The sequence below is a fragment of the Lagopus leucura genome, unplaced genomic scaffold (genome assembly GCF_019238085.1).
Source record: "Lagopus leucura isolate 7727_CA_CO unplaced genomic scaffold, USGS_WTPT01 Super-Scaffold_797, whole genome shotgun sequence".
Lineage (NCBI taxonomy): Eukaryota > Metazoa > Chordata > Aves > Galliformes > Phasianidae > Lagopus > Lagopus leucura.
Genome location: NW_024962259.1, coordinates 2990086 through 3134264, shown reverse-complemented (window position 1 = coordinate 3134264; position 144179 = coordinate 2990086). Strand labels below are relative to the sequence as shown.

The 144179-nt window shown below is 39.4% G+C and overlaps 2 protein-coding genes and 1 long non-coding RNA gene across 3 annotated transcripts; 2 read left to right on the top strand and 1 right to left on the bottom strand.

The window, feature by feature from the left end:
* The first annotated feature begins 2095 nt into the window (after positions 1-2095).
* LOC122176602 (phosphatidylcholine transfer protein) lies at positions 2096-9978 on the top strand. Its single transcript, XM_042865256.1, has 6 exons — positions 2096-2276; positions 3989-4106; positions 7009-7088; positions 7410-7581; positions 8164-8231; positions 8809-9978. Exons 1-6 carry the CDS (start codon positions 2136-2138, stop codon positions 8872-8874), a joined length of 645 nt encoding a protein of 214 aa, XP_042721190.1. The 5' UTR covers positions 2096-2135; the 3' UTR covers positions 8875-9978.
* Positions 9979-10254: 276 nt separating this feature from the next.
* On the bottom strand, positions 10255-19526 carry LOC122176603. Its single transcript, XR_006177780.1, has 3 exons — positions 19458-19526; positions 16203-16275; positions 10255-10594 (listed from the first exon to the last, which is right to left on the bottom strand). It is a non-coding gene; the product is annotated as an uncharacterized LOC122176603 (long non-coding RNA).
* A 68255-nt stretch (positions 19527-87781) lies between these two features.
* ANKFN1 (ankyrin repeat and fibronectin type III domain containing 1) lies at positions 87782-141132 on the top strand. The gene is made up of 17 exons (XM_042865267.1): positions 87782-87967; positions 94165-94375; positions 98917-99111; positions 100595-100708; positions 111907-112004; positions 113167-113257; positions 116588-116695; positions 122192-122291; positions 123456-123588; positions 124185-124301; positions 127070-127285; positions 129356-129522; positions 131208-131358; positions 133088-133256; positions 136402-136568; positions 138889-139108; positions 140336-141132. Exons 1-17 carry the CDS (start codon positions 87782-87784, stop codon positions 141130-141132), a joined length of 3240 nt encoding a protein of 1079 aa, XP_042721201.1.
* The last annotated feature ends 3047 nt before the right edge of the window (positions 141133-144179 follow it).

Genomic DNA, 144179 nt, shown 5'->3' with positions numbered 1-144179 from the left:
AGCAGTCGAGTCCATCAAAATCCCACATCTTTATTCCATTTCTGAGAACATCTCAAAGTGCACCAGTGCCACACTGAGACAGATGCAGGAAAGCACAGTATGAATATAGGCTGGTAGCATTCTCTCACATATGGATACTCAGATCCAAAACAAACACTGAAATCCATCCGGGGCCTGAAAACATCAATGCAGCATTCACTGCTGCTGTCGTAGCTGGCTGTGTATGATTTCCTGGTGGAGGGAGGAGTTCCCTAATTTACTGGTGTGATTCCACACAGTCCAGTTCAATGGATTACTCAGTGTTGATTTTGGTAGCAGAAAGGTTAAGTGCTAGGGTGGAATTAACACAGATTTCTCTCATTGTAAAAAGCAGACGGACATTTTAGGTGCACTAATCCCACCGACAGTCCAGATTGGCAATCTTCCTTCAATGAATTGTTTCCCCCTGGAAGCAGCAGCACCTACATACCTAAGGAACACTAAGCATTTGAGTTGTGTCATATGTGCATTCTCCAAACTCCGCCTCACTGCCCTAGAATAGTACCCCTCTATTTCCATTCTATTAGCACTCAGGTCATGGCTCCTGTATGGGCTGGGACCGTGCTGTACCCAGGCTGCCTTGAGTAGCAGTGTGCAGGTTGGCTTCGTGCTCCCACCATCGGCTGCACTGAAGCAGTCAGTGTCCCACTGTCCATCGGAGCAGAGCTCTAGGAAATGTCTCTGCTGTGTCAAAACTCTCCCCACACTACAGCCACTCTTCCTAGCAGTGCAGATATCAGAGGGTTTGGGATCATGTATTAGCTTCTGTCCCTAGGTAAGGGCAAATACATGGCCACACAAGCGATAAAAACTTACATAAGCAGGAAAATGGAAAATAAAGTCTCTTTTCAGAACGGTTTGTGCTTTCTTAGTAAGCACCACTCCTTATTTACCAAGAAAAAAGGTCATGTATTCATTCCTTTTTCAAAACCTCAGTCCCTAGAGCAGCCCTGTGAAATAAATCTTTTTCCACGAGGACTGGGGGGAGGCGGGAGCTCCAATGCCATGCAGACAGCCATTGCAGGCAGAACATCCAATGCATGACAACAATAACACAGAGCAGTGGTCAGTTCTGTCGCACAAAGATCCTTAAGAAATCATGCAATTTCTCACACTCGTTTGCAGATATTTAAAGAAATATTTCCGAAAGGTAAAGTCAGTTGCCATCACCCCCCGTTCCAATGCAAAGACCAGAACCTCCACTCAGTTCTCGCAGGGGTTGCACCATAAGGAACATATCGTCATTGAGTTTTGGAAAGCCAGCCTGGCTGGCTGACAGTGCCCCACTGTAACTCACAGAGAACACCAACAAGTGAAAGTATTTTATATGTATTGTATAAATGTTTATAATAAAAGGTCATAACACATGTAGCCGCATTACAGAAACAAAAGGACTGGAATGCTTGCACTGCAGCTTCATGGAGGAGGTGAGAGCAGATACTGAGATACAGGACTGCCAACACTATTTCAGAAAGAAGGCCAAATTGTGGCACCCGGCCCAGGGGGGCTCGCAGTGAGGGCCATCGTGCCTTCTGCCAACAGCCCTTCTCCAGCAGCTCTCTGGAGCTCCCAGGGTCCGGCCGGGTGACGCTCAGATCAGGCTGGCAGCCAGGAATCCCCACGCTCTGCTTGCAAACCAATTGAGCGGAACTGGAAGGGACAGCTGACAGAAGTGGACTCTTTGTCAAAAGAAGGCAGCTCCTTGGCAGGAGCTAGAAAAAGCGACACGTTGCCACGTGCACAGCAGTTACCAGCACAGGGCTCCTGTAGCAGGCAGGTTATTCGTGGGTTTGCCGAAGCCCCGTAGCTGAGCTCAGAACCCGCTTACAGCTCCGGGGAGACGTGCCTACCGCCAGCAACCTCACTCCGTTCCCCCGGGAGAGGAGCCCCGAGACAGCAACGCGGAACGCCCGGCTACCGGCTACCGGCTACCGCCCCCCGCTCTGTGATGGCGGCGCGGGGTGGGGAACGGGCGGCCCCGCGGGAGGGGCGGCGGTGGCGGCCATTGGCGGCCATTGGCTGGGCTCGAGCCGCCGCAGCGCCCCGCACGGGGTCGCCGCCTCCTCCTTCTGTTCCTCCTCCTCCCGGTGCGGAGAATGGAGACGCCGTCGCCGCGGGGTTTCTCCGAGGACCAGTTTCGGGCCGCCTGCAGAGAGCTCGGCCAGACGGCGCCGGGGCCGCCCTGGCAGCTCCTGGTGGAGAGCATGGGCGTCAGCATCTACCGGCTGTACGACGAGGTGGGCGGGCAGCGCGGCTCCCCGTGGCCGAGCCCTGCGGGCCGGGATCGCGGTCTGGCCGAGTACCGCCGCCGCCCCAGTTCGGTTTCTCCCGGCTCTCAGAAAGCGGCTTGCAGCGTAATGCTATTAACTGCTGATGGAGAAAGCCGCTCTGCTGCTGCTGCTGTAAACACCGCTCTTCCGAACGGCGGCGGGCAGCGGCGGGGCGCACGAAGCCGTTAGCGCACAGAGCGCTCCGCCCCGGGCTGCTGCCGCCGGCGGCTTTGGGTGGGCATCGCCTCCCGGCTGAGAGCTCCCTGAAACGGCTGACTCGTTACAGTTTTCTCATTGTAAACGGCTCTCTTACTTGCTGCGGGATGCGCTGCTTCGCTTTTCAGATAGTGATTCGTTATTTCATTCTCCATTAAAACGCTACTGCTAAAACTAAAAGGTTTTTAGCAAAAGTTACTTAATGATGTAGGCCATGATTTGTCCAGCAATGGAACAAACACGTTGGTAGAGAAGTACGGTATCATTTCTACAACTGTGGTTCTTTTGGGGCTGTGGTTCAAGAGTTAAAGGCAGCAAAGCGACCGTGAGCCCATGAGCCGTCCTGTGGCTGCCTTCATTTGTAAGGTGCAATCAATCAGTTAATTCCGGAGGTCAGGTAGCGGAGCAGTTGTACTTTGTAGCAGCTCCTGAGCTCTGCGATAGTAAATTACATTGCTACCAGCACTGTGCTGAACAGTTCAACATTGAAGCAAGGGATTGATGCTTCACTGGTGCTACAGCAAAGATAGCTTAAGCTTCTTGGGCCCATTGTTATCTTCTGCTACATTAAAACTTCATTTTTTACAGTTGAATTGTAGAGCATGAAGAGGGGAAGAGAAGAAAGATCAACCATTCACCAACAGAATGCTGTATGATCCCTCCTTCTCTCTCCCCGGGATTGCTTGAATTTGACTCTTACGCTGCATTCTTAAAATACTCTCATTGTTTTAGTGTAGTTGTGAGCTGGTACTAACAATAGTACAACGTTGCCCTATAGGCACAGATGTCATTTCCATATGTTAGGAGAAGCATCAGTTAGTGTTGGAGATATCCTGCACCACACCCCTTCAGTGCGGGCAGCTTTCACAAAGAAAATAGATAAAATAATACTCGAGGCAAACATATGTAGTGTGTTATATATAAGCATGAATATTGTAAAGCCTTTCTTGTGACACAGCCTCCAGTATGAGCATAGCAAACTTGCTGGAAGAGTTCTTCCAGGTCAAGTACTGCTGGGTAACCTCCTAGAAGTGAATGAAGTCCATATGCTCATTTCATAGGGCCTGGAGACTCTGCCATAACAATTAAATGCACATCTTCTGATGTGCCTCAGTGTTGTCAGGAGTTAGTCTGGCTGCCCTGGCTACTGGAGATGAGAAGGGGTGAGTGCATGAAGAAATGTCCCTTTGGAACTACTTATAAAGTAAAAGAGTACCATGTCAGGGAAGGCACAACCATTGTGCCAGGCAGGTCAGCCTGTCCGGATTCATACTTTCAAGTATAGATCAAAATGTCAAGAGGTTAAAGACTGAATCTTGCATTGTTTTTTCAACACTTGCTTTCACGGCTCCTGAGCATTTTTGTAGTATGTGCCCCACCTAATTTCCTTCAGCTGTTCTCTCTGCTGCAGAATACTTCCCTTTCCTGTGTGACTTTTCCTCTCCCTATTCTGTTTTCCACAGCAATCAGGACTTTATGAGTATAAAATCTTTGGAGGTCTAGCTGATTGTCCCCCAAAACTCTGTGCAGATGTCTATATGGATTTAGAGTTCAGAAAACAGTGGGATCAGTATGTTAAAGGTAAGCTGACTTTGGTGGTATAAAAGCCAACTTTGTGTCCGCGCTGACTCTTCCCACTAAAACTTTCTTCAAAAGTATTTTAAAGTTTGGCTTGTTATTAAATGTGGAGGTTGGTGGCCCTGCATGTGGCAGGGGGGTTGGAGATTCATCATCCTTGAGGTCCCTTCCAACCCTGGCCGTTCTGTGATTCTGTAAAGCTGTGTTGTCGAAAGACTTCAGTACTGACACGAACGTATTTTGGGATAAGGTTTTATACGCAAGTAAACGCTGATATGAAACAGCTAACATGTCACTGCCACATAGCTTCCTGTTGGAACAAATTCTTTCCATGTTGATTAAAGCACGTAATTGGCACTGCTTGCTATGCTGAAGCACCTTGCAGCTTCTAGACACTTATGTGGCACACGTCAGTACATGGGCACAACTCAGAAGCTGCCTCTAAATTAGTAAAGGTGTTATCTGTCTAAATGGACAAAAGCTTTTTCGTAGCAAAGGCTGCTTTGCCACTAATGAATCTGAACAATATGAAGGTGGGCTCCAAATATACAAATGCCATTAAATTGGATATCAGATGTGTTAGCTGAAGTCACTTCAGCAGTCTTTAAGTGCATTTGGTAACGCCTTCTTTGAGAAAAGAAAGGAAGCAGTTGGGGGAAGCTACACCCTTAAACTAAAAACTAGATAATGTTTGCAGAGCTGGCGTTTTTATCCTTGCTGCCCTTGATATGTTTGTCTGCAAATTCATACTTGTGTTGGTACTTCCAAGTACAACGTTGCACAGCAGTTAACCCTGTAGGAGCATAAACATAACGGTAAAGCTTTCCTGTTAGCTCAGAATTTGGCACAAGCTTACCCATTCCTTAGAACTGTGAAATAGTGCTAGTCAACATTTTCAATGTAAGTTATATAAGATCTTTCTTTTCTGCCTTTCCACGTAGGGTGAACAATGTGAAAGCTTCCATTCAGAGTCTCTTTGCTCTTTGTTTTACTGTTTGTATTCCTCATTGCTCTTACAACTCTACAGTAACAGCAGTCCAAGGAAGAGTTCTCTGCTCAATTACTGCCTGAAACTGAAATAAAAATGAGTCCAGAATAACAGTAGCTGACATTTTAGTTGAAAAGGTAATTGTTCCTGCACCAAGCATGAGAGGAGCTAATCTCTATCCTCTGGTTCTGTTCAGGAAAACCTGAGTGAAGGCAGATATGAACAGGATTCCTGCGAGTACTTTAGAAGCTCGTGCCTTGATCTCATTTTGCCTAGGGTTTGCCCTGGCCTCTGAAATGTCCCCATCAGTCTGCTACTGCTGTTGCATTGCAGTTAGAACTCTGGCAATTTCCAAAGCAGTTTCTTGGATATCATAGAGATATCCACAAGAGCAGCACCTCTCAGCTGTGATGTGGATATCTGGGCCTGTGCTGAAGCTGTCAGTTCAGCAGGGAAGCTGTGACTGAACAGTAGAATAGCAATGGAGGCACCGCAGGCTCCTGTGGTATGAAACAGAACGGTTGGGCCTGAGCAGTACTGAAAATTGCTGCTCCTATTGCAACACTGTGCTGACCAACAATTTAATAGTAGCAGTTGACTGCTAAAGTAGCAAATATTGATTATGAAGAAGTCAGACCTGTGGTGTACTGTAGGTGGACCAGTCATTAGTTAACAGTTACGTCAAGGTCTTTAAATCTGTGTTTTAGCTTCTTTGTAAAAGAAAAGCTCTACAGTTAAAAATGAAAGAAAAGCTACTAAGCCAATACTCCAGTGACCTCTGCTGGAAAGCATAACACTGTAGCTGATTGCAGCATTGGGAGTTTTAAGCAGCTGCTATTGCTCCACTCTGCAGAAGAGGAGATGCTGTTTTTGTGGATGACAGCTGATTTGCAGAGTATAATAATGGAAGTCCAGTTGGGAGCATGTTATTAAGGGAAAGCATCTGCCACTTGTGGCACTCTTCTTGCCTTAGCAATATTCTAGCCTTATTTTCAAAACTGTGTGAAGTGACATGGCAGACTTGTGTTAGTCCTGAAGGATATGTAGTACCTCAAAGTAGGTCTATCCTAATGGAGAAGAGTGCTCTGCTGTTGTGAACTACCTGGTTTGGATCATACTCTTTATAGCTGAACCTATGAAATGACCAGCCCCTGGACAGGCAAAAACTCACTCTGGCTCAGGTCTGTGACTTGTCAGATCCTTACCCTGAGGATGCCAGTTCCTGCATGAAGATGCTGTGCAATAGAGAGTTCTTTAACCTCAGTTTTATTGTTTGATTTGAACTATTTTTCTCCTCTATACCACACTACTTCTATATGAGTCACTGCCATGTTTTAGGGACTATTCTTAGCTATTTTTTCCCCATTCAGCTGCCTTCTGGTTGAGTTTCAAGGCAGACTGAAGGTGATATAACGAAAGCTCATAAACTGTTCAAGTTTTGTGTTCACTGTTGTCTTCACATACCGCTGTGAGCTTCCTAATAGCTCTTCTAAACTTCACTAATCTGTCCTGTGAGACCTCTTCAGGTGTTAGAAACCAGCACTTATCGTAGCCTCGTGTTAATTCAATCATTTACAAAGATAATGACGTGCTTGTGAAAAAGTTCTACGTGGTGGTTCAAAGTAATGCAGAATTTGCAGAGGTGAGGAGAAAGTTTTGAGATGGAAAGGCTTTGAATGAGATAACTGTCCAAGAAGGAATTTGATTATGGCCTCCTCCCGGAATTATTGTCCTTTTTTTTTTTCTTTTAGCATCAATGAATTGAGTAGTAGCAGAAAACCAGGACACCTATGTTTGTGTGTTTGGTTCCTGAACAATCCTGCTACAGATTTATTTTGTCAAGTCTTCTACAATTTTACATACATGTCAATTTTGCACTGGAAGGGGAAAATATCTAACAATCTTTTTCAACTCTAGAATTGTATGAGAAAACGTATGATGGTGAAAAGGTAATCTACTGGGAAGTGAAGTACCCTTTTCCTCTCTCAAACAGAGATGTATCCTTTCAAACTTCTGCTTTTTGTGGCTTTTATCACCCTGTTATCCAGGAATCCTGACAGTGTACCGAGTACTGCTCTCCTGCACTTGATCTAACATCATAAATGTGTCCTCGTGCTATATCAATATGTATAGCATGAAGAAGAGTGTAGGTTCTTCTTCCCACATACAACTAAATCTCACAGTCAAATTATTACTCTGTGGGATTGAGTCATGCAGAAGGGTGAGAAATAACTGGTATTTGTAATGGAATCCACCTGTCAATTCATCATACATCAAACTGACACTGTTTTGACATGCCTCCTCAACTTGGAATACAGTATGTCTATATTCGTGAATGTCAAGAGATGGATGTTGATGGGCGGAAGATCTGGGTTGTGTTAGCTCAAAGTGTGTCTGTTCCTCAGTGCCCTGAAAAGCCTGGGATTATCAGAGTTAAAAGTTATAAACAAAGTCTAGCAATTGAAAGTGATGGCAGGACTGGATCTAAAGGTAAGAAGTTAAAAAAGTGTGACTGTGTTGCCTAAGAATGTGTGCATTAAGAAAAAATGCATGAAGAGGGAGAGTGGAGATTTTAAGCTAAAAGCAGTTACTAAAAATTGTATGTACTGAGCTCTCGGAGTGTTAAAATGAATGAGCTACCCAACAAAGACATACCTGTTCAGTTGAGTAGAGTTTGATGCTAATTGGAAATTGCTTATTTCAGCAATGATTTAAGTAGCATGTTTGGTAGACCTACAGAAGACAGGGCTTTCCTAGAGAGTGGCTCCTGACTGAAATTAGTCCTTTAAAGACAAACTTAGAAGATAAAACAGGCTGCCCAAACTAGTTTGGAATAATATAAATTCGTATGATCACTCTCTGAGCTCCCCAGAGATTAACCAGGAAATGTTATGCACGCTTCACGTTCCAATTCAATACAAGTTTGAGGTTTTTTTAGTAAAGGACTTGGATCAAAAACTGTTGAATGCAGTGCTTCAGTCATGTGCCTTGGCAGCCCCTATCACATGGTGTTAGAGCTAATACTCAAAATGTGTCTGGATAACTTTCTGATGACTTCTCTCTCATCTCTAGTCTATATGTACTACTTTGATAATCCTGGTGGCATGATTCCATCGTGGCTGGTCAACTGGGCTGCCAAGGTAAGTAAAGCTTGATGGTGCAATTACCACTGGCTACTCTGTTTTGAACAATCTATTTGCTGCATCCAAACCTGTCTTCTGCAAGCTGAGTAGAATATATATATATGTAAGTAAGTGTATGTATGATATATATGTGTATATATATATTTTTTCTGAAATAAATGCATTCATATTCCTAGCTCTGAGACAGTTCCATTTTAGAGACATGCTATTGTCTGCTCTCCTCAGAGCAGCTGTCTTAATGTTTTTTAATTCCTATCTTATTCTGTGCAGTAGTTAACTGGGCAGGTAAATTTGTACAAGAAAACAACCAATCAACATTCCAGACCATATGTGAGTAGTCTTAATGTTTGCAAACTTCAGTAATGCAGACTAGTCATGTAGTATGAAATGAATGTCTGCTGCTTTGTACCAGATCTTAGAATTGCCCAGGATTTGTCTGAAGGTCTTGATCGATACAGTGGGAACAGTGATCTTAATAGAGGTCTTTTTTTTGCTCTTGGTTTGCTTGTTTGGTTTTTTATTTTGTTTTGTTTTGCATTATACAAAAGTGACTTATCTGCTTCTCTCTTTACAGAGTGGTGTGCCTGCTTTCTTGAAGGATATGCAAAAAGCTTGTTGTAACTATTCTAGAAGAGCATAGGTCACATTTGATCTGAATTATTTAATTCCCAAAGTTCTGCATTACAGAATGGCTATTATGTAACACACTGGATAAAATCTACCTCTAATATTGGAAAGAATTTCTGTTGTTGCTTTATGCCTTGAATCTTATTAGACCTTTGTTTCCTTCTCCAAGGGAAGTTCATTGCCAACATGTAATACCACCATCAGCTGCCTCCTTTTCATAGCACGTACATTCTGTCATGTCACCCATGCTTTGTTTGTGCTGGTTGTCAAAGGCCAGATAGAGTTTACTGATTAAAGCATCACATCTTTGGGCAAGAGATAATAGCTTTTACTAGGAAAAATGTCTGAATTTATGCTGAAATTTCTCTGCATGTGTTACGTCTGGGTCTCTCTTTGTGGCCTTGCAGGGTGACTTACTGAAACTGAATAACACAACTCGCATTGCTTAGGAGGAAATGCTTTTGCTACCTGAATTTATCATACTTAAAATGATCCTCTCGACTGAAAAATAAAGATTAGCACATAAAGGTAAATTACCTGAAGCCTGCAGTAAGCTGTGATGGCTTTAAGTTCAGATATAAAAGGATGTGTATGTAAAGCCTTGCATTCACATCTCGGGATGCCTATATGGAAAGTATAAAGCATCAGCTGTGTCTAGCCAGCAAAAAAAGAAGTTTGCTTCCATGGTTAATTTAATGGAAGCAGCTTGGACACCAGCTCTGAATTGGAAATAATTCAATTTTTACAATTGGATGCTTGTAACTGCTTTAGAGATGCTTGTTTCCCTGCTTGTGAATTAACTTGATATGAAAGTCTTGGTGGTTTTACATTTTTAACACTGATGTAAAGAATGAAAATGTTCATTTTGGATGGCAATCCACGAGAAGCACAACCAAGCAGGAAGTTACTTTTGCAGCACTTTTGCAGGGGAAGGACAGAGTTCAGCAGAGTTGAGAGATAGTCTCAGGGATTGAAAATATTTTGCATCTTTACTAAATCTCATCTTATTGCTGAACAAATCCTGTGATGGAGTAAGCTTATATTGCTAAAGAAGAAATGGTTGAAGTTCTTGCCTTTATACTTGGTGTGTTTCCAATAAATCATTACTGTATCTGTACTGTTTTTTTTTTTTTTTTTCATTTTTCTCATGTTTAAGACTGGCTGTGCTGGGCAGGTCGCAATGACAGGCAGATGTCCTGTGCTGTTTTATTTCTAAAGCACTTCTGAAGAATAAGTTGGATTCATGAGAATTAGTGGGATTCCATGTGTTCTGACAGCAAACTTCTCAGCAGTTCAGGTTTCTTTTTAAGAGTCTGACTTGGATACTGTTACTGAATTGGACATTGGGGTACAAGACCACTCTCAGTACACTCTGAATTCAGTTGTTGCAACGTTTCTATTTTTTTTCCAGCAGATAAAGAACAGACACCAAGGGAGCATAGTACTGAAACATCATTGTCCTTCACTTTCCATTGTTTTCATACCCATACACTTACTGGAGCTCCAGAAATGAATTATCTGTCAAAAATACAGTGTTCTACTTGAGCATTATCAATTGTCAAATCTCCTTTTTTGGCAGTGTTACCAAAAATTATCTTGAGCTTCAGAAGGCGTTTTTGACAGTCTTAAATATGTAGGAATTCAAAGCAGTAACAGCAGTACCAGAGTTGCTTTTGAACAGGATTGGGATATATCTGAAGCAACGTAGGAGCTGGGTTGATTGTTCAAGAAGACTGAAAAGCAAAACAAACTGTTGTGAACTTGAAGATACCTTGAAATGTAGAGTTCCAACATTTGCAGAGAATACATGCCTAGTGAGCTGAGTAACTGCACAGAGATGAATCATATATGAGCTAATTTTCTTCACTTTCTCCAACTATTCCATACTTTGTTTCTTCTTTAATAGAAGAGGAAGTGTTTTGTAATTATAAATACCTGATTGCTTCCTTGTCATTCTTACAGCTACTTGTCAGCAAGACATAGCATGCATTTGTTTGCATTGGGCTCAAACATTAAGACTGAGCACTGAAGGGGCTGAATGTTCCATTGTCAGTCTTGCTGAAAACTTCATTTCCTACAGACCTCACACTGAGACTGCAGAATACATGGCATTTGCTCACGTACCCTTATTAGAAGCCACTGACCAGGCAGTTTCTTGTGCTGTACACAACTTTCCAGATTAAAATTCACATTCAATTAAACAGTAGCTACTGGAAACAGCTTTTCTTTTATTCACACTAAGCAGTGAAGTGAGATGAACATAACACCAGATTTTCTGTTGAATTTATGTCCCCGTTCTCTTTCATAGTGGTATAAATGTGTAGTGGCACTTCATTCGATTTATTCAAGCATTGGTTATTTCACCTATCCTGTACTGCCAGGGAAGAAAAAGCTGTTGCAGCTTTGTGTGCTGTGGCTTCTTGTCCAAATGAACAAGAAAAAAAAGTGCTGGTATTTTGAAGTCTTCAGATGCAGAAGACAAAAACATTATATAGCTTTATTCATAACTGATTAAGTTTTGATCTCGTATAAACTATATCTATGTTATGAAGAAAAAAGTTCATTTTTGACATTACTGCTCACCCACCTCCTGTTTCCATGAGGATTGATGCTGGGCAACGTGCAGCACTTTGTCCTGCCAAAATGTGTATGAGAAAATGGATAGCCCTCCACCCTTCGAGTTATTATTTCATGACTGTGACAGCAAATGGCTTTGTTGTAGCAGAGTGAATATAAACCATTCTTCCACATCATATTCTAGTCATTCAAATCCATTCTTTCCATATGATCTCTGTAAACTATTGTATTTGAGTTGGAAGGTTAAGTAAAGGAAAGATTTTGAGTAACCCAAAGTCAACACAGTGAATGATGTCAGATGTGCAGTCACTGGTTCTGCCTCTCAGAAGATGATGTGTAAAGGGAAACACAAGTTGTCTTTGCTCAGGAAACATCTGGTTGATATTTTATTTCTCAAGCAGGTCATTGGCTTTTTATAATTGAGTGGAACAGAAAAATGTGGGAAGACAGGCGGGTAGATGTAGACTTCTGGTATTAATGCTCACCAGTAGGCCACTAACTTACCTTCCCACCAGCAATTCTGCTTTCTGTTTTAGCCTTCTGTGTATAAATAACATTTTCAAATGAGATCTAATTGTATTTAGATTTCAATTAGGCATGGATTTGCCTTCCTCCAGACAGGAGGATAGTTCATAACTACATTTACTGCCCCACTGTAGTATTCTGACCAGAGGAGAGTACCAGACTTCCAGACAGTGTTTCTTCCTTTTTCACTCATTTCCTCAAGCTCAAAAGGCACTGAAAACCTCCATGCAAAAACAGAGAGGAAGACTTACGACAGGAGGTAAGTTGTTATAAATCTAGATGGACTACATTGAAGATAAATGTTATTTGAGAAGAAATAAGAACAACAAATCTCTGTAACAAGATGTGTTTAAATGATTTCATAAAACACTCTGGCTTGTAATTGCAGACCTAGGAGAAATCCTGACCAAAATGGTAAATCAAGTTACTACTTAAGCACTTCTAATATTTTTCTTCAGCTGCCAATTAACATACTAATTAGGACTGCATATGAACACATATGCACTCATAAGACAGAACATCATATTTCCCTATTGATTTAATATTTCCTGTTCTTTGAGAACTTGACTGTAACCCATTATTCTCTAAATTACAAAAGTAGCCTTTAGTAAGACAGGAACATGTTAAAGGGGAACAGTTCTTCACTGGAAACCTTAATTTCCAAACTGCATACTATGAGTAAGTGTTTCACAGAACATACCATAGCAAAAAAGGAATTATATTGAATGGCCTTGAGCACAGGTATTAATGTTATCCATGAGAAAAACTGCCTCTGTTCCAGCTGTGCAACTAGTTGAACTGTAAGATGTTCCTATGGTTTAAACACAAGTAACCACAGCATAAAGATGTAAGTGATTTTGTTTCTGTCCCTTTGTCCTCCTCAGATAGACACTGTGATGCTGGAAGACCCAGTTTTTGCCCCAGACTTAATTTTCTTACAGAGTTTCTCTACAGAGGAACCTTGAGAATGAATCATTTTCATAGACTGTGCCGTTCAAGTTTTGGATTGCAGCAGTTCTTCCAAGAGATTCTATAATGCATAAAGCCAAAGGTTCCACCTACGTGCTGCACGTACTTCAAACAGATGCCTGCTGTTAAGTTACAGGGCTCACTGCATTTCTGTCTAAGCATACCTTGAAAGGTTTTAAGCCTTTCCCCTTTTCACCTAGAGTCCCTTTCAACCTAGAGTTGTGGGGGTTTTGATTTTTAATATCCCTAGTGCACATACGTATCTTCCAAAGCCTGACAGAAATTGTGTGTAATTGTTTGTAAGAGGATGTTTCATGTTCAGCTGCAACTTGAAGTTATGGTTTAAGAGTGGGTTTTAAACATTTTTATTAAGACCAGACTGCTGCTGTGCATTTTAAAAGTTAAAATATTTTCTCAGTATGGAAGTCATATAATTGAGCTGTGTATTTGAATGGAGAGCATGATCCTAGAAGAAGCCAAAATTGCCTGTCCAACCCATTTATCCCGTGAAAGGCTCATATGATGTTGTTCACCTACTGAAATAAAAACAAACAACAGGAACATTTCTTCAGTAGGAAATTACATCGACACTGAAAGGTCTATTGTCTGAGAGTACGAGGTGGGCATGTGAGAAAGTACATTGCCTTCCAATGTTGTGTTGTGTTGGGTTTCTTTGTAACACAAGGATAAACTGACTCTGGATAACACTGAAGATACAGTTCTAGGAACCATGAAGTGGAGAGCATTGCCACTGAAAAATGAGCTCGATGAATGCACTACAATGAGAGACAGACATGTCAGTAATTTAGGAAAAGGATTTTTCTTCTCTACCTTGCTCCAAGTGGATTTCAGAGCTAAAAAGTATTCTGGGGACCCTTAGAAGTCTTTTAGCAAAAGCAAGCCTAGAAATACCTGCTAGAACCCCAAATACAATTACAGACATCATAGAATACAAATGATTCCTTTTCATGTACATTTCACAAGTATGTGTATTTAACCTTTTTCAGACTAGTAGTTTGGTCTTTTTTTAAACACTAAATTTCATTGCTTTTGAGTTTATTTTGAAAGTGATTTGAGAACTAACACTTTCCTCTGAACCTTTTTATGATATCTAGATATCTGGATGTTTTACAACAAAATAAGGAAAGGTTTTTTCAACAACAATGATAATCAGCAGTGAAACAAGTTGCTCAGAGAGATACTCAAAGCTCAGCCAGTCAAGGCCCTAGGAAATTTATCTCACTTCAAAATTAGAGCTAACTTAAAATCTGGCACTGCACTGAATTGCGGGTGGGAGCAGATGATGACACAACCCCCACGCTTCATTTCCTGTTGCATCCAGCAGCTGTAGATCATATGTGAAAGGTTAAAGCTGGGAGAAAAACCTCAACCAAGCAAAGCTGTGATGTAATAAAAAAACAAGATGAAGTGCAGGTTTATTGTATCTAAGCATCCTAGCAGATTTAGCAGTTTTATCTCTACTACTCTGCACACAGTTTTTCAAGGGAACATACTGAGCCCAATTGCACTCATGAAATTATAGCCTTAGGCTCTCTGGTTGTTTTTTTGTTGTTGTTTTTTTGTTTGTTTTTCAGATGGGAACATATACAGAATCATATTTAATTAAAATTAAACTAATATTAAGGGTATATTGTTAGGGTTGGTGAATGGAGTCTTCTTCATTAGACCTGATTCTCATTACCAGCCTAAATCAATATTTAGCAACAGAAGGTAAAGAAACACTGTATGGATTCCATAGTGGAGTTTCCAAGACCTGGTCCAATGGTTGACATTTCCAATTACTGTTTTCTTGTGAATATGACATCTTTTATTCTTACATGCTTTTTCCTTTCCCTTCCCCCTCCAGTACTGTGTCAACGTTTGGGATAAGCCCAAATCCTAATGTGTGATCTGACCTTCTGACATCTTAGCCAGTAAGCTACCAACTTAGACTTGCTTCCTGCTCTGGAAAGTAAAGCATAAACATAATGCTTAAGGACCTTAGCCTGCTTACCTATTATTTTTGAGTCTTTCAGTTCTTGTGCATTTTACTGTACTATAAAACTCCTGGATGCATTTTCATTCTGCACAAGTAATAAGAGTTTGTTTAATAGACTTAAGAGAGCAGATACTGGTTACACGTGGACACTGAGAGACAAAACCCACATGTTCTGATCCAGTAGATGATACTGCTAAATTGGCATCCTTATTGTCTTACACAACGACCTTGCATGCGCAGCCTGGTCAGCTGGCAGAGGCTGCAAGCATAGGATTATAGTCTGAAATGTGGCAGAAAGGTAGGAAAAAAAAAATATCCACGCTCAGAAATGTATGCAAGTGAAGTAAATGAGAACAAAGCAGCACCTGGAAAAGGACAATAAATACAGCTTCGTAGTGAGGAAAGACTACAGGAAACTGAGTACCTGAACACAGTAGAACCAGGAAGGCATATCAAAGCATTAGGAAAGGGCCACAGGTACAGCATAACAAACAAGGGCACCACTGGGCACACACAGCTTACTGATCTGTGCAGACTACAAATGCAGGGATCTGGGGAAATAGAAGCAGTGTGGATGCAGTATCTTTTTTTTTTCTTTTTTTTTGTATCTGAGAAGTCACATCAGCATTTCGTTTCCTTTTCCTGATACTTTCCTGATGTTTCACTGGAGGTTGGAAAATAACCAGAAAAATTGGAAAAAAAAAGTGATTTGGTTTAAAAAGTATTTTGCTAATTCATGCTATTCAGAGGCTAACATACAGTTCTAACAAAAAGTAGCATGTAACCATTCTACTCTTGACTTGGAGGCGAGGCACATACCAAGTTAGGTGTGTTAGTGATAGGAAGGACGCTCCCTCGGGTCTGCAAGAGGATTCAGACACTCACACACAGAGGTAAATTCTTGTGTGGGTGTCATATGGAAATCTAACCAAGCAGTTTCACTGAATTCAGTGAATCGAAAACCTCAATGCAATACCTTCAAAACTGTATCAGTAGTTTGGCCATGAGCCAGCAGAATGTTCCTGTGGCCAAGAAGGCCCATAGTACCCTAGGGTGCATTAAAAAGAGAGTGGCCAGTAGGTTGAGGGAGGTGATTATTCCTCTCTACTCTCTCTCAAAGATATATACAGATAAGTCACTTTATATCCCACCACATAGTTCATGGTAAAAATGTTAAAATTTTGCTTTTAAAGAGATTTATATTCTAAGGACTCCTTTAATGAAAAAAAAAAAAAAGAGAGAAAAAGAAGCATAAAAGTGATGTGACTTACTGGTTCTGTTCATAAAGGATCTGTTCTGCCTGAAGGATCGTGGAGTAAAAATGGGATGGAATCCTCATTGAAACTGAAATGAAACAAGTGGATATGACTCAACATTAAGTAGTAATCATAACTAACTCTTGATTTCATTTGTTTATCTCAAAGTTCTTTCATAAACAGTTAAATATCACTATTTGACAGAACACAAGGTATACTCATTCAACAGCAAAAAAAGAAGCGAATCTCAAATTTTCTCAAGCCATAGGCTTATCCACTACAAGATCATGCAATACCTTTTGATTTTATCATGAAATAAACAGACTACTGTCAAATCTGCTGCCTTCCTTTGGTGAACATTCGCTCAGGATGCTTCAACCAAGTTTTTCACATAAACCCTTATTTGACAAAATCTTTGACACTGCAAATAAGAGAAATCTTTGTAGTCCACAATGAGGAGGTGTTTTGGTGAAAAATCCATATTTGAGGAAGGCTTATATATTCATTAAATCAATGTACCAGTCACGTAAACACATCTATCATATCCATATCAGTGCGTTACTGACAAAAGCTTCTGGGTCAAAAGCATGCAAGCATTTAATAGTTTACTGTTTCATGTTTTGGACAGTAAGAACAAGAATCATGTATGGTATGTCAAGTTACATCTAATGAAAATCTCCATGCAAACTACAGTTTATTACGCTCTACCATTGACATAAATCATACTTATCTAGTTTTTAATGTAATTGCATAGTGCCAGATTTGGCTAAACGTGATATTCATAGAGCTGCTTGATTTTGCCAATGTCTGAACTAACAGTATCTACAGTTTTCTTGGCAGACACATAAAGAATACAATAGGCTTACCCTTGCAGGAAAGTATGCTGTATTCAGCACACAAAATGTGTTTGTGGTCATCTTAGATCAATTCACACCACAAGAGACTCAGAAAAAAAATCTAGTTCTAATTTGTGCTTGGTTTACATTTCTCAACAAAGATTACTAAAGACACAGGGAATTGATGATTTCTCTGGGAAGTGTAATAGGTTACTGCCATCTAGTGCCATGAAATAGACTCAGCCTCTGTCAGAAAGCTACAATACGACATATGGGAACATCAGGTAAAAGGGTTTCTTATCCATTCATCTGTGAAGCCAAGGATACAGGTGAGTGACGTGGTGACCTTTGGTCTGCCCCTGTGTTCTATCACTGGTTTATATGGAGTAAGATTGTAGTGGAAAAGCTCCAGAATCAGGAGCGAAGCAGGGCAGAAATTGTTGTGAGAATGCCTAAGATCATTGGTTTCAGAGACAAGATGAGAAGAGCGGTGCGGCTCGATAAGCCAACAATCTCTAGCCAGGATGGGGCTGTCTTTGTCTTTCCTTTTATTGAACAAAAAATAGCAGGACTCGCAGATGGCCTACAGATGGTTCCCTATTAAGATTTTCTTAAGACCATATGGTAAAAATTTGTCAAGGTTTGAGACTATGGCAATTTCTACATCGACGTTCAGAACTCTGACTTACAATGAAAAGAATATAATTAAAATTTTTGTGTTTGCTCAATGAGAACAGCTTCTGGATCCTGGTAAGATGTTTGGGTGGAAATGATGCATTTTAAAGGAAAGGCTGCCAAAGGAAAACATATTGAAACTGTATGAAACTCTGAGCGCTGTTAGGTAGTACACAACTGAAAGAACTTCAGTTGTCAGCACTCAGTACTTCATATTCACTGACAGCCATAATTTTAACTTGTGCAGTAGTAGGAAAGTTGAAAGTAAGAAAAGAACATTAGCATGGAAATAGTTTAAAACTTGACCCAAAACTTATTGGAATTTTGGGCCAGCATTTCTAATTGTGAAAGGAGAACTTCAAGTTTGGCTTATGAGCAGCATAAAACAATGCTAACTTATCTAACTTATCATAAAACAGAGCTAACTTATCTGCAGAAGACTGATGCTGGAGGCTTCTCTGCATTCTGTCATTTAAAAATCACCGCTATGTCCTCAAATAGAGGTGCTACTTGGGAACTGGAAAAGATGGAATAACTATTTATGAACTATGGAAATGTTTGGAAAAATTCCCTCAGCTACACCCTTCTTTTCTGTAATGTATTTCATATCCTATAATATACAAATTTAAGTAACAATCTGAAGTTTTAAAAAGATTCAAATATTATCTTTTTTCAAATATGGTTCAAAGTAAAAATGAAAAAAAATATTATTTCTCAAATCTTTCTTTTGAATTAAACCTGTGAATTCTTACCTATGCTTTCCTATTTACTGAAGCGACAGAGGAATATCTTCATGGTTTGTCCCACTGAGATTTAGTTTAATAAATTATATAGCATATCTAAGCATATCTTAAAATCCCTTTCTTCTATTGACAAAGGATGAATTCTCATGCCAGCTTGTCGTGAACAAGATTATGACAGCCTCCTGATATACAGCAATTTTACATTTCTTCATGGCTGTATTCATTTCTCTATTGGGTGAAAGTCTTCCATAAGAAGTCATTTGTTCCTAGTTAGTGGAAGTACACAACTTGCAACTAGAGTAATTTCAGAAGGGTTTATAGAAAAGCAGCTCACAGAGATTCTTTTGTGGTAGTTCAAAGCAAATCTTTTTCTATTTCTAGCCGCTTCTACTTGCAATGTGCAATAACCCCACAATCACAACAAGCAAAATACACTTCAGTCCAACTCCATCCTATAGTGATTGGAATGCTAAAAACAGTAAGATCCAAGTCAAATTTGTAACATTTGTTTCTTGAGTTTAATAAAAATACCAAATAGGAGTGCTGGTGAGATCTGCAATAGCCCTCTGGCATTATAAGAAGCAGATTACAGATGAAATGTTCATTTCCTTTCACCTTGCATTGGAGAACCCTTGTATATCCTTTATAAAACAACAAAAACAGTGGAATGCTGTGGGCCATTTTGCACTGTTGACTGTGAGAACAACACAAAATGAGCTCCAAAGTGGTATGCTTTGTAAAAATGGAATTCGGCTTGCTGTTTGGGGTATCTTTTAGTCTTTCCCTACTGATGCCTTTATTATGTAGTTTGCAAGCCATCTTCACTGTTCCTATGATCTCAGATGCTAATCATTACTTCTTCAATTCATTATCAAGGGGCATAGCAATGATGCATCTATAAACAATCCTCTTGTAAAAAGAAACACAAGATAAGTCTCTTCCTCCCTTTTCTGGTCCCTCTCCCATTTTTAAGTACACTCAAGACGTCATTCATGCTCATCAAAGAGAAAGCTTACCCCTTTCTAGGATCAGTATCCACTCACATCTTCTAGCATCTGCCAAAGATGTACAACCAACAGCGTAGGCTAAGAATGAGGTTTATTACTGGAATTCCTTGTACAGTACAAACCCACACAGTCAGAAACTCAAAGCAGGCTTACAAATCTCCTGGCACTGCAAAAAATACATCTCACCCCAGGCTACCAAAGAGTGAAGAAAGTACTGAAAAACCTGCCCACCAGCTTTTTATTTTCTTTGCTATGTACACAACCACTTCCCAAATAAAGTGAAATGTAGATATTTCCCACTGAAGAGAAACTATTTATTTTTCTTAAGTTATGATCAAAATAGGCTGGATATGCATTAATAGAAGGGTAATGCTTTCAAGTCAAACAATTTCCTTTCATTGCAACCACAGCAACAGAACAAGAAACTGAGTAACTAAAGCAGCAAAGTTGAGATCTGTTAATGATGAATCTGAAACTGCCTTTGTTCTGTGGCATCAATGTAATGACAGGTATGATCCCAAAAGAGAGGCTGCTGCAGCAGGTAGAAAACAGCTCTCTTCACAGGTCAGGCTTAGTTACTAAATCAGCTTCTAGAAGGGACTGACAGCTGCATAAGATTAAAGGAAAGGCCATTCCATCAAGGAAACAGAAAACAAGTCTTGTATTCCTGAAGAAACAGCAACGCTGTATGGATCCATGGGACCTTTTCCTACTTCCTTTTTGCAAAGATGAACATCCTTCTCCTACAGTGAGAAAGGTGCAATATAAACTAGGCAACACAATGGCAACTGGAAAAGATTATCCAAAAGAAGACACCAGCATGAACGGATTAAGCTTAAGAAGAGAATTAAGCGAGGATCTAACTACAAAAATGAAATTGCTGGCCTAAAGTCTGAAAAACAGAAAATCATAATCACTGGCTCCAAGCTTTGTAAATCCTTCCAACCAAGTATGAAGAAATATCCCTATCTGAGGCTGAAAAGATGGGGCACATTACAGTGGTAGGGTGGTTTTCCTTCAGATTATATCAAAATAATTGATGGGAATGATTTGTGGCATGGGAAAGTTTGCTCTTGTCACAAGGGAAAGAACTACTAAAAAGGCAGCCTTGGATTGTCTCAGGGGTAAAGGTTTTCCTGATTGAGATTATTTATAGAGAATTAGTTTTTATGGTGGGCGTTTTATTTTTTTTTCTCTTGAAAATTCCATCGGTTCCTTGTTATTCATTTCAGATGTTCCATATGAATGAAGCATAAGGTGTCCTTCGCAGGAAAAATCCAGCAGGAACTCAGTAAACTCACTGTAAGTAAATTCAGAATTTAGAAAATTACAGAAATTTATCAATACTATTTTGTCTTTTCCTCACCAGTCACCCAAGGCGTTGGAATGAATGGCGTAGGTTGAAGTGAATCCTCTGCAGCACAGAATGTATGTGTAGTATGTATGGTGTAATGAATTTATCTGCAACCACATCAGAACTCTTGAGAGCAGTCTGCAGATTTAAAAGATTTCCTTGTTGCATCTGCCAGGACGTTCTGCATGGGAAGCGGATTGCTACTGAGCTTTTATTGCATTTGCAGAATAGATTTTTGCAGCAGCTGATAAACATTATTATGTTTCACTGAGATTATTGCACCACACGGTCTTCTACTCTTATTAACAGCTCTATTATGTTCAGCATGATTATAATAACAGTTTAATTCTCTGAAGTTTTCTATGCTTTTATGTTTCTCGTTAGCGATTCTAAGGAAAATAACATTCTCCTTGTTTAATAAGACATCCTTTTTTTCATACTTTCTTGGACAGCAAAAGATGCTTTAAATCAACATTTAAAATAAGAAAGCCCGTATTTAAAAAAAAATAAACTACTTTAGGATGATGACTTAAAATTCAGACACAAAAGGATACAACCACATACTAACAGCCCAGTGTGCCATTAAAACATCAGGGCATGGGCTTAGAGGGCAATACTGATAGATTATGTCCTTGTGCACCTTCCAAGCTGTTGCTCAGATCACGCTGGATCTCGGACACTCTTCTCCCCAGAAAGACTGCAGGTAACTGGTAAAATGGTACACAGCATGCTTTATATTTCCAGTGTCGTGTTGTCCTACGTCCATTTTGTGCACTCAGAGGCTTCCACATGTAACACATACAGGCTATTAGGATATATGGGCAATCTTTTTTGGATGCAGATCTTCTGGATGCAAGTTTTGATACAGTGGTAGTTTCCTTCAATCTCTCCCTTCCCATGGGAAAAAGAAAGGAGGGAATTTAAAGGTAATTTTCATTTCCATTCTTCTTTTTTATTGAAAGACAATTTTCACTTTCCACCAAAATTCCCCCCAAAATTGAAGATGGAACTCTTTCTAGAGAAAATATAATTAGAGAGCGATTTCTTTCATGAGGGTTGATTCAATAAATGACATTCATCCATATGAAGGTATGGAATCTTTCAGCATAATTAGAATGGGATCATTTTACAGCTGAGCACTCAATGCCTCTGCTCTCCTACAGTATTGCCTTTCAGCACACTGTTCATCAGCTGCCTAAAAGATATGGAGGAAATGTTTGAGACAGTGCAGGTATCAGTACTTCCCTTTCTTGGTCTGTTCCATTGGAAAGTTAATGCTTTAGATAAGCAAAACTGACTTGTAAATCTAGTGAGCCAACCTTTGCCTCGGTAATGGAGAATTCCCACTTAATGCTCCCTTCACATTTGAATTGTTCAATAATTTCTTCCTTCGCCTTCCAAATAATAATGTATGTTGTTTCTTGCAGAAAATTACTCTTATAGTCTATTCCATGCACTGACTGCATTATAGGGGTATGTGTTTGATCTCTGTATATCACGTGTGAAGAACTTCTCTGATTTCTTTTATATTGGTCAGTACCAAACAAGTGCAAATTATTTTTGTGTAAGTTCATTCGTTATCAGCCATGGCAGACTTTGCAATAAACGTTTGGAGGTGGAAGAAATCCTTTCTAGAAAGGAAAATTTATTGCAAATTTACCCCAGAGGAAGTGGGTCTGCATGCTTAGCATTAAGGAAATGATTACAGTCATTATGGATCTCTTTGTTACAGAATTCACAGAAAAAAGTGCACTTAAGAAATACTTAATGCCTCACTGTGAATTTATGCCTGTGTTTACCCATATGAAAAATTACAAAGCATATTTATCAAATTCAAACTTTATGGAAACAGAGGAAGCAGGGAATTGTATTAAAGTAGCACTTTTCTTACATGAGAAACTGAACACCCTTTTGGGTCTCGGGTGTTTTAGAGTGATATCCCTCCCTACTTCATGGCTTACTTTTTCTTCCTAAGCTGTACATGAAACACTACATGATTTCTGTGGCAGCAGTTCCAGTTCATGTTGTCCTTGTAAAAGAATTAGGGAGTTTCTTGTCACAATATTCATCAAGAACACGATTCTTGGCATCAAGGTGGGCTTATGGTCTGTACATTTATGAAAGTCTTTTTTCCTTCCTCTCCTTCCACTCAATGACAGTGCTCCATCCGCAACAGTCAGAACCTCTTAGTTCAGTCCATCTCATTTTTCATTATGTTTTTATTGTTTTCTGTCCATCAAACTGGACAGAAATGGCTACCAAGGGATTTTAACCTGTTCTGGTGAAGCTTACACTTTTCAAATAGTAGCTGCTAACGCTGTATGAGCAGGAGTTCAAGGAATCTACTTGCCCCATAAAAAGACTGTTATGTTTGCTTTTCTATTTTAAAAATGGGAATTCAGGCTATTTGGTGTCAAAAAGTCTCCTACACTGAAAGATTCCCAGACTTCACCAAGGCTACAAACAGCTAATGTGGCTCTAGCTGCTAAGTTTAACAGCTAACATATGAGGGCACTACAGCTAAGGATATCAGACTTTCCGAACCTTTCTCCTTATGTCACTTCAGACAAATACTTTAAGATCTTGGTTCCTTGACTATGAAATGAAAATATTCTTTTCTTGTTTCCTGGAATGGGAGATGCTGTATGAGCCGGTAAGCTTATACTCTATTAAAACACTACCAGCACTAAATAACAGTTGTGCTGCAAGAAGAACAGTTTGTCTGTGTCACAGGCAGCTGGGAAGCTACTCACCTTGTCTTTGTTCATTGTTTTAGAAGTTTCTGAAGTTTTAGAAATAGATTCTGGTCTGCTCTCTGCCCCATGAAACATAAAGGTTAGGGCTGGCACAAACAAAAGGCTGAAGATACAATGCGCTGTGAGACTGCAGGAGCCCCACACGGTTGGACATTTATCAGAGTTCACCATGGAAAGGCTTTTTTTGTATGCAGTAAGTTTAAGTGAGTAGGAAAAACGAATTGCTTTGACTTCAGGAGGCCAGAAAGTCTGCAGGCAAGCACTGTGCAGACCTTCAGGCTGGCCTGCAAAGGCTCCTCCGTTCTTGCCCTCAACACTCCTATCATTGCACTGCAATTGCTGCCAGTTGGCTTGGTAACCATGGGCATATTTGAACAGCTGAATTCTTCCCTCAGTTACACTTGGCACCACTACCAACTACAGGGGAGCTACAGGGTGTAATTAAGGGCAGAACCAGCATCCACTACAAACCAGGTCAAGGCCACCAGATGAATTTTTATCCTTATGTTTTAATCCATACCGTTAACAGGAGGAACCCACAGCATTACCTGTACCACCTCGCTTGAGAAAGCCAGGCTCCCGCACAGGATTATGCTGTGCACCAAGCTCTGTCAGCACGCCAGCCGGGTGGCAGCAGGGCATGTCTTGCAGCCGAAGCGCAGCCCTGCTGTCACTCCCACCGCCGCCCGCCCATGGCCCGAGCTAAGCCAGCTCTGGAGCTGCAGTTGAAGCAGTGCTTTGTTTTTACCACATATTTTCATTTCATAAAACAGAGCTAAGTACTCTGAAACTAAAGGAGTACTTTTTCATGCTGCTATAACTTGTGAAATAATGAGACATTTTGGTCTGTTAACTCCTCTTAAGTCTCACCGCAACGTTATGATTTCTCTTCATTTGCGGTTGTGAAATATTTACTTTTCTATTTAGCAGGTTACATGAAGCTGTATATTTTGTCTTGGGAGATACATACATACGTATCTATTTATGTACATATGAATATAAAATCTTGGTGGAAGCTGTTAGTGAAGCTATTTCTGTGCTTTCCATCTGATTTTGGATCCTCCTCAAAACAATTACCACAAATATTAACAGACTAATGTGAATTTATTTGCTGATGCCACCTTTCCTCAAAAATAGTAAGTTTTTGTTTTCACTGTGCAGGTGATATGCCCACAATGCAGTCTTCGTTTGTATGTTGAATATATTCCTCAAACAAGTATTTAGTAAATTTAAACCATCCCTCATTAGAGGTTATTGATACAAGGTAGTTTTCCTGGAACTGCCAGAAGGATTTAGAATCTCAACGTCCTAAGAAGCCACGATGAGCAGACACTGGAGCACTAAAGGAAACAGGATTGCCTGCTTATTATGTAAACAACAGGACACCAGGTCTATCTTTGCACACTTTGCTCCCAGCACATGCAAGCTTGTATCACCAAAAATCAGACTTTCCCCCATTTATCAAGCGAGTTGCTACCCAAGTAAATTTGGAGAGTAAAGGTCCAATTCAAAACCAGATATCTTCTGCTCCTACATCTGAGCCATCTGCTTTACGGTGCTGCCTGTACAAAGTGATGATGAAGTAACTAATAATTTCATTTGGTGTTTATAAGAGATTATGAAAATAAATTGGTATCTATTCATAATTCTCTCCCCTCAGCCCTCCAGTGAGAATTCAAATATAATTCCCTTGTTGTCTGAGAATGCCCCTCTGTCATTTTTTCCTCCTTTAATCAGAGTCCCTCTTAACTAGCACCCTTCTCAGCTAAATACCTGATGTCTCCTCTGCTGTCAGTATCTCGGGGACCTCCCTGTTTTCCCCAAATCTAGTAGCTACTGAGACTTTTAGGGATAGGTTGGCTTCAAGGGACAAAGGAACGTACAAAGGCATTCGCTGCTCTTGAAGTCTCTACCACTGAATGATTCCCACAAGCTAAAGGAGCTTCCAGTGATCACTTTAACCATTCCTGTGGCAATAATGTAAGTCTGAGCAGACTGTCAGCAATTTTTAAGATGTACGGCTCTTGAGCCTGGCTGAGATTTCCAGAGCTGTATCACAGGAGCCAAATACAAAGACACTATAATCCCTCTACACTTGTTAATCATTTCCTTTTTCTTATCACAAGATTTGCATTCACTGTGTAGGCCAAGGGATTCTAGAAGAGAAAACTCATATTTAGTTGAGCTTCCTGCAGAATTAGATGCGTTGTACAGTCCCTAACAATATTTCTGAAGTTGGAAAATTTGGTTTTCAGTTGTGCAGTGTTTCCTATTATAGAAGCAGAGAAAGGACCAACAAATGAACATTAATTATAAATGCTTTAAAAGTTTCTTTGTATTCAGGAACAGGATGAAGGGGTGGTTTGTGGTACTTCACACTTGTGGGCACGTGCTGCCTTTTTTCCATGCATCCAGCTATATGCAATCTGTATCTGGGAGTCTATGTAAAGTGTAAGATTAACAAATATGAATCGTAGTTACTCAAACTGGCCATAACTGCATTTTTTTTCCCCATTTCAAAACTTTAAGAGAACAAATTCCTAGCCATTGCTTTCATTCCTATATGGTATTGAAGAATTTGGTGAGGGAGATAAGAGGAAAAGGGAGTGAAGGGAATTTCTCATTTTTCCATAAGACAAATCCTGGTAAAAGATGAATTAATTTAAAAAACACCAGATGCATATGGCTTCCAAATATTTCAAGTCTTTCAGATTTTGTGAGGAAAAATGATGTGTGTTGTTGCTGTCTTTGATACCAGCACAGTCCTACTTCTCACAGTGTAGTCCCAGGATTTCTGAGGCTTGGGTTACACAGGAGCCACAAAAGGCTGATTGATGGAGAGATGGATTGACATTGGCCTTGGAGCTCAAGATTCAGTTTTCCCTAGAAATCTCAGGCTGCTGCTTCTAAAGCAAACACTAAAAGCTACACTAAAGAATTTCAAAACAAGCCCTGAGGCGGTATTACAATAATCACATATATCTCAATCTCAGAGGCACTTCTGTGTCTAGTCAGGGATGAAAGCCTTCACAGTAATACGCAGCTAGTGAGGACAGGAGACATCCCAAAAAAGCCGTGGGCTAAGTGAAGTGAAACACTGCACGCTCATTCTCCCTTTCAAAAAGCTCAGCCAAGGCCTTTCCTCGTCCAAAGCTGATTTTCCTGGATGCAAACGCTTATGAAACTTCTGTCGTGTGCATGTTCTGCCACTGCACTCCAGAGGGCAGTATGGCAATGCCTATGAGATCTGCCTGTCAACTCATGCAAGAATCCTCCAGATGCACATATTAAATATCTGCTAAATTATTTACAAAGTTTTTTTTGCAGAAGACACAGCATATATGGAATCAACATCTGAGGAAATACTAATCAACATGCCTGCGTAGACACCCATATTAAAGCAGTTTATAAGGAGATGAGATTTAAATTGAATATATCAATCTTTGTATACACTTTTATTAGTTTTATAAAATTATTTCACAGACCCAAGCTAAATTCAAACAGCAGAAAACAAAAGCAACTTCCATTACTTAAAATAAAAAATAATAAATTTCTCATGACTCTCCTGCTAAACCTCAATTTTGGGTGAGAAAAGTGTTAACATATTAACTGCAAGTGCAACATATCCTGAATTAACTGCTTTTTCCAACATCAGTTCTATAGAAACGAGCTGCTTGGTACTCATTATTATAATTTTTAATGCAAAAGTGGTAGAGAGAAGGAAAAAAATCAAACTCCTAAATCCTTCAGAAAACATTAGCTGCTTCTCTGTAACTTTCTCTTTGTGCAACCTAAGAAATAACTTGTATATGTAACTTGTATTTAAGACAGACCTGCATGAAACTCTACACAACCAAAAACTTCTGGAACTAAAATGCGCACCCATAAGTTCAAGACAGCTTTCCCTAAAGTTGTAAGCTCTTTCCTGGTTGTAAGGGCAGTGCAAAACTGAAGAGCAGAAAACCTAGCGGACAGATTAGGTTATCCAGGCTTCACAATAAGGAAAACATTCGCCACCATGTAATAAAAAAAATGTCTGCAAAATAAAAAACTGAATCTTTGGTTCGAGAAGCTAATTCTGCTGAACAAATGGAGAAAGATTACATTTATTTACAAGTTTGAAATTAGAGAAATTAGGTAAAATGACAAGAATTACAGTATTTGCAACTCTGCAGCAGATATCTAAGTCTGAGCTCGCCTCTGCCTCTGGCACACACACAGAAGAAGTAATGGCAGCTCTCTGGGCACAGGGCTTTATGTGACCCCATACCCACACCAGCAGTCGTGGTATTTCACTGCCCTGAGAAATACTGGGTTGGACTTTGACAGAGGCTTCAAGATTGCCTACTGCTGACATGAGCTTTGGCTTAAGGTGTTTCCCAAAGGCCTGAGGTCAGAGGGTTGATGATAATATTTGGTTAGATTACACCGTAGGAGTAAAATTTACTCCCATTATCAATATCTTAGTATGCTAAGCTGGCAAGTAGCCAAACCCAAATTAAAAGTGTGTGTATGCATATATGTGTGTATGCCTGAATGCCAAGCAACAGAGAATCAATAGCCACCCTCACAGTAAGAGCAGAACACTGTTCCTCAAGTTCATTATATAAAATTACAATGGGATCATATTCCAATTGTTTTAATACAATGACTACAATATGGAGCATTGTTTAGTCAGGGGAGGCCATAAAATTCAGAAATTAAGCCCTAACCTGTATGTAGCTGAAAGTTTCATATAAATAATGCCAGCAAGACAAATGGGAATCCCTATATACTGCAACAATAAAAAAGCTTATGGAGTGTTGCTTTGCTTATTATGGGTTTTATCAGGGTTTTGTTGAGTGAAGCAGCAATTAAACTAAATACGCTGTCCCAGAAAACATTTATGACTCTTCTGTCTACACAGAGCAAACTATACTGAAAGAGACTACGACTTACACTCAAAGCATGCTTAAGCTTTCTTTTCAGTGGTTGAAAAGAACCTTGTATGGGTCTCTTCACAAGGGATCTGATGAAATCGAAAATCCATGGGGTCAGATATTTTCAATCCTCATTCCTATAGCACTTGCTTAACCCAAAAGCCACCTTTGCCAAATGAACTTTAGGTTATACATGATGAAATATCAAGGCCTGTACAGACCTAAACAATACTGGGGCTGTACTAATACTGTGTCCCTAAAGATGCTGAAAGCCTACCCTCCCAACTCAGAAGGATTTATATAAGAAGGGATCAGTATGGGAAAATCAGTAATTAGAATCTGTAAATAGTTAAGTTTCGAGAGAGGTTGGCTAAAAATAGTGTATTTCAAAGGAAAATGCATTTTCTCTGGTCTGAAAAGACATAGATGCTGCCACAGTATGATTTTGACAGTTCATTAACTTTATCTGACAGCACTGCCCAGAGAAACGGGGATTTTTGGCTGAGTTCTGCTTCACTGTTTATCTGTTTCTTGCAAGTCAGGCAAACCTGCTTTCATTTCCGTTTGTCCACTCGCTTTTTATGAAAATAGATTTTAATAGTTCAGCTTGGAATTTTAATATATGAAACTCAAACTGTGTACAACATTTGCCATCCAGGTTCAAACGTGCCCCCGTTTAGTCAGCAACACCACTGTTTAGTTCTGTGCCAACCAAGTGTAATTTTCCCATTGACATATATAATTACGGCAGTGGAGTCATAGAGAAAAATGGATAGAGACAAATTGTGAAAAAATAAAAAACAAACTACAGTAAATGTTTATTTAACTGAGCTCTTCAGTGAAACTAAATTATTTGTATTACACTATAAAAGTAACAATATGGATTGTCACAAAAGTGATAAGGAAAAGTGCTCTTGTACCTGAAGTATACTCTTCAGACTTGAAATTTCTATTCAGATCTTCTCCCATAGACACTTTGCTATACAAGGGAGAAATTGCTTTCTCTATGCTATATTTCTCAATGTGTAGAACTCACCCTCTGTTGCACTAAAACAGCGAGATGTTTGGGAAAGAAGCTATGTAATTATGCTTTTTGTACAACCTTGTAGCAGTACTGGCTGATCTCAGCCAGGGCTGCTAAGTGCTGTTTTTAAAACAAACATTCTTGTATATAGCTTTATTTCACTGCCAACAATTTATGTCAGCCCCTAAGCTGCTCTAATATTTAATTAAAATACATCAATATTATGCTTTGAATGCCAATATCTTGTTGCTTCCAACCACTCACTAATTATGCTCGTTCACACAGCATTTAATTGTCTGGTTGTTATCTGGAGATATTCCATAGTATTTTTCAGAGCTGTGGGTACGCTGGCTTTTTCCAAAACACCTGTGCTGCGTGTAGGAAGTCTTTATGAAGGAAAATCAGACTCTGTCACCTTCTTTGTCACCTCACGCCCCCCCTGATTTCCACATGGCAAGACTATCAACCATTGGCCTGTAATTATCTTCAGGTCACTAGCGCTTGCACAGATCTGGCTGCGTGAGGGACTGAAACTGGTACAATGAGAAGACTGAAGCAGATACCTGAATGCATGCATACTTAGCCACAGTGCGATTGTAATTCTTGCTCTACAGATAGTATTATCCAAGGCCCTGACTCTGCAAGCCTTAAGAGCTTCAGTGACTCAAAACCAGATACTGAGAATCTTAAAATGCATGACATCTGCCTAAAATCCCAATCCTAAAGTCATAAACCTGCAGGAGAATTCATTTTGGGGGAAAAAAAAAAAAGTTTCTAGTGCTGTCATTGCACAAAAAAAAAGACTGGAAAACATGACACAGATGTTTCCTCAAGGCTCAGTAAACAGAAAGCAAATTAAAAAATACCCTTTTTTAAAAAAGAAAACTTTCTCTGGTAAAGACCACATCTTTTAAGTTCTACAGGCCAGCCTGATGATGTTTTAATACCTCCGGCTGACAGAACGATCACTGCGACTATTCACAGAGCACAAAGATAAAAATGTGCAAAAGATCTTTGTCAGATCTGGGCCCGCAGCCAGCCCCACTCCCCAGGAGCATGTCATATGGCACTACTTCTAAATTTGGCTCAGACCTGTTTTGGTGAGTGCAAAACTTGCCTGGATCCAATGCTGGTTCTGCTTCTGCCATTTAAAGCTTTTCCATCACATGTATAAAGCTCTAAATAAAACTTACAAGGAAGCTTTTATCTGGATGTAGGTGTGTTTGTAAGAAAGTAAGAGGGGTGAAAGAAAACCACACTGGGGATGGAATCAGAGGCTGATTTCTGAGCCATAAATTATTGCTGATTACAGCATTTAGTAAATTCACTAGATACCTCTTCCTCAGTTTCCCTGCCTGCAGCCAGATGTCCACCTGCCTCTCCTCGCCCAGTGCATTTACCCCGTGAAGCCCCAGGAAACCAGCTTAAAATCAACGCCAGAAAAAACCTGAACATGGTGATTTCCTTCATCTCCCTCACTGTCCCACGTGACGTTGGCAAATAAGTTTGCAAAACTTACCTTTGCTGTAAGTTCAGCAAAGGAAATCTTGGGCGATGACTGCACGTCTCCCACCACAGCCCCTTTCTCCCCACTTGCAGTGCCGTATGCCAAATCACTGCCTCGCTGTGTGAAGCCCCTGTACAAAACGAGGACAGCTTCCTCTGTAACTCCATCTGAACTACAGAAATGTCAGAAAGACGGGTAGAGTTTGCTCTTCTCCCATTAAAAGCATAAATGGAGCACAAAGCCTGCTGCAGCCGCAGCCCGCTCAGCCAGCCTGCTCGAGGTGCGGCTGCCGGAGCTGCTCTGAGAAGCGAAGGAGTCCATTACAACGGTCCCACCTCGCCCTCAGCACAACAGCAGCAGGCGCTTGTGAGCCTGGCGCGCGCAGGGCTGCTCCTGTTTTGTCAGCCCAGCGAAGGCGCCTGTCCCGTTACCTGAGGGAAGGCTGCTGTCACCTGAAGGAAAGCTCTTCTGCCACCCGAGGGACAGCTTCTTTTTCCTCAGCTGAGGGAAGGCCTCCGTGCTGTCCAGCCCTGCGCCACAGCTGCATTCGCACTCGGGCGCCCCGCTGGCCCTGAAGAACCTTCTGGAAGTTTCCCACCCGTCCGGCTCTGCTCAGCACCGCAAGGCTGCTTTCCTGGAGCCGAGCCTAGCCCTACAGGCGAGGCGGGGAAACAACCGGCCCTCGTCCCGGCTTCTTCCCGACCTTAAAGTACAGGATGTGCGGGCTCTCAGGCAGAGGGAATAGAGCGGGAAGAGCGCAGGCGGTAAGGTTCTGCAGGGACATGGCGGAGTGGTGCTCCGCGATCTCCTCACAGGGGGACAGGGGATGGAATCCCAGAAATGAAGCCGTGTTCTGAAGGCGTAAACCTACAATGCAGGCCTGCAATTGTCATCCTGGTTATGAGGGGGTCCTGGGCTTCACCTCAGACGCTTGGGACAGGATCTGGCGTCAAGGTGTAAAATGTCTGGTTTAGACTCAGTGTAGGAAGTGACTTTCTGAGCTTACAGCATACATCCCATCCACTTAGGGCATTAAGTAACATTAAGGAATGAAGCTAAGTCTGTATCTAATCTCCATATGACGAATTTGACTTTACTGTGTCTTAGAACATCAAAAACCAGCATCCCTTGGTGAGGTATGTGGTGATTAAAGTGCTAGATGATGAGTAAAATGACAGACATCCAAACTTTGATCATCTGAGGTGATGCTCCATTTAAAACAAGCAAGCAGTGACTTTCAGAGCACTGTGGTAGCATACAGGTGAATTTGCAGAAGGCTTCTGGGCAACAGCAGTCTCATGAAAATTCACAACGACCTATGAAATGAAACACTCAAAGGGAAACTAAGAGCTAATTTGGGCTGTTTCAGAAGCTGCTTTTTGCAGCCCAGTATGATACAAAGCCAGCTCCTTTTCCTGACTTTTTCTGTTTGGCTCCTTGTATATGAAATGCTGAGCTGTTTATTGTTCATTCCTAATTTTGAATCTGTTTGAAACTACTCAATAAAACCTAAAATGACCTAGCTTTGCTTTGGCCACCAGGAGTTTCATATGGTTCTAGTAGTCGCTCATGTTGAAAAATGAACAAAAAAAAAGTCATGCTGCATTTATTACCAATCTTTGCTTTCCTTTTTCGTTCCTTTTCTCTCTTTCCTCATCCTCCACTGTGGCTGTGGCATTGAATACAACTGAGACAGAGTGGGTTCCAAGTTCTGGTACTTATTCTTGGCTCATTAATTTTTGGCAAAGAAGAGACATTTAAAAGGTCTGACATTCCTAGGCTAGGTGGTGATTGATCAAAAGTCAGCACAGTCAGTGTTTCTATTTTTTTCGGACTCATAGTAATGTTATCCCCTAAAAGCCCACAAAAACAAAGCAATTAGGCTGGCTTGATCGGAGGAACGGTGCTGGCTGAACCATCCTCAGCACTGAAGGTAGCAGATTTCCATGAGAATAACTTTTCTCTACTTATTTCTTAGGTCTGCCAAAGTCTATTTTATAAAAAGGCAAGGTAATGCTGTTGTGCTTAAAGTGTGTTATCTGGATTATGCCAACTGTGCTCTTCAGGAATGTGACACTGTGAAATGAGATTTCCACACACCCACAGGAATGAGCAGACACTGTATTTATTAGCCTAGTAAAAATACAATCTTAAATCAATAACACCCAGACTCTCTCCATTTCTTCCTGTTTGTATTGTGTGTCTGAGTTAGTCTTGTTCTAAGCCAGTGTTACCAGGTGTACTCACCAGAGTCTACTCACTGGAGCTGTAAATAGCAGCCAAAAATAGCTAGCCCTGTTTGGATGCTCCAGCAGAGGTAATAACTGAGAGCCAGTGAGAGCGTGTGTAAAGGATATGCACAGATATTGGCTGCTGGAGCTTTGAGCGTGTCTGCTGAAGATGAAGATGCAACATCACGATGTGGAGGACTATTAGCTGTCTGAAAGGATGGTTAGGATGACACTGGGTGCTAACTTCAGGAATTTAAGTTCAGTTCATGCCTTAAGATGTGGCTGTTGGGTACGTTTGCTTAGCCAATACCTTTCTTGTGGCTTGGTTTCCCTGTGTCTGGAGCAGAACTGTTTTGTTAATGAAACTGAAAGCTTAGAAATTTTGAAAGTGGAAGACTTCATTTTGCTTAGGAATATAGCTGGATGACAAAGGCACAAAAGCCAGAAATGAAGAATTTCTTGTGAGACTGTTCCTAGAAAATAGATTGCAGAAAAAGATTGCTTCCTTTGAATGTCAGTGTTTGATTCATTCTTGTCTGAAACCCAGTAAAACTGAATTGTTGGTACTTTAGGAGAGCCAGATAGATGCAAAGAGTCTGCTGAAGAGCCTGAAAGAAGTGAATGGCTGTCTGTGTTATTTGAACTTTAGGAAGGAATGAAGAAAATGTTATCTAACTACAGTGCTGAGTCATTTTAGCCTTAGAAGCTGCTTAGGTCAGCTGAAGGACTGGGAAAGAAAATACTGAGTCAAGTATTTTATTGTGTCAGCAGAGGGTCCCTGCTGCAGTGTGGGCTGAAACTTGGAAGTGGAGATCTAAAAGGAAACATTATCAACAGCAGCTGCTTGAAAAGTAGTGTAATTCCTTTGTTTCTGAGGATTGTCTAAAGTCCTGGGAAATCCTGCCTTATCTAAAACTTCTGATATTTCCATAGGGAATCCTTGTATTTTTGTTAATCATATTCTATCATAATTACATTAGTGCTTGCTTAAGAAAAGCTTGGTTATACAATCTTTCCACATATTGGATTCACCTTGAGCAAAATTCTCAGATGCATCCACATGAATTAGAAGCCTGGTCTTCTAGGGCACCAGTCACTCCTGAAAGTGACATTTGTTATGTATGAGAGTTACAGTGTTACCTGTGCCCTATTGCCAAAAGATATGATGGAATTTTTTCTTTAAACTCTTTCATCTGAAGGTCTCAATCTCCTTGTGAACATCTGAATGAAAATTTCGTTCTATTTGCAAAATATTTATTGACCCTCTCCCCATATGATGATGTCTGTATAATTTGCCCTTGATAATTGGACCAGTTTGAGAGTTTTCTGACAACGTGGTCTGTTGCTGTCAAACACTTCAGCTGGGGCTCTCAGTGTTTCTTCATAGGAATTCTACTGTAATTCCTATGAGCTCCAGTGATCAACGCCTTCACTCTGGGCTTTGACCACTTTTGTGTGTGCCTCAAAACCTTGTTTCATTCTGCATTCTGAAAAGGTCTCAAAATAGTAGTAATAATGTCTCCAGCTTTTTCCTTACTTTTTGCTCTCCTCCTGAATTAGAATTCTAGCCCAGTCCATTGTTTTTTTCCTGCTATACATGTTGCAGCATCTCTAGCTGCGAGATCTGTTCTGGTAGCAGTTGTAAATAGCTCAACTGTGGGAGGGGTTTCTTTACAGAAATTGTGAAGCTGTTTGTCTTCTATTAATTCTTTACAGTAAGTAAGAGAAACAAAGCTTTTACAGCTAAATAGGTTCTCTTAAGAGTGCACAAAGAGCTGCTTTAATCTGTTGTACTATAATGCATCCAATTAACATGTTTAGTCCCGAGCATCTGGAGAGATAGGTGAAGTGGAACAGCGCCCGCTTTTCAAATCAAACGTGCAGATGGATGGTACTCCTCGTGTGGATCTAATAATGTTGGTCCACTACATGTCCTGACTAATCAGATTTTCTGATGTTTCTCCTTCACTAGTGCTACTTCACATGACTCTAGAGTTCCATTTTCTCCTGTGATCACTGAGTTGTTTTACATTAACTCTTTATGCTGAAGTATATTCTGTTGAAATAGGTGCAAAATCTGACTGAAAGGCAGACAGAAATTGAAGAAGGAGGTGATGACATGATTAAGATCCTCTTGCCTTCTGTGTGTGTTGGCAAAAAGGAACCTACAAGGCCATAGCATTCGTAGATCTTTCAAGAGATAAAGTACAAGGACACTTCCACCAGATTCCTTTCTCCTCACTTTTTCTTCAGCTTAATATCCACCCAGAAGGGTGAGAATGCCACCTCACTGGTAGGCTTGTTTGTAGAAGGTTGTGCTTAAAGCCATGTATTCATAATTATCTTCTTGCTCCCCAGCACAGCCACGTGAATGAGATCATAGTAAGAAGTGGTTGCAGACTGCTCCGTGATATCTCTGCTTGCAACCTTAAGGATTTCTAGTATCTGAACACAATTTTGGGAGAAAGACTTTGAAAGAATTTTTTCCTTTAAAATGTAATGGTATTGTCAGATTCATATCCTGTGTTTTCATTCTTTAAATGATTATTTCATCCCTATAATGAGTATGCTTCAAATATCAGGGTTCAGCTCCTGTGCATTCTGCAGAGGGGCGCAGATAGAAATTTCAGATTATCAATTGTAATTCAAAGCATCATTGCCTCCTTCTTAAAGCTGTGTTATCTGAAGTATTAGAATAACATTTGGATTTGGGAAAATGGATCAAAGCACTAAAACTTCCACCACAGTCTAACATTTTTTTCTTTTGTCACCTAGTGTCAGGAAGTGGTGCTATGTTGGCAGCAGCATATACCATCCCTGAGGAGGCTGAATGTAAGCATTAAAAATGTGTGGGCCTGTATTAAAAGATGAATTTTACTGAACTCTAAAAAAAGTCAGTAATGGAGCTGCATCTTTCAGCAGTTTTTTATAATAAAATGATGAGCAGTTTTTTATTTATTAATAGATGTTGGTGAGTTGATTATTTTCTAATGGATATTGAAATCCTTACCTGAATTAATAGATATAGTATCATTTTAAAGGAACATATAACTTTTGAATACCATGATATTCATGTTACTGATTGATTAAAAATCCTTTTACAGTGCATGCATGCCCTCATGAGCTTCTTAGCAATATGAGGTAGTTTTCTGGGGGTTCAAAATGCCACTGGAGGACAGATGACATGCAATAGGATATCATTACAGTCTAATGTGTTACTTCATGGTCTCAAGTTGCTTTTCTTGGAGTAGCTGGATACTATCAGCTGTCTGTTTCTCATCTATTGTTTCTTTTCCTCAGCAGCTGAGTAAGTGGGAGATGACAGAGCCAACGCACTGCCTGTGTTAGGGGAGCAACAAAACCCCGATAGCGATATAAATTATTGGAACAGTGCTCATCTGGGGAACTGCAGACAGACAAAGCAGCTCTGAGGAAATGCATCCCTGTCAACAAACGTTTGTTTCAGCTGAGGCTTGAATAACAGCAAAATGAAAAGCAGAGTAATCTGGTGAGGGGAAAATGGACTGCAGCCACTGTAAGTATTTTTGAATAATTTGTTACAAAGTTCATGGACCTGATGAGCAGATTACTATATGCATTTCTGGACGTAATTTTTTGTCTTTGAAGAATGAAAATTGCTTTTCCTTTAATGTGATGCATGGGCAGATTATTTCTTTTCTGTTCTCTTAATATGTGAAATGGATATTTTATATGAAGATAGGAATTTCAAATATCTGTAGGGCAGAAAACTCTTTTATTTTGCCTTCCAAATATGTACTGACATTTTGATATAAGTGATATTCTCTAATACTTTGGCTGTGTGGTCACTGTCTTTCAATGGAACGTTCTTATAAGCAGCTAATTGTAGTATTTAAGACAGACAATTTCATTTCAATTTATGAAATGAGTTACATTTCTACTGTTTTCTTCAAGAGTCAATCTCTGGGACTATATTGATATTAGTTACATACCTGCATTCATGCATGAGCAAACTCAGTGCTAAAGCTGGCAGCCTGTAATGAGTACACATACATTTTTATGACAGTCTGAAACAAACTTGTTTATGAACAGTTTTTCTTTAGTTTGATTTTCAACAAAAAGGTGTTGGTGTGTGGTTCTGGTAGCTAAGAAGTAAATTTTGCCATTAATGTACACTTCACGGGACCAGTTTTGAAGGGGACAAATTAACTCCAGGCTGTGGAAGATTAAGGAGCTCTGAATTGTGCAACCCACCTGAGACTGCCATGACAAATAAGTTAAGAAAGGTTCGTTTGGATTTTCTGAAATTAGCCTGCCATGATTTCTCACTATGTTTTCCAAACAATACACTTTAGCAATGAATTGGAAGCTCACAGCCTGCTATAGCAACGGTTTTTAGAACTGTTTTCAGAATCTCTGTGGGGAACTGCAGCACTGCGCCAGCCTGGAATATTGCATGTTTCATTAACTTATTAAGAAACCTTTCTAAAGTGAAAAACGGTGGTGTAAGTTAGCGTGGTTGTATCTCCTCTGAGAGACTTTGATTTGACTGTATCTTGTCAGAGGCTTTAGATAAATTCTGTACATAAATGGTCTCATGGAGGCTGCGATTTCTAACAGAAAAAGCTTGCTCTGCCGATGTGTGTTTCAATTTGATTGACATGGAAGTAGCACGGTGTTCTGAAATGAATTCTACTGCTTCTGAGGCCTAAGGTACTCTACAGGTATATTTGTGCTGCCCTGGAGTAGGAACTTACCTCGAGTGAGACAATTACACAAAGACGTGGGCTGCACAGAGTAGATGTGGCATGTGACTCCTACAGCTGGCTGCATGTTGGAGGGGCTTAGTTAGCACTTTGTTTTCTCTGGCATTTTTTAAAATCTCACATTATTTTAACTTTACAAACCTACGATCAGCCTAAAATGGATGGCTTTCATGAGTTGACTAAGTAATGTTATTTGAATAACAGAAGAACCAAGTCACTAGCCAGGATTATGACCCATGTTTCAGTTGCTGTTCACTCCAGCAACTTCTGTCAGGGAAGATTTACTGTGCTTCAACTTATCGGCTGTAAAGAGCACAGTGCAGACTGCTTTGTTTTCTGGCTCAGTATTCAATTGCAGAACCCAGCTATACAAAACCATACTTTTCTGGATTCAGCTCACTAGAGGCTGCTGGTCACTGATTTCCCCAGCATCTTCACCCCCTCACCCATCACCTCCTCACTGCCATCTTACTGGTAAAATCACACAATACATGAACTGTATATTTTGTATATTGTGGTACAGTGACAGCTAAGAACAAACTATATATGTGTATATATTCATTGCTTCATTGCCTCAGATATTTCACACTTTTCATGTAGAGCTTCCAAAAACTTTAGTGGGATACTCCCAATTAGAGGGAGGACACAGTCCTGCAACTGCATGCTGCTCAAATGTTTTCTAGCACAGATGTGAAAGCAGTTGGCTGTATTCCAGTGTCCTTCATTAAAGGTAAAGAGGTAAAATAAAAGCACAGAATTGATTGTTGAGATTCAGAGCACTGGTTCATGCCTTTCATATGTAAAGAAGTATGCCCTATAAAATTCAGATTGAAATTTTCTGAAAGGATGCATGAAATTTCTCCCACTCTTAGCCATTTTCAGTGACTATAAAATAAAACCTGTGGTTATTAAATATAGAATGTATATTTTGCTGTGGTATTCCTCTTCCATATATAGTTATCAAGATAGCTACAGATTATTTAAAGACAACTTTTTGGTGCAATTAATGTGTCAGTAAAGCAAACCAAGTGTTTCTCTTTATAAAATGTCTTTCAAGCACCCTTGAGGACACATTAAAGAAGTCATATTTAGTAAGCTAATTAGCATGATCAGAGTGTGCATTCCTTCCTTATGATTAACGCTGGCACTGAGAAGAAAATTCTAGGTAGAACTCATATGGTGACACTAAATACATAGATTCTTATATTCTGTACTGGAATGCATGACACACTGGCTACAGTTTAAGTAACTGTTTAAAGCAGCAAGGACATAATTCACCTAAAAGTCTGACTTTTTCTCAACAGAAATACACAAGGCATTAAACAGCTTGGACAAACAGTCTGGAAAGTTACATTATGGCTCATCTTGTTGCACTTTGTTCTATTTATGTAATGGCAAATTTTACTGAGTTCTGCTCTGAAATGCTGGGCCTTCAGCTTTTTAATGAAAACATAACAATTTATGGTATCTGTTTACCATAAAGATAATCCATGCATAGATTAGAATCACTTTCATCACTTTCTTTATGTTAGATATTTAAGAAAGAAAGAATCTTACAAAAATACTAATAATGCCTATTTTTGAGTATCAGTAAGAACTTTGCTCTGTAGCACTGTGCTCAAGGAATAAGATCAGTACTGATGCTCAAGAATGCTATTTCATATAAACTGGTGTTACTGTACAATCTCCATTTAGCTGACTGAGCTATGCTTCATTTATGGGAGAAACAACAGTTTTTGGTGATATAATTGTGACTGTAGTAGGATGGAATACCAGATGCTTTCTTCCTTGGAGTCTGATCCTGAAACAGGTGAATGCATGGAGTTGTGCATACACAGCTGAAATGATGAGTTCTTCAGCAGAATTGTGTAACTTAAATTCTGATCTACATGTGCACTTAAGGTGGTCTACTGTCAGCTTTCCTTGTTTACTAACAGAAAGGTCTTGTTTCAGCCATGCTGTGGTATGTCATTGTAGCTTCAAGAAAAGCTCTAATTTCAATTTTATTGCTGTTTTATATCAGTCTATCAATTTCTCTCCATTTAGGGATCTTCTCACGCATTTGAGTGTCAGAAGTCCATCCAATTGCTCGATAAGTTATTTCTATTGAAGGCATACTAATACACATCTGTAGATGTGTATTAGTATGGAATGGACTGCCCAGGGAGGTGGTGGAGTCACCGAGCCTGGGGGTGTTCAAGGAAAGGCTGGATGTTGTGTTGAGGGACATGGTTTAGTGGGAGCTATTGGGAATAGGTGAACGGTTGGACTGGGTGATCTTTTAGGTCTTTTCCAACCTTGGTGATTCTATGATTCTATGATTCTATGATTAAGCTCTTGGTTATTTTTAGCCAACAGTTTTGTTTTAAAATGAGTGGGATTTGAAACCTAACTAGCTTTGAAAGCACCAATCTTGGGAAATAATTATTGTTCTAAACTTTGTTGGCCTTGGGAATATGTTCTGTCATGAGCCTCATGACTGGATGCTCATACCTGGGAGATGAGTACGTTTAAATTAACAGGCTGCAGTATGTTATTGTGGAAGTGCTGAAAAGTACCAGATCTTCAGAGCTGGGGAGTTCACACTGCTTTGCTTCAGGGCAGAAGTTACAGTATGGATCTTATGATTTCAGTCACATGTAGATAAGTAAGGAATGCTGATCTAGGGCCATGCTTCCAAAGTTATGTGAAACAAACTCTGAACTGAAACAAGTTCACATTATCTCTCGGTTTTGAAACAAGGTGGGAATGTGCCATACAATGTAATTTGAAAATATTAACTTTCAAAAATTAGATGCCACAAGAAGATACTGCTCAAGGAACAGATTAATGATGTTTCATTATTAAAATATTTCTGATTAATAAGTGTTTATAAGGAATAAATTGCACCGCTTTCAGTAATAAATTCTAATTGATATATTTGGGACTCTGGCACTGTAAAAAAAAAAAAAAAGGTCATGAAAATACAGATTTCAGTCCAGCCTCCTGATTACTGCATTTTCTGGTTTTCCAATACAATCATCCTACAGAAGAGAGAGAGGGAGAACTAAGTCATATGTTCCATCTTTACTACTACATTCCTTAGAGGGTTCCATATGTTTACCTTTAGCTGACTTTAGATTCTGTGTTTTTGTGGTTGCTGGCAAGAACTGTTGAATTCTTTCATGCCTATTGCTTTAATAAGGAATGCAAAGCCACATAAAGAATAACATTAGAACACAACAGTATGAAGCACAAATAATCTGCGATGAGATGCATATCTTGAGTGCAGATTAGGAATGCTTTGCACCCGACTCTTTATTCGGACTGCTAGATTTAAAAGTTCCAAAAGGGGGCAATCTTACCCTCTGCCTGAAAACATGTAAATATAATTAAATGGAATTAAATTCAGGAAATCCAGTATAGCACTTTTAAGGTTCTCATTTACCTTACAAAGCTGAAGAGTAGTGTGTAAACGATAACAACAATTCTTAGGCTTTTTTATTTTTTGAATTAAATTTCAAAAGCATCACTAGACTTTAAACTTTATTAACTGCAAGAACTGCAACACTGTGAATGCGTGAGGTCATCCTCAAAGTTGAATGGTCAAAATTATCTGATGCATTTATGTGATACATTTAAATTTAACTGTAGAGATCAATCCTGCTGTTGAGTGAGAGAACTACAAAAAAAAAAAAGAAAAAGCACTTCAGTTGTTCTTGGACATAAAACAAATCTGAGATTGAGATTTAGGCAAAAAATAGAATCTCTAAAAACAGAAGCTCATCTCGTTCTCCAGCTGATTGCGCCTTATGAATTTAAGATAAGAAATGTGTTCTTTCTTGGAGAAATGACAATTAGCTTAGCAAAGCTAAATTGGTGCAAGTGGAATTATACAATTTTTTATCATTCTCATGTTTAAGTGAGAGAAACAATTTTTTGAAAAAAACTTCCAGGAATTGTATTTGCCATTCATTTTTAGTAACTTTTTTATTGTATTTATATTTTTCAATAAGAAGTGTACGAATTTCCTTTCTATATGCTTTCTAAATAACATGCTGTAGACTCATCCTTTATACTTTGATGGCAACAATAATTCAACTATAAGAAAAGAAAATGTTTCAGGTATATGATATATATACTTATGCGAGCTGCCAAAAATATTACTTCTATAGGTATCTGAAAGCCAGGACCATGCAATGTGAAAATGTCTTAGGAGGAAAAACCATGAACATAAAGTGAGGGTTAGTTGCAGAAAGGCATCTGCGAGAGTTTGGGAAAAGTGCTGTGATAGTGGGAAGAAGTGGAAAGCAGCACACGTGAAATGGAGAGAGCAGACATGTCCTGGTCACTGGGGGAAAGTGGGTAGTTTGCAGGCAAGATGCCATCCACATTCCTTCCATTTCCAGTGTGTGCCCCTGATGTAATGCAGTCAAGTCCATTGTGTAGCCAAGTCTGTATCCCTGCCTATCCCTGTAGTGCCATGTCGTTTGAGGGAAAAGATGGGCTGTTTGATTAGACCAACAGGTACAGTTTGAGCAGAAGAAATAAGACAAATTTTTAGTTACAAAACACATTTGTTACATCTGAAACTGAAATGGTGATTATCAAGATGGAAAAGGATTGGCAGTGTTTATTCTGAATGAAACTTAACGTTGCTGATTACATAAACAGCCCATGAGAGAAGGACTGGCAGTTGTGCGGTAGAGGAAGATAGAGGCACTGAGAAAACTGTTGGTGGTTCCTGTGGGGTTGATCAAGAGAGACAGGTAACTATGCAGCTTGTGTGAAGTTAACTTGCAGTTAACCCATGAGTTAAGGGGAAAGTTGTGAAGTGTTGTAAAATCAGAGCTTCTGTGAAGTCCTTTATTTTTGGATATTAGTGTTTTAATTTCCAGAATAAAATGCTAAAGATATTTTGAAGGTTATTTTGAAGATGAATACTAAATCTGAGATAAGTCTGGGAGGGAGAGATATAATGCAAAGAACATTCCAGCTTCCTTTGATTGAATCAAACTGGCATTGAAAAAGAAGTCTGCAAGGAACTAATGAGAAGCATTCTTGCTCTTGACTGCATCCCCCAGTGTGTTAGAATCACACCCTTTCAGTTTTCTCCAGATAACACCTTTCTAAATATCCCGCCCTGCTTTAAGACTGAATGCCTGCTACACAGTGATAATTCTGGCACCTTGCAGATAACCCCCTGCCTCAGAAACCAATACCTCAACTGAAATAGTCCCTGCATGCTGGAATGAAATGCCTGGAACCTTAGATGTGCTTATTCTGATAGGGCCGGTGAGAGCTGTGCTGCTTGGAAAGAAACAGGGAGATGCAACTGAGAGGTCTGTTCTGATCTTGGCTCAGATTTAGTGAGAGAACACTTCTAATGTTTAAAAGATTTTAAAGTTTTCAGAGACTTTTGAACGCTGATAATCATGAATTAAAACATAATTGGTCATCAATTTCTCTTTTTCTTGCTGTTCATCCCAGTCATTGTGGGGCAGCACATTTTCCCATGATAAGGACAAGCCCTACAATTTCTCATTACTACATGGAATCTAGTTAAAGCTGATAGATTACTTGTAGTAAGAAGAGCTGCAGCTTGTGATGTTTGCAAGCTTGAGCTCCAGTCCATCCAGTACGAATAAGGAGGCACAGATTGCCCAGTTGTATATGCTGAAGTTTGCTCTGACCCCTGATTCACAGCCAAGAATATGGCTGGTATAGTAACAGTTCAGTAAAGCATTATGGCTAAGGATGTATTCATAAAATGCAAATGAAACTAAAATAAATTATATTACCACTTTAATTTTATTGTGATAAGCAGTATACCTAAGAAATTAATATGATTTTTTTTTTCCTTGCTTTACATTCATATGATGCAGACTATTTTAAACCCAGCTGTACTTTTTCCCCTCTAGAGAAGATGACCATCCCCATTGCCTCACTATCTATTTACATTCTGGAAAGAGTCATTTGGGATTTTGTCTTTCTGAAATAAACATTTGCTTATGGATTTTTTTTTATTGTCACTCCATGGCATTTTTAAAGTAAATAGGAGTACAAGGTTTATATTATTTTAAATGTATATTGTATTTGTCTTCCCAACACTGTGGTTTCTAGTACTGTGAATAACGTAGTATGGAGCCAGCCTATTAAACAGCCTGTTTTTGTAAGGAAACTGTTAGTCCACCTACAATATTCTATTGCTTACTGTGTTCTTCCAATATGCTTAGCATTCCACAACCTAAATGATCATTTGTTGAACAAATTCATGCTTTTATTAGTCAAAATACAGAGAAAACAGAGCCCCCCTGTTTCAAGATATTTGCTAATGCACGGTTAATTATCACATATAGCTTACTATAATTCATTTTACAGGGAGACCTCCTGCAGGTAACATACTAGCAGTTTATGAAGCAAAATAACCTCACTATAGATTAGAACTGTTTCACTACTGGTCAGACAGTTGCTGCTTCTAGGCCTTCTCACTTCACATTGCTAATTTGAACAAGGCTTTATTTTTATATTTGTCAGCAGCAAGACTGTAGCATGGTTGTTAAACCTCTCCCAGGCCTAATTAGAGTAGCAATGCTAGCATTCATAATGAATCTCGTGTCCTGGGTTGGAGGAGGTAGCCGTGGTGCTACAGTAGCTTCCTGGCAGACAGTTGCTGGCAGGTTTAAGGTAGCTTGTGGCTTGCAATATTAAGTGACTGTTGAAATTCATTGACTCCACTGCGGCTTATGTGTCTAGATGACAACAAGTTTACACGGTTCTTTTATAGTTACAGCAAATGGGTCCATTTAAATATTTATTAGGTGATTATGGTGATGTGAAATGGAAAAAAATTGCAAAGTACAGTATTGCATGTATAACTGTCTTAACCGTATTTTTAACAAAATATGCCTGTGGTATCATTTGAAATTACAGCATCTTTTTTTTTTTCCTCATAAATATTTATAGTGTATCAGTAGCTAGGAATGCTAATTTATTTGCATTTTGTTTCTTATTTAATTTGACAGGCATTTGGGTAGCCATTAAAGGCACTCACTCTGATTTGAATGAAGGATATTTCACTCAGCAGCTGAGTGACATTTTGATGGGTGTGGATGAAGTTCAGGTTTAGGAGTTCTTGCCATTGCGAGACACAGAGAGGAGGAGTATGCCCTGTGTGTTCTCAATGATGGGAGCACCCAAAGAAAGTTTCCTTCTCTAAAGCTTTCACATTTGAATGATCCCTCATAGTTTTTGGATGAAGTGCAGTCAACTTGTGTCCTTTTATTCTTTACCTGGCTAAATGAAATTGAAGAGAACACAAAAGCCAGGTATAGATTTTTGTAAAAACGAACCAGGAGTTGTCAGAAATTATTAATATGAGTAGGATGCCAAAAAAGAGCTATCTCATAGACACAGATAAAAAGATTGTGTGTATGGAAGAAAATGAAATCCAATTCATTGACAGCTTTTAACTACTGTTAACTTTCTCATAGCAACAGAAAGGATTGGAGCAAGTCAGTCTCATCCAAGGGATTAGGAGAGCCTGACAATGACACCCAGAGGTGTCAGAGCAAATACGTACATTAATGGAAAATAGGCATAGTGAGGAGAAATCTTGCATAATGCAGCAAATCTTCTCTGAATATAAGTTTGAGTTTATATAAATGTTAAAGATAGTACAAGGAATAGTTAAAAATAGAACCATTTCATTCGCAGTGTTATCACTGACCTTTGTTGTTATTTATGCATATTAGGCTGCTACAAGTGGCTGAAGTAATTCAAGTGCATTTTTGGACATTGCTCAACATGTATCCACAGGTCTGATCTGTGCCTTTGCAATTCAGTGTAAATACTTTTTTTGTAGACTTTCATCAGTTTCAGCAGGCTTGTAATACATTTCTTTTTCTTGTATTAAAAACAAGTGAAAACTAATGTAGTTTAACTGGGCCTTCCCTACTTTGGTGTTCCTTTTGTTCTGCATTTTATGCATCTCCTTCAGTTTTGCCATAGTGTCTCCCATAGCCACCTCTGCTCTCTAAGAAATTGCAAACTATTCTGCATTAAGTATTATATCAGAACACAGTCACAATTTCCATTTATTTTTCATTTGAGCTGTCAGTATAGGTGGAAAAGTTACTTATCCCTTCACAGAGTTGTGAGAGTAAGTAAGATTATGGCAGACTGTATACTTATTTCAGAACACCTTCCAGCACCACAATACACAGCTCAGCACTGCTGTGGGTGTTGGTTTGTGCCACGTGAATGTTAACAGAGAGGTTAGACACTGTGTGAAGTTGAAGGCTGTCATTCTAGCTCATTCCTCTGGTGATTTCATGAAGTCTCTGTTAAATTTTTCCCATGTACACCTAACATGAATGCACTTGTAGCTAATATAACCAAACTGCAAATCCAATTCAGAACCCTACAGAAGGTTGTTATCAAACATGATTTCCTTTAATTCATTGTTTTTTTCTTGGCTATCTATGTGCGGCTTTCTGTCGAGTCCAGGTTTTCTGGGTGATTTTTGTACAAGGAAATCAGACACCAGCCACAGGATCCTGAAGCACCCATCACTGCTTCAGACCCCCAGTCTATATGATAAGCGGTTCGTAATTTCTTACCTGCAGGCTTCAGAAGTCCTATTGGTAAGTTTAACTTACCAACTACCAAGACAGTAAGTTAAACTTTCTACACAGGGTGAATATACATAAGTGTCAGGACACTGAAAAAGGCTGGGTTCTTGTGCATGCACAGTAACCCTCAGTCTTTAGGGTTGTCGATCTGATTCACAAGCACTAAATTCATTTAAAAGAAGACGAAGGGGAAAAAAAGAACATTCTTTAGTTTTTTGAGTCAGAAAGTTCTGTACTACTGCTTGCTCAGATTTTCCAGCGAGATCACTTCCTGAATGGGACTTAATATGAATAAATGTTCTGAGAAGCAGGTTCAAAAGCTAAGCATGCAGAGACTGTATAGTCTTGCAGAATCCAATCAGTGGCAAAGCTGACTTTGGTTCTAGTTTTCTAGTAAGCTCAGAAAATTTCACACTTGTGACTCAGAACAAGTTTTTTGATATCTTACTTGATGTTTTTGACTAAATCTTTAATTCTAACATTTCTGTTCAGCTTTAAAAGGACCTTGTTGCATTTATCCACCTTGTGATTTCAGTAAAATAATTTGATTTGAAGAGAAAAGGTCAGAGTTTCATTCTGAAAGAATTTGTCAGATTACATGGCTTTATCTGTTTGCAAAACATCTAAAGCAGTATGATTATCATCAGTTATTTTAATAGAAGAATTACCTTCTCATTAAAGACTAGATCCTGTCCAAACAGTACAGAAGGTGTTCTTTTCCCCATAAATACCTCAATGCAAACCTAACTGGGTAGAGAAAGGTCCGATAAAATATAAAGCTATGGACAACTGGTTGTTTATCCTGGGGCAAAACATTGCTTCCCCAGGTTGAAGAATCTTGATCAATATCTGGCTGTGTTTAGGGGACTGCATAAAAGCATACAGGGATGGTGTGACTGATCAGCATTTGCTGATCTAAACAAATGGCTTTTACAATATCGGGACAAGTAATTGCAGACAGTCAGTAGCACAATAAACTATATTCTATCTCCATGCTTGTCACTGGAAAGTAGAAATACATATTTTTTTCAACTGAATAAAAAAATAGGAGGTCCAAGTGTCAAGACCTCAGTACTGTAACAAGTTGGATAGTTTCCAGTGGAACATTTTTCTCTCAGCTAATGCCAGTTCACCAAAACCTAACACGTTGCATGAAAATGTCTATTCCAATGAAATTTTTGATGGAAATGTGCTTGGTTTGCTGCCAGCTCACCCGTTTTCCCAGCTCTCGGCTCCCCGGCATCTCACCTGGAGTGGTGCCAGAAAGTCAAGTTTCTTCACGTTCCTGGCCTGTTGGCAGTCTGCCACAAAGGATGGGAGTCTGGGCTCCCGAAAGTGGACAAGAAACCTTATACATGCACATACAACCGTACACATACTCTCACAGGTCATTTAAATCCATGTCAGTTCATTCAAAGTAAAGATTTTTTTTCTTTTACATAGAGGTTCTTTTAAATATGACTGTCCTATGGAAAGTTTTTCATGTTGGAATTTTCGCTCCAAGTTGTAAATGAAAAAATTGAGGAATATGAAAAATTTTCTTTACAAGGGAAATACTGGTTCCTGAGAATCTGTTATGCTATTGTTACTGAAGCTATCAGCAGCTTCATCTGCATCTCGTTTTCGCTGCATTACAAGATGCATATTTGTAACATGTAAGGTGTCCACGTACTCGACAAAACAAGATGATACTTTTAGTGTTCTGTGAATATTTTTTTTAAACGTCCTCTTCAGCCACATTAAATGAGGAATCAATCTTCTCTTGGTCGCTAAGTTTAGTTTGTGCACTGTCTAGTTGAGGAATGAGTTTCCCAGTTGTTTGCTGAAGAATAAACTGAAAACAAGCATATATTCTGAAATTCCAGCTGAGTGGCTGCTGAAGCAGGAGCACTGCAGTGTACTTTTCCATGGCCTCATTTCATGCACTGCAAACTGTTCAGTTGCTTGTTATACAGAAGTACATAAATAAACTTCAGTCACACTGTGTTAGCTAATTTTTGACTGGGGGGATGTGTTCATGTTTGAGACAAAACACAGTTGATTCAAATAGCCATTAATGAATTCCTTTTCTGATTGTTCTTAATGCCTTGGATTAGCATAACAAAGTCAGACTCTTTACAGGATCAGTACTTGAAGCAGCTAATTTTTCAATTGAGCTTTTGAGAATCTGGGATTTGTAGTAATGGATAAAGTTCTTACTACTTCATTAAAGAAAGGTCCCTGAGTGGAATTCTGCTTCTGCCTAAAGTGGCATTGTGGTTATCAAGTCTGAGATGCACTACCAGTCCATCAAAAACTGCTGCTTCTGTAATAAAAGAAAATGTTAATTATTCTTAAAAGCAAGAAAACATCTTTCCTGTATAAGATACTAAAATTGCTATTAAAAAGGTAAAATCTATTTCTATGCCAAAGGAAGGGGGTGTTGTATAACAGAGCTGGACCGATACTGTCCTTCATAGCATTTCATTGTGATATTTCTCCCAGTGCCATTTTATTCTGACAGTGGGAATGATCAGCAAAGTACTCAAGTATTAATAGTAATATTATGTACATAAATATTCGTAAATGGCTTAGATAAAATATACTTTAGAATCACTAAGGATTAATTAGGGCTATTGAAGATTTTTCTTATGCTTTGAGTTAACTTCAGATGTCCAAAATGTGCATATTTTTGCCCTTGTCATTTTAATAATGCTCGTAAAGGCTCTATGAGTTGCAACCAGCAGAAGAAAGTGGGCATGGCAGAAACTTCAGGTCAGTCCTAAAAACTGTCATCTCCCAAACTGCAGCTGCACAGAATCCTGACACCCTTTGCTTGCATGAGCCTTGGCGTCAGCCTAGCGATAAGGAGGTGGGGAAACAGGAAATGTGTGTAAATAGAGGACTGAGCAATTCAAATTAATACTCTGAAATTTTAAGATTAATAAAATTATAAGCTTTTTCACTTGGTTTCACTTTAAGTGTTAGAAATGATGTAACAGAAACCTGTGTACTCTTAGGTATTTTCCGATGTCCCTAAACTGAACTCTTAGTTGCCCTCTCTAATCTCCTAATCTTTTTGCAAAAGAGAGCAGAAAGGCCCCTCTACAAAGAAATCTTGACTGCTTTATTTGACTCGTTGGGGTGAAAGGAAAAAGGGAGGGGGAAGTGACACATATCATGCTGTAAATACAATTCAACATGTGCAATGAAGTGACAGCTGAATTCTTCTGACCTTTATGTCAAAGAATCACTGCTGGAGTGCAATGTATAAGCAAAGTCGTCTCATACTGTTATCTGACTAGTGTTCTGTAAGAGCAACAGTCTGGATGAGGGGAAAAAATCAGCTATACCCTTCTGAAAATAGAAGAACACTGGCACTGATATTCCTCAACTACCTTTCATAAAGTCAAGCTCAACTCTACAGTAAAACTGAACTAGTTCTGACCTCTCTCACTGTCACAAGCACTCACAACTGCTCTCTGGTGGAAAAAGAAAAATTTGATTTCCATCCAGAAGTGCATTATTTATGATTTTGAACTTTAGTCTACTCATTCAGACACGATCTTACATTTTTTTCAGCTTGTTCTCTGAACACATTATGGGCTTAGTCTATGTTTGAAATTCTGGATCTGGATTCAGTTCTCTGACCATTTCTACACTGTAATATTAAGGTAGAATCAAGTAATTGTAGAGAAAAAAAGACAATCATGGAATTTTGGGATATTGTTTTTCATGTCACCTCAAACTGAGAGGGAGATATTCCTTTTTGCAGTGCATGTTTTACCATGTATCTTCCTACAGAAGCTGATTTTCTTATTACGTACAGGAAGTTTGAAGTTAGATTCAAGGTGTTACTGTTCCTGATGCAGTAACCTTCATAACCGTTTCTATTAGCTCTTAATGTTATATGACAACAAACTCACAGATAAATCACCCTTATCCAGAAGCACACATCCCAGTGTATTTCTTAAAACCAGGGATGGACACAGACATGAAGTAGGGGTTCCTAGCTCCACATGCTATATTGGACTGATACAAATGAGTCTGTACAGAATGTAGCTTCTCAAATACTTGGGGTTGAGGAACAAAGCTGTTGCAGTGCTGGTGCTGGGGAAAGTGAGGCAGCAGAGAACAGTTGCCAAGAACAGCATTAGGGATTTTGGCTTGGGTTTTCATAGGAGCCTATGGAGGTAATGGCTTAGCAGAGATGCTATAGCCTAGTCTGTACTGGCTATGGGTCGAGAGCTTATATTTGTTGCTATTGAACTCTCTCCGTTTGCAGTAATAAACTGGATCTGTTTTCTTGATATATCTTGCTGTTATCAGCTACTCTAATCCCTATAGCTGCTTACAGTAACTAAATTAAACTGTGTGCAGTGGTGTATCATCCCATCAGATGGCACAGATGAGTTCTACAGCCTCCCTGGAGTCACCCAAATCAACTATTATTAGCTGTTTTTAATGTAAGAGTTCCTAAGTATCTTCTTTTTTTTCTTTGGTCTTAAGATACTCTGGAGGCTTTTTTTCTTCCTGAAATTGTGCTGTTTTCTGCACTTAAGAGAAAGATTCCAAACGAAGCAGCCATTCTTAACCTATGCAGACAAAGGGAGTGGTTCCCTTAGCAACAGGAACCATGTGGAGGTTCTCAGAGAGCTCTCTTTTCCCCCTACTCGTGTTTTCTTTTAACTCAACATTTTGCACAGCATCTTGCATGGAGACTCCGACAGCTGGGCTGGAGGCAAAACAGTTCTTCCGGCTCTAGCTAACCAGTGCTCGAAAGGCAATTGTTCTACACTCATCAGACAGAAAAAATGATAATCATGGGTAAGTGAACTGGCACACAATCAGAGTTCATGCTGTGGAGGGGGAAAGTTTACTGGCTGGCTACCAGAAGTGTCCAGCACTTACCAGTAGGCACGTATATTTGAAACTGGGTTGCTAATGTGATGCTTAACTTGCTTACTGTTGAGATCATATGTCTGCATTTAGCAAATCAGGGCTTTAAAACATTAGCACAACAGAGTTCTAGTCCTTGGTATGCTACCGACTTTCTTTGTAGCCCTGGACATGTCACCTAACCTATTTGTTTTCCTCCCCCATTGACTAAATGGAGAGTGTATACCATGAGCATGTTGAAAGGGCTGTAAATTACTGCAGAATTATACCCTATTGCTTGGCAAAATTATATCTGCTTCTGAAGTTAATGATAATATAAAGAATTTGGAATGAAATATCAATCTTTCATTGAAGATGTAACTCAACTTTTCTGTACATGGATCAAGTTTCTTTTCTTCATGGTACAATATTGCAGACTTGAAATATGTGCATATGCAGTTGAGTATGATGAGGAATAAATAGCAGAAATAGAGCAGTTGATTTCCCTCCAAATAGCTATAGCATTGGTAAAGTTGCAGCTGTGCTTCTGTGAAATCCAGTCTATTGTAACGTAATGGATTTTAATCTTTGTGTGTACTGAAGTAAACACTTGTTCGGCTGTACTTGAGGTGTTACATATTTCAATATATCTTGCCAACCTCAGCTGAAAATCTTAATGTGTAAGCTCTGTAAGTTTGTATCATTTTATCTACAAAGGAACATCCAAATTTATCCAATTTTAAGTCTGTTAATTTGTGGGGAAGTTGCATAAGGGATGAATTTATCTCTCCTTTCCTCCTAATTTAAGGTAAGGAGTTCCTTTAATCACAATTTTTTATCATATTTGCATAAAAATTCAGGCACTAGAGTTCGTATTTGACAAATAGTACTGCATGCTGATCATTTGGATGCAGACTTCCTTTTTTTCCACAGCTACAGATGGGTTTCCTGATGTCGCAGTGGATGCAGTCAGCAGTACGGGCAACTTAGTTGCTCTTCTCTCAAATGTGATTACTGCAGAAAGAAACAATCACTGCAACTGTGTGTGCAGAGTAGCTGCAGAAGTGTCATATGTCAGATATCCACAGTCCTGCCAATAACGTACTGCTAATCCTCTTCCTATTCCTTGGCAATGCTAATTATCAGTGTATGACTTTCTGTGTGCTCTTATGGCACCCAGTACAACGGAGCTTTTCCTACACGATCACAGGTTCAAACAGCCATAATGCTCCCTTTTGCATTGTCATTTACAATTTGTCTCTTAACTCCAATTTAAAGTAGGAAAGATTGCTGTATTTGCAGCCTTAATAATAGTGTTAAATTTTGTGATTGATGATGAAGGCAGTTATGTATTATAATTGAAACAAACTGTTCCTCTTTTCTCTCTGTGGTTTTATTTCCCCACTTTTATGCTCCACTTCAAGTAGTAGTTCTGCAGGAGTCATTTGTACCAGGTAAAGTACAAAATTAAAATATTTAGCATTTGGGAAGCAGTGTCTGAATTCCAAATTGCAATTCATTATACATATTGCATAACAGATGAAGAACCTCCTTTGTATCATTCTTCTTCTATTTTCTTTTTTAAGAAAAAAAATTAATTAATTACGGATTAATGTTCTCAATTGTTTCTCCCCTCTCCTTTGGATGTCCAGTTCTATGATATTCCCTCCTTGGTCATTTACCCAATCTTTTTGAGCAGATGATTTTCATTCCAGTAAACAAAAATGTCAGTCCTTTTGCCAGGCCCGCTATTAGTGATTTTGTATGAATAACCCACTGAGAGGCACTTTATGTTACTTAGAAGAAATGTTTGTACTGCTATTAGCAGTAGTTATACTGTGCCTTTCATCCAAGCATTTGAAGTGCACTGCAAACGTACATGAAGGCTCCCCAGAAAGCTGGAGACAAGGAAGTAATACTAAGGGATAACTTCGCCCAGAAACTAAGTAAATAACAAGAACTCTAATAATCTGCAGAAGTGCTGTATATCTTACAGCAGGAAGTAAGGATTTGATGTAGAAGTGGGTTACATTGCTACCAACACCTATGTCAATGTCTTGATGCTTCACACATAGGATACATATATAAAGTAAGCTGAAACTGAAGAAAAAGTGGATGTTAGTTTAAAAGATTAAATGAATGAATGATGATTGGCCCATAGGAAGAGTTAAGAGAAGCTTATTTATGCAGCTGGCAGCCAAGAAGTTGGATAAGTTTCATGCTGTTAGTAAGATGGATAATCACACACAGATTCAGTTTCAGGATTTTACCAGTTTTATATGCTGTATGATTTTTCAACACCAAGTAAAAGGCAAGGCTTACAATATAAGTACTTCCCTTTTTCAGTCTGATTTATTCATTAAAAGAGCAACAGGCATAACTTCCTTGAAGGTACCTCTGGCTGAGAAGTAAATCATACATTAGTTCATGCGTGCATCAAGGCTTTTTGTATTCTAGTACCAAAACAAGGGTTGGTGTGATAGTCTGGTGTGACACAGCCCCTAGCAATTAATTAACATTCCTCTGATCCATTGCTGGGATACGTTGCTATTGCATGAAGGTAGACAGGGGGCATCCTGTTCTGTAAAAACTTATCAGCATCTTTTCTAGGGAAAGCTAGAAAAAGGTAGGAATTGTATTGTTTAAGTACTGATTCTGGGAACACCTACTTGGCAAACATTGCAGCATAGCTAGAGAGGTGCTTGTGAATCAAATGCGGATTAGTCTACGGAAGTAATGTACCAGCATATACTGATAGAGGTACCAAATCTTTCATTGCACTGCCATCCTGTTCAGTCATGTTGTATCACTGAGCCAAATACAATTATTGTTGTAGCATATGCTAACATGCTCCTATTGGCTTAGGTTATGGCTGTTGTGAGAACACTTAACCCATGGGTTTAGATTAGGTTGGTGAAGACCCACAAGAGCACTCTAGTTTTTAAGATGTGGTAAATCCAGCACCTTCGTGCCCTCAGATTTGTAACCAAGCCCTCTGTGTCTCAGGATTTTTCTCAAATTCACAAATACCATGGGTATGAGAAGCCTTCAACAAATGTTTCTCCTCTCTACTTCGGTGTTATCAAAAGTGGCTTCACAGATGGCCCTATGGAGAACAAGTATTAATTCGTAATGCCCTCATTTCTGATCAATTGCTTCCATTAGTTTTCTAGTCCTTGGCTTGTGTAGTAGTTTTTTTCCCTTTCTATGAAAAGTTGATTTCACTTCTTTGTTTTTGTTTGTAGGTATTGCCTCTTCATACTTAACCTTCCCTTATTCTCGCACACAGTACATATATCTTTTTTTTCTTTTCCCTTCTCTCTCTAGTGTTCCAGCACCATTACGAAAAAGTACATAAAAGGGTGTTTATAGAGTCTGCTATATGGAAGCTGTTCTGAATTTTAATAGATGTATTCATGGGCTCATCCTTGAGTCTCTCGTCTGTTACTTGAGATGGTTGCAGAAAAAAATAAGTGGCATGGTCTTCAAAATAAATGTTTTGTAGTTTCACTGTCCATTCTTTATCTGTAAAAAAAATTCTTTGATCTAAAATGATAAAGCCAAGATCTGAAAAAAGGCTTGGCTGATTCTGTATCTTTCTTTTGTGTCATCTTCAAGCCCATGTATTTGATTTGATTCACACTGATCTCGTTCTGCAGTAGTAAACCCTGAATGTTTGGAGTGCATTTTGAAGAAATGTCTAGAAGTTCTGTATGAGCTTAAAGGAAGAAAATTATCAGAAATGCATATAAAATGGCTCTGAGTCAGAAATTAGATTCCTGCCAAAATGCAGACGGTGAGCAGAGTAAGATCGAAAATTGTGGAGGGATTCTAAAACACCTTTATCTAAACCTTTTAAAGCTAATGTCTCCTTTTCCTTTTGCATCCTGGCAATATTGAAATTAATGATCTTTGGATTTAAATTTCACATGGTGTCAAGCAGAGAAAATGTACCTGAATCCAAGTTTCTTCTAAATACAAAGTTGCTGCAGCTTTTGTTCAGAGCTAATCCTTCCCTGAATCATATGGCAACGCTCAGCATGCCTGCTCTCCTGAAGATGTTCCTTTGAGGTCAGCAATTGTCTCAAGCAAATATTTGCCACTTCATAAATCTCTACTTGTATAGGCTGGATTCTATAGCCTCTTCTTTGGGCAGTGCAAGATTATACTACAGCTATCAGCATCACCATGGAAGTAGCAAATTCTTTTGGAAAAGGACACCAGATACTCAGACTGAAACACAATGTTTTTTGTAGCCAAACTAAGTTTTAGATCAGATTGTCACATGAAATGGATGGGGATTTCAAGTCCTACACTTGGCCTAAAACAACATGTTGTGGAAGCTGACATATGTAGTCAGAGCACTTCTGAAAAGCAGAGGAGAAAGTTTGAAATGCTTCACTGAATGCGTGATTATAGTGCTTAAAGAAGTTTCTGTAATAATATTTAAAATTGTAACTGTATTTCAAAAATTATTATAATGAAGCATATCAAATTTGTCCAGAAGTTGGTGTTGAGCTAGAATTGCCATTTAGCCATTTGTACCTCTTGGAAAGTATATATAACAGGAGGCATTTTATATATGGAAAATTTGATGTATGGTCATTGAAAAAAGGATGTGGAAAAGTGCTGGCCATTTTTATTGGATTCGGTCTTGTATGACAATACTTTTTGGCTCACAAGGGAAGGTAATCATTCAATTTTTATTTAATAAGTAGCCAGAAAGTTATTCTTTAAAAATAATCAACACAGCATTTTACTTTGTTTGTGCTGGAATTTAAACCAGATGATTGGTTGTCAGGAGCTTTTTCAAACCAAACGGGCTAACATATTATAAAATAAAATATCCCATGTCTAATTAGGTAATGTTGATTAAATTAAATATGACCACAATTTTGTAATTCCTTTTGTATAATCCTATTGCTCTTCACTGAGGCACTGGGTACAAAGAAGCTCTGTAAGCAGCATCTCTGCTGGGCAGCTGAATGTCTCTCTGCAGTGTCTTTAAAGGATTCTTGAGTTTTTAATACAGTGTTGTAAGGCTTAGACCAATGCTACCTGAACTTGACTGCTGTGGTCAATTCAGGATTGAAAACAAATGTCATAAGAGCTACATACTCACTGCTTTCAGGGATGTTCTCATGAAAGGTATGGTTTGTATCCCGTTACTTCTGTCTGTTTTGAGTATTGGTCACATTGGTCACATTTTGAACAAAGTGTGCAGTTGTCATGTTTACGTGGGGAAGTGTGGAGCCTCACCTTGGACCTGCTTAAGTCCATTGAACTACTCCAGTTTTCAATGGTTAAAGAAGTGTTCTTTGCAGCAGTACATTAAAAAATACCTTGGTTTCATTTAGATAATATATAAGAGGCTGAGAGTTGCAACCTTTGACAGCTTACACTGAGCTGTAAATTTTTATATGATGTCACACTGCAGGCATTGATGTTTTAGGCATTTCAAAAACTCTGTAAGATGATAGGGAAATGGTTTTGGAGAGCATACCAGATTCTGAGTAATGTAAGAGAAAAACAGGATGGAGGGAAAAGTAGTTGTAGGAGCTGAAATTTCATTAATTTTGACACTGGTATTCCACAGTTTGGTGATAACTGTTCCAGGCAGCTGCCATCATTATTATCATCTCCATTTAACAGCAGCAGTTCTTTTCTCTATTTAAGGGAACAAAACAGAATGGCAAAGAGTTTCTCTAAATGATTTCTGCTGTTGTGTTCATATGACTGTTTACACACAAGGTATGCAAAAGTAGAGCTGTGAAAATGCCCTTTGCAATGAGCACTGCCAATCCTGAAAACAAGTCTGGTAACTGTCTTAAAGTTAAGATGGTGTTTAGGAATTTCAAGGAACAAAGAAAGAATTGAGTTAAAGAGAGAGAGAGCATCTACGGGATAATAGCAATGGCACAAGTAGAAATATTTTAGCCTGTTACCTCCTAGTCTATCTGGCTACTTGGCCACAGAAAACAGTCTACTTCTGCACTCAGAGATGGCTAAATGGGAGATAAATGTACTGGGTTCTCTCCTCTGTTTGTGTCTTGCAGCTAAGTAATATTCACTGATATTGATTTGCAGTTTATTCCAGTTTGTAAGGACTGGCATTATGGGGACTGGATTAACACAGGGAATTACTGCAAAGTAATCGATATGCTGTAAATTCATTTCCCGGGGTAATTTGCACTTATTTCCTACATAGGCAAATGCAACTTTTATTAAAAGGAAACGCAAATAAACGAACGGACAGAAGCAGAGGAAACCCATTTGCAATCCAGACTGCAAAATGAAAATAACAAGTTTCCATCTGTCTATATATAAAGGATACTCAATCCATAAAAGGGGATGCTGAGGATCTCCTGCAAGTTCAGATGAGGACAGCGATGCATCCTTAGAGAAGTCACGACCAAACTTGTGTGGGTAGGAATACAAAAATAGACTGTCACCAGCTTTGTGCTCTTTTGTTTTCAAGGTCTGAAAGAATCATTGGTGGCAGACAGACCACCCAGTTAGCATCTGACAGATCTGTCAGGAGGTTTAAAAAATGAGATTCTGTTTTTACCTATTTTTTCCTAGTCTAGAACATGGCTTTTATGTGGCACATCTGGTCAGACATTTCAGGAAGAAGTGATAAAATTAAAGTATTTGCTAACCACCATGAAAATTAAATGATTACTGTGTAGGAGGAAGGTGGGAAGACTTTTTATGTCATTCCATCTTAGTGTAATGAAATATTGTCCCTCAACAAGGTGAAGTTGATACTTACAGTGATTCGTAAAGGCTACAAGAAACACATCATCTCACAAACATGCCCTGGTCATAGACATACCAGGGGTTCCCAGTGCTGCTTGGGTTGATATGAATTCACTACTTTCAGTGAATGGAAGCAAAAGTCGTCTTATTCACCTGCATCTGCTTTTGCACCAGGCAAGCTTGTTTCAAGCAAAAGATTATTCTAGCAGAGAGCAAAGGAAGGCTTTTCATTACAAAACTGGAAGCATGGAGACAAATGTGAAGAAGGAAATAACAAAATAAAGCCAGCTACCAGCATCCTTTCTAGACAGCATTCAAAGCTACACTAGACTGTATGCAGCGAATGCTTTATTTGCACTTTCCTTCTTAAATGCACTTTTTAAAAAAACTTTTATTCTTATTCACACTGTCATACTACTAATAATATAAATTGGGCCCCTTTCTATTCCTTGTACCATGTTTTAGCTAAATTTGTCTATGCCCTAACTGTTTTTCATCTTGTATAGAACATTTTGGAGCCTATGGCAGTAAGGATCAGTTGTACTTTTGCAGCTCTTGACGTTTCTATCTAGCCTGTTCTTTAATATCTTCATATTGCAGTGCAATGTTCACACAAGTGCCTGGCTGACGTGCCTTTACAAACGTACAACCTGAACCTTTCTGAATGCTACTTTAAAACTCTAGATCTGATTTGAATCACTATGCATAAGATCAGATTGCTGTCTTTCTGTCATGCCCTTAAGTATTTTTTCATCCTTCCCAATCTTTATGTATAGCTTAGATTTTCTAATGCTGGCCTAGATTTTTCTTGTCTGTGCAACTTCTCCTGTTATTCCAGAGCTTAACTGAAGTGCAGAGCCCAAATGGGGCTCGGTATTTCAAGTGAGTCTTCCAAGCGAGGGAAAGACAAGGTGTCCATAGTAACTTCTACACAGCATATCAACCTGAGCCTCCCTGCAGTCATCCCCAGCTCCAGCTCCTCGGAATTCACTTTGCAGCACTTCATGTTGAAGAAGAGAAGCTAACTTGGAGTTAACTGCATTCACCAGTAGGTTAATGCCCCTTATTTAGGTCATGCAACAAGCTGCTGAATAAAAATAAATCTGATTTCATTCTTAGTTTATTCCAGACAATTTCTTTTGTATAAATTTCTTTTGTATAAATGAATATTGTGGCTCTTTTCTCAAAAATTATGTGGCTTGATGGGATGGAAGATGGTATCTTTTTAGTTTACATGGAAATTGCCAAGAAAAAGACAAAAAAAGAAATTAATTTTCTTAATTTAGCTGTCACAGCAGGAGGGTGATTTCTCAAGTGCATAAACCTCTGCCACATCATTTTATTTTTGCTTTTCACAACTGAGTAGAGAAAATAATGTCAGAGAAATGAAAATGAGAAAAGCTTAAAGTTGTGAGTTAGACTAAGAATGAAAACTTAACTGTCATCTGGAAATGACCTGTCTGAATAGGAGAGTGTTCCTACCAGCCTTTTGTCTTCCAGGGCAAAAAACAATTCCATCTATTTATTTTCCTACTTTTCTTCCCATGGAAAGTTGGGCTTTAAATCCAGCAATTACCACAAGAAAACTTAAAATGATATCTCTGCTGTTGTATTCAAAGCTCTTCTGTGTTTCTGGGTAACAGTTGCCCAAGATATTTCAGCCCGTGCTTAAATATAAGCAGAACAATTAAGTGTGCTGAAATGACAGCGGGAATTTCCACGTGGAAATACGCAAACTTTTAAGTTCCTTACTTAACTGCATCTAAAATCTGCAGATATTATCACAAAATCTGCATTTTATAAAATATATGGAAGGATGAAAAAATTGTAACTGGTTTGTTTTCAGATATGCCTATGAATTTATGGTTCCATCCTTTGGATTGTAATTGACTCTCAGGATGTATTCGCACCACTTAGCTTAGGTGGCAAAATGAGGGGCTCAGGCTCACCTTAGTGCAGGTGGGTGACCCCCACATTTAGCTCATCTCACTCTTTGGTGATGCTTGCTGTGCTCTCTGACAACGAAGCAAGCATTTCCTACCAATTTGGGTACCAAAGATGAAGGCAGAGTGTCATCTTTTCCTCAGCATGTGTTCTAACGGTGCTGACAGCATGGCATTTCCATTACAGGATTATCTGCCTCTCTGATAAGTATTTGTTGCATTTTAAACTTTTTATGTTATTTTCTTTCACTTTTCACAGTTTGCAAAAGGTGGAAATCTGTTGCTCTGAAACTTCTAGCTTGTTTCTCAGGTTGTCAAAGCTCAGAAGTTCAGTGAGACATTTGGCTGAGAATCCAAACTTTGAAACTTTCACCCAGTTGCCAAATTAGTTGAGTTTTACCATGTATCTTACTGATGCTGATGTTTACAGCAGAAAATACCCCTTTTTCCTAGCTAAAATTTCTATGAAAGCTTTAAAATAAGATTCTTTAGCTTTAATTTTGTGGTATCTCTGAACTTCTGACAATTTTAAATAGCAAAATCATTGGTTCTCTGTGAATAAATACTACAGGCATCTTGATACAGCACTTTAGACTTAGAAATTTCCATCTTCCCAGTTACCATTAATGAGGAATTCTTCACTCTCACTAGATATATGCTTTTTTTACATTTTGTTCACATCAGTGGATGCTGCTTGTGAAACTGTACTGATATAGAGGAGACATGTACCGAAGAGCAAGGATAATTTTATGGTAACTGGGCTTGCAAATAGAGTAGTGGAGAATTTGCATGGTTACACACGCTGTAGAAGATTAAATATAAAGGCACTGTTACCTGCAGGAATGAAATCCATCTTGTCAGCTAGTTGGAAGACTCGTGAGAAGGAATTTCCTGTTGTGGCCAATTTCTTCTCTCCTTCCTCTGCCCCCATTACGTCTTTGCTGTGCTTGCTTCTTCAGCTCTACCCGAACATATTTTCACTACGGCACATTTAGTTATCAATCAACGGGAATCTCAGCCGCTGTTGTGCTTGGTGCACAAACTGTTCTTTCTTTGCACTAACAAGGAATGCCTGAAATAGCCAGACACACAGTACTGATTGATGCAGCTACAGTTTACACACCTAGCTTCAGACAGTCTGAAACTGCCAGAATTAATAGCTTATTATTAGCAAAATACTTCTGCTAGACTTATAATTTAGAACCATTTAAATGTCTGAGGCATAATCACTGAAGTTAAAGTTCTAGCTTGTTGCTTGATGGTATGAATTAGATACGTCTTCCTGTCTCAGGTGCACTTTCTCTTAATTTTTGTGCTATTTTAAGGTTTTCCTGTGTGTGATGTGTCCCTAACACATAAGATTGTTGCACAACTATCTATGGATTACATTATGACCATAAGTTTTTGCTTACACTCTTGAATCGGTTGTCTAGCCCAACCTGGTGAGTATCCACTGCTGAAATAAAACACCAAGAGTCTGTCCCTGGAAAGGGAATCTGCTTTTGAAGGGGTATTGGTAAAAGAAGCAACTGCTTTTTGTCCTGGATTTATTCTATGGCATACGCCAGAGTTAAGGGCTTTGAAGTGAATATGTTCTAAAGGAAGAGAAGGTATAAAGTGAGATGTGAGAGGAGTAAAATTCTGCGCAAGTGGGGGCTATGGAACAAACTGCACCAACTTGCCACGTGCATTCTTACTGCCTTTCAATGTGACTCCCAGCTTAATGGTTAGCCTCTCTATTTGTTTATGAGGGTTTAATTTTGTGACTGACTTTCATCTTGAAAATGAATCTTGAGTTAAAAGCTCCAGCAGCAGAAAATGCAGAAAATTGAGCTATGGGAAACAGAGTGCTCAATAATAAAGCATGTGCTGACCAGTTAGGTATAATCAGAAAACATGAGAGGAACTAAAAGAAGATTGAATTGCATCAGTGTATGCATCTGAAATTCAAAGCGTAAAGGCTGGGTGTTGTCTAAGCAACAGTCTGCACTCAGAAAAAGATATCAGATGGACCCGGATGCTTGCATGATTGAGTAGGCTTTGTAACATTCAGTACACAGCCCCAGGATGCCTGAGCAAGAACATCAGCTTACATTTTGCTGAACTGTAAATGGCTACAGCTCTGCCACTAGTGTTAATATAATGCTCTCACTTTGTACTACTGTCCAAAATTGTACGTTTTTGCACTCAGAGGCTGCCCAGAGACACTGCGAATGCTGCATCCCTGGAGGCTCTCAAGGCCGTGATGGATGGGCCTTGAGCAACCTGATCTGTGCTGGGCAGCTCTGCCCGTGGGGGGTGGATGGAACTAGATGATCTTTAAGGTCCCTGCTAGTCTAAGCCACTCTGTGATCCTATGATAAAAGTTATCTACGCACTTCAGGAAGGCTTTAACTGATGGAATCCTTCTGTAAATTAACCAAAAAATATTTTTTCTGGCAATAGTCAGCATTTCAAAATGTTTATGAATGTTAGTGCAAATGGTTTTTTTATATATCACTTAGTAGATGAGAACATCCAGTGCTTGAATCAGGCCAAGCTTTCTGTGAACTGATAAGCTGAAAGAGATGGTATACACTGAACAACATCAGGTTTTTATAGAAAGTTAATGCTTTAGAAATCATCAGTGCTGTTTTATCAGTTTATTTTTAAAGAAAATCTTTTTCCTGGGCCACCGTCCCATTCCTGAAGTCATCAGTAAGAAAAAGCTTTCGACGTTGTTAATTTTTCCTTTTTGAACTCAAAGTGTTGTATCTACTGAAGAGAAACGAACGTCTTGAGACACAGAAGCTACCAAGGGAGTCAGAAGGCTGCTGAGTAACCTGGGAGCACTTGGGGACGTATCCGGAGCTGCCTGTGTATTGAGGTCACACAGCATCAGTCTGCCAGACTGGTTGGAAAAGAATTTTTTTTCCTTGCTCTTGCAAAGAGGATCATTTCTTTTCCAAGCTAGAATCCTCAGAGCAGAACTCGATGTGTTCATCTGCAGGGCACGGCAGCAGTCTTTGAATGCTGCCTGTTATGCCAGACCATTGTTCCTTGGTTTGCTGAGCTCTGCTACTCCATGAATATCCATGGGTGTTAAGCATGTCCACGCTCTTTCTGTAAAAGCTGCTTCTGAAAAGGTTTTTTGGCTTGAGCAGGGGCAGCAGAAACGTGGTTAGTATTGATTTTGCACATTATCTGAAGCAAAGTGTTGTTTTGCTTTCTCTGGGTAATTTGAGGCATCCTTTATAACTGTGACTTTCAGACATCCCTCAGAAAAGAAAGAATTTTAAAGCTCTTTTGTCCTTGTCTGTTTGTTTTTTAAACCAAACCAAACAGAAGTCTCTTATGTTTATCCCTTCTTGGTCAATCTCAATACAACTGCTGTATGTACATAAAATATGTCTTTCTTTTCCATTTATTTTCATTTCATTTTTTTCAGGAATAAATTCATAATACGATCAGTTGCAATACACAGGTGTTTGTTTTTAACTGGCTCCGAATTCATCATATGGTTTTATACAGTCTAGGGCTCAATTCATGACGTGGTTGAGATTCTCACTGAGCTAGGAAGTTCATTCAAGGACACATTTCTTATTTTTATTTAATATCCCAAGTTTTATTGACGTGAAGTCTTAAGGTTAATAGGCGTATTTATAAATATATCCACATCAATCTATATTGTGGCTCTCAGTAAGTGCTAGAGAGGAGTTGTTTGCACAGGAAGTTAAGACAAATTAACCAAAGATATGATTTTAAAGTATATTAGTTAAAGTGCATTAAAGCTTGGTGTGAATGTTCTCATTGAGAAATAAAGTGACTGTAGTTCACTTTAGTTTAATGCACTTTAAATTCACACCTTTCAGCTAATTTAGCTTAACTTCCTGTGTGGACAAGCCTTAAGATTGTTCCCATTACATGGCTGTGCTGAGCTTTATTTTCTACTTCTTAAATGCAAACATGTAAAATAGCCTTATGTTCTAAAGAGGCCATGTTAAAAAGAGATTTTGTTATGGGTTTTCCAGGCATGACATTTGCTTGAATGAGGTCTTAAGTAGTAAATTTTAGGATCAATTATACTATATTTTTTTAAAATTTCAGGCATGAAATTAGTAGGTCCTATAAGGTAGTTATCCAAACAAAAACCATACGACACAATGGGCAGTAGTGTGAAACTATGCTGACATTTACCAATGAGTTTGCATTATTTTCACTTCTCACTTTTTCGGAGGCGTATAAACAGAATTTGAACTCTTTTATTTTCAGGATTTCTGAACTTTCAAAGCCCTGGAAGAAAGGTGCTGTGCATTTACAGGTTGACTCAGCAGAATGTCCACAGTGCCACTGCTGCATTGAGGTTGTGCTGCACTCACTGAGGGGGGAGACCTACACACACACTGCTCTCCCCAGGACGCTGCTGCAGACATGACAAAAACCCTCCATGTTGTCTCTTTATGTAGCAGTAATTTTAATACATTTATTCCATCTTGATGAAGAAGGTGGATGGTTGATGATTATTTATTACAGTCTGTGTACATAGAGACATTTAATATATAAAATCCCCTTATTACTCAGCACAGATCTGACATTCCTTGACATTTGTATCCTTTCATTCTCACATTTATCATCAGATAAAAGATAATTGTTCTTCTCAGTTCAGTTCAAAGCTGTACGTTTTAAGAAATAGAGCTCTTCACAAAAGTATTTATTTTATAAATTAATCTAACATGGCACATTAAAATTATATTAACATTGCATATTTATAACATCAGAGATAGGATCTAAAATTAACCTTGCTATTACCAACTCCAGTCTGTCAGGTGAGTTTATCCAGTCCTCTTGCAGTGCATTTACCCTCCCAGAACCAGTCCTTCTGCAGTTCCCTGTAGCATGCTGTAGCAGGCACTGTACAGAGCTTGGTGATTCGGATGAAAACAAGGATGTGAATTAGGGGCTGGATCTGCAAAGTGCGCTGCTCCCATCCCAGCAACCTACCTGAGTTTGCACTTAATTTTTAGTATTTAAGTAGTCTGGTTGTTTTAAATGGAACTACTTAGACTTCTGAGAGGTTAAGGAAAATCATGTGCTTAATGCTTTCCAGGGTTAAGACCAGAATGCTGAACACATTTTAGGGTTTAGCACTATGCATTTTACTCTGCCGATGACATGAACTTTAACCAGGGAGTGTGTGTTACATTTGCCAGCTGTTATCCGTGGCGTTCTACGGTTTGATCAGAGCTGGCATGTAGCTCAAAAAAGGCTGCGTGGCAGCTGATGCTTGTGTGTGTGTGTGTAATAAAAGTTGTATTTTTGGTCTTCAGATAATGGTGAAAAAGCTCTTTCATATTCTTTTCTCCGTCTTTCTTATTGTGCAGAATTCGTAGGAAGTGGTAATAAAAATTTTAAGTCAGTCTTTATTCGCTTTTCTTTGAGCATAACTTCTGTTCCCTTTTGGCATTGTTAATAAAAGTTACAAATTGTTTGAGAAAATTAAACACTCAATTCCTGATGGTCTTTTCAATAAAAATCAAAGCCTATGTGAAACAAAAAAAAAAAAAGCAGTAATACTTATGGTATAAGAAATTGTGGGTTTCAAAATGTGTATAAAGAAGAGTACGGTTCACATTCTTTAATAAGTAAGTCAAGGTACAGTAATTAATGTTTGAAATTATCTTTGTATCACATATATCGTGGAAGCTTTAAAGAGTACAGAGGAAACAAAATGCCTTTGCAGTCATTAATAGCTCACATATTTGTAAGAATGCTTTGCCTCTGGGAATGATGACTGTGTTTTGTAGGTTAGATGGTTATCCGTTGCCTTTTCTTGAATCATAAACATAGGCAAGAAGCCTCAATAAATATAGGCAAGTATTGTACAGATATGTTTCTGTGCTACAGGATCAGCTAAAGGCCCTATTTCATTAGATACAGCAAGAAAGAAAACTTGCCGTATGCTGTGCAGACAGATGATGGATGAGGGTAGAGGGGTCAGAGAAACAGGAAGCGACTTGGTCACAGTCATATAACAAGAATAGAAACGAAGTCTCCTCACTCCGAAACCCAGCATGTCATCCAGTGTTCCACACTGCTTCTCCATCTGCACACTTAGCTTTTTCTGAAGCACAACCACTGCTTGAAATCTGAGCCCACCTACCTGGTTATGGCAATATGCACCACCAGCGTTTTAAGTAAGGACATCAAATGTGCAGATACAGCGAATCATGTAGCAAGCCCAGTGTCAGCTTCCTAATTGGATCTGCAAAGAGCATCTTTCCATTGTATTTTAATGTCAAAATAGTACATTAGACAAAAAGACTTCGGCACAAATAGTGAGTTTATCATCCCTTTGTTTCCTGTATACATATAACAGGTTGAAAGTTGCATTCCTAGTTGCTTCACAGAGAAAAGGGTAGTGCTTGGGAAGAGCTGTAGACTGACGGTCTCTGCAGCTGAGCTTTTAATTTAGAAATAATTGTGAAAGGAAAACTCTTTTTGGGATGTTTCAGTTTAGAGATGAATAATTTACTTTTATCAGCTTTTAAGCTAAAACTTAACAATTGTGCCCAATACAGGAGGTCTGACATAATGTTTTCAAGGTGCTGAGCTGGCTGTGTGGGTGTTGCATAGCACTAGAGCAAATACTCCAATCTGGACTTCTTGTAGGAATCCAGGAAGGCTGTGTCTTAGTTTAGCTGATGCAGTTGCAATCACAAACAGTTGGTGTGGCAAAACACAGGGCACTGAATGGTAACTGTCATGGATCAGGTCCCTCCCAACCTAAGCCATTCGATGATTATGTTTGGATGTAGTTATTTTATATTCATTGCTTAAAACTTCATTTTCTGCTCTTCCAAGAATTCATGTGCATTAAAAATAACACTTTTGTGCAAGCAGTTGGCAGATAATAATTACAGATTAAACTATCAGCCAAAATATGCCAGGACTATGGTTCCTATATTTGCATTCTGTATTCCTTCACTGTCCACCAAAGCAAATTAATTATACCATTATCTTTTGCAAGTCAGCAGGAGGTAAATTGGAATGGTAGAAATGAAAGGGAAGAATCTACAAGAAAATTGTCAACCAATCTGTTAAGCTTACATTTCTCTTTGCTGCATTGTTTTGCAGTATCAAAACTGGAAATGGAATGGCTGTCATTGCTGTGGGCACTGCCCTGGCCCTGCTGGCACAGGAACTGGCAGTAGTAAGTGAAAATATCAGGGTGCAATTCAGTATTTGAATTGCAGCTAAAGGGCACAGTGATGAGGACTTTAAAAATCTGTTACCATTCATTTCCATAGGGCTTTTGCATTCATTATTAAGAGATGTTGAATAATAGTTTACTTTCTGAGGCTTCTGGTATGTTGGCATTGCATATGGGGAAGACTCCATCTTACTTTCTCCTAGAAAATGAAATCCTTTCTTGTGGTCTGTACTCCATAGAAGTAATATGGGACATCTTCCATTATATTCAATGGACTTGGCTGCAAAAAGAGCAGTGTTTGTGTATTACCTCTACCTTTTACATCTGTGTTCACATTAAAGAAGCTGAAGAACTTCATTAATGGAAGGTGAGGAAGAAGTATGTTATCCGTATATTTAGTGTGATCCAGTCCCCCAGTTCATTATTTATGACAGCCCTCTTTATTTACTCAGTTATGATTTACCAGGGTGCACAAATGTGTGGTCATTGGTCATTCGTGTTGTCTGTAGTGCAATTCCTGTCCCAGCTGTATTTCCTGTTAAGATCCTACCAGTGCTTCTATTTCTAGAAGTTAACTTGGACATCAAGTTTTGTGCACACTAACCAGTCTGATTGGGAGCTCTTGTTAATAAAATCCAAGTGACCACATTTTTTTGTATTTTGAGTTACACAGTCATTAGACTCAGTGGGAAAATAACGGCATCTCCTATTATTAGTTATACAGCAATTGCACTTGCTTCATAATTCCTGGAGTAACACAAGTAATAGCTCATCTTGAATGCTATAAACTTCTTAGAGCTCAGTAATGGATCTTCAATTGAATCTTGTTGTCTAAAGTAGAATAAAAATGTTCCAAACTGGAAGATCTCAGAGAATTTCAGGAACATATTGGTCCAAAATTTCTAATTTCAAAAGTTAGATGGAAAAATCTTTCTTTTTTTTTTTTCCCAACTCATTGAGGAACAAATTAAACAGTAAATAAATTTTATAAGAACTGTCATTGAAATTTCTGATGTCAAGGAGAAAAAAGATTAAAATCATGAGTGCAACTAAACATTTTTCTATGCTTTGAAGTCTCTTCTAAAAGTAACACTGAAAACCAACTATTTGAATCTCTGCAATGCTGATTTTCAATTATGTGATTTCAGTTTGCTCAGCAGATGGTGCGCAGCAAAATAGAGAGTGACAGAGTTGAAAGGAGCTGCAAGTATTAGAAAAGCTTTTTTTTTTTAGGGGTAAGTCTGGAGAGTTCACAAATGTCAAGTATGTTGGTTCCCCTGTATGCAATAATTCCAGTTCCTTCATTGAAGGGGTTAAAGATCTGACTCTGATCTGAACCTTCAATACAAGTGCAAATTGAGAGATGTAAATCTGGTCTCACAAGTCTAGACATAACTGTCAGCTACTTTTAGCCATTGTTCTGTGCTGGTTTTTATGCTGTTAGTTTTATTTAATGAAAGGGTTATTTTTCCTTTCCTCTGTAATTCCAATCTTATTGGGTAGAATCTCACTTGGCAACTCCACTTCAGCTTTCAAAAAATATCTTCTGTAACAGGTTCAGAAAGCAGTTTCCTGTGAATTTTTATGAGGATGTTATGAAAATTAGGGTTGCATTTTTGACCCCATTTAATCTCCAAGCATCTGGCTTGCACTGCTCTGTTTGGTGATGTTTCTTTCCTCCAATCTGACTTTGATAAATACTTTTGGTAGGCTGCTTACCCTTTGCAATTCAAAGCATTAGAATTATTTACTACACTCCTGCAAACTTTCCTATTGTCTCCACTGTCCTTTGTATCAAATGAGTTGGAGACCAGCACCAGCTTTGCAGCAGATTGATTATGTGGCTGCTGATGGCTGCTTCTTTTGGTAGTTTTGAATTTCAGTTCAGAGTAAGAAGAACTGTGCGAGTACTATAAAATTATATCTTTCTTGCTTTTATTTTCCCTTTGCACATGATGCTTTTATTAAGATGATATACTATTTTTATTTGCCATGAAATTTTAGTTCTACAAAACTAATTTAGTTCAGATGGCAATACTTGACATATGAATTTTTAAGAACTTTGATGTCGTACAGGACAAAATTCTTTTCATGCACCTTTAGTCGATGAGCTGTATTTCTGCTGTCAGTACCATTTACCCTTTTGTGTAGCAGTATTAGCAGCAGTGGTGTAGTAGTACCCCAAGAGCAGGTACCCACAGTAGTAGGCACTAAACCAACATTTATTGACACAGTTCTTACCCTAAGGAATTTACAGTCTGAACACAGACGAAGAGAAAAGGAAGAACTGTTTGTTCTTCTTTTACAAAGGCAAAAACCTAAATGTAGGAACCTGAAGGCTCAGATCCACAAAGACATTTAAATGCTGTTGAAATCATCTAAAAACTCATCCAAAGTCTCAGACTCTCTGTATAAGCATCAAGAGGGAAGAACCAAAGTTGGAGCTTCCAAATAAAAATATTGGAACAAAATAAAAAAAAATTAACAAGCCACAGATAAATGCATATGGTAAATCAGGATGTTTCCAACTATCAGCTAGAAAGGAATTTTCCAGTAAGAGTATTGGCAGCAAGAAGCCCAGGTTATGTTCTTAGAAATGTATTGCAGGTTGCTCTGATGATCAGAGAAGATGAAGAATGGTCTCAGATATCTGGTCAAGACAGTCTTGGAGTTCTGACTTTGACCTTGGAAAGAAACATTAGAGGCCTCAAAATCCATTGATCTGGACACAGGATTGCGTGGAGGTTTCGTTTGTTCTGCAGTCAGAGTTAAATACTGACTTGTATCTATGCCCATATATCCTACAGCCATATATATATATGTAAGTGTGCGCAGCAAATGATCGCACTGGACTTTTGATCTATTCAGTGGATGCTCCAAAAGTGGAAGATAACCCACAGGCATACCAAAAAATCAATTTCTGAAGTTAATGCAGGGACTTGTATGAAAAGCCCCTCTGACTAATCTTAGAAGGCTGAAAATAGAAACAGATAGAAAATGTAAATGTTTCATAATTTCATTATTCTCTTGATATGAATTATGGCATAAAAAGAATTTGATAATTTGAAGATTAGTTGATTCTTTCTGAATAGCAGTCTATTTAAGATGTATCTCTACAGTTACCTTTCAGATTGTGCTGTATCCACGTTGGGAGGGGAAATGCTTTTACACCATCTCACTGGATAGCAGAAAATCCCCAATAATGAATGCCAGACTTCTAGCTTTTAGCTTCGTTGAAACCATCAGATCTACGCCAGTTTACATCAGTTGGAGATCTGAACCAGCAGGAATAAAAATGAAAATGGCAAGGTAAAAAAATAGGAGCAATTTGATATCAATAGAAGCGTGCATGAGGTCAGTCAGGACAGAGTTTTTCAAGTTTCCCTTTGACTTTTTACCCTTGAGAAAGACTGGTTTTGGTCATTGAGCAAGGTAAGACACAGCAAATGATACATTACAAAAGAAACCAATCTGTTGTAATAAAACCTGGGCAGAGCCCCAAGCATTTGTTCCTAAAATACTTATTTTTCCCCAGCTGCATTTATGCCTGAATATACTGATGTTGCTTAAGAAAGTATTTGAAGATGTAACACATTTTGAGTAAGAAGGCAGTTTAAGTTACTCACAGGTAAAAAAAAAAATGTTTTTCCTTTTTCAAATTTCAAACTTCAGTCCTCACATTCACCATTGAGAAATCCCAGCTGCTTTATTTGAAAATATTTGCAGAAAAAGAAATTTCCTTTCACAATTCTGACTCTTAGCAGATTTCTGACACAGAAAGCTACTCGGCTGTCAAGAAAAGAAACTGCAGTAGATCAGAGGATGATTTGGTCTCTCAATTTGAATAGCAAACAAAAATTTTAAGTATTTTCTATTTAAATAGTGAAGTTACCAGGAAAAAAGCAAGCTAAGACCTAATACCCTAATGCAGAAAACAAAAAGTTTTAATGTTATTGAGCTACAGGGAGAGAAAATACTGTATTTTAGGAGCTGGGTGTGTAGCACCAGATGTGATTAATTAGCTGCACCCAGGTGGTGAGATAAAAGAACAACAAGCAGCTTAGTTGGGAGAGAGTGATGGGGAATAGGAGCTACTGGAGGAGTGCTGGGTCAGGGAAAGGGGCCTGCTCTACCAGCAAGATGAAAGGCCATGCTGGGTACACCTGCTGTGTAGACAGCAGAAGACCTTGGAAACAGAGGTCTTAAGAGAGGCCAGGCAGTGGGGTTTGGTTTGTCTGTTTGGGGTTTGTTGTTTTTTTTATTGATGACTTTTATTTAAACAGAAAATATAGAGGAGGACATAGTGATGTTAAAGAAGATTCATTAAGAATCACAGAATGGCCAGGGTTGGAAGGGACCTCAAGAATCTCCAAGCCCCTGCCACATGCAGGGCCACCAACCTCCCCATTTAATACCAGCCCAGGCTGCCCAGGGCCCCATCCAACCTGGCCTTGAGCTCCTCTAGGGATGCACACGGCATCCACAGCCTCTCTGGGCAGCTGTTCCAGCACCTCACCACTCTCATAGTGAAGAACTTCCCCCTGACATCCAACCTCAATCTTCCCTCCCTCAACTTCAAACCGTTTCCCCTCATCCTGCTGTTATCTCCCCTTTCCAAGAGTTGACTCCCCTCCTGTTTGCAGGCTCCCTTTAGGTACTGCAGGCTGCAATGAGGTCACCCCGCAGCCTTCTCTTCTCCAGGCTGGGCAAGCTCAGCTCCCTGGCCGTGTCTTTGTAAGGGAGGTGCTCCAGCCTCCTCCTCATCTTTGTGGCTCCTCTGGACCCTCTCCAACAGCCCTCTGTCAAAGACATGTGACTGTTTTGTATCGGACTGGAGCAGCTGGGGAGTGGATATTGAAGGCGGTGTGCTTGTGTTGCAGTGAAGTACTGTTCTCCTATGCCTTTATTGAGTGTTCTCTCCAACTGTGCTCTGCTTTTGGCCTGTGCTGGGGGCACGGGAGCAGCCTGGAACGTTCTTTGGGTATCTCTGAATGTGACCATAACAATAATGTTGTTCAGCAGAGAGCACTGCACAGAGCATCTGGGAGTGAAGAGTGAAATGAGTGGATCCTATGGAAGAGAAGTAGCTTGTCTGGAGCTGTTTGTGTGCTGGGGCTGAGCCTCATTATAAGGAATGGAATAATATGGAATCAAAGTGAAATTCTATATGGGACAAGAAAAGGGGTGGTCTTTATAGCAGGGTGGTCTTAAACTAAGGTTTAATGTATGTACAATATACAAACATTTTTGACAGACCATTAACACCTATAATCTTGTAAATATTTGCAATTTTCTAGATCATAAATATAGCTGCATAAGCAGTTCTTTCAGGACATCATTTATACTCCATTAAAGGTTAATTTACAAGTTAGTACCTTATAGAAAGAAGATATGTGTACTTTTATGTTAACTTTCTGTAAAGGGAGACTGGTGTCTCCAGCAGCAATTTGTAATTCTCCTGTGACACTCCCAGTGGCACTATTCAAAGCACTATTTGAATTCTTTTCATCAGCTCATGTTCACAGCAAACTTAATCTTCTGTTTTGAAGGCGGAGGGAGAAAGCAAAAGAAAAAAGAGCGAGATCTTGGGTCTTCTGTCTGTGTCTCCAAGCATCCAACTGTTTATTTAAACAGCCTCCCCTGACACAGATTCTCGTTTGTCACAGCACTGATGATACCTGCTGCTGTATCTAAGCCTGCCTGAGCTGGTTTGGTCGTGCTCGAGCCTTGGCTGTGCAGGGGGGCAGGGAGGAAGGAGGTAAATAGCAGGGGATTGACTCTGTGGGCTATGACTTTATTCACTGTAATGGCATTTGGGCTTTCTAAAGATCAAAGGCCAGAAAAGGGAAGGGGGCAGGGGGGGAGGAAGAAAAGTGTTCGCTGCAGACCTAGGCAGGAGCTTTCAGAAGTGCCTGTGAGAAATTAGGTGCCTCTCCACGCATTTGGTCATCTAACTTTGAAATCCTGATGAGAGGCCTTAGAGAATGATCTGAAGAGAGGCGAGAATAACCACTCCTAAGTTAGGGCTGTTGTGGGAGAATGAACGAGGAAAGTGACAAATTTAACTGATCTGTATTTATTTTATTCTTCCAAATGACAGCTTTCCCTGCTGAACCTGATAGATAAACAACTGAGTGGCTTAAAATGCCACAGTTAGCTGCAGGAAAACCTTTTCTAAACACATACACTTCATTTGTCCATTACAGAGTAAAAGAAAGCTTTCTCAAACGATATGGGATGAGTTACTCTGTCTTACAAATTTATTCCCCTTCCATAGGATTGCCCAGGATGAGAAATGAAAGGTTTATGCTTCTGTATCACAATGTAGTACATGTAGATCTTTTTTCCTCACGTCTGAATAGTGGCAACATTTCAGCAGTGCTTTTCTGTATTTCAAACTTCTGTAAATGCTGCAGAATGCTCCTCGCTTCTTTTTCATTCCAGATGCTGTCGGTGGTCGGATGGCCGTGCTCACTGCTGTCAGCACTAAGAGCTGACCAGGGACAGTCGCTGTACCTTTTTCACTTCTTATAAACATGGAAGCCTTTTTCTCACAGTGATCTACCAATGCTGTTTAGTTTTCTCAGCCTGAATAGTTCTACTTTGACTTTAGGAAAAGCAAATTCCTATTTATTTGTCAAAAGAATATGACAACAGTGAGGGTGTCGATTTTCTTCAGCTGTTTACAACATACTGTATGATTAGAATTATTAGAAGTTCCGTGCATCCTTTTTTCTTTTTCAGACAGCATCACAAAGATGTGTTGATTTGCTCACTTCTTTTTAAAGTTTTTGCACTGAATGATTCAGTCACACACATACTGGGACTGTCAAAAAAACACCTGGGCAAATTCTGGATAGTTTTCTTATACTTACTGAAATTGTATCAATTTAAGCTGGTAGAGTTATCTGAAGTAGAGAAGCCTGTATGACGTGGGATTATTCCATCACTGAAATGACTTTTTCAGCTATTTTAGTCTTGCTCTAATCTGTCCTTTGATGAATTATCGTCCTTCGGTGCTAAGTTGCCTGGTGACATGTCTTTCTGCCTTGGTCTTTGAACAATGCTACAGATTCAGTATAAATTTCCTACTTGATTTCTGCAATTTTTAAACCAGAAGCACTTCAAAGCTTAAAATTAAAATAACGCCTTTTCCAAAACAGTAATGAGTGGATGCTGCACATCTTGTTTGCCTGACAGCTGCTTACTGTTGCCAGGATGGTTCCTGTGGAAGAAAAAGAACCTTCCAGTTTCAGTGTTAGGATTCCATGAAAGATGGCAGTAAGAGGTGGATGAGCTGTGGATAATAGGAACAATTTGCAGAATATTCAGTGTGTGGTTAAAAAAAGACTTCCATGTCTGTGCAATCCAGCAAAAGAATTAAACCAATCAAAACAGACCCTTGAAGCAATTGATCGGCTCAGATGTTATTGCAGTTAATAATGATCAGCAGCTCTGGATTAAGATTTCTGATTGTGATAGGTCATCTTCATTTGGCATTAGTTGAGGTTTCTAGATGATTCATTTTTTGCATCATTCTACCTTAACATAGCATTTATTTCTGAAACTACACAGAGGATGGAAATGCTTTTTATATTTTTCCTTACCTTTTAATCATGGCCTGCCAATTGTAGGATTTCTTTGTTTTGGATTCTTTTCTGTTTCCAATTCCTTCTGTATTAATGACAGTGTAAAATCCTGTGCTCTTTGAAATGCAAGCTGTGTTGTTTTCTTAAAGCCTGAGATGAAAACTAGAGAATAGCTTTTTATATAGACCTGATGGAATGGAGTTGATTTGTGAAGTTGATTGAGATTCTGAAACTTTGCTAACTTTCATATTTCACTCATAAGTTTCATTTTTGTACTCATCTGCTTATTGTGTTGATTATTCCATATTGAAAAACATTATTTGGTAGTTAGTTGGCTGTATAACTTCAAGTTATTCAAATTCTTTCTTGAACTTGTTTTTTTTTTCCTTGAGGAGGCAATTATTAATGGCACTGATGTAGTAACTTTCCCTATGGTAATTTCTTCAATTAGAACAGGAGAGCAATGTATGGATGTAAAGATCAACTCTTTCCTGCATTGCTTCTTGAAGAAAGGAAAAGTGCATTCATTATCTACAAGAAGTTGTTTTTCTTCTGTTTGCCTGGAAGTACAGCTCAGATTGGTCTTTGGATGAAAGAAATTGATCAAGTTAAGTCATAGAATGCCTGGGTTGCAAAGCATCACAATGATCATCCAGCTCCAACCCCTGCTGTGTGCAGGTCGCCAACCAGCAGCCCAGGCTGCCCAGAGCCACATCCAGCCTGGCCTTGAATGCCTGCAGGGATGGGGCATCCACAGCCTCCTTGGGCAACCTGTGCCAGTGCCTCACCACCCTCTGGGTGAAGTTCTTACTCTGGAGAGTGCATTCTCAAATCCTTGCCTTTCAGGCAGACACTTTTTTTTGTGCAAGTTGGAAACGTACCACCATTATTTTTTTGGAACCGCCATTGGAAACTTACCATTATTGTTTATCTGTGTTTCAAGTGTATTTCAGGCATGCCAGAGACATTTAATTCGTACTGTTGTCTAATATAGGCACCATATTATCAGAACTTAGAAGCAGCTTTCTACATTTGAACAGCTGACTGACAATACAAAACAGCAGCAGCTCCGTACTGCTCAAGAAGGTTAGCAGCAGTGTGTCTCTTGTCATTGAGCTGTTTTAGCCGATGAATTGAAAATGGAAAGCTTGCACCTCCAATATGGAGCGAGGGGAATATTGCTTAGAGCTGGGGAACTTAGAGAAGACTCATCTCACTTTAAAGTTTCAACTCACTTTTCATGGGGGCTGTATAAGTGATTCCAAGTAGAAGTAACCAGTTGGAAAAATTATCAGAAGTTCTGGTTTTAATGCTGCATAACTACATGACTACGTTATTTTTTGAGAACATATTAGAACTATTTGGAAGTCTATAAAAACATAAGGCTTTTTTTTCTATTACTTTCTTGTATTAGAATTTCTCTTCTGAAATACAAATAGAGGCAAAATGAGGCAGTCTTTCTGTGGGCTGGTCTGTGAAGTTTATACCTGTTTTTCCCCCACTGCTAGAACTAGAACTACCACAGTAATTCCACCCAGGACAGAAGACTGTGCTAGTACTAAAGTGAGTGTGCAAGCATGTACAAATTCTCCAATGCCTATTGTAGAAGGGGTTATTTCAATCTGGAATGCTGCTTTTAAAAAGAAATAATAGTGATTTCTTTTCCTTTCCATGATTGCCTATTACCTATGATTCAAAATTGAAGTAGTTCTTATCAACCTGAGTTTTGTTCTCTGTAGTTGAATATTTCTTTCAGGAAATAGAAAACCCACTTTAATTGCACTGAACAGTGCGCAGTAACACAACCCATGCTAGCAATTCTAAGGCAGAATCTTACATGATTCGCATTTAATGCTGCCAAAATAATCAGTTCTACCTTTTGTTTTTCAGCAAAGTTCTTTTCAGAAGAGACAAATTCATCCTTCATACCAATAGTGGATATTTTTCAGTCTGTTTTGAATTGATCCTTAATGTAAAAACTTATGCATGTAGTTTTACTATAGAGGCACTCAAATAGATGATATTCATCCAGCGTATTAGAGCACAAGATTTTCTGTTAGGGGACTGAGTAAAACTCTTCCCACAAAGAATCTACTAGCACGCAAATCACGATGATCTAAGTGTCCCAGTTACCTTTGGGTTAGATGTACTGCAGATCCTTAGCTGAGAGAAGGACGCTGGGAGGTTCCTAGCAGCGAGGCGGCTGTAATCATTTGAAACTGGTGCTGCTGTTTGGGTTTCTTGAACCTTCTGTTTGCTCTTGACTTCCTCCTATGCAACAGCCCTAGCTGCTGTACAGAGTCGGTTTCATCAGAGCCTATCTGTAAATGTGAATACAGATTCAGTGCAGGTACTGGGCCAGAATCCTGTCTTCAGAGATACCGACTGTATTCTCAGCTGCAGTTGTTCTAAACATCTGCATTGTATGGACTGCAGAATTCTCTTGTCTGCTATTTAATATTTCATTTGACCTGGGCATGTGCCTGTAGGAGAGGCTGACTGCACTGCTATATGAGAGATCACCTCTGTGCAGGTTTGCGTGCCTCTTGTGCACATGTTCAGTGTATGTGCATTTCACAGATAACATGTTCCTGGTTTTATAAAAATAATGCAGAGAAAAGGTACTCACTGAGTGTTCACATTGTGTGCATTCAGTTAATTTCTCCTTGTAACACCTCATAATTTTTCTGAACAGAGGTTCATTAATCATTCCAAATTGTATAGAAGTTTGTGTGATAGCTGTAAGACCACCAAACTCTGACCCTGGAGGAAATGAATTCCTAAAGGTGAAAAGCAAGTGTTTTCATTATTAAGCCAGCTAAGCTGCCTGCTTTTGCAAATATTTATTAACTCTATTCAGATGAAGTCAGATTAGCACTGCTGGCTGCAGAGAATGTTGTTTCATTGGATCACAAGTGCTTGTTTTCAAATCAATATTCAGTCCTTTAACACAATGGTGAATTATTCTCTCCATCTGTCTCCTGTGACAACGCTAACTAATGTAATATCTGGATGGTGATGTACTTTTGTAAGTGAAGTACTTCACTTATAATAAAAGAGCTGTTATTTATAGCAGCTTGTTTTTTCTACACTTTCTGAAGTCAACTTCTAATGTTCTTTTCTGCTTGCTCCATGTACCTGGGATGTTAGTGAACACATAGCTGACAAAACTTTCCTGGTACTGTAAATTTGTACGATAAGTGAGGTTGGTGTCACAAAGGCTTTCCAAAACTGCATCCCTGTAGTCTGGGGCATCACATTTTAATACGAGTTGAAGAATGAAAGTACTTTGAAGTGAGATCCAGCAGGGGACTGTACCAGCTCAAAGTGGGACTTGGAGCAGGCTGTGCTGGCTCTGTTACGTGGAGTGTATCCTGGCACTTGTGAGAGTCAGCAGAGCAGAGTGCTTTTCTGCCCCTACATTAGGCAGCATTGTTCTTTCTCATGGGAGGATGAAGGAGAATGTGGATAATAAACCCAAGAATCTTGTGGGCTGAATCAGATTTTTTGTTTGAACCACTAGAAAATAGGGTAATGGCTTGCTGCAACCTGCCACAGAGGGTGAAAAGTAGCATTTTATTTCAGATTCGTTTCTCCCATTTGTTGCTGGTGGATGCACTCACTGGGATGTGAGGAAGATGGAGGAATGGAAGGGGAAGCTGTGAACCAAATGCATCCTAAGTATGTGGTCACTGGAAAGTGATGATCGCTTCTGTTCTGGTTTGTGATAGTAGAGGTTTGATTCATGTGGGAATGCAGTGAGGACTAGTAATAATACATATTGCTTACTGAGAGGCTGACATAAATAACTGAAAGGAAACAGATCGGTCGGTTTTAGGTCTTAAGAAAAGCGATGAGAGGATATTTTCATGAACTGCTATGCTAACTGCAACATATTCCAAAAGCCACCACTGCAATAAAAAAGTAATGATATTTGGCAGAATATGTTACAGATCTCCTAAATTCTATACAGAAAAGACTTGGTTGTGTTTCCTGTCTTTTTATTTTACTTTTACTGAACTGCTGGACTTCAGGAAAGAGCAGTCACGTATTCTGAGCTCCGTCACTTATTTTGCTGTGCCTTGTACCCCACGTGAAGTAAACATAATAGCATGTCCTTGTCTCTGTAAATTCTAGCAAATGTTTAACAAGTACTCTTTTATGTGCATGTAAATTGCCTCTGTAGTAACCCTTAAATCTTCATGATTTGAAAGCTAGCATAAATGCTCAGCAAAAAATGAATGTTTTAAATGTTCATTTCAACTCAATGTGAAATAGAATTGTGCTGGGAAGCTTGGAGTTACTTCACAGCAATCATTTCTATTCTGTTTAGGTTTTTGTATTGCTCCTGTGAGACGCTGGTTTGGAACTCCAGAGTTATTTTCATTTTAGCTAAAATGTAAATGAACAGTCACTTCAGACCGAATGATTGCGGTATGAATTCTGGCCTGTGCAAAACTATCACAGCCAGTGAGTGCAAAGTTTCTGTTGCAGAGATGACCCAGGGGGGTATTCACAAAAGCTGGCCCAGTGAGGCAGATCTGCTTGTGGTTCTTTGTCTGATAGTGCAGAGAAATAGGCTCTTATTTTGGATTGTTATCTAGAATAGTCTGTCTCTGTCACAACCCTGAAGGACTGTTCTCCCTAGGTAAATGTTCAGCTTTGAGAACAGTCCTGCTGTGCCTTCTCCTCATCCTCTGTGTCAAAGGCTTTTCTGAAATGGTACCTTATTGTTGTTTTGAAATGTCCAATTCTGTTGCAATAAAATACTTGTTAGAGATCGTTGCCCCTAAACGGATTTGTGCTTTCATCAGGACAAAAAAGCTGCTCTTCATCTGTTTGGGGTAATAAACAGAGTTTGGGGTTCACAGAGTAGTAGGAGGTTATTCTGTTATCAAAGTTGCTTCTTTGCTCAGTGTGAAAAATATTGACTCTTCTGTAAGTGTGTGTCAGACACCACGTTCAGCTTCGTAATGAATGCTCTTATACATCAAGATTTGGAGAACAAGGATTAGAGCTTATTCTGAAGATGCATGTTAATTATTAGATTGTTAATCATTGTAATCACATGAAAGTTGAAAGGAAACCTGTCTGTATATTTTAAGTACCTTTTGGTCTCTCCAGAGGCAGTATCTCAGCTTGTTCTGGTCTTTGGAAGGAGTGCCTTTTCATATTGGGGAAAAAAATTCTCAGGAATTGTGCGTGTCTGCCTCTGTTCAGCTTTGCTCTATGCTCAATTTTGGTGAATCCTACTCTTTCTTTATCCATTCCTAATCTAGAAATTGCTGGCTATGAAAAGCTTGTTAATTTCTGTTTGTGAAGTGCTCTGCTTTAACTTGAATTAAATGCAGTGCAGCTGGGAGTAGTCATGGCCAAACAATACATGGCATAAATTATCTCTATATGGAGTGATAGCATAATCAACTGGAGACTGACAAAGCATCAGTTGTGCTGTTGTTGCTGACATCTTCATTATTTCTGTGATATTCAGCTGGGTAATTTCCAAAGAACAGCAGTATCTTCAAAGAACAGTATCTTCAGCTACGCCTAATGGCCTGTGTGTACTTTTATAAGCTTTATGAAGACTGAATTTTAGTTCTTTTCCTAATATGGAGAACAATTGCAGGAACCATCAGCAAAAGGCGCTGTGATCTATGCTGGTTTTGCAATAGGACAGCAGCTCCCTTAAGCCATGTTAGAGAGCAGCTCTTGGATGTGTGCGGATCCTTCAGGCAACAGCAGCTGCTCTTTGAGTCCTGGTCTCAAAGTAGGTACATCTCTAAGGATCTGATGGACTCTTTATGCTAACGTATCTTTGTTTATCTTAACTCAGACTCAAATGATCGTGGTTGACTTAAGTGCTTTGTAGCTCAAAAACCTCAAGCCTCGTTCTGTACCACTGCAGCCAGGATGGAAGTGTTTCAGAAATTTTCCAGTTAAAGAGACCACAGAAAAAACCAACACCATGGCATCTTTAAAGAATCCTGACCAACTGGTTCTGGTTTCTTTCTAGTTCACCTGAAAAACAAGCAATCCTGGTCCTTGTTTCCAAGGTGCTGCTGCCATGTTGGCTGCCCCAAAGCTGGAGGACTCCTCTCCTCCACAGCCCATCCTGTAGAAGCCGGAGTCTGCAGGGCTCGGCCTGTGGGATCTGCCAGGAGCAGCCCTGCAACAGTGCTCAGCTGTGCTGAAATCCAGGTTGGGTTGCAAGGGCTCTAGATCAGGAACCACGGCTGAGGCAGGAAGCCTGGAGGAGCTGGGGCTGCCAAGCTCCGCTGCTTTCAGTCGCTTACATCATGGGTGTCTCAAATATTTCAAAACGCTGGGGGAAAATTATTTCATTGGGAAATTTTCTAAGGTTAGTCCAAACACAATTATTTTTTCTTCACTCACAATTTCAGAATTTCTTGAGTTTGATCACATCTGTGACTGATGAACTGGGAAATATTTGTCTTTTTTATGAATATACTGAATACTTCTGTGTCTCTGAGGATGATGGGTTATTTGCTATGGATTTGGATCAAGAACGTTGGCTAAAGAAACTAGTGAAAAAGTAAGACTCAGATCAATGTCCTTGAGGAAACACAAGAAACCAGGGAATAGGACAGAGAATTAACAAATTGGCAAAAGAGTAAGTGTGAAAGATGATAGGTAAACATGGAGCCAGGGAGGCAGAAATTGCCAAAACCAGAGCTGGAATTTACTACAGTAGTTTATATATATATGAAAGATTGAAGGAAAGAATACGTGAAGAAGCAGAGCAAGATGCGTTTATTGGCCTGTTTGGAGGATGGGAGGTTATCCTTCCCACTGTATTCCTTCGGTTGCATGGAGGAGGGATGCAGATATCCTCAGTATTTAATTTCAAGAGCACTTCAGCCACCTTCCTTGTCACAGATCTCTGACAGGAGAGGACAGACAGATGCCAGGCAGAGCAGGCCTGGCTGCGTTGCACGCGGAGGGAGGAGGTGATGATCCCCGTGCCAGGCAGCCGGCCTGCCCGGCTCTAACGCATGACCCCACATGGAGATGTGAACCAGAACTGATGATGGAGGTTTATTAACAGCCTGAAACACAGCGTTGTCGTTAAAGATGATAACAGTTTTTCCATTGAGTGACTGGAAGTAAAATCAAGCTTCATGCGAAGCTTTAAAAGTCCAAATGTTTGAGTGCGTTTCTCAGCTCTTCCCGCACGGCTGCTGGGTCTGCTGGGTGTCTCTCAGCAGCTCCGTGGAGCAGAAGCACAGGGTGACAAGAAGGGAGAGACGTTGCACGCTGTGCAGGGAGATGTGTTCCGACTGAAATACCGCCTGCAGCAAACAGGGCAGCGTTTGCTTGGGACAATGCGAAACCGTGCGTGGCTGCTGTGGACACATCAGGCGTCGGAAGAACTGGGTGAATGCTGCCACCTATTGATTGACGCCATGCAAAGGAGCGCCGCCCAGCCGCCCTGAGCCTTTGTACACAACTGGCTGCGGTTTTATCATCTTCCACGGGAAAACATCCTCCCTCATTCCAGAAGTGTCACCTGGACCCAGAAGAAACAAACAACTCGCTAAATGGAATTATTGGCCAATAAAACGTACTGCTGCTAAAAATATCTATTGTGCGTAAAGCTGAGATTAATCCAGAGTAAATATTTTGGTAAACGTGTCAGTTAAGAGGCCACCCAAACTGGCTGATTTACATGAAACGTATTTCTAAACTCGCATCTTTGTAATAATATACAGACTTTGTGATGTAATAATAATAATAGCTTCTGGAATTGGCTCCTGCTGTGTGCTACAGGTAAGTGAGCTTCTGGAGATCAAACATGGAATGCAAGTTGGTCACAACAGGTTGTTCAAAGAAGTAGTTTCAGTACAACAAACAAAACTTTCTGCTCAGCTGTAAATATTCAGTATTTACATATGAAATATAGATAAGTGGAATAATAGATGGCTGACATTTCAGTCGTCTCACGGACTCACTGAAGGCCGTGCTCACGTGGGTTTCTGTGCAGGATCAGACAAACAGGTCTGCTTGTGTGTGTTTTATCACAAGCACAGCGTTTTGTTGTCTGTGAGTCTTTGAGGCTTTTCCATTTCCAGAATGAAGTGTAGGTGTGCACTGGACTTGCACACCATCATCGCTTTTGGTAATTAGTTTCATGTTTCATCATTTGGTAGACTTATGTTTACCTCCCTTACCTTACTGAGTGTTTTTTGCCTTTTGTCTTTTGAACAGTTTAAGAGTGAACTTAAATCTCTATGACAAGAAGATTAGTGGTAATGTTTTCTTGGTATATACAAACTAATTATCTTTTAAAGAACTAGCTGGGGCAAGAAAATGTGGGTTTTTTTTGTTAAAAAGAAATCAGTTCTATTAAACAGTATTTGAGTAGCAATAGAGAAGTACTAAGAGCCTTAAAAATAGAAAAGGCAATTGCAAAAGGTCTGCTTTCCATGAAGCTGGAAGCAGCACAGGAGAGAAAGGGAGGAGTGTTGGTATACAATGAGAAACTGCTATAAAGACTTCAAGAATATATTAGTTCTAGTAAAATAACTTTAGCTTTTTGTACTGAAAACAGCTGGAAAGTGAGAATTCCCTCATGAGAATATTCCATAAATGGGTCTATGGGGACCTAAAAACTTTATCACAGATTTTGCCACAGAAGAAGCATCCCTGTTCGGGACAGCATTGAAAACAGAATTTTTATGCTTGTGTGTAAGTAATTTTACTTAGTGCTCATAAATTTCGGATTTTCAGCATGGTTTTTTCCTTATAGAATCCCAGTGTTAAAGAGGTATTTGGTGGTTTTCGAAAGATTTCCAATCTGTCTCCTGTTGGCAAGGAGCAGTGAGCTCAGTCAGCTGTCTGCAGCCTGCTGAGTAACGATCCTCCAGCACTGCAGGGTGGGAGGGAATCCTGCACACGTACAGCTTGGGATTTCCACGGCACAGAAAGGAAATGCTGCGTGATGTGTATTTTCAGAGTGCTCTGTAAGTCTCAGTTGCAACAAAGCATTCAGGTATTTGAATTTGATATCCACGTCAGAAGTCTTTGAAGTGCATCTGTGCATGTTTGCATATACTTACAAAGAGGGACAAAATACACACTGAGAAAATGTATCCCTAAAAAAAAAAAAAAAAAAGAGGGTTGGAGCATATCCACACCAACTTTTAAAGTATAGAATAGAAAGTATATATAGAATAGCATAGAACAGAAAGTATAGAATAGAATAGCATAGAATAGAAAGTATACAAGTCTCGTGACAGATGAGTGCCAGGCCTAGGGCTAGGTTTTATCTTCAGCTGTTTCTGCAAATGGATGCTATTTGGAATGAAGTTCAGAACCTTTATCTGAGGCTTTCAAGTGTGGGAGAACGCTTCCAACATTTTCCAAAATCAAGCAGCACATCTGAATAAAATCAGTGATTTTTTATTTTTATTTTGTTAATGTAGCAGTGGCTCCAGTACCCTTTAAAAGCAATTTGAAAAAGTAACTAACAGTAACAAAAAAACCCACTGACTGCTCCCCCCACCGCTCCTGTAGATACAAACAGTTATTTGCTATGACAGACCCAGAAATGAGTGTCTCATTTTTTCTCATGCCAGATGTTCAACAGGACCATTCCTATTCATGACCCAGTGCACTGTTCAGGAAGACTAACGATTTCATAAACTGCTGCTTAGTTTTGTTTGTCACTTCCGTTGTTATTAGATATCTATGGCTGTTCTATGGCTATTCCTTACTATGCATTGTGGATTTCTATGGGATCCAGTGTTAATCCCATTTGCCCTTTAGTAAAAAAAACAATAATAACACACGCACAGTTTGAAATATCACTGTTTTCCTATTTTGGAAGCTAGTAGAGCAGATATGAACACTACAGGATCTCTTTTTGCTGAAATGAAGGCGTCAGTAAAATATGTTTTTTCTTATTCACCTAGACATCATTTTTAAACATAATCTTCTTCGGCTGGGGGCTTTCAAATGATCTTGCATATGTCCCATAGCTATGGATATGGTTGCTGCTTTTGTTGCTATGATTGCAGACAGCTGTAGTGGCTGCCTACCTGAAGATAGAAGAAACAATACATCACATGCAACATGCATTACTGAACAGAGTGTAGGACTGGGGTTCTTTTTTTCTCCTTTCATTGATTGAACATAAAACTAACTGCTTTCCAATGGCTGTTAATGCCTTTTTGGTCATATTTTATGGCAACTTAATGACAACTGCAGTTTTGTTTACTCTGGCAGTAATTATTTGTTGTGCTTTCATGCTGTGCTGCTGATCAATTTTAAGGAATTCAGCAAGCTAAAAGCAGAGAGAGGTCATGGCATCTTTGACTGGAAGCAAAAGCTTTAGGTGTTCATCATAGAGTCAAGGCACCAAATGTGATATGACCTGTGATGCAAAACTGTTTGCTTTAAATCCTGTTTTAGTCTGAGATCTTATCAGTCAATTTGGATTTTAGTAATAGCCATTAATAATCTTTTCATTTCTGATCATTCATGCAGTGTAAGGAAGAGGTTTATCATTCTGCCCAGAGGCTGAACCAGCAAAGACAGCAAAGCCAATGTGATTCATACAGTGAAGATAGTGGCAATTACCACCAACTTGATCACGTTTTGCCTTGAACAGCTGGTAAGTCAAGTTCAGTTTTCATCATATATATTCTTAATTATTAGTTCAAGTATAAAATTGTTTAATGAACATATTTAAGAGCATGTAAAGTGCAGAATGGTATCTTAGCTTTGGTTTTCCTAAGATCTGAAGTTAATTCTTTTACAGCTATGCTGTGTCCTAGCTTACCTGTAGATACAGTGCAGCAGTTTGTGCCACATAGAACATAATGTATAATTTAGGTATTTTTTTTTGCTCTGAAATATGATTTTGAAAGGACATGGATGTCCTAAGAGGACATTATGTCAGTATTTACCAATCCCCCCCAAATGCTTTTACAAGGATAACATTTTTATTTGACCTTTGAAGCACCCTGCTGTTAGGGAATAAAAGGTTACTTCAGTGCTTTGATGTGAAAGCAGAAATCAGATCACAAAGAACAAGCTACAGTACGTGCAGTGAGAATGTGCGTATGAAGACTTCTGCCACTGGTCTGGTTAATGCTATACCAGAGTTGTAGTCACAAAGATGAGGTGTGTGTTAGTGGTTAATTCCAGGGTAGTTTCCCCAGAGATTCAGGTTATTTATTATTGGAACCATTGCCATAAGCTTTTTTTTTTAATTCTTGGAAATGCAAAAATCACACTGAAGGGCTGCTGCTGTTTTTACCCTGGTCAGTTCTGCCCTTTTCCAAGAAACAGTGCAATGTGCTTGTTGTAGTTTGTGACTTGCTATAAGAATGCTAGTAAGATCACTCAGGGCTGCTCTGAACCGTGCTGAGATCTCCTTACTTGTTTCATTTTGACCTATGCTGGGTATGTGCAGAGGTGTCCATACGTAAAAATCTCCACTGGGTCCATTCTGGACATCACCTGTTTCTAAACTTTTAGTCTGGGATATGCTGTAACAATATTAGTTGTCCCAGTGATGTTTCAGGTCTAGCATCTTTCAATGAGAGTTGTTACTTCAGACTGCACAGTGTAAAATCCAAACCCACGCCTGATGGGTGATGTGAGGACAGTGTCCTCATATTGGAGCAGGGGGCACAAATGACCTGAATTTGGAGCCTTAACTTACTCTTACAAAATGGCTTACATCTATAAAAATGAAATGCTGGTGTTCAGTGAAAAAGCAACAGAATTATGTAAGTTGATCTTTGTTTTTGTTATTACTTATTTTTGCCTGATCCTATTTCCATTGGTCCCTTAGGAGTCATTTTAACAGCTTACTAAGATCCCCTTACAGAGGTTTTCTAGACTATGCAGCTTGCATTTACCTTTCATTTTTTTCATTTCATGCCTTGTATGTGATTTGAAAACATGTGAAGTATGATGATCTTCAGTACTGTTTTGCATCTCACTGGTCAAAAATGCAGATAATTTGCTTTAGATAATTCCAGCAGTTGCTTTGTTTCCCTGCATTTGTTCCACACATTGTTACAGTGTTCTGATAGTGTCAGCATACAGAAAACAAACACACATTTGTATTTTTTGAGTCATTTCTGATGCACTGATTCTGTGTGGATAGCAAAGATGCCATCTGTTGTATTGTTGGATAGCTGCATTTTCTACAGAATTTAGTTTCTCCTTAGATTTGCTGGTTCCTAATGGAAGAAAAACTTGAGATTTTAGAGAGGACTGATAAAGGCATAAGTTATGTTGACTTTAATAACAGGTATTTTTTGTTTGGTTTTAGTAATACCACGGTAGGTTTGAGAAGTCCTATTAAGTGGATAAAGCTAATTTATTTAATGTAAACTTATTAAAGGTCTACACAGCTTCTCAGTAAGTTTCCCATTTGGCCTACAGGCTTAATGAAGCTTGGAACCTCTCCATAATGTAATATCATGACAGTTGGATGTACTGAATCTGCTGCTTTTGGTATGAAAACAAAATCCCAAAGCAAACACAGTGAAATATGCTAAGCTAGGATTGAATTAAGTGTTGGTTGGATCTACTTGTGTTTTTCTTGTCCTCTTCTTTATGATATTAGGGTTTGTACAGTGAATGCAAATTGTTCTCTCTCATGAGTTTACTATTACCTGAGTGGTATTTGGAATCAAATGGCTTTGGAATACCGAAAATTTCTTTATAAACATACTTAAAACTGTGCATGAAAGGGATTTTTGCCATAGAAGTCTTGCAATATATTCCAATGATACAGTTCTGATCAATGGTAGTGTAAGAAAACCTCGTTGAGCAGCTGTTGTTTTTCTTCTAGAAACCACTAGGTGAAAATGACACAGCAAATGCAGAATTTAAGTCTCCTCCAGAGTAAAAAGAACAGTATGCCATCTTCTCCAAATGCTGCAAAGCGATTGTATCGGAACCTGTCAGAGAAGCTGAAGGGGAGCCACACGTCCTTTGATGAAGCATATTTCCGAGCGCGCTCGGACCGGCTCAGTCTCCGTAAGACCTCGATGGTAAATACCTGACATTTTTCAGCTTGTCAGTTCCCTCCCTATAAATCTGTGTGCTTTTCATCATCACAATTCATCTGTTCCCTGACCAATATTCCCTGCTGTATATTCTTTTCAAGCTTAAATCTGTTTTTGATTCTATGTCAAAATACAGTCTGACCTTCTTGAAGGCCAAAGCAACGTACAGTGATGTTGCTTTATCTTAGGAGTAAGATCTTAACTTAGCATTAAGGTTGGTCAGAGACTGTGATGAAGGTCTCTAGATAAGACTGTAAAAAGATTACATAGGAAGCAGTGTAGCCTGGGTGCTCTACACCATACAGAACAGAGCCAGGCATTCTAGTGCTAGAACAGGAAAGCATGTTTGTCTCCACTGGGCTTAGTACTCACAAGTGCTCCTACTTGTGCCAGAGCTGGTGAAGCTGAACAACCTACAGCATATGCATTTTGAAGAATGGGATGTCTGTGAAGTAATAACAGCGTAAGCTCAGTGCATAACAGAATCTTTTATATTTGCTGGAGGAAAATAAATCTGCTGTTGATATTGCCATTTAAAAAAAATAATCCTCTTTTCCATAAGTAGGAACACATCTGTCATCTTCTCTTCTGAAAGATTTTGAGGGAGATCCTCTCCACTTATGAATAGTAGTGACATAGGACATGTGTGCAAATGTGCCAGAAGTCACATCTTGGAGCCATTACTCTGATGTACTAAAGCAGATGCTTTATCTTCTGACCAGTGCATCTCTAAATATACATTTCTAATTACATGTTCCTTCAAATATGTATTCCCCTGTCATGTTTAGGTGATGAGAAATGGCAAATGAAGATAGCCCAAAGTCTGAGGAGCAATGCACTGTTGAGGCCTCAATCTGCTATCCACAGAGCTATTTACTTATGGTCCCACTTACCTCCCTTTTCAGTGCAGATCTATCAGGCTGTGATTGAATAGTGCCTATTGAATCAATTTAATGAGGAGAATCAATTTTACACTGTTATATTGATGGTTTAATGCAATAGAGACTTCAGCTAACTTTTTCACCACAAGCACTACACTACTGTGTGAGTGATGCAGCTTTTGTCACTGCAGACCTACCGTGAGTGTAAGCATCTCTGGATATTACCAGCTGGTGTCCACAAGAGTCAGTGAATAAATTCCCACTGGACTTAAAAGGTTTTGGGACCCTTTCTGTCTGTTATGCCTGGTTTTTTTCAGTTTTCCCTAGAAATAAATGGCAAGCAAACCACCAGTTAAGGGCTGGAAATATTCCAGGTAGCTAGCTGATGTATTTTCTAATCATTGAATTTCTGTGGTACAGAGGTAAGTCAGTGACTAAAAGCATGTCTCCAGACAAGTGAGTAACATTTGTTAGAATTTGATGATTCTTTTTTTCCCCAGTTTTGGCTGGTGAAGAGTTTTCTTTCCATTCTCTCTTACTGTGCAACACTTTCCATTCAGTAAATTGTTGTCTTGCTGCAGACATAGCAATGTCCCAAAATAGCTTTATTCTTGAACTCATGTTTATCAAAACAAGTCTTTGCAGAAACTACTTTAATGTTTTTTTCCAACTCCAGTAGCACATAGTAGACTTTTTCAGGCTAACCTAGAGCAAATATCTTGAAAGGGGTACTTCATTTTAATTAAGCTACGTAAGATTGCATTTCTAAACACTAACAGCCCTGAATCACTTACTGGAACATGGTTATTACTTACTGCAAAGCAATACTGTAGTTCTTTTCAGTATATATATTTGTGCACTGGTGTAACACCTAAATAAATTAATCACATAGCACAGCTGCCTAGCTAACGATGAGAGGCTGCAAGTCCGCATCAAGGAAAAAGACATGTCTCTAAACCTTACCTGATCATTGTAAATGGGATTGAGTTTCTCTTTGAATTCAGTGACTTTGTCTAATCAGAGAGGAATAGAAATATCTAGCAAATGAAAATGAAGGCAGAAATCAGAAGGGTCTTGTTAATATTAGTGACAATTTGATTGAAACTGAACACGTGCTTCTAACAACAGTACATCTTACCCCCATCTGAGGTTCTTAGCCCTGAACTGCAAACATCTGAACAATGCTGCGATTCTAGAGTCACTTATATAAGAATACAATCAGCTTTACTGCAGCAGAGAACAATATAATATTCAAGTATATTCCTATTTTCTATGTGAAAGCAAATAGTTGTGGAAAAGTTGGTCAGGAGCACAGAACATTTTCTGGGCTTGGAAAGCCGGGCTCAGTGCAGGCTTTCAAATGGGACAATTATTAGCATGGCTGAAAATGTGGTAGTTATTTCACTGTCTCACCAGGGTGTTTTTTTGAGTGAAATAAGTCTGTTATGGTTAGATGCACGCTACTGTGTGGATGAGGGATACATACATGCCTATTTGGAAATGTCATATCATAATTCCATGTTTTTACAATCTCTGAAGTTACAAGAAACGCCAACATATTTCAGACTAATGGTTGTGTCTGAATTGTTCATTTGGAAGACCTGATATTTACAATTTGGTCTGAAAATTATTTGGATTGGAAGAAGTAGGTTATAAACTTAATGCTCTGTTTAAACGAGTGCAACTTTTTCAATTCGATTTCTAATGAAATGAAGAAATAGCAATTTGGTTGTATTTTTTTTCATTTTTGGTGGAATGTTTGTGCCAGTAGATTCCCTGGCCAGAGCATTTATCAGGAACTAACTTAAGCATGTGCTTATATTTTGTACGGCAAATGACTTCAGGAGAAAACTTCAGAAATACTTTAGGTATTTGGGTTGGCAAGTGAAAATCTGATGATGCATTTTTAAAGACATCTATGCAGGTTTAAGTCTTGACAATGAATCCAACAATAACAAGTCAAATCAAAGTTTGGAAAATAATTCTACAGGAATTGTTCAGGTAGGTAAAATCTTTTGTCAGAGTACGTATCTGTGCTTGGAAAAGGGCCAAATGCTTCTGTCAGCCACATCACAGTTAATTTCAGCTGCAATACTGAATGCAGGCATCTTCCTTATTATGTAACAGGTCTTTTTGTTCGTTCTTATGTAATGCAAGAAATTTCTGCTATGCAGTACAGACTGATGGAGTTTCACGCAGAATTGGAATTAAAGCTCAGTAATGGTCTGCAGCCCTTTCGGTGGCATTCTACAGATGATAATTCACTGAACCTTTCTGCACAATCACGAGGCCAATGAAAAGAGGGGACTATTTTGATTTAAGAAAGAAATGGAAACAGTGCACATACCCAGAGCCACAGAAGTGAAAATCTGAATGGAGAAATACCTAGTTTCCTGTTCTGAATCCGTACCACAAGTCTGTCACTGATTAATACAACCAGCTCTGCCTTTCTTTTCTGCTCCCCAAGTGATTGCCAGTGTTTCTTCAAATGAACTTAAGGAATAGAAATGAGGTCTAATGTAGTCATTCTGTTTAGTTCAACTAATCACCTTTGTAATAAGCTCTTTATGAATTAACTGTTAAGTAAGTTCATTTTCTGTGATCACTTACAAGAGCAATTTGTTCTTGCTTATTTTCTGATTGCATGAGCATGGAGATGCTTCTGAAGCATAATTCCATTTATTTCTTTAAATAGCAGCACAGGGGAAGTTCCAAAGTAAGTAGGAAAAGAATTTGAAATGAGTTTAAGCTGAGATGAAACTAATGTCTTTTATAAAGTAGATAAAATATATTAACCATTTCACCAAAAATACCTACTTTTCCAATCAGTCATGTGAAAAACAATCTTCCATTTCACAGTTACTCGACTGAAATAATGACATTTCAAAAATCTAAAGAGCATGGCCTTTTTACTTCAATCAATGCACTGTTTATGGTAATTCTGAGTCCATAGTACAGTGATGTGCAGCTGTTAAATGTAGAGAATTGACTTGAGTGGGAGTCGATGCCATTTAGCACGTGTAGAATAGCACAATTAATTAAAATATTTTGTAATTAAATTAAACTAAGCCTCTTTTGGTTTCTAGCTAGTGCACCTCATCTCTTTGGACTGGGGGGAAAACACCAGAATATGGCTAAGATGTGTCATCTTGGAGCAGATTTGTGGACTACTGGAATAAAAGAAAACATTTCTGCATTGCAGTAACAATTTGTCATTTTTAACTTAAAATAATAGATATCTGACCTCCATTCCAACCTTCACTGGGGATGTAATGTATACCATCTAATGATGGTATACATCCTGAAGGACAATTTTTTTTTTCCCTTGAACAGAGGCATAAATAGAGAATAGATAAATTGAGCTGCTCACCATTTAGTTTATTCTCAGATTTTTCTCTTCCACCTAACACTGAAGTAGGATCCTGAGTATTTGACAGTAAAGTGACATATGAGTCCCAGAATCTAGAGAAGAATCTGAAAACAAGAACTTGATAGACACCCATTTTTTATGAAATGCTTGTGTAAGTATTGTCTTTTATTCTGCTTGGAAATCTACATATAAACTATTTCTCCAGAGTGAGTTATCTTTTCTATTCAATAGTCTGAGAGGTTTATTTCCAAGTCAGCACTGGATTTACTTTCTTGTTGCTCAGTTCATGTCATCCACATACAATCATCAAACTGAAGTATCTCATTTCTCTGTATTGGAAATCTGGGGTAACCTTTTGGTTCTGCTGATTCCTAATACTCAGCATTTTAAACTTCAAAGGCAACATAATCTTTGCAGTTTCTTAGTGTGATATGAATACTTTACATCCAAAGCAGTAGATGGAAAGATCTGTCAGGTCATACAATATTTGAAGAGATTTCTAAGTTTAAGCATAACTGAAAAGGCCAGATCAAGTTCCAGCTTGTAGCTGTGTACTCATGTTTTCAGAACCACTTGTAAACCATTAGTCTGTGTATTCTGGGAGGAAATGAAAGATGTTCAGCAGATCAGTGCTGTCAGAAAGTGGTGTTTCACTGAAGGCTTAGGCAAGGGTATTCCAAATTAAAAATGCATCTGTTAAAAAAGGAAACATAATTTTTCTTCTGTGGGTGAAATGTTGATGTCTAATCACAATGGAAGACAGCTTCAATTCACTGTTTAATTCATACAGTAACAAAAAAGTTGCTGTTTAATAGTCACTGTGTTTCTTCTATTGTGGGTTCTGGGATGCAGGAAACCAGTTTACATCCATCTGCATCACTTGATCTCTTACGTAAGCGTTTTTTAGTACGTCCTTTGGCACAGTATTTCTGCATAGACCTCAGTTCCATTATGAGACCACAAGCTGAGCCCTCCTTGCTTAGCTGGGCCTCTTGCTTCTACTGATTCATTCTTAAGAGGAAAAAAATAAATAATTGTGGCAAGAGGACACTGGGAAAGAATTTAAAGAATCCTGGCAAATACCATAATTACTGTAGGCTCTGGAAGGATGTTCTCATAACAGAAACCTTCAGACCATGCTATCCTCCTGCACCTCCTTCTCCCCCGCTCTATTAGGAAGTGAAAGCTGTTTGGGTTGTTGTTTGTTTGTTTCGTATTACACAGTTCTTTTACCTCCTTGACTTTGGTGAATAGAAAGTTTAGTGGCTCCTCCTGCTTGAGAGTTGGCATCACGTGTGCCCCTGATTTTTCTTACTTTTGAGCTCATGTTCTCTGCTGTTCAGACATGTCTTTTTCTGATCAAGCACAGTGGAGGATCAGTGCATTCAGTCTCATTTCTACATCTTTATTTAAGGGCTATATATTTCAAAGCTTCTTCTAGCTACAAGCTAAATACAAAAATATGAGCAGTGAGAAATGACTGAAATGTTGGAGTGAGCACGAGATCACACCACACCTGTGAAAGTTTCTCCCAGAATTGTTTTATTTGACTTCTGGTTAGTTGAGTTTGTACACCTGAGGTTTTTACTTCAAATTTTGAGAATGAAAAAGTAAGTAGTACAAGAACCTTTCAAAATCATAGTCTTTCATCCAGCCTCACATCAAAAACATACCCTGTTGCCCATATGGTCAATTTCAGGTCCAAAAAAGAATGATGGGTTTGAATCTCACCTGAAAGAGGCTCAAGCACGCAGGTCTAGAAGTAGAGCAAGCTCAGTTTTCCTGCAAACATCTTCCATGTTTCTAGCTGAACTTAGGATGGGAAGGTTCAGTATTTTATAGTAATGTCACAAAAGTCATTTCCATAATTTATTTCCTAAAGGTCAAACATTTTCAAGTTCTACTGAATTTCTGTTTTTGCTGGTACACAGAATTTCCAGTGCAATGAAGCTATGTTTGAGGCCGTAGAACAGCAAGATCTGGATGCTGTTCAGATCCTTCTCTATCAATACACACCAGAGGAACTGGACCTGAATACTCCAAACAGTGAAGGACTTACTCCTTTGGATATTGCTGTTTTAACTAACAACATCCCTATTGCTAGGACTCTTCTACATGTTGGGGCAAAAGAAAGCCCACACTGTAAGTATTCAGTTTGAATGTTTTTAGATAATTCTGTAATAATTAGGTTTGCTTTTGTTTGGGAAAATTAATTGTGTTACAAAATCTGACTTTTTTTTATCATGAAGCTGATTATACCTGAAATAGCTGCACAGTGCTGGAAGGATATTTGCAGAATTATCTCCTTGTTGAACGTGTGCTCAGCAGATAGTTTTTGTTCCCTATGTAAGGTAGAGTAAGTATGAATCCGATTGAACTTCTAACCTAATAAACAGTGAGGCAGCTGAGTTAATATCAATACTGAAAATAAATCTTCAAAAATATGGAAACAGGAATGGAGTGATCATGGTCTGAAACAGAGGTTGTCATTAAAAATGAAAAGAGTATGGGTATCTGGGCTATGGTGTGTTTTGGTTATTTTGATCTTGGTTATGCTGCCTTCAGAAGGCTGGTTGTGTTGAAATCTATCGTTTCCATTACTTCAGACTCCTGCTCCTATCTCCTTCTCTTCAAATAGCCTCGACGAGAGTTTCCAAGCTGTAGAGAAGCAGAGGATATCTGAGCACAAAGCAGACCTTCACACTTCACTGGAATGCTGTCACTGCTTATAACTGCGTATTGTAGTTATAGAACTATCCTTTGTATTCCTTCACGGGCATTTAAATGCACAATTTGTGGGCTGCAGGGTGACTTACCAAACCAATTAATCAACCGTAAACCATGACACAAACTCTGACGCCTTACTTATGTCTAAAAATACACCAATGTATGTGAATTTGTTTTAAACTGTCAATGCCTATATTTAGGACATTCCCAGCAAGGCTATAATGAGACTGTGTTTGAGGGGTTCGGCCACTGCAGACTCTGCCATTAATTTGAAGTTAGTTAAATTAACAACATTTAGTGCTGGCATGTCAATCTCAGTGCTGCAGGAAATTGCACCTTGAGGCTACTAACATTGCCAGTTTTTTCACTGGAGAGCGTGTGTGCATGTGTGTGTGTGCATGTTGAGTTTTTTTTGCCAGACCCTCAGTGTTGGTACACCTTTATTGCTTTTCTATGTCCACAGCACTTATATTATCATTTATTCTGGCCTCCTTTAACCTTCCCTGGAGATTTTTGCATAGTGTAGCTGCTCAGTGAAAAGATTTTTTTAGCTTTATATTTATTTGTTTATTTTTCTGTCATGGTTCATGACTGAGGCTTTAAAAAAAAGTGTGACAGCATTTAGAGTACATGATTGACTGCTGAAGCAACATTCATTAACCATGACAAATCTAGAGGAAAACACAGTCTTGAGTGTTCTAAACAGCAGTAAAAAAGACTAAACTAATTTTTCATTGACCTCATCTGTAAATAAATGCAGTCTGATGGCGAGCAGGGGCAATCATAAATTAGTATTCATTTCCTGTAATTAATGCAAACATGCCTATGAACACAGAGAATATGAATATATAACCACCTCATTTCCATTTCAAAATATACCCACCAAATTTCCACTTCACTTATCTTGATTTTTAGCTTTTCTGATTGAAATAATGGTCAAAATGTCCTCAGTAAAAAGCAGAGGGCTGTTTTGGTGTGTTTTATTTTTTAATTTTCAGCTTAATGATTTACAGTTGCTACTTAGGAACAAAATGCAAAAAAAAGTTATTTTCAGCACTTAAAACAAAAGTCTGCAGCAGTTTCCTGTGAGACTTTAATCTTGGGGAACAGACAGCAGTCACTTCCCCCCCCCCTTAGTGTTCCTGCTTTCTTTTCTGTACCTAACCAAGCCTTCTAGAATTAAACCCATTCTGTATGATATTAGGCCTGCAAGGATATGATTAGAACCCAGCAGGAGCATTTTCATTTCACTGTGGTGATCAATTGAGCAAGACTTTGCCGGGCTAAGTGGGAGGGGTGGGATTTCAAGGTAAGATTCTGACTCGTACCGATTTTGGGACAGGACACAAACATCTTTTAATCTGATTGTAAGCGGGTGCATGGCACAAACACACACTTGAGAAGCTGAGGTAAATGATTTCCCCACCGCAAGTGCACACAGGGAGCTTCTCACAGAGAGAACTCTTGTTCTTCTGCTATATTAGACATAGAGATCAAGTTGAAATTTCACTGCAGCATCAGTGCTGTAGGAGAGAGGATCTGAAGGACAGATAGCTTGCAGCTGCCTGGAATGGGCAGAACAGCAGATAAAAGAACAGAAAGTAAAACTCTGATCTCCTTTTCCACATGGACCTCAGGCTGTATAAATCTTAACAGGAGCCCAGCATTTCTTAAACATGAAGCAGGATCAGAAATTGCAGCATTTAGAATATTAATTTAGTGGGGAGGAAGCGAGACATTTGCTCTTGTCAAAGCCCACTGCATTATTAATCTTTTCAGTTGCTTTTGTTCGCATATTTGTGGTCTGGCTAGGTTTGTTCATGTGAACCTAAATATAAATAAGATTAAAATTTCCAACGACTGATTTGATACATTTCCAAGACCAGACAACTGTGGATCTGAATCGTGATGAAAGAGAGAGAGCCAGATCCTCAGTGAAATCTTGAACCAATGCCAGCCTACAATCACCTGAAGTTCTGGCACATAAAATCTCCTTTCTCAGTCCTGTTTTGCTATCAGATGTGTTGCACGCTTATTGTAGGCATGAAGCCAGGAAACTGTCACCTTTGGCCTCTCAGTAAACAGCCAGTTGTGAGGACCAGCAGATTCCAGTAAGCCTGGCCTCTTGATGTCCATACAAAGAATGATCAAACTTCAAGAGGGATGGCTACAGGCCAGCGTCTTAGAAACAGCCATTCTTCAAAAGCAACCTTTGGATGTCAGAGGTGCTGGGTAATTCTGCACTCTCCTCCTGTGGTTTTAAAGATTCCTTGTCAGTTTTCACATTATTGTGCAGCATTATACTTAGACTATGATAGGTTTCAATGGTGATACGGTTACACGAGACAAATGATAAAATTAAAATGAGGTTCAAACTGGATAAAGCAAACACCTTTTTCAATCACAGGTCAGTAAAGCAGTTGTACATATTGCTCAGAGAGCTTGTAAAGCTCCATCTCAAGAAGTTTTCCAGGCCAGATGGGTAATTCCTCAGAAACTTGGCCTGAACTTGCATCTTGTTTTCAACAAGAAGCTTGAACATTAAATTTTGAACAAGATAATTAGAAAGGCCCTTCCAACCCAATTTATCCTGTAATCCTATGATTCCAGTTTAGGAACTATACATTCATATGTGCATATATGATCACTCGTTATGATGTCAAAAGCCAGTCAGCCTTGGTCCCTTATGTCAGCTTCATGTTGTCAGAACCATATACTGCTCCTGGCTTATGCAAGTAAATGGTGGTGAAGCCTGTGCAACACTGCTGCTGTTCGTATTAAAAACACAGGCAGACTAGCAGGCTGGCTGTCCCTACACAGCAACACTCCATTATTGTTAAGAGGAGCATCTTGTGCCAATTCTAAATAAATGTGAATCCTTGTGAAGTGTTTTAAATAAATAAGGGGTTTTGTTTAGAACTGTCTCAAAGCTCGTCTGCAAAATCACCAGGCACCACAGAAAAGCTGCTTTCTGTGACTTCGGAATTTTTTTTCTTGTATGTTATTTCCTGTGGATTGAACATCAGATAAATTCTTGCACTGCTCAGATTAAACAGCTTTACAAATCCTATTTTCTAAACTGTTAATAGTTTGAACAATTTCAGGCTAAAAGCAGTTCTGAAAAATAGCATTTGATTCACTACATTTCTCTGTATCATCAAGGGCTGGTGTAGGGCAGTCTTGTGGACCTGGGCTAAGAATTTTAGTTTATATCCAATGTGGCTGTCATTTTTCACACTTATACAGCACACAGTATTTCATACAGGCAATTCATACTAATTAATGTTGAATTAAAATCATTCTGAGCACTTGAGACTAACAAAGTCTCCACGCGTCAAACAGCTCACGATCCGTCAGGTCTGTCAGAACTGATTACAGGCCGAAGTAAAGGGCAACACTGAGGCACAGAGATAACTGGAAAGAGAATCACTGTACTTCAGCTGTGGCCCTTAAACACAAAACTCTCATTCTTAACTTTGCCAGTTAGGTCTCTCTCCACTTGTAGAGATTTATATATTGTGTATTGTTTTTAGCTATAACCAACACCAGTTTCTTTCTTCCTGAGAGACATATGATGCATATGACATATGAAACATATGGTATTATGGCAAAGTAAGAGTTAGAGACCAATTTCTTTATTATTTTACTTCTTTTATAGTATTCTATCAACCTAAAACATGTAAGCAATTTCAGGCTCATTAAGACATTGTTAAGCTTTTGAGAAACACCAGAGATAAAATCTACTGTTTATTCGTGTCATTATCCCATTTAAGTGGCCAGATCCTTAAGTGTGGTACAAATTGGTGTGGCTCTAATCAGGTTGATGACAAGGTATCTGTTGGAAGGCACAGCGTTCAAGGATTTGGCCTTATGTGGGTTATGTTGGAATGCATAAGGCCAGAATTTTGTCACATGAGACCATGAAGCAATTATTTACTTTTCCCTTTTCTTGGTAGTTGTTAACATGGAAAGCAGGTCAGTGCATCTGTGTACATTGGTCCAGGAAGCACAGCAGCGAGTTACTGAATTGTCTGCACAAGTGATGAATGAAGGCCTTGGTACAGACAACACAGAAAAAGAGAAGCAACTAAAAGCATGGGAATGGAGATACAGGCTATACAAGCGCATGAAGGCAGGCTACGAGCATGCTAGTAAGTAGAAGAAAGTAGCTGCAAAGTTTAAGACAAGAACTCTTATGGTGGCGAAAACTGCCTTTGCTGAGCAAAGATGATCCTCACAGCACTGCTGTGAAGCAGATGAATGTTAGGGTGGGAAAAATAAGGCGCTCAGTTAAATGGTCTTCCCAAAAGTGAGAAGGAAATTTGATACTAGTTCCAGAAAGGACCGAGCATCTGAGAGCAGCAAGTGTAAAACTGATGAGATTACAGATTCTTAGTTCAGGACCTAATGATTCTGTCTTGTCTCTTCACATTTACTTCTGGATGTTATTTCATATGATCAGAGTTTAAAATAAGACAATTAGAATATATGAATACGGAGGAAGTAATAGAGGAACAGTGGTCTTTTTCTGTTGTTGTACTCTATTTTATTAAATAGTTCTGACTTAAAGTAGTTGAGTTTTTCTTAATATTTGGTTTAAAATGAACTTAGATTTTTCGTATAAAAATTATCAATACTTATTTTTATTGTTGACATCTACATGTGACGTTTCATCAGCATAGTTACAAATTGGGCTACATGGGGTACAGAACTGTTTAAAGAAAATGGGAATAAAAAAAGAAATAAGCAGGACTGAACGCTTTCATATTTGGATCTTTTAGCTGTACCCTTCCTCTTCAATAAAATACAATCATTGCCATTAACATTTTTACAGCCACCTTTATATATGTATGCACTTGGAAAAATTGTCTCAATTTTATTGTATTTTCTCAATTTTATTGTATTCTAAGACTGTTTCTTCAAGACAGAGGTAGTGCCCCTTGTATTAGATATTAAATACAGCCCAATACAGCAGTAAGTTAATAAAACGATTTTTTTAATCAGTTCCAGCAGTAAGTCATGACATTTTATGTTTGATTTCTGAATTGAGTCTGATTGATATTCTGTGAACTCAGCTTTTTTAAAACAAACAAACAAAAAAACAAAAAACAACGACAAAACAAAATAATAATAGTAAAAAAAAATTAGGCCTCAACTGACAAATGTGTTTTGGAACTACTGCACTGAAACATTTGTGGAATCTGCAATTTCTGAATCGCAATAACGTAAAAAGGTTTTCTGTCATTTAATAAATTCGAATTTGTTAGTGAAACTATAAAAGTTTAATTAGCTCTTTGTGGTTTTGTCCTTTCTCTCTCTTCCTACCCACCCCAAGAGATTTATAGGGGCTTTTCATTGACATAATTAGCATGAATCTGTTTTATTAGGTTACATATATGCAGGAAGATATTTTTAACTGAAAGGAGCCAAAAACCATGATAGAAACAAATGGTGTCTGCAGGATATTGTTAGCAGGGCACTAATTAAAATTCTCAAAAGGCAGAGAACACAAACACCTACAACCCAAAGCTCACAATTGCAGGGTGATTTTCAGTGGGTTCTTTGAAGACTCAGAAACATTGTTTGAATAGGATTTGTTGTGCTGAAGAGCTGATGTTTTCTCTTCTCTCCCAGGAGCCCCTGAGGCGCCAACCAATGTCTGTCTCATGGTAACAAGCAGTACATCACTCACTGTCACCTTCCAAGAACCTCTGAGTGTCAACTCAGCTGTGGTGACCAAGTATAAAGGTACTGGATTTAGATATCTTTCATTTGCCTTAACAATCTGTAAACCTTTGATGGCCAAGTGAAAAAGGTGTTTTCGCTAGAAATGTCTGACTTTAATTATTTTCATAAGAAATAGCTGTACAAATTGAATGTTCTTTTAAGATTCCTTAAAGACAAAGTTTTATTTAAAAAGGAAAAAACAACAAACAGAAGCTTTCTTCTTGAGTGCTTTGAAGGAGTTTGCTTGATGTTCTGTAGTTAAGCTCAGTGACTGGGTTGACATGAGTCAGCTATGCAATGCAGACTAGCTTTTGGTGCCTGTGGGCTTCTGAAACTGTATGTATCCTTGTAAATGCCAAACCCACACCACAGTTCCTTGAAGGAATGCCTCTGGAAGTTGAAACTTCTGGCAGAGGTATCATACAGCCCAACTAATTAGGTATTCCAGGGCTGCCACATCATTCTTGGAAGAGCTATACATATGGAGTGGCACCAGTTGCAAAGTGGAATGAATAGGAAAATGCTTCCATGTGAATAGCTCTGTTGAGTAGAAAATAATTTCTATTCCATAGGAAATTCCAATCAAAAACAAACAAAAAAAGTTTTATCAAAGATTGAAATCAAAATGTTCTGATTTAAGGGAACTTGCTGGTTCTCTAAAATGATTGGAACAGTGAGTTCCTCAATGTTTAATGGAGCAATATGCAACCTCCAGTTTTAACTAGGAACGTGGGTCCTTCCACAGGTAAAGGGACTTAAAAGTACTTCCTGAAGATCTGAGGCCGCCTTTGACTGCTCCAGGGAATAGCTGAGAGTGGAGACCCAGAAAGTCCTCTTAGAGTGGGTTTTGATACGTGTAGGAGGAGCTATGATAGCTGGGTCTGGGGCAGTGTCTTTCCTATTTCTGTGTATAGGTGCCACAGCGATTGCTTCGACAGGAAATATGCAGAGAGCTGCAGTAGAGCAAGTGCCCAGCAGTTCATTAAGTTCCTCTAGAGTGGGACACGCCAGTGCACAGCCTTCAGTGGCATCACAAGCACCCAAAGGACTAAATGAGATTATTTTGGAAAAGGCATGTTTTCTTACCTCTCTACTTCTGATTTGAGATGCCAGTCATCATTGGCTATGCTCAGTACACTTTTTTTCATAGTGCAAGGAAAAAAAACTCCCAGACATCACTAAAACAATCAAAGTGATTCCATTCCTGATAGCCTCAGTAGAAGGGTAAATGACTGTATTACACCTAGTCAGCCTTGCAGTGCTGCAGGAAGTGTTATTTGCAAAAACATCAAAGACCTTTAGGAGACTAAATCGAATTTTAAACAATGGGTTGGGTTGCCAGGAAACTAAATTTCATTTAAAGGCTTCCTACTGCCTGATTTACTTGTGAATATGATACTTGGGCTCCTAAAAGACTTAACTCTCTTGAAAATATTAGCCTGCTCTTTGTAATATGCGGATTTTAAACAAATCTGAAATGTTGTCCAGATTCTCATTATAACAAATGTTGATATTTTCACAGTAAAGACAATTCCCAGATAGAGCTGATTTTTAAATCAGAATATTGTTCCTAGTTTTAAAGATTGCAGTATTTTTATCTTGCTAACTCGGCTGTGTTGAGCATGGTTTGCACCTATCAGTTCTGTCCCGTTATGGTAAGTACACCATAAAGAGAATTTGATCCAACTTGACCCAACTTTCCAATCAGACGAGGTGGCATTGCTGTCATATTTTGAATTACTCTCGTTGGTCATCGTTTTATGCTACATCAAGTTGACAGTTCTGGCAGAAAGTTCTTTTTAAATCCTCTGTCCCACGAGAATTGAATATTTATGGTTAGATAAAAAGAAAGATAATTAATAGCTTCTTTTGGTGACTTTTGGGAATTAATTAAGCACTGGTTGTAGAACTGCTTATTACATTATGGAGTGAGATTCTTCATGCTAGTTTTAGAGGCTGTAAAAAAGAAACAACCATTGAAATGATCACTTGTACGAATGATTGGAACCAGCTAGCAATTAGCCTGAAAGGAGATCTTGATAACATTGTCTGAGCATCTTTTCAGTCCAAGTATTAAGCACTTATGCAGAAAGCCATCTAAGTATTTTACTGACTCAGAGAAGAAAGTGAGCTGTTAGGCTTTATTTCCCTCGTTACTTTACCATTTCTTTTTCTAATAAAAGATCAGGAGCATTTGTAGCAGTGTATAGGGAATACCTGCGCATTTACAGAAGCTAATAATGTTCTTTTATATGGATCTGAATTACAGAGGATAAAGCTGACATAAAACTAGACTTTTGTTCAGTCCAGTTTTGTTCCCTAAAAGCACCGAAAAGCTGCCAATTCCTTTTCTTCTGTGTCATCCTTTTTTTTTTTTTTTTTTTTTTAACATATTTTTCCAAAGCTTTACTTGCTCAAATGTCATTTAGAAACTAGGCTTGGAACGTTATCTAGCTGTCTGCTATTTTCCTGTGTATGACTTTTCCCTTGTTAGCTGTATAACTTACAAATAATAATACAGGAGAATAATACTTTGCACTCACTCTCTAACCACTAAAACCATCTCACTTCATTAGGAGATTTAATTTTAACCACACACGGTGAATGAGTATTGACTTTGGTGTCCCAGCTGGATGGCAGTTCAGCGACTGCATTCTGTTGAGCCATTGCTTTAAGGAGCCAGAGTATTCTCTACTTCCTCTCCTGGATTGTTGTTTAATGTTGCAGGCACCATCCTAATGGCTTCCTTCAGTTTCCCTCTAGAGAAGGCTACAACGTGGTGGTGGCTGATGTGAAATGATTCCTATGTATATTGTAACTTAGTAAAGTGTTTTGAGGCTGGAGGCAGACAGGCATGCCATAAATCAATAATAATAGTAATAATCTGCTCTGTGCTAGAGGAAGATTCAAAGCCAGAGACACCTCACCCCAGCCAGTTCTAGGAAGGATGTGAAGCATCACCATAATTTGGGAAGAAAAACCCATACCCTTGGCTAATCATGCCCGAAAGCCAAACTTCACATCCCATCATGGAAGCACTTACGACCTACTTTTGTTTTACATCTCTGTAAACGCAATCAAAATGTTCTGTGCTATTAAACAAAATAACACCACAGTTTGAAGCTAGAGTGAACCTTTCTATATGTTTTAGAGCTACTCTGCCATCCCCATCTTGTTGCAGAAAGTCACAGCAACAAGGAATCCACGTGGGCACTACTTGACTCCTGGGAACAGCATAAGTGGAGCCCTGGGTCTTATAAGACCTGTTGTCTTTAGCTAATTAGCATTTCTAGGTTTCACAAATTCCACACAATGCATGTACATGGAGAAATCTGTTTGTTTAAAAGAAGAAAGAGTGTTGACAAGCAATTTTATTGTACTTATTTTCTATGCACTTTAATCCTGATACTTATTTTGCTTTTGCAGTGAATAAGTACACATTAACTCTGTCTTTTTGCATATCATTTTTTCATGAATTTTCCATCAGAAGTTGACATAGTTGTGCACTTATACCCAGGTGTAGAAAAGGGAAGAAAAATGGACACAGTGCTGGACATCACCTACTTGGAAGGACCACTGTGCAATGGAAGATCTCCATTTATATTTTACTTACAGTTTTTCAACAAACATCTGTATCCCTCTTTGGAGGAAAAAAAGAAGAAGAAAAAGAAAGAGCTTGCATAACCAAAGCTGAGCTAATTTATTTAAGAGATAGGAACTGTTCATATTTGAAAAGAGATGAAGGAAGAAAAAATCTGATCCATGTTTGATGTGGCAAACAGAGCTGATCTTCTCCCTGGATGTAGCTGGGGACTTGGATGCCAAGCTATTTTCCAGATAGGGATGCTAAGCCTGTCTGGTGCACTTCAGCCTTTTGTTACCTTTTTCAGTTACTTTAACAGAATATTTCATTGTAGTCAGGATTTCCCAGCTGCCTTCTAGGATTTCTGTTGGATGGAAAGATTTTATTTTCTATGTCAGTGTAGCTCTTTAAAAAAAGCAAGAGGTGGGCAACTAGATCAGGAAAGAAGAACTTATGCCTTACTTACATTTTGACAAGAAATATCTCCCTGCCTCCTTTCCTCCAAGGCAATTCAGATTTATTTTTTTTACTGGAGCAATTCGTGTAAACTGTCTTTAAATCACTGGTTCAGTCCTAGTGAGATATGCAGCAGCCTCAGGATTTTGCTTTGGGATGGCCACATGAAGCGTGTTGGTTATAGACAAGCACCTTTATCCAGGAGAAGCTGTTGCAATTTACTGTTCTCATTGCAAGTCTCAACTAACAGATTTTCTGAGCCACCTTTCATTACAGGTCAGCATCTGAGATCATGAGATGAAGCATTTTGCCAAGTCAGGCCCATAGGATGTGTTGTGTATTTAAAAAAAAAACACAGCAATTGAGATTCTCTGGTATCTCGCTGTGTCAGTGGAAGTCTTTCACCACAAACTTTTGTGTGAAAAGCCTCAAAGACTGTACAGAAAGGCAGCTGTGATTTTTGTGTGATCCCGTTTGTTTTTCTTTTGAGAGTAATGCCTTCACAACCAAACGATCTGATCAGTTTGTGTGGGCCTCTGTCCCTGTAAACATTTACAAACGCACAGACATTGCATGTTTTGTGGTTTGTCCATCTGGGTGAACTGCAGTGTTTGATCAAGTTTGGTATTGTTCCATGCAGGCTTCCTGCTTGGTGCATTTGGCTCCACATAGGATTGACTGGTCTAATCGATAGAGCTTATATGAAGGCTGAAGTGCATATATACATACAAAATCTCCTACTTTTTTCCCTCTTTGGTGGCAACTGACCATTGACATAGCAGTATGAGAGCAGAAAGCAGCAAGCTTGTGCTTTGTTTTCTAGAAGAATCCTGGTTATGGAAAAGAATACTTGTAGCAGTGAATCTTAGGTATGAAAATGGTGCCTTAACATTAGTGCCTATCGATCTTTGTACAGTAGATGGTGCATCACTGCTTGATTCTGTTCCAGTTTAAAGTGGAATTGTGGTATTCTGCATTTGATTTGCTCTGGAAACCCTTTTCACTTATTATTCAAAGTTTCTTTGTATGTTTTGAAACTCCTTGTTTCTTTCCCTGGAATGGTTCTTGCTCCATAAAATGGAAAGAGAGAATACTTTCCTTTGTAAGATATTTGAATTTATCCTGCTGAATAGGTGTGGTCTGATATTTTTTACAGTACTTCATTTATGGCATTTTATTAGGTCTCCTGGGCACTTTATTTGCACATTACATTTTGGTAGCTAACAGAACTGTGCAATTCAACTTCTATTTTTATGCCTTGCATGTATAGAAATGTATAAATGTTGGAACAAACCTTTCTATTTCTAGCTCCTGTTAAGGTCTGTAGTATGTGTTGGACTGGGAAAAAAAATCTTTTATGTTAAGTTTGCTAGGCATTTAAAAGCACCTTTGAACATGAATTGCATATTAAGTGATGATGTATTTAACTGATGTAGCTGATCAGACATCAATTACTCAGTTTAAGCATTCTTTCTGCTTTCTGTTTCATGAAGATTTTGAGCAACAGCCCAAGGTGAAACGCTATGAGAAAACCCAGACATGTAGGCTCTGGTTTTGTCCATCTTTGGTGTCCAAGAAACAGGCTCATATCACGATGTTGCTGACTTTTAGACATTGCTTTAGTTTTTATACTTGCTTTGGTTTACTAGCATTAATAAGTAATTTTACCAATGGTTTGCTCATGGCTGAGTGTTTGAGCTTCCAGTTTATATGTTGGGCAAAGAAGAGGTGAATTTCCTGTAGTGTGACAGGACTGGAACTCAAGAGCTTCAGTTTCTTTCTTTGGGGAGGTTCCCACATCTTTTGATCCAGAGGTTTGGAAATACTCCTTGCTAGAGACTTGATGGCATCAACTACTAATAAGATAGATAATTAAAAATAATGTTTTCACAAGGTCGTGACTTTGTGCCTTTGCTCACTATTTGTCTGAAATCTTCTCTGGTCCTTCATGGACTTTTCTGATTCATTTACAAGGACTGAAAACAAGAACAACAAGAATTTGATAATACTCTAGTGCTTAAATTGGACCCACAGAACTGATAAACAAATACACATTTGTGATAGGGTCTCTGGATTGCTGCAAGCTCTTACCTTGTGTGCTGAACATGAATTACAGGGCATGTAGTTTTCATGCATGGGCGCTCAGTCAGTTCACACATGAACACACCATCAGTTTATGCTTGAGCACTCTATTATCTCACATCTCAGCACCCAATCAGTTCACACACGAGCGCTCACTTAGCTCCTGCCTGAGCACTGTGCTGGGCGTATTTGGGCAGGTTACTTAGCCAAGGCCCACAGGTGGAGGAGGCCTGGGGCTCAGACAGCTCCAAAACCAACAGAGAGCCTCAATGCTGAGAGTAACCCCCTGGTAGAAATGAAGGAAGCTGACACTAGGAAAGGAGGAGGGTATGCGTTAAGTGTTTAATTGCTTATGTTTTCTCCCTTCTCAATCTGGATTGGTGATTAGATTAATTGGCAATAAATTAAATTAAGTAAAAACAAGACTGTTTTGCCAGTGACACCTGGCTTTAATGCTAGGGAGAGGTGAATGATCTTTAAATTAATGTACAGATTTGTTTATAAAGAAACAAAAGCCATAAATATGAGTAATTAACATCTATTCAACAATGTCCCCCTTTAAAAATATGTTACAGGAGGACCAGAAGAAAAGCAGTGCAATCCCATTAAGCAGATTAATTGAATTAGGGTTTGTGTATTTACCTTCTTTGTTAACAGTGCTATGCAGTGTTCCTGTATGTCTTGTACATTTTGATAGATTACTTTTTTGTTTGCATTTGCCCAACCAGTCATTATTAATTAGATTTTAATGTATTATGGTTTGGGAAGAAGCTGAGCCTAAGCCATGCATGCTTCACACAAATGAGTTGTCCTTACTTTCATAAACCTCCCCACTGGCTTTGGTTACACAGATTACATGAGTGGAACGAATCCACTGGGAGTGGAAATTCGTAAGATCAGAGCCAAGCCTGCTATACCTTCCTAGGACATGAAGCCTTTGCATAAGAACCCCATTTATTCTCCCTTTTCACAGCTCTAGTGTGTATTTTTTCTCACTTTCCTTTCCACAGCCAGAGTGGGCTGTGTTGTCATAGGAAGGCTGAGGCACAAATCTTGGTTGTTATCACAGTGCCAGTTTGCATTGTAGCTTTCTAACCAATGTTGTCCCTGCCTACATTCTAACCAAACAGAATTCTTCTTATTTCAGACGGTGTAATTGAATGTGCATAAATGGATGGCTTACATCCTTCATGCAGAAAACCAGATCCATGGGAACACAAAGTGACTCCTCAGAGCCAAACTTTTTTTTTTCCTAATGAAGCACCCTTATACAGTTGGTATGACTTGTCTTTCTGCTCTCATTCTTTGCAGAATTTCAAAACACAAGAGACATAAAGAAAACCTGAAGCCAAGTCTGCAAAAATTGGGTTCTTTTTGAAATTAAACCTGGAAAGGCTGGCTCAATGCAGCTAGGAGGTACTGACTAAACAGACAAAATGTGAACAAAATCAAGAATATTGGTGTCTATCTGAGCTGTGTGCACCAATAAGCTGGTTCCTCCTGACTGCCTCGTTAGCTCAAGTTGCTAAGACACTGCAAGTGTCAATTGTTACAATTATTTCATAAAGATAGCAGGCAGCAGAAGATGGCATGAAGGGATTTCTGGCATTAGGGCTCTCCTTCAGTTTTACATTTCAAAGGAAGCTGTTAAACAATGCAATTATTTGTTTGGAGGCCCTTGGGAACACAAGCTAGGATCACAGTGTCCTTCAGCCTGGGCCCTGGACACAGGGAGGAAGGGAAGGAGAAAGAATCCTTGCTGTGTTAAGAGTCTGGGTTAAAAGTCATAGTGACACAATGCTTTCCCCAAAATCACAACAAGTTAGTAGCAAATGCAAGGGTAAAACCCAGAATTGCAGCTCAGCACACTATTCAGTAGATGCTATCAACTTAACAGCCTAAGTCATGTCCCTGGGTCTAATTAATCTACTCAGCAATTCAGTGAATAATTTAAGTGCAAGCAAAATAAATGCCAAGAGAAGTGACAAATTCTACAGTGGCTTGAGCTATTTACTTTAGCAGGGAGAAGGTGTTTTCCTGAATGACTCCGCAAAAGAGCTGGGAGGTGTTTTGCACCTTCACTTTTTCCCTTATCTGTCTGTCAGTCTTTCTGGTGAGCTGTTTAAGGCATACTCAGTCTGAATAGAAAAGAAACAGGTGAAAACAAACTTGCTTCTTTATTTTAAAGTGTATGAATTGAGTATTAAAAAGGAAAAAAAAGCGCACACAACTTGGCCACAAGTAGGTTACATAACTTAAGCCAGTCTAAAATTATGTGCCAGCAATTTACATGAGTTTTATGTAACTGTTTATACTGCTGTTTATTTAAAAATTACTACTTATCTTGGCGACCGCAGCAACACATCGTGCATTCGCGAGCTCTGGAATACAGGGCACCTTCATTAAAACACATAGTCACCAATATATTAAACACACAAAAAACCCTGCTCTGACATAACGTGAAGTGTCAGATGGAAAGCCGCAACAGCGAAGACATTCAGCGTTCACGACAAAGCAGGCCTGTGGGGTGTTCAGAACAGGACTGGAACATGCGCCATCCTTAATTCACCCAACAGCTTTCAGGTCCTTTGCAGCACGGTTGGTACAGCCTACAAGACCAGCTCTTGTTCCTGGGCTCTTATAAAGGACCCTCTTCATCTTCAGGTTTTCATACTTGCGTATTTTTATATTGAACTTTTAAAGCGCTGAGGGCAGCCAGCCTTTTGTTCTTTCTTAAAGTACCAAGCACTTCAGTTACACAGAGAGCTGTTATTTTTTGTTTGCTTCCAGAACAGCCTCTTCCAGCACTTTCTCTCTTGGAAAGTAGGCAAGGCTTTAGCAGTGTTTCCATGCTGGGTTGCTCTTGCACAAAGTTGCACAATTTTTAGATCCTGGTCCATCGCAAGGGTGAGTAGCTCTGCATTCTGCATAACCAGAAAATGCAAGGAACAGCAGCCCTTATCATGGCATCATGAGTCAGAGAACGATGTGCTGTCAAAAATGACAGTGCTTCAGATGTGTCCAAGGAACTAGTTGATGTCTGGATACTCTTCAGTCCATAGAACAGCTAAAAATTTGAGAAACTCCAAGGGAATTTAAAGCTGCTTACTTCACCCTTGGCTGTTGTTTTGTGCTAAAGCACAACCTCAGCCCTGCCCCTCATGCTGAGAAACACACTGTCATGCTTAGGATTTCAGTGAAGACAGGATATGCTGGCAGCATCTGTCTGGAGTGACACCGTTTGATCTACACAACCCTTCCAAGAGAAGAATGGCATCTGAAATGACTGCACGTCTGTTAGTAGCATGTTCAGCACTTCAGGAGGGGTTTCTCTCATTTATCCTTCTGGAAAATAATGTCTTAGTCTGCAGCATGTACACAATGTCCTCAATGATTTAATAGAGCAGAGTTATAAACCCTGAAAAATCATGGTTTATAATGGAAACTCTGACAGGCCATCAAGTTTAATGGCACTTATAAGCACTGCTATAATTACATTGTCAACAAAAACCTACAACATGGTACAGTAACAGTCTCTACATTTTCATACTAATGTACAGAGATAGCTTCCATTAAGGTTGGCAGTAATTAGATATTTAAAACCCAAGGAGAGTAAGGAAAATATACACTGTAAAGTTCAGGTACAGTAGATAAAATCAATATCCTTTTCATTTCAGCAAATACAAAAACGTTGCTGAACATGCTCTGCATTCACAAATGGCAGTCGAAGGAAAGGACTGGCTTGGAAGAGAAAGGAAAAGTTGGTTGTGCTATTGATACTTGGCTAATCTAGGAAAAACCTGTTGGCAGTTAAACGTATGTGCTGAGCAAAAATATCGCTTCTTTTAATGTGAAAATGCCGGTATGACGCAGTGGGAAGATAAAAGATCCACAGGCTGAAATTGAAGTACCTGTACTTTCTGATCATCTTTCAACTGTGGAATCCAACTCTGATAAATGTGCAAATGAAGTATCTATAAGCTAGTTTTTGAATCTACCAATTTTGAATTGGTTGATTTTCTGCTTAGTTGTGAATCCAGAAAATTGGTGGGCTTTCCCCTTGTTATTATGTGTAATGAATTTCACTGCTTTTGGTAAGTTTTCCTGAAAGTTTGAGTCTGGAAATACTACAGGTACGACTCTGAAATGAACCTGAACTCTCACTCTCTCTGTCATTACTAACATATAATTCAGAAGGTGGTTTTCTTATCTTCAGCCATCAGTTCCCCTTTTTCTAAAACCACGTGGTAGTTTTTCATGGTCAGCATCCATTTTCATTTCTTGCGTTAATTTTTGCAATGAATAAGGAAGAATGCAAGATTGCTGAGTTCATACCCCTTAAGTAGGAACATGAGCAGTTGGTACAAACTGATGGGAATGCTTTGGTGCTTTGGTGAAGGTACTCTTTGTGATTGAGGCTGTAGGACAGGCTGGGGGGGATGTGCCAGCCCAGCACCACTTAATTCACTGCAAAAATGGATAAAATTTAATAGGTCCTTGTGGAGCTCTGTGATTTCAATGACCACAGCAGAACCAGGCTCGGACAAGGGAGCCAGAGCCCACTGAAATCAATAAAGAGACTCTTGTGAGTGCTGGATCTGGTCCAAGGAGGATGTTTCTATACAGAGCTAAGTGATTGGAGTTTTGTGGTCCTGTGGAGCCCAAAAGACTCCCTTCCTATGCCTACATATGCAGACACAATTGCAAAACAGTGCTTTTGTTGGTTTGGATATATAAACTGCCTAATGGAATTAGCAGGTCCAAATCTTTTACCTACTCTTTTCCAACTGCTTCCCTTTCTTTAAAAGGAAATTGTTTAACTAAGAGCAAATGTTGATTGAATGTAATTTGTATTGCAGGGTACTTTTAAGCATTCTTTCCTGAAAAGCTTTTGAGCAATATTTTGCTTTTCTCTCTCATACACAGAGTTATAATTTAATTACTGTGTAAAGTTTTCCTAAACATTATTGCTAAACATGACTTTTAGTATCCACGTGGAATGGTAAACTGCTAGGAGAAAAGTTAACCTGTGAAGTTCTTTTATTCCTTTTGTGGGACTGTTATCTGATTCAGTTCGCTTCTGCTGTTTGTTTCCTAGTGGAATGGAGTTGTTCAGAAGACTTTTCTCCTTTGGTTGGTGAAATAATCCTGGATAATCTTCAGTCTTTGAGATGCACCATCACAGGTCTCAGAACAGTAAGTGCCAAATGATTCATTTAGATCTTGATGCCCCCTGCTGCCCCACGGATAAAAAGACACTGATAATTTGCATCCTTGGCTGTTGGTAACAACTGCAGAGTGCCTTTCTTCTAACAAGTTCCAGTCATTAAGCATAATATGTCTGGTATCCGTGATCAGAAATTCACAAAGGAGCAGACAGACAGCATGAACTGTTTTATAAGTTGGCATGCTTAGGATGGAGCCAAAAAGACTGGAATGAAAGCTGCTGTTTTCTGGATCGCAGGGTAATCTTAGTGCAGATCAAAGGCTCGTGAAAGTTCTAGTCCTGACTCTGATGACAGATAACTAAAATAACTGCTCTTTCTCTTCTACTTATTTCAGGAACACGTATTTAATGGCAGTCATTTTCATTTTTGTTTTATTTTCGTATACATGTTTTACACTGCTAAGAACTGGGTCAGCAATTGAGAAAATTGATAAACATTCACATGTATTCTTAAGCAGAATAGTTTTGAGCATGTGTCTGAGCACCTTCTTCCTACTGGCAGTTCTGCACTGTTTGTGCAAGCAAATTTGGATTCACAAAGAGCCACGGTATGCATTTCCTCTGTTCTTCATTTTCCAGCAACAAAACAAAGTAACTGATCTTAAGTTAAAATCAAGCAAGCTTGCGCAGTCCATTTCTTAGGCACACATGAGGAGCAGTGATTAGGGGTTGTTTGTCCATAATCTCTAAGGTATGTACCATCTGTAAACAAAAAGCGAAACTTTCAGAAGCACTTTTCATTGGCCTAGATTTACACATCAAAATGCTTGCTGAAGGTCTGACTGATGTCAGTGATGGCCAAGCAGAGCTTCTTCAGTTACTGTGCTCATAGCAAGACTACAGCAGAAATGGGACTTTATTCTTAAAGTCTGATTCTGAAAGCATTGTTTAATCGGGGAGATCACAATTTGTCAATCACATCACATCAGTGTCTTCTGTTGACCTCCTCCAAATCACCTGCCCTGTAATCATTGTGCAGTTTTTCAGTAGTTCATCGGGCGTCATTTGACATCCCTGAAAGCTACGTAAGAGATTTTAAAGAAAGCAGTTTTGAAAGGGCTACTCTCCAGTTATTACAGCTGTGATTTCAAGTGAAGTGCAAGTTTTGATTCCAGTTGTTTCCTTTTGTAGGGCCAGAGGTATTACATTCATGTTTCAGCATACAATATGAGAGGATGGGGACCTCCACGAAGATCTACTCCTGCATATGCTTCTCCTTCAAGTAGGTCGAGCTTGTTTGCACTCCCAGTTTGATTATTCATGTAGCTTTTTCAGAATTTCTCTCTCTTCAAAGAACAGAAGAAGACAAGTATGCTGGAGTTCATGATTTAATTACTGTGTCACTTAGAAGGGAAATAAATAAAACTTAACTTCTCCTCCCCAACAAAAAAAGATATATAATATCACATTTGTGTGTTTATTTTTCTTATCCTTTGATCTTCATTTCCTTTAATAGAGTTCTGCATATGGAGCTTCGTTTTTCAGCACATGAATGGATCAAAACTGATCTGCTAAAACCAAAATACTTACACCTATCATACGCAATTTTCTATTGTGACTGTAGTGTCCTAGATTCCATTCTCTGAACCATTCTCGTAGTTTTCAGTTCTGAAGTTGGTGGAGTTATGGGATGCATGCAGTATGTAGAATACTGTATTGTGGCACAGGTGTTGGTGGGATCTGGCCCGCAAGCACTAAAATGTTGCAGACATGTCCAAAAGCCTTTCTTCTGTTTCAGACTTACAGGTTTTCTCAGGCTCAGTGCAAATTTGCACTTGTGGTTATTAATCTACTGTAGCCACATTCTATTGTTAGTCACTTTTCCAGACTTAGTATTTGTTGCTGAACTGGCTCAGTATATTACAGCTTCTCTTGTATTGATTAGTGCAGTAAAGTGGGATTTTTCATTTTATTGCATTAGCACTTGTTTTTATTAGGCTAATGTAACAATTTAATAACCTTGAATGCTAATGTGAGAAAATTAAGCAATGGTGGTAATAGAGAGTGTGGAATAATCAAAGCTGTTGCAGTGTCAGTATCCTATTTTGCTACAGTTTTGCTCTTGTTTAATTAATTAAGCCAGCGTCTAGGCTAAAGAAATATTCTGTTTGCAAACAAAAATGTGCTACAGTAATGGCAGAAAATTCTACTCTTGGCTCTGTGGATAACTCACTACTGTGGAGTTGCATTGAATAATTTAGTGACATGCAATTACCTTGACTGTACTCAGGGGAAAGTACACAGGATTTGGCCCCACAAATCCAGAACTTATGTAAGCTGAGAAACAAGACTATTCTGCAGTAGCTGGCAGTTATTCAGCTAAGTATCTCCTAAGAATTGAGCACTCCTGGCAAACTGGTTGTATCTCAAGCTGTAGCTGTGTGTGATACAACATTTGCTTTGAGTGCATTGCATTGTCTTTCCTGTCTACTTCTTGTCCATTGTTATTAACCTTCTGACAGTACATGACAGCTCCAAAGGTTTGAGCTGCGAGGAAAGTTTTGCTTCAGATTTCAGTGGATGTAGCTATGTACGTATGTTTTCCTTGCTGGTGAACATGGAAACATTGGACAGGCTCAGCTCACTGCATATAGATAGCCAGCAACAAATATGGCATTTCCATCGAAATGCCCTTAGTGACACATGCTCAAGCTTTCCAACAAGTGAGATGCTCACTAAGTATAAAATCTTTTTGCTAAGCAATATCAGAATTTTAGCTTGAGAGACAAGATACTGATGCAGGTACCAAGGGCAGAACCTTGTCCATGCAGATACCTACACCATTAGTTTTGAAAGCTAGCAGACTTGTGCTTGGCAAGACAGCAGCGATGTGAAATTACAGCGGTGTTATATTAAGGAACATGGCCCTAAGGTAAAAATTCAATGTGAATACATTAAGTACAAAGTTGTTTGTGATGGCAGCTAGAATATGCTAGGTAAATGAAAGCTCCAGGGCTAATCTGGATCCAGTCCAATCCCAGAGCATCAAAAGTCAGTGATGTCCTCAGAGAATCATGCTTGCAGCATGAGTGAGTGCTTGCCACTGTCCTGTTTCCCTCTCACAAACAGTAACTACCTGGAAAGCTGTGGCTGGCATTCTGCAGCTGCTCTGTAAAGCCACAGTGGATAGTAAAATTTCTAGGCTTATTGACAGACACGTGATTCATGGACAGTGTGAGAAGCTGGTCTGATTTCCATGTCGTTTTGAAGGCAGTCGGCAGACTGGAGAGTCTAAAAGTTTGGGAACCACCTAGACAGAGAAACCACGAGGTTGTTCTAAACCTCCCTGGTCTGATGACCCAGAGCATTTTGGTATTGCTGAATTCCATTTGGTTCCTCTTGGCTGCCGAAGGAGATCTGAGAACTGACCTCCCAACGTGAGTTATAAATGCAGTTGGCTCTTGATCTCTGCAAAAGCATACATCATGCAGGATAGCCAGCCTGCAGCTGTTACAACTGCCCACAGGCTATCAGGATAGCAATTGTCTTCTCACCCTTTATGGGGCTTACCACCACTCTAGCTGCTATACTAAATGGTAGCAAACATATATTTATATTCCTGGCATAGTGAGTCCTTTGGAAGGAATGTTTAACAGAACTTGCACTAGAAAGTAGAACTGTATATTCAGTGAGTGAGCAAACTGTTTGCTGGTGGCTCTGAATATGTATTGGCTGCTGTGCCTGCAAGATGGAAGCGTGTCTCCCTTGGAGGCAGATCTCTTAATATCCTGATCCATCATTACTTTCTTTCAGGAAACTGTGGTGTAATAATTTTTTCTTATAACGATGTGAGGAAGGGTCAAATCTGGAATCAAAGAGCTCCTCTCTGACAGTTTCATCCTCTTGTTTGTGAAGGGGTTGTCTGCTTTTTAAAATCAAGACTGAGATTTTAGCTAATGGCAAATAAGGTTCAGAGGATGTGGGACAGAAATCACAGCTTCTTGCCTCATGAGTGCAGTGCTGAGCAGACTGATGATGCTGGGGCAGGAATTGCCAGCCTTCCTTCAGGCCTCGGTGCTGGGAGGTTTTCAGAAGTGCTTTTACTCACAGCGTTTCTGAGGCCACTGACAAAACCCCTGCTTCTTGGAAAACATTCACCCTCTGCTTTGCCATCAGTTTCCTACGTAACTGTAGGAAGGTCATTGAGCCTCATGGTGCCTCAATAAAACACGGGAGGAGCAGGGCTGTGATCTTAGTGAGGTACAGAGGGTCAGCAGGGAACAGGCTGAGCGCAGCGCTGATGCTACAGCAGCAGGAGCTATTTATGTGCCAAAGAGAAAAAGCCATTGTCTCGTCAGTCACTACAGGAGCTTCTGGGAGCTGATTGTGAGCTCTTTGTTAATCATCATTATGATTAATTATGCAGCTGGCACAAAGCAAAGGAAGCTTATTGTACAAGCAACAGCAGCAGCCTTGAAACAACTGCCATTTTTCCTGCGTGCCCTGATGTAAGCCTCCGCTGCAGCCAAGAAACATCAGAGACAAGAAAATATTTTAAAACCTTCTCCTACTACTTTGTGTTTCATTTCTGTTTATTTCCTTTGTTCAATAGACTGGAAAGACTGCAGTGGAAGAGAGCCTCGGCACAGGGGACATAGTGAGGCCCTGGAACGTCTCCTTCAGCAGGTTCGAGCAGCTCATCAGCATTATAATTGCAGAGGTAAGGATAAATATCTATGTGGTAGGTCACCAGCTGAAGCCTCTGTGGCGCCTGTAATTTTAGCAGTTTTCTAACTAGGTCATACCTTCTCATTCATCAGGAAAAGAAAGATATTAATATTGGCCCATCTGGAATCACTTTAGCTTACTATCTTGCTCTTAACCCTTGAAATTAGTTGGATGGAAACATCTGAAAGCTTGAATGTACACAAGCACAGACACACCCTTTCTCCCTCTGTGCCCTATGCAGTTACTGATGTGCTTTTTCCTACAAGTAAGTTTTACACAGGATTCTGCTAAAATGTTTCAAGGGTCTCTCTTTTATTTTTTTAATATAAAGAAATACTTTAGAGAGTTAACAACTGTTTTGGATCAAAAAAGAGACTTGGCTGCCTCCAAATGGAAGACACTAAGTACTCTACTGGATGTGATGCCAATCTATAATGAAAAATAGTTGCACAATGCAGTGGGAAGATAAGATTGCTACATTTTCAAATAGAATGGATCAAAACTGGGAGAGAGTTCGAATCTCAGCCAGCTCTTTGCTCTTCATTCATGAGAAACAGACTGTGCCTTTAATAGCTCAAGAGCCAAGGCAACAGCTTGGCATTCTTTTTAAAGAATATATAAAAACTCGTGCTCTATACGGGTTGTTGAAAAGTGCTATTTATTTTCTTAAAATAAACTTCTACCTGGAATAATGCTTCATTGCAAAGGAGCTTATTTTAAACTGAAAAGTCGAACTACCATGAAGTTTTCATTTTTCATCACTCAGTATGACTGTTATTTCAAACTGCATCAACTGATTGAAAATCACAGAAATACTTAGGGCTCAAATCATCTGGATAAAATGGAAAGATGCAACCTTTGTTCTTTATGTGCAAATACATCACAATCATGATGATCCACAGTCTGCCACAAGCCATTGTAACCATAGCAACTAGAGCTATTCCACTATGTTTCTTGGAAAGGAAAAGGAGAAATTGCAAGAAAATGTTGTTTCCCTAATTAAAATTCATGCAAACATTATCATTTGCAGGTGGCCACGGTAGTAAAAATGCAAACAATGTATTCCATCTCTTACATAGCTTTTCGTGATTCAAGTCATTATCCATGGTACAGTTTTTCTCTTCCAAAGTTGGTACATTTCTGAGGTTTTTCAGGCCACCTTCCTAGTGAACAGGGAGTAAGTGATGGAACATCTGAGAATGTGCTTAGAATCAATTGTTTTACTGACATACCAGCCCAGAGAAGAAGCAGTTACAAACATGCAGAAAATCCCTTCTTTTAAGAATTTGACACCAGTACCTGGTTCTCATAAAATTCCGCTGCTTCAGAAATTAACTCCAGTCTCAAAGCAAAGCACAGACAACTCTGTTACTGATTTCCAAGCTCCTTATGCTCAAATTATACATGACAACAATATAGGGAATCTGTTTAGCTCAGAACATTTTCTTGTATGTCGGAAAGAGGATGTGGGAACTTCCATAGGGCAGTACTACACTGTGGAATCAGCAAGAGCAACGCCCTTGATCTGGTTAAATCAGAATCTCAGGACTGCTTGTAATGTTAACATTACACAGAACTGTATTTTGGACAAATCAGGTCTATAACATAAGAGAAGACTCTTTGGAACTTACATTAAATATATGACACTGCCAATCCCTCGTATTTCAGGAATTTGATTATAAAAATCAAGACAAAGTAATTGCAGAAAAATTAAGAATTATGATGACAATTTGACTGTTATTTGTCAATCTCAGTGACATCTGAGAAGTTTCATCAAGGACCTGAGATAACTATCAGTAATGACTGAAAAGCCCCAATAAACTTTTCCACTTGGTGCACGTAAGACAGAAGCCTGCTTCAACTGTCATGAATAGAAATCAGAGTGGACGTGCTTTTATATCTAAGCAGAGGACCTGGCCTGACACTGAAGCAATCTTTATCATGTTTCTCTTTTCCAGATTCCTTTCATTCTAAGTGCACATTGTAGCTTCTGTTTTCCTCATTTGTTTTAGAGGTGTCAGTAAATAGTTTGAAACTGCTTGAAGAACACCACTGAATCTGCTTGCAGCCACTAATTCACAGTGAATTAAAGTGAAATTCAAACCTGAAGCCTTGTCCCTTTGGCTTTCCTGGAAGTGATCCCTCTGCAGGACTGCCCAGGTGTGCTGCTGAGGCTGGCTGAAGGAAAGCAGAGGAAGAGTGCAAAGGAGGTGAAAAAAGTGGAAAGGGCAGTCAGTCTAAAATGGCTGAGATTATTTGGCTGATATGAGTAAAAGCTTCAGAATATAAAGGAGATACAAGAACAAGGTCCAATGCTAGTGATGTGGGAGGGTTAAATTGCCCAGATTCCACACATCTCTTGCTCACGTCTGTTCATTCAGGCTTTGCACCAAAGCCTGCATTTTGCCCCATGCTTTGTATTTCAGGGCCTGAAAAAAACAAGCTTACAAAAATACCAGGAAGAATACATTGGAACGTACAGTGAGTTTAAGAGCTTTTGGAATTAGATCAGCTGTTGCTTTTGAACCTGCTCTGTGATATGTTGAAATCTCTTAGGGAATTACTTAGGAAGCTTTGCTTTCATATGTTTAATCTTCTGGAAAATCCTGATGATTACAAACAACAGTCATCCATTTGTCTTCATAATACCGTGCTACAGACTATCATAACCCAATTACTACAATTGTGTGTTCTGGCAACACTTCAAATGTATTTTTTAAGTATTTTTTTTTCGTGAAGATCATTCTTCCTAAGCAGTTCTGAGTGGATTAAGCAATTGTGTGTTGCTTCATTAAGAAAGAAACCCAACTCTTCAGTAAAATGCTTACTAGATATTTTCTTTCTGAAATTTGGTTGAAATGTATTTTACTAGAGATTGACTGAAATAAAAATGTTCTAATCATAATTTGATTCACAACCAGGGATCACATTTTCATTGCTTTTAACAAAGACAACGATCTCTCATTCCATGGGACATTTTAAAAGTTTAGATTTTACTGCAATGAGGATACACAAAACAGGCTGGAGAACTTGGCCACGGACTGGGAGGTTCGGGTAGGAAATTTAAGAAGTCCCAATCTCAACTGTTGAGCCTGACTCTGTACTCCAAAATACACCACCTGCTAACGTGACTGACAGGGCTATAGCTTCCTCATGAGAGTTTTTTCTTTTGGATGACATCCCATCCTGAGTTGAGGTAATAGCAGTCTGTAATGGCCTTAAGCTACTGAAGTGTCTGCTGGCTATGCATGCCTTTAACTTCTGCATGGTGTTCTGCCTCTGTGCATGTTATTCAGAGTCAGTTGTTCGCACTGCTAAAATTATGGTGACTGAAAGCGAGTATGATTTGCTTCTGGAAGTTTCCAGTTATTTGATGTATTTTCATCCATTGTTAGTAAAAACTCTAAACCCCATTTTATGCCCTCTGCTAGGATTTCAATAGGATTTAGCTCCACTTCTGGTAATTTGCTTCATTATTCAGTGTTACCATTAGTGATATTTAGTTGTTCCACAGACCGTCTGATCTGTGGGGCTAAGATTTCTCCTCAGATAATTTTGCACTGAGGTAATTCCATTTACTTCACATCTGCCCCACTTGAGGAGAGGCACCCGCTTGTCTAGTGATAGGACAAAGAATTCCAGATGATCTTCCTCCTCAGAGAAATGGCGTGGCATAGCAGACATTCCTCTAGAGCAGAAACCCCAGATGCATGCTAGCAGTGGGAGCATGCAACTTTCTTATTTCTCACAACCAACTTACACTGCTTTCATGTATCTGTTGAATTTAAGTGAACTGCAAAGACACACATATATATCCTCCCTAAGAAGAGAAAAACTAATGTGGTAAATAGAGTTAATTGCCTAGTTCAGTCCAAGTGTGAATGCTCTGATCTAAATCCATCTGCTGGAAATTCTCTGATCTTGGCCAATATACGTTTGCTCCTGAGCTATTAACAGAGCTCACAGCTCTATTGTATTGTTCCTTAGGATCCACTTTTGTTCTTACTGCCACTGTTGTAAAAAGGTTGCTCTGTTATTTATTAGTTAATTAAATAACAGATTGTTAAAGTTCCATTTCCTGTAGGTCCAAAGTGTCCTCTAATCTCAGTTCCCTGTTTTTTGGCTTCTAGACATACTGTAACGTCAAACAAAAGCAGACAGCAACATTGGAGAATTTAGTTTCCATCTAGTTTTACATTATGTCTTTTTCTTTGGTCTTTGAAAAATTGTGGACCAAACCCAAACCACTGAGTAGCCCAATAATGTAGGTTTGTTTTGTAATGTGCCCTCTGATTGTAATGCTGCAGTCTTTGGGTGTTCTATATAGAATTATGTTGCTTCACTTTCAGCAATTTCTGCTTCTATTCCTTCCATTGCAATTATAGAAGAAAATAAGAATTTCATAATTAGGATGAAGTTTATATTTCTAAGACAAGAGTTTTCCTGTCACATTTGGTTTACGTTACTATGATAAACTGAAAAAAAAGGCACAGAGTAAAATAAAAGTGAGGAGATGTGGGCAGGAAAACAAATGAGTTTTTCCAAATGGAAAAGAAATCAAAGATCAGTGGCATCAAAGGAGCAGCCGTGAACTGAGACGAGTCTATTTAAACTGAACTGAGCACTGCAGTGCAGAATATGCCATGCAGAGTAAGTTAGCACTGGGAGGACAACGTATTTGGTGATCTAATAAGTCTCATACTTCTAAATTGCAGGATTTCAGCCCTAGTAGAACCTTGCTCTCTTTGTACTTGCTGTTCAGCAAAGTGGTAATTATGCTAACAATGTGTCTTTTTCTTTGTAGTTGTCTATGTGCAAATTACGGTGCAAATTTATTCATCATTTAAAAATATGTTGAGTGCTTCCACAGATGGGGTTTTGACAGGAGCAAATTTAGATGTTCTTTAAATGTTCAAACTTAGAACTTGCTAGGGAGACACAGAGAGACACCTTCTATTTGGCACTGGAGGTAAGTAGGAAATATGTTGCTCCAAAAACACTTAGCCAGGCAGATTAGCAGCAAATACTTTTAAAATCCTTCAAAATCTTTCATGAGTCACATTTTTCCCCACTGGAGAGGGTTGTTCCTCAGAATGTTTGGTAATTGAGTCTGGATGGGGATCCGTAGTTCATTTAAATAACGAGAAAACAGTCAGATCCTGGAAGGCTGAGGTGTAATTTCATGGACCACGTGTAAAATTCATATCCTCCCTCAACACGTGCTTCAAGCTATACTTGTTCGAGGTGCAAAACAGCAGTTCCACCAAGTCTGAGTTTGATGCACTTAAAGAAATCATTTGGTGAAGAGTATTGTTAAGAGAAAGAAAATACAAGCAAGTGTAAATCAGCATGGTTCTGAATGTTGTCTGTTGGAAGGAATAAGGTGGGCACTGAATTATCAGTATGATTCAGCAAACAAAGGCTTTTTATGATTTATGATCTCAAATTGAAGTGCTGCATTTGGTTTTGTTTCTATTTTCCATTTTAGAAAGTTCCAAATTACAGAACACTGGCCGCAAGCAGTCCGTCTCCAGAAGCCTGAAGCACCTTTTTCATTCATCAAACAAGTTTGTGAAGACTCTGAAACGGTCTGTCATTCATTTCATCTCCCAAACATTCCAAGTTATTGCTTTTATGTAATAGTGAACAGCACCTTAAAAATAGATGTACGCAAATTCTACTTCCAGTGAAACAGCAATGTCTGAATAAACCTGATACAGTTACATATGTGTGAGACTGATGCATCTGATAGGAAAATAATGCTGCAGTCCCTACTGAAATCGTTAGCAATCTTTGATTGTTACTACTTGGAAAATGGTTTGAGTTGTAATGGGAAAATATTGTGTGCAAACACAACAGTACAGTCACTGAGGAATTGCTGAGTGAAGCCTCCATTGCTGCTCAATAAGGAAACTGGGATTTATTTCTTTCATAATGACAAATGCAGAGCTCAGATGACGTGTTCTGCAGATACTAATACCTCATTGGCATCAAGCAGCACGTCAAAAACTTTCTAATGTTTTTAGCTAGGTTTGCAGCCCAGCACGACCCAAACAACCCTTTGCCTTGATAGTTTATTTTAGCAAATGAAAGTTTCTTAGGCTGGATTATTTCTTCTTTCATTGCCAGGAGCATTCAGTTTGCTTTTTCTTCTTTGTATTTTGATAAGAGTTTGATTCTTTCAGAAGAGTTCTCCAGAGTCTTTAAATTCCCTAAGGCAACTACTTAATGTATGCAACTAATTGCAAGGGTAAATATTGAAAGGAATGATCTCTATAAACAGTTTTGCAGATATGCTGGCCAAATTACACTCAATTACACTAATGTAAATCCATAATAACCCTACTGATTTCAATTGAGTTATTTCAGATTTGCTCTGAAGTAAATGAGAGCAAAACTAAGCCCATTAATGATAAAAAGTTTTGGTAGAATTTTTGATTTCTAGAGAGCATAAACCCTCCATTGTATACTATTTACTCTGGCAAAACTCTTACTGAAGTTGATGTCAGTGACTTGCACAGATTCATAATTCCTTAAATTCTTGTAGTCTCACATCATCTGAAGAGAGAGCCTTCCCACATATTTTTCAGAATTCTCTACCTGGAGTTGCATGATCTATAAAACACAAAAGTTAAGATCGGTTAATTTGTTCTGCCTCCTCAGAACTTAAAATCTATGATTCAGCAGCAAAAATTGGGCTTAGATGTTAATAGACATGAAAGCTGTTTGACACGGATTCTTTTTTTCTCTAGGGGACTCTACTTATCTGTCATATTTTTTTACAAAGACAATCTGTTGGTAACCAATGAAGATCAGATCCCAATTGTGGAAATTGATGACTCTCACAGTAGTTCAATTATGCAGGATTTCCTGTGGTTCACAAAGGTAATGGGAACCTAATTTCATATATTGCTTCTAAAAATGCATTGCTAGCCATGCAGAAACCTTAGCTGATCATTCTGAGCGCATTAAAATGCTAAGTGATGAAGTGCTTCATCTTCTACTCATGTTAAAATGTAATTTTCAAACAGCATCTGTATGGGTGAAATTCTGGTTGAGTCGCTGACCACAGCACAATTAACTCTTCTAAATGTCTGATCCTACATCTGTTGGCTGCTCACTAGGAACAGAAGGGTTTTATGAACATTTAGAGGAAGAGCCTAAAAAAAGCCATTAGATGTTTTGAAGTTGGTGTAATGGTTATGCCAGCATTAAAGGTATCTTCACACTATTTTTTATTCCCTAGGAAACAGTAAATCAGTTTTACTCAGTAGTCTACAAAATGATTTAATAGGTGCACGGCGTTTACAGAATTATTTCTGTGTGATTTGATATCTGTTTTATGCTTATCTAGGCAACTATTGCCACCCACAGAAACTCAAGATGAACATCTACTGATTTTTCGAAGTCCATAATGCTTTTAATTTCTGCTTTCGTAAAAGCTGAGAACAAAAACTGACTGAATAGACATATTTTTGCAGTTGTCTTGTATGTGGGATGATATCAGATGGCTGAGGCAGAATATGTCTGTATCCATCTCCTCATCAACAACACTTCAAGCCAGGCAAAAGATGCTTTCTGCAGCAGCACAGCTCCAGGTTGGTTGCATTGCCTGTTTCCAGCTATTTGCTCCATGACCTTCCAACCTCCAATAGTGATTGTTCTTTATTACAGCATTTCTCTAGGAGAATGTTTGGACACTGTAAAACCTGTGAGGAACGTGCTGGCAGTAATGTGACATTTCTAGCAGGACGGCAACTGCTGTCATTAAGTATTTACTTTTGTGGAAAAGAAAGAAATTCACAAAGGTGTGGACATGATCCTTACAGAAAAAGTATATGCAGACCTCACTCTCCTACCTTTTGTTTGAATGATGTCACCAAAAACGCCCAGAAGACTGTGGTGCAGTCACAGCATTAATGGAGATCTTCATAGTGCTTGGCTCACGCGTTAGCAATACGGCCATCCCTCTCTTATTGCCAGTCCACGCAATAAGCTCGCTTTTATAGCAGCTGTGAGAGCCAGATACTTTGTGGCCATTATTAAGAATATCTGTGTGGGGTTGGTTTTACATCTTTTGGCAAAGCAAGCTGTACAGAAGAATAGCCTTCCTGGGCAACCACCTGTCTTGACTGATTTCCCCAAAGTATCCCGAAATATATGGAATGCCAGCCTGCTGCACCTTTATTGGAGGACCACCTGTGCTAAGCAGCAGCTGCTTGCCAGTCCTTTGAGTTCTCACTGGAGACAGTTTTAACTGTATCTGCTGAAGGGTCCCCCTGGTGTGGTTAGCTCAGCCTAGGTAGCTCTACTCCTTTGGTTAGCTCAGTTTCATTCCCTCCCTAAGAGAGCATTGTTAGTGTGCACAGACTGCAGTTTGAGATAAGCAAGATTCCGTTGTGTTAATTGCTGCCAGAGAGGGTAAGAACAGAACTTGAGGCACAGAGATATGGCACATATGCCCAGAAGGTACATTGCTCTGTTGGATTTTTGGCAGCTTTACTGTCCTCATCGTTTGTTCTGTTAGTTTGGTCCCCTGATGAGCACAGGAATTGTCACAGGTCTGCCAGCCTTTAACAGTGTGTGGCCTAATGGGATCCACCAATAGAAGGATCTCAGTAAAGTTTATACGGTTGAATACATTTTAGTGAGGCAGTTAACAGTCTGACTCCACAGGAATTTAGGACAGAATGGAAAAGATCAGTGATAACACAGCTGCTGAGGGACTGGAGCAGTGGATTCAGAGGCAACGGAGACTGTAATTTTGCCTGCTGTTGCCACTAGACAACTAAGCAAACAAATCTCAAGAGATGGGATGCCATGCAGAGCAGACACAAAACTTTTTTTAATGCATGAGTTAGCCATAATTCCCATTAGTAGGTGCCCCCATTCTCTCTGCTGGAATGTCATTCACAGCATGCAGCCATCAGTGACAATAATGATCTATCTGTTTCCATTTAGGCACATTCTTATACTCAGTTTAACATCACAACAGGTAGCTAAACATCTCCCTGTAATAATCTGCCCCATCTGTGGACACACAGATTCAAACAAAATGCATAGCAAAACCACCCAGTGTAATCAGTGATGGAGGCTCACCTCAACAGGTAGAACAGTGAAGAAAAAGGATGTGGGACAGGCGCCAGCAGCATGCTTTGGAGAGGGATGCTTAAAGCAAAAACTGCTGAGTTTTGTCACCAAGAGGTCAGCCTATCTAGAGTTTACAAACGATTCAGTAATAAAGTTTATAAGTAAATATTGTTGGCTACATACAGATTAAAAAAAATGTCAGGGCAGTCTATCACTTTACAATGCCATTATGTTACAGCACTTCCTTAAGCATACGGTGTGCTAGATTGTGAATTTGAATTGTCATTTTAAACAACCCCCATCCGTACCCTGCTTACTGTAGAACTCTTGAAAAGTCCTGAAGTAATGAGCATATTTTAAATGTTAGGCATTTTTCTTTAAGACATCTGGGAATCTCTTCAGTGGCTGGTGACTGGACTGAGTATGTTTGCACCTATGAGCAGATGCCTTTCTGTGTGAGGAAAGGGATTTTGACCAAAATATGTATTTTATGTGGAGTCTTTTAAAATTACTTTTCTTTAATCCTCACATATTTTCCTGGAGAGCTTTGCTTTGGTAGTTTGTTTCTGCTGGTTTGTCTAGCACATTCTTGGTATCTGAAGTAAAAGAAAAAGGGTCCGTGTCTTTTCAAATTCCTTTGTGGTCCTTCATAAACACAGCCTGCAGTTCAACTCCAGAGCTGTTTACATTCAGTGCAGATATGAGGGCCTCTTGCTTTTGTTGCTGAAAATAATCAGCATCATATTGAAACGGAGAACAATAAATTGAGGTTATAGTTAATGATCTTAGCAGAAAGCGTTTGAAGTCTCCAATATGAATTCAGTATCACTGATATGTGCTGCATCTCTCATTTAGGTATGCATCTAGCTCTTTGGTAAGTTCTAAGCAGAAGGACTTCATTGATACCAAAGGAATCACCTCTAGACCAACACTGAGTGCTTTTGAAAGCAGTATCCTTTACCTTTACATAACTGGGTGCGATCCGGGGGTAGAAGTGAATTTGCAGCCAGCCCTTTTACAAAGGCATTGGTTTGTGACAGTCTGACATTCTCTGGTAAACACTAGACTGAACACTGCTGGACCAGATGCTAAAGTAGCTTCTCCTTTTGCCACTGCATGATGTGACTGCAGGGCAAGGACGTAAGAAAGGCTGTGTGACTGGTTTTTACTGAAGTCAATAGGTCTGACGTCAAGGAGCGTAAAGTTAACTTTCAAGAAATGCACCTTCCTGATATGCAGTAAATAACTCCCATGTTATAATTTTCTTCTTTTCTAGAACTTGCTGGGAACTCACAACCTCGGCAGAGTTTTTTATGAGCCAATCAAGGATCGGCATGGCAATGTATTGATTGTTACTATAAGAGAAGTGGAGAGTCTTTATTCATTTTTTAATGGCAAATGGATGCAGGTATCCAAACTACAAAGCCAGAGGAAATCCCTTTCAACGCCAGAGGAGCCAACAGCATTAGACATTTTGCTTATAACAATCCAGGTAGTGCTTTGCCTCTCTTAACTGTATGTTATTTGCTTTTGTAAAGCCTGTGCCAGAGCCCTGATTTTGGAAGATTCTTGTAGAATTTTAGGCCTTAGTCCAGTGCCCAATAAAACTAGTGGCAAGGCTCCCATTGAAAGAAAAGACTTATATTACTTCCAGTGGGGCTGGGATCAGATCCTTAATATGTAAAATATCTGTGAGATTAGAAAGAAATTACTTCAAAGTCCTAGCAGAGAATGGTGCTGTTTCTATCAGTTTTGGGAAGCCATGCTATAGCATTCCTTAGCAAGGGCTATAAACATTTAAAACTCTCTAGGATGTTCTTAAGCACCCATACAGACACTTACAATTTCTATGCACCATAAGATTTTTCCACATAACCCTGAACATTGCATTTAAGTATAATATCTACTGTTCTACTTAATAAAGTTGTTCTTTGGGGTTCAGAGTTCCTTAGTGCCTGGTATAGTTGCTACAGAATTCTTTATTGACCATAATCCTTACTTAATTCTGCATAACACACTCCTAGGCTTCATATTTAGAGCAATACTAAGGTAAGGATTGATCCCAGAAGGTGCTGGAGTTGTCAGCTCAGTTGACATCATTGACAGCCAGGGGTTTCCAGCCCTTCAGGACTCGGTAAATTCCTGTTGAATCTGTGTAGTTAAAAGATGAATGCATGTTTTCTGTAGGTAACAACTTATTGCTCAGAAAATGTCTGTAGCCAGTCTCTCTCTTCAAATGAGTGGCAAAGTTACCTGAAATACTACTTGACAAATATTGTCCCAGTCCCTTCTTTTGTCACTTCAGCTAGACAATGACTGTCATTGTTCATTTTCACATTTGAGGAGCTTTCTTGGGCAGAGACTGTGCTTCTGGTACCAGAAACTGACAGGGAATCAAAATATACGTTACCAGCTTTTAGGAACATTAAAAAATTTCCAAAAGACAATCAAACCTACCTGATCTATGTTAGATTTACTGTATTAAAATGTGTTAAAGGTGTAGAAAAATGTCAATCTGGGCAAAAGTTTTATATTAGGAAACCCAAAATACAGGCCATGATCAAATTTCCACAAAGATCCTAGTGGAAAAAATGTTCCCCTAATGGTTTACACATTCCTATCTAATGCCCACCCTTTCTTGTATTACTTGTTTAATCATCGAATGGGTATTTTGTTCATGAAGTGCTTGTGAAAATGAGGGTCTAATTGCATTGGTCAGAGCCAAGCAAAGCACTGGAAGATAATTTGATGGTTCCAAGAGTAAAGGCGTAAGGCCAGGTGTCTTAATCCTCACCCACTGCAGAGGCACACATTTCTCAGGATGGCAGCAGATATCCTTTTTAGAATAGTTCCTGGGGACAGCTGTATGTAGCCTTAAAAACTTCTCCTGGCTTCAGTAAATATGCCATCAGTTTTCATTCTTTCTGAGCTCTATTTGTTGATAAAGATATTTGCTCAGAAAGCACAGTCATTAATTAATCTTTGCAAGCCACCAACTCCCATACTTACAGAGATCTTCTTGTTGATAGGAGGGGAAAACAGAAAGAGGTTTTCAAGAGATCTACATGCATTTCTCTGGTGCCAGTGCTGCTTTGTGCAGCCTCTCTGTCCTACCTTCCCCAGCTGATAGCTTTTTCCTCATGCCACCCTTCTCTGTGTATCTACACACCAGAAATGAAACAGGGAATTTACCTGGATAAAAAACAGCTGCTTTTTTGCTGAGTTGCTTTGCAGCTGACACAGTTCTCTGCCCCAGCTTGCTACTGAAGACATCAGACAAGTGCAGGGTGCATGCTATTGAAGTTAAATACAACAGTAGAAGGTTGAAATCACAGTTTTTTAGTGCCAGTACATGCATGATGTGGAGAGCTTTGTGAACCTGTATATGACTTTAAGTAGGAAGTTGTCCAAGGGAATCCAAACTACCAGAGATTATTTGCATGCTTTAGCATGTGCTTAAATACTGGGAATTGGGAATACTGGTGACACAAGAAGACAGCTATAAAAACATGTGTTGCTTTTTGATAAGGCTTTTAATGCAGGACTGCTTCTCTCAAAACAGGACATACTCTCCTATCACAAAAGAAGTCAGCAACGCCTCCCTCCTGGATTGTATCTGGGTTACCTTAAACTCTGCAGTTCTGTGGATCAAATCAAAGTCCTTGTGTTGCAGAAGTTGCCTAATGTCCTCTGTCATGTCAAAATCCGAGACAACAGCAATGTCTCCAGGTAAGTCAGTACACATGAGTTTACACACACACATATGGAGAGAGAACTTTTCTTTTAAGTCTAATGCGATTTTGTCATTGAAGAATTGTAGCTGCCTGCAAAGTCTGCCTCAGGTGTGGACCAGAGAGATCAGTGCTGCACTAAACAAGTGCACTGGTGCGATTCCAGCAGCTCTGAAGTTCTGTCCAAAACAAATACATATGAGCACATGGGTTTCTAAGGATAGTATTCTGTGGTCACTCACATTCGCCGTGGTGGGAACAGTCTTCCATACATCTTTTATAAAGATGACAGTCTGCAGTCCATGATTCAGCTGCCAGTAAATTCAGTGTTCTCCTTTCTATTGACTACAAGGTGTTTGTCATTTTTCAGTGTATTCTCTTGTGCATTATCTATTTTTTCACTCTAATCCATAGCAAACATACAGCATATTCAGACATGCTATCAGCTGTTGAACTCCTGAGTACTAGAAAAGATGTTTCTCCATTTGTAAGGATTTATAATAGTTTCTGACTCTTGAGGTTTAAGATCAGACCTTTGTTTGGCCTGAAATAAAGGCAAAAAAGCTGCCTACCTTCAGGTACACAGGGCTCTCCAGATGAGATGCTCTTGCCTCCACTGCCAACCCTTAAATGAGGTCTGGGAAGGGGAGGATCCTGGATCCACCCCTTCTGGTTACTCATAGAATCACAGAATCATAGAATGGCTTGGGTTGGAAGGGACCTCCATATGGAATTAGATATCCTAGAATCACAGAATCCTTAGAGTTGAAAGGGACGTTTACAGGTCATCTTGTCCAACTCCCCTGCAAAGAACAGAGACATGCACAACTAGATCAGGTTACCCAGAGCCTGATCCAGCCTGGCCTTGAAAGTCTCCAGGGGTGAGGCATCAACCACATCTTGGGGCAAACTGTTCCAGAGCCTCACTACCCTCGCTATAAAAGATTTTTTCCTTATATCCTACCCAAATCTATACTTTTAAAGCTTGAAGCCATTTCTCCTTGTTCCACAGTCCCTACTAAAGAGTCTGTCCCCTTCTTTCTGTAGCTCTCTAGTTCTGTAGCTTTAGATACTGACAGGCTGCTCTCAGGTTACCTCGCAGCCTTCTCTTCTCCAGGCTGCACAGCCCCAGCTCTCTCAGACTGTCCTCATAGAAGTGTTTCACCCCTTGGATCATTTTTGTGGCCCTCCTCTGGACACACTTCAGCAGGTCCACGTCCTTCCTGTGCTGAGGACTCCACCTGTGAACACAGCGCTCCAGGTGAGGCCTCAGCAGCGCAGAGCAGAGGGACAGGATCACCTCCCTCACCCTGCTGGCCACGCTGCTTTTGATGCAGCCCAGGACATGGTTGGCTGTCTGGGCTGCCAGGGCACATTAATATATGGAAAATAAATAAATGTGAAAAAGCAAACCTGGAGTGAGGAGCCTTAGCCACATATTTCAAAGGCTGTCGGACTTTAAGACGTTCGCAAGGAACGTTCAGCCTGCTGTACACGTGCTAGAAAAATTAAGTTTTTCTATGCTAGATTTTCAACCACAAACAATCAGAATTGCACAATTTTAGAATGTTTTGCTATATGAGGATTAAACTATCAACAGATCCTGAATGCACATACACTGAATTCCTTCTTGTGCACTGAACTTTTGTTATATTTCTAATTTTAACTCAACTCAACATACAGAGATGAGTGGGAATGGATCCAAACACTTTCTGGCTCAGAATCTGTGGAAAGTATGGATCATACTTCAGACTGCCCTACTCAATTGTTCTTGTATGAGCTCCAGATGGCAGTGAAAGCTCTCCTTAAACAGATCAATCTACCTCTGCATCAGGTATTTTCCTTTGTGGTATTTATCACCCTTTTTAAAACTAATTCTTAAGAACACAGCTAAAGCTAAAATGTAACTTCAGAGTAGGAATTAAATGTAAATGTTCTAAGAAAAGAGAAGCAAAGAACCTTTCTATTCAATTATTCTAGCTGAGGGGGGAGACACCTTCAAGTTGTTAGTTATTTTCCTGGATATTTGAACGCAGAAGGTTTTAGAGACTAATATTCGAAGGCTCCTATTTCTGTATCTGTTAGCATACAACTTTGGGCAGGTGCAAATAAGCACTTCTGCATGAAACTCAAGTAGCTGTGAGCACCTTTACCCAGCTGGCAAAGGAAGACAGTTATTTTAGCAGGGAAGAGGGGCAAATGATGGCTGTTTTGGAGGTAACACTGAGGGTGTACAAAAGGCTACTGAAGGCTCAGCACTGCGCAGTTCTTTCACACAAATAAAGACTCCTAAAACACATAGGCTCAGACCTCTAGATTGCTGTGGGTGAGGAGAGGTATCTGGCTTCTGGCTTTACGTTTACGAACAGATGCATATTTGAATAAATAAAGAAGGCAGAGGGGATAATCTATGATGTGAAAGGAGTTTGTTTCTTGTTTACACAAATTCCACTTTATTTTGGTCTACAAGGGTAAAGAGGGCTTACGGTAGAAGTAAATCATCTTTATATTCACTTCAAAATCTGTTTGTGCAGCTAAAAAGTTGTAGCCTTAAAATGAATTAATCTTGCTCAACAATTCTTGTTTTTGAAAGGCTTTGGCTTTATTTTAAAGAGGAATCCATCAGTGCTGCACATTCTAGCCTAGGAAGAGCTACGTAAGGCTCAAGTAAATCCAAAATGAAGACAGGTGGTGTGCTGCCTTGTGGTCAGCCACTAATCCGGTAGGGCTTTGTACAGGTCTCTGCACCAGTGTATTTTCTTGGAGGTTGTAGCTTTTGTACCTTTGTTGGGGGTTTTTTTGAGCTAGGGAATAAAATATTGAAAGCAATGTGCAATTTGTTCTATAGGCTGCAGCCCAGCAAAGCGTTTAAGCTCATCTGCTGTGCACAAGGGATAGACGTAAACCTGCCCTTGCAGTTAAGCGCAGTTATAAAAGTTTTGATGACTCCGGATGGAACTTCGGTGTTACCAAATTGGGTTTTTTGTTCAACAGGTGCAGTTGTGCAGTTTTGTTGTCTTTGTGGTAGGCAGAATCGTGGACAGTGATGCTGTTGCACTCCCTGAGAGAAGTGCAGCTGTGCAGCAGCCTCAGGCAAGCGCTGCGTGTGCCATTCGCTCCTGCTGCAGCACTTGTTAAACCTTTTCAGTGCTGTGTTGAGGGAGAGCTGCATATTTCTCTTAACCAACCCTAAATTGAATCTTAAAGGTTTTTAATTGAATCCATTTTCATGTTTTCACATAATTATGCAATCATAATCTTGAAAAGCACATGGCATGTGATCATTTTCTGCCTAATAAGAAACATAAATGTTGTTTTCAGGGGGGCTGTGCCTGTGTGTGTTGTTTTAGCGTGGAACATTGCAGCTTTAAATCTTTATTTTATGTAGTGACATGAACCCACATTTAGAGCCCCCCCCCCCCAAATATTTATGTTTTATAAAAATTCCAAGCTTGATGTTGTGCAAATTTTCTTTAATGTTTTATATCATTTGGGGTGTTGTTTATATAAGTGCCATGTTGTAATTCTCTCCTATTTCTTCCCCCGCGCGTGTCCCTCTACAGGCTAAGCACTTCCGTCTGTATACACAGGAGGTGTTGGAACTGGGTCACAATGTCTCCTTTCTTCTCCTGCTCCCCGCCTCAGACGACGTCTGCACTGCCCCAGGACAGAATAATCCTTACACCCCACACTCAGGATTTCTTAACCTCCCTCTTCAGATGTTTGAACTCGGTATAGTAGCTTGCTTCACCTAGAAATATTAACCCAGTCTCCTTATAATAAAATCACAAAGTTGTATCTGTTTTCCCCCTTGTCCCAGTGGAGAGTCAATAAATCACATGATGGCTTTGGCAACAACACTACCTATAACTGTGTACAAGTTACAGAGGGAGCAGAGCGGTTAAAGCATATACTGTAGCAATCGTTATTGAAATGCAAAGCATAGAGCAAAGCCCACAGTATCCAGAATGTATCTTCAAACTTGTTTGGAAGTTGATGCTCTTTAAAAATCAGAATTAAAAAAGAAAAATGGCATGGCAATGCTGGAGTGTCAAAGCAGACGCAATAAAGAGCATACCTCTAAATTGCCACAGGAATAACCAGTTTTGAAGAGGATGATTTTTGCAGCTCCTGCCTTTACATATAGATACCTTTGTTAAGGGTCTAAGTGGAGTTTCTCAGATCACAGTCATCCTTTTCTTTCTGATTCTTGAAAGAATGTGGGACGCTCAGTCCTACTGCTGCAGCAGGAAAAGTCTGCTATTGTGAGATATGCTAGAGTCCTTCGTAGAAGGAATATGATGAGTAAGGGGACTGCTGAGCCTTACACATTAGGCTCTTCTGTTTCCTTCTGGCCTGTAAAATTGCTTGTTATTATTTCTTGCCTCTGCCTTAGAGAGAGAAAGATAAGAGCCACAACTGATGGAGGCAGTACACAGGGAGCCACTTTGTAATATGACAGCGGGTCCTCGGTGCTGCGTGTCTCTCAAGTGTTGGTGAGACACCACCACTATCACCATCTTGTGTCCTGTACGCCATCACTGGGTGTTGGCAGTCACTGGTGGAGGAGAACGGTAACTGGATTTAATGGAAGGTCTTTTAGCTGAGGTTGGGGGTCTGCAGGCACAATAGATTGGTGACTTCCCATCATCCAGCAGCACAAATCTTACTTGAATCAGGCAGGGGCATACGATTGTGTTTATGTCACATCTGCCAGAGCGCAGAGATTGGTGCCCGTGACAACCGTGGGTTTTTTGCTGGCTGTGGGAGGACAGATGACAGCGGAGCTGCCATAAAATTATGGAGCGCTACAAACAGACAATACGTGAGCTGCTCTCTATTCTGCCAAGGCAGAGTTACCCCTTCAACAGAGAACTAACGTAATTGAACTAGAAGTGATAGTTCAGAGCTTTGGGTCACATGGCTGTGGCATTTGATGTGACAGTAGTGCCCTAAAGCCAGATTTACAGTCTTCTTGACATGCAGCCTGAGGTCGACAGTTAGACTCTGTGTATTCAGCATATTATTTCTCCCTATGAACGGTGACTACTGCATTCACTGTGCAAATTAATGCATGAAGTATATTCACCTCTGCTGAAATTCGTCTCTGTACTACAGGTCTTGCAAACTGTTTAACTCTCATCGTGTGGTACACAGACCATGGGTGAGAGCTATGCTTGCTTCTGGAATGCAGTTTGCGTTGAGCTGAGAAATCGATGGACAGAGTGGAATGATGTGGTGCAGATAAACATGCAAAGAGTCATCTCTTAAATAGCAGTCTGTGTGCAAACCTCAGCTGAGCAATGTTGCTGCAGTGGGGAAGAAGCTCATGTCAGAATGGAAAGCTGAATTTTACTTTTTTTTTTTTTTTTAATTAAAGTAAGCAATCATCTAGGCATGGGCAGATGACATTTTCTACATGACTTGTTACATATGTATCCCTGATGTTCTGTGAAGTGACTGTGATTCACATCTCAAATATTAGAAGCTTCCATTCCCCATTAGCTGGTGGCTACCAACTATATAATTGCATAACCACAAAAGACTACGTTGAAGTAACATTTGTTAAAGTAACATTAAAAGGTCTGACTTAAAACCACAAAGGCCAGAAACTTCAGCACTGAAGCTGAAACCGCGGCTGTAATTCACTCAAGAGTCCATCACATATGGCATATATACTGTGAGACCACACACTATTCAGACTAGATCCCTGCAGTATCTAGGCATCACTGGGAAACCAGCAGGCAGAATTCTTTTTCACTCACCTTTTTTGGTGGGATTTCTGTTTCAGGTTCTGTGTTCATTGTTATGTGCATGATGTTTCTGGGATCAGATTTCTCATTTTGAGAAATTATTACTTTTCCTCATCATGCTGGCTGTAAGGGATAAATAGATCTATGACAGTTTATGTTTTTCTATTTATGATAAGAAGAAATTATGCACTTTGCACTCGAAACACCCTACAAAACATCATGCCCCCTCCCGAAATGCAGCAGTATTAAGCCAGCTGCCATTCACTGCATAACAAGATCACACTGTATGCTTGCAATGATGGCGAACTATGTTGAAAACTTGCTCTCCCTCAGCAACTTTCATATGTCTGTACTGCAGCTTGCAGAGATCACTGGCAAGTTCTGCCTGAGCACACGAGGTTCTGGAAGAACATGGCATTAAGAGGCCAGGCAAATTAATGTCTGTGAAGCTCCATGTAGCTGTTCCATCTCTTGGCTCTTTCAGTGGCAGCTCACCCAGCTCTGTGCTACTGCATCTGACTGCACAGAGATGTCAGTTTGAGCTGTCTGCACTGCCCTGCTGCGCAACAGTTCAGAGGGGAGCACATGATAACAACTAACAATGTTTTAATTGTTTCACCTGAACTGTGATGTCATTGAAATGCTTTTAATGCTGTCATTTACATCTGAGTTCCTGATTTATGTTAGCCTAGGCCGAAAGAAAGTTATCATCCTCCAAAATGGTACTTTTTTCTGAAACACCCAATTAAAAAGAAAAAAGAGGGTTCAGTTTTCCAGTCATGTCACTGCTTGCTTGATAAAAGAAATGATGAGCCTCAGAAAAGAGTCTTCTGATTAAAGCTATCGAGGGCAAAACAGCCTCAGGAGTTGCATACTGAGGGCCTGATTATCCCTTCACATAGATATAAATTAGAAATGACTCTTTTGAAATTGATGAAGTAACAGAGTAAATCCAGTGTAAATGAGAGGAGAACTAGAGCCTGTATTATTTATTTCCAGCTTTAAGTAACCCATCCAGAGAGTTAATAATTACATTTAATAAAATTTGTGTTCTGAGAGCTAAGGATTTCATATTTCATAACCAGAGTATAACAGTGTTTCCTTTGCACTTGGTCTTTTCACAGTTCATTTTTGCTGTTACAAGGAAAAATTTATAAGCCTGTATTGCCGCCTTTCTGCTGTCATAGAGCTGGACTCTCTGAAAACCCAGCAGTCCCTGAGGGAAGCAATTTCAGACAGTGAAGTCGCTGCAGCCAAACAAAGACACCAGCAAGTTATGGACTGCATACAGGTAATCGTCTGTTTCTGACTATTCCAAGGAGATTTTAAGGTGGCTTTCTTAAAAACTGCATCGGGCTGTAATTTGAAATCTAAATGGAGAATTATTCACAGACGTCATAAAAAGAGTAGTTGTATCAAAAGCGCAATTCTGCTTTTATGAAATTCTAGCCCAGAACATGATTTCCTTAGTTGTTGCTTTTATACAAGGATTTTTATGGGTAAAATCAAATGACGGTCATGCTAGGCTGTTACACAGAAATGTGTCAGCCTGCTTGTAAAACTCGCTGCCATCGAATGTGAGGTAAGCTATTGCCATGCATGGGCATTCTATTCAGTAATAGTTTTTCTCTGCACTTTTGCAAACCATTTTGGTGATTGATTACTCATAGGTAAAACCCTTGCCCTGTCCAGAGGACATCTGTGCACCTGGTTGATCTGTTTTTCTACTAGTGAAGTACAGATCGGTTTACAGCTCCATGTTTTTATATTATAGACACCTTCTGTTGGAGCAGGGGCCGATGCAATCACTTATCTCATTAATAACATATTTGGCCTTCATAATTATGAATAAGATGATAATATTTCTGTTTTTCCTTGCTCTGAATTCAGATCCCCTTTGCACAGTCTACTTTGGAGCTGTTAGAAACCTGCAGAGGAGCAGAGAGGAGCATAGCATTGTGCTTTCACATCTCCACTATCTCCTTCCTCCTCATCTCCCCATTCTCACACTCAGAAAATCTGGTTTTCCACTGTGCTGGAGCATCTGGGAAACTTTTACCTTTCACATCAAAAATGAATATACGTATATTAATACATACACACTTTATAGACAGTTCTATGTTCCTTCTCTCCAGAGTCTTTAAGTCGCGTGTAAATCACAGAATCATGCTGGGAAAATACAGGAGAATATTTTAAACTTCCGCGTTTTGTGCTGAGTTATTGTGACAGTGTATCAGCCTTGTCAGGTTTCCTCTTAAATGAACACCAGCTGTATTCCACCTATTGGCAAAAATATCTCAGCCCACCACATACCACAATCTTCAGCGGTGACCACAAAACCACGAGAGCAGTTGTGTGATCCTAGAGCTAAGACAGTGTTGAAGTTACTACACAAACCAAACATTGTAAAGAGCAAGGGAGTCTACGTGAATGCAGTTCTGAAAAGGAGTCGGGGCAGCTAAAAGGTAAAAATATTTTTCAACAACAACAACACAACAGCAGATAAGGTACTCAGCATCTTTCCCAGAATGTTAGACAGCAAGACAAAATATCTAGTCACTGTAATTTATACAGCACAGTGCTTCAAGCATTCCTAAATAATTTAAGAACTACAGTTCATTAAAAGGACTGATTCGCTGTCCTGTGAGATGCTGTAGAATGGCATCACAGAGAAAATTCAGAGGATTTGCATTTCCACAAACTGGAAGCAGTGTGATTTTTGTTCAGGGCTGAAGGAGGATGGCAGAAAGAAAATATAAGATCTCCACAATCAACCAGATGAGAAGTTCACTAACTGGTCAAGCAATTGTATTCCTTTTGTGGAGCTACAATTAAGTCTTGAAATGAAGTTGGATTGTGAACAAACACCTGAACCATCTGTGGTTACTATTGGAATTAGCTCACTGGCAAGACACTGACGGTGTTCTTTTATCGAAAGACTCGCAAGACCCAAATTAAATTGTATCTTTTCTATGCTTAAATGCTTGAAGCCTTATTCTGCAATTGATTTTCGTACTTGTCTCTTATTGCCATCAACAGGCATGAATTAGAACTGTCCTGTGTGGATTTATACTGTTAAAATGCATACAGACCAGAATAGCAAGGGAGAAAACCTGCAGTTTGTCTCACAGATTTGCTGTGATGCCCCATGTGCAGACACATGCACACATATTCTTCTACTGCTTGAAAACTGGGTTTGATCTGAGCATTTTGCTTCTCAGTGGAATTGTGGGTTCACAGGAATCCTTGAGACATCCTGATTTCATCCCAACGCAGAATGAAACCAGCTTTCAAGCACACTACAAAACTGATTAAGCTTCATCCTCCATCAAAAGACAGTTTTCATTTATTTCCATGTCAGAACTTAGGCCTAGATTTATCCCTCCTACCTACAGATTCTCCATTCAGATACCTTATTTAAAATCTAGGCCTTAAGCAGACTCTGCAGTAGTGGGAAACAAAAAGCGCTTAACCAAAGGCAGTTCAGACTAAAACCTGCTTCTCTCCGATGACAGTGACTGCTCACCTGGTTAGGTACTCACAAGTACACGCTGAGGTAGAATTACTATGCAGACATAACTGTAGTTTTTCACTAATTTTTTCCTCAAAAGCAAGTTGATGAGATCTGGAGGGAAATGAGATGGATCACAGAAGCACTGCAGTACGCAAGGTACAAGCAGCCTGCAGCTGGGCTACCAATAAAGAAACTTGTGAATCTTTCAGAAGAACACTCTCAAAAGAAAGTCAGTTCAACGTCTTCACATCTAGATTGTCTTCCCTCACCTCCTTCCTCACCTGAGGCTAGAAGTCAGAGGAGAAAAGCTGTAAGCGGTAAGAGAACTTCTGTTTGTTCATCATGCAAAATCTTTCAATTCACTTTTAATTAAAACAGTTCTTGAATTTCATTTTATAAAAGGACTAAATGTTTCCCATTCCTGCCAAGATACTTCAACAATCATTTTCCCAATCCTTTACCACTCGGTATCTCAAGATCCTTCTTTACAATAATCTTTACAATATTGTTTTTACTTTGAATTACTCAGAATACTTGTTCATCAGCAGCCAACTTTGTCACCTCACCACTCCTGATCATTTAGTGAACAGGTTCGAAGGGACAAGTCAAAACACTGACTTCTTCATGTCCTCCAGAATTACTACGTACAGTGGTTCTTTCTCAGCTCTTCTCCCTGCGCTAAAATGTCCCTGCTCTACAGAGCATGCATGCAGAACAATCCTTAGCTGTGACACCATGTAACCCCGAGCATTACCTTGCCCTGCATGGGCTTGCTTCATTGTTATTGCACTATACTGTGATTTACACTAGGTTAAAGTGAATAGCCAGCACGGTATAAAATCTCCACTTTTTTTCCTTGTTTCTAATATAAACGGTGCACAGTCATGGAGCATCGATCCATTCTATTGTTACAGATCCTTCAAACACCAAAAGACAGCAGTGATTTCAGTGCCACTGTGCATTTTGGTCAACAAATTTGAATCTGAATTAAGTATATTAAGTATATCTGTTTTGGATTTGAACACAGTAATGCAGCCAATAAGGAAAAGGGTTGTTTTGTTCATCTACTTCCATGCCTCACCTCACACACAGTTGCACCCTGCTCACAGTTACAGGGGTATCTGTCTGTAGTAACTCAGCTAACATCTTTAATAAAAAACAGAACGTGGATTAGATTTTCTCCCAAATCTTCATCTCTATGAAATCTGGTGAAAGCAAAGTAAAAGAAAACAGGTACTTTCAGAACTTAATCCCAATTCCAATTCAAATTATTCCCTGTATTTAACTGAATAATGAATAATGAATAATGAATCCTTTTCCTAATTCTACCATCACCTCTTTAACACATCTGTAAATCTTCTCTGACCACTGTCTTTGCTGTCACCTAGGCCCATGGAAAATTCCACAGAGGAAACAAACGTATATTTTGAGAATTGCAGATATTATTCTAATTAAGACAAAAAGAAAAAAGAAAAAAGGAAATAACTGTTAAGCAGTTTCTATGTTGTGCTCGTCTTCTTGCTATTAATCAGTTCTCTTTGCAGATTCCCAGCCCTGCTCAGATGAAGAAGGCTGTTCAGAAGTATTCCTTCCCACTGATAGTGACTACGATTCCAGTGATGCATTAAGCCCCAGAGAATTAGACTTGATTTACTCCTCCCCACACGACATATCCCAGCAGGCAGGCAGTGGCCTGGGCGGTAGTGCCCCTGATGTTCTCCAAGTCCACGACGTGAAGCCTTGCCTAACACTGAAAGAAGGCCTGACAGAGTGTAGTGCCTTTGATTCTAATGCTGAATATTGCACAGAGGATATGAGCAATCTAACGATGTCAGGGATCACATCAAAAAGCATAGACAAGTCCTCTAGCTCCAGGCAGCCATTGAGCTTTTTAGGGAAAAAGAGACTAGGGAAACATCAGCATTACAACTACTTCAGCAAGCATCATCGTTGGCTGCGTGTGCACAGCGAGACACAGTCTGCCTCTCTGTCTGAAGGTGTGTATACTCAGCATCTCATGAGATCTTCAGATTTATCTCAAGAACCTACCTCCAGTGAGCAGTTACAGCTTCCCATCGGCGAGTCACGGAGCACTTTCTTACCTCATGCATCCAGCCTTCCAGAAGATGGAAAAGGCAAGTATGAGGAAGCGAGGCAAAATGTCCATAGGATACACGTGGAACCTTATAAAACAACATTTCTGAGTGAAGAGGGCAAATCCTGGGCAGTGAGCATGCAGTCTGTAGAAAATGAGGATGTGCACAGTGCTATGCAACAGAAAATGGGTTCAGATGATGCTGTGGGTTCTGCTGTCTCAGAAGTATTCAGCAGCACACTGTAACTCCAGACTTCTGCTTTGCTTCCCATTGCTCCACAAGGAGGTAGTGAGCATTATGCATATAGGGCCATACTTTCGAAACTACTTTTGGAAGTCCAGCTCCTGAAATGACAACTTGTGTCACTCAGAAGAATCCTAATCGTTTGACTCCATCGCCACATTCCCAGTCTTACAGCAGTACCTGCCATGATGCAAGCAGTATTACTTGTACCAGCAGTTCTGCAAGGAGGGTCGCACGTAACAGGACGCTTTGTGGCTGCAAATCCAGTGATCAGTCTTTGCAGTTGTTTTAATTTCCAGATATCTCTAAGCATGCAAAATTTTAAGCATGAGTGGTTCTGACTGCAATGTAGCAGAAATTGTACCATCCTTGGTGTCCTCACGTTAGGACTGTGTCCTAAGCCTCTATGAACCTGTTCTCCAGCGTCTCCAATGCATTTTTCTTCTTCTCAGCCCTTTTGAATGGATTAAGGTTGCATGTCACTGAAGTGCTAACTGATTTAGTTAACAGTTATCCCACAGTGTCTAGCCACTATAGAGAACCGAGCATTCTTTCAGTATCTAAAAAATCCAGTCATCATTAACACTGCATGCACAATCTCTGAATGTTGCCAGAGCCTGACAAAATTATCACAGCGTTTGAGGGTTTTTTCAGAAGCTCAGATTTCAAATGACATGAGTAGCAGGTTATTGTAAAGGCTTAAACAGGAGTCAACCTTTGAGGTCACAAGCAGACAGAATGAGTCTAGTCTCTCCAGAATGTATATACACAGGGTCTGAATAGGAGTGAAGAGAAGCTTGGTCCTCTACCCACACACAAGTGTGCATTTCTTTATGCAGAGACTCTCAAACATCCACTGGAAAAAAATGCACCTACTTTTGTTCCTGACTTTTCAGTGTATATTCAGGGGTATCTGATCGCTATGTCTGAAATTGGGATATTCTGGCAATTGCCATTAGGGAAATTTGGGGGTGCAGTTTAAAGTTGCAGTGTTTTGTTTGTGTCACCAATAAACACTGGCATCCTTAGAAGAGTGCAAAACGGTGTTACCTGACAAAAGCGTGTTAGCATGCTGTATTTGTCTAAAGGCAGATCACAACTTTGTCATTTGCAACCAGAGTAGGACTTAGAGTACTCCAGAAGATGATCTCAACAAAGAAATCTGTATTAATGAGAACCATAACATCTGAGTCACTGAGAAATGAACTAATGTGAAGAGAAACCCCAGCTGTTGCACAAGCTTTAATTTTTCTTATACAGTTCTTGAAGTTTAATTTTATGGGCCACATTCCTGCTGGTTAAATTCCCTCACTCCATGTTTGCGCAGCCTTCTACCCTTCAATTTTTCAGCCTCCAGGTGGATACATTCTAAGGCCTCCAATAAAGAGATTTGAGTTAAATAGTTGAGTTTACAAGTCCTTGAGGTGAAGGTAAGGATTTGGGCCCATGATCTGTGGTCCTTATTAAAATAGCACTTCCATAACCCCAGTGCTATTAAAATCCCTGTGAACTCAATCCATAAATTCAAAAATAAATGTTATTCACTATTTCATGCTTGGTCAGTATGCAGAAGCCAAAAAGAGCTTAAGCAGTGATATAAGCGCAGAAACTTTCTATAAGGCATTTACATTTGTAATTTCTCTTTCTTGGGGGGAGAGGAAAGTTACCTTTTTGCACCAATGATATTCATAATGTGATCCAACCCTCAGTGAGGATGGAAACATTTCCATTCACTTCCAAAGGCTCCAAACAAGACCCATACTGAAAATTCCTGTGGGTGAGAAGATGGGGGAGCAAAAGTCTCAGTGCCAATTTGCAGCTAGAAGGACATGCATTGTATGTTGTATGCCACATGAAATTGCATGGGGAAAACCTGACTCACACACCATAGAACCAAACAGTGATGTTCTACCATTGCTGAAGGCAGCAACAGCTTGTTACATTAGATTATGTTTGTTAGCAGAAGGCAGTTTGTCAGGGAGAGACAATTTTCTAGAATAAAGCATCTAGCCCAGGCTCCCCTGACCTTTTCAGCCTCTGAGCAAAGCTGCTCTGTAACTGCTTACTGAAGTACAAAAACAACAGTATGCTGAGGCTGTTTTTGTAAAATGTGATGATACAAAACACGATGATATTCCTAAAATGAAACTCACCTTGCTTTGCTTTGGCTTTTCAGGACAAACAGAACAGTGAGGGCACGAAGTAGCAAAACCTTCAGCAGAAGAACAGGTACACACTGCTGGACAGATAAGGATGTAAAATCTCTTTTATCCACACCTTCTGCTGGGCTTTTCCAGAAGTAGTCATGTGTCTAATAAAGAACTGAGAAGAAGGTTGACTGTTCTCTAATTTTGCCTTCCTGTGTGTGCTAAGGCAGAATTTGACTCTGGGAGTGCAAATGCCAGCCAGAATCTACTGCACCTTGATTTTAAGTTTGCTATATGGAAGTGGTGCTTATGTGACATCCTGCAGGGCATCCCTCCTTGATCCCATTGCCTCTAGACTGAGGTTCTTTCCCAACTGTAGAAGTCAAAATAGTTCTGACTTTAAATACTTCTGCTTAGAAAGCACTTAGTTATCTTTTGAAAGAAATATCTGTTCTTTGTTCTCAATTGATATCCCAGAGATAGATAAATAGTAGAAAGATGCCTTTCAAGCATAGTGGTAACACTGATCATAGCACCTCTGTGGTTCTTGTAGGAAGATCACTCACACGTTTCCCAAGCAACTACTGCGATTCGAAGAATGCTGAGAAACACAGCACTGTTACCTCACCTCATAGAAGCACAGAAGCATTGGGTGACTGTTCCGAGTAGACCTTAGAGTGAAGGCTCAGTAAGAAATCAAATTAAAATTAAGAACGCAGACTGTTGCTTTAATCACTGGGAACCCTTTCTCCAGCTGGAGCGAGGGTCCTCCGAGGATTCACGCACAGACACAGGAAGTATTGAGTTTCATAGCCCAGCACATTCTAGAATCTCTTGAGTCTGTACCCACGTACATCAGCTGAAGCTCAGATCTGAAGTGGGTACTTAGGCTCTGCAAACTT

Bases quoted from the DNA above. Each gene is read 5' to 3' on its own strand.
- ANKFN1 (XM_042865267.1), top strand. From the start codon at position 87,782: ATGACACAGCAAATGCAGAATTTAAGTCTCCTCCAGAGTAAAAAGAAC. The intron at 99,112-100,594 runs GTAAGTAGAAGA...CTTCTCTCCCAG, and splicing joins GGCAGGCTACGAGCATGCTA to GAGCCCCTGAGGCGCCAACC. The intron at 129,523-131,207 runs GTAAGTCAGTAC...CTCAACATACAG, and splicing joins GACAACAGCAATGTCTCCAG to AGATGAGTGGGAATGGATCC.
- LOC122176602 (XM_042865256.1), top strand. From the start codon at position 2,136: ATGGAGACGCCGTCGCCGCGGGGTTTCTCCGAGGACCAGTTTCGGGCC. The intron at 7,089-7,409 runs GTATCCTTTCAA...CTTGGAATACAG, and splicing joins TTCCTCTCTCAAACAGAGAT to TATGTCTATATTCGTGAATG. The intron at 8,232-8,808 runs GTAAGTAAAGCT...CTCTCTTTACAG, and splicing joins TGGTCAACTGGGCTGCCAAG to AGTGGTGTGCCTGCTTTCTT.